Below are 144,179 nucleotides of genomic sequence, written 5' to 3' on the forward strand. Positions count from 1 at the left end.
TTTTGTCTGGAAAAAAAAAAATTACTCCGCAGAGAGGGTCAGGAATTGTTAACCTCAGTCATTAGCATTCCATAGGTATCAGCAGCAAGCACATTCCCCAGAAGTCAGAGCACATTTTGCTATGTACCAAGGTAGCACTGTAAATTTTATTTAAGTTCCAGCTAATAAAAGAAACAAGCACAGACTCCAGGAGGAAGGCGATGGAGCTCAACTTTCACATATGACACTACACTAAATTTTTAAAAACAAGACAATCTGCTCCCTCTCCCAAAATCTAACATGCAGCACAAAAGCATAAAACAGGGGCTAGTCTGAACTACTACTTGCATAACCTGATATTAATTAACAGATATCCACGTTTGAGGTGCATTATTCTCTCTTATAAATCCATTATTTTCACTACTGTTTTCATTTGGTGCCTCTAGGATTTAAAGAATCAGATAAATTCTTTTCTTATGTGCTTCACTACATTCTTTCCCTTCAGTGGCATTCTTTTAATTTCTTTATGGTTTCTTGATAAGAAAAAGAAACTTTAATCTTATTAAACCCTTAAAAGCTTTGCATTCTTACATTAATGCTTCCCTTCATTTATCTGAAATGCTATTCTGTCTACCTCTGTAGTCAAATGTCATTATTAGAAATGTAGTTATGATGCACATCCTTTTGAGCTGAACTAATGATGAGAAACGTCCTTCATATATACTTTTAACCTGCTGGTATTAAGATCAGCAGCCCAGCAATTTATCAGCCTCGGAAGTAAACAAAATGATGAAACTAGGCTTAGAAAATACATTAATTTTTATATTCCAGAAAGATCCTCCCAGCATTCTAGACTGCCTCTTTCACATTGCAATTACAATATCTGCCGTTTTAAAGGACCATCTTTCATATTTAGCCTTCTCCAGGGATACAGCAAGAGAGAGAAAAGGTATGTATTTACTGAGAGTGAATGAAGCACACATATGTTGCATGCACTCACCTGAAGACCTGAGTCAAGTCTTTCTGGGGCCAGAATGAGACTTTCAATTGACTTGATGGCAGCTGTACTGGTGGCAACCTAAACAAACAGCCTTCAATAATTACTGATGTCACTACCAGGGCTGAAGCTGGTAGTGCATTTTGTGACTATTTGAGACAATAAATGCTTCAATCAGTCTGTTTTTTCTATATCTATATCAAGCTATGACTAAATGACCTAGCATAAAAAGTTACCTTGAATCAGCTGAATGAGGGTAACTGTCTATGCTTACTTTTAACACATAGCAGTCATGACAGTAATTTGACTTAGCTAAAATTTCCTAAAGCCTGAATTACAAACAGAGCTTAGACAAGTTGTAAGATAAACTCACAATCGCATATTAGATTATGTAAAGAAAGAACATCAACTTCACACTGATTTTGCTCCGTCCTTTTCCAGGAATGTGGCCAAAGGGAGAACAAAAGGGTAGGGAAAGGACAGGAAACAAAAGGGTAGGGAAAGGACTGGTCACTGAAGATGAGCTTGGCACATGTTAAGGACAGGATACTTGAGAGCTTGCAGAGAATAAGTTAAATTCATGTAGGCTTTATGTAAAGTTCAAGAAGGAAGATACTATTATATTTAAAAATTTCAGAGTAATGTGTCTGGGGATTCAAATGGCATACTCTTTTTATAAAAGTCAATGATTAACAAAAAGATGGGGACAACTGACAACGCTGTAAAGAGGAACTTCTCTTTCCAAATGCTGTAGACAATACTTATAGTGCAAAATGGAGCTTGGATTGTAACACAGGGCAGCACCCACCACTTGAAATTTTGCAACAAAACCTTGAATTTCTCAGTCTCCAGCAAGAATGTTACCTGCATTATGCAAAGTAAAATAATTTTTCTGCAAAGGCACATCTTCAGAGCTGCAGCAAAATGAAAACTAAATAGCACTAGGCACGCACATTTTTTGGCAACGGCAGCAGACAGTGAAAGGTGCAAGATATTCAGAGTTAGTTCTTAGAAGATTTTCTGCATATGTTCACTCCATAAGGGCCAGCAACAGTGACATAAAAATATTACTGTTCAGCTAGTAGAGTTCTCATTGGTGATGTGCTCCTGGCTTGTTCTTAGGTCATGAACACACATATTGAAGGGTAAAGCTGCATTAAGAAGATTATCAGAAAAATATGGAAAGTCAGCACAAGCATACACATATATATTAGATTTCATTAAAAATGGGGAAAAATGTAGCAACAATAATAAAAAAAAAACAGGAAACAAAGGTATAATCAAAAGAGATTAACTATACAGCATACACAGAGAAGAAGACTGATGACACAAAGAGGTTAAAAAAAATCCACTGATGGAAACATAATTGGAGTGCTTAAGTGTCAATGAAATTCAGAAAATAAATGTTCTGCAGTCGAAATTCCTTACTGTCTTTCATGGTTAATGCTTTGGAGTTCATATGTTGGCTGATTCCAACATCCCAAACTATGTGATGAAGCAATTACAAACTGGAAGATCTTGCTGGGGATGTTAATTAAGAGGGTAGTCGCCTGCATGAATTTGAAATGAGAGAAACTCCAAAGGAAAGCAAAAGGAAAGCTCAGAGATCTAGAAATAAACTGCCATGGAATGATTGGAGAACTGCTACTATTTTGCAAGAAGGCTTGAAGGTAAAAAGGTTTGTAACCATGTACAAATAGGAAAGTGACAAAACAAAAGGCACAGAAGAAAGGAAATATACTATTTTCTATGCACATTGAGTTAGGATGAGCAATAACAGGCTTATATTTTTAGCAAGCAAGTTGTAGGTAAATGAAGATCGTGAGGATATGGAGGTTGTGGTATATCCCTCAGGGTAATTTCAGAGAATAGGTAAAACAACAAACTTCCAGAAACACTTCTTCCTGGGGCAAGGAGATGGACTAAATAACTTCCTGAGATACCTCAGCTCCATTTTTAGGACTTTATGTAGAGTCCAGAAGTACCTGGAAAAAGAGACCTCGGGAGCCTCAGGATTTGCAGTCTACGCAAGTCACATATGCAAACTGGATGCAGTCTGAAAAATCAGGGGACTCCTCTTAACATGTCCTAAAACAAATGTAAAACTTCCGTACAAGCTTTCCACAGAAGACATTATACCCAGCAAAATCCTCTGTCAGGTAACCAGTCTCATTTTTAAGGACTGGGTTAATAGAGGAAGCATTTTTGTCTCTGCAACAGAATTGCTGTATTTTCATGAACAAGTCTGTTCATCTGCCTTCATCCATGAAATGAGGAATGTGCTGTTTACCTCATTCATAGAATAGAGAGAAAGGGTTATGAAACTTGCTTACATTCCAGTGTAATCTGAGATCATTAGATAGAAGGCAAAATACACATACAAGTGTCTGTACAAAAAAAAAGTTCATTGGCATTGTTAGACTTGTCTTTAATATGAACATAGGTATGAGAATGGTTTACACACAAAAAATGAACTGTAGAACTTGTAATATTAATGCAACTCTGCATGTTGGTTTCCTGTGCTTAAGACTATATTTTCATGAATATGTAAATTTCATTAACAACTATTCAGACCATAGCACTTTGGGGGTGGGGAGGGGAGATATGGGAGGGAGAGATGAGCACCACATGTAAATCTTCCAGATGCCCCGCAGTGTGCAAAGAGAGGTGAGATGAGGTCAGTCATTATTTACACACGATTAAAAAATGGAGGAAATACTGGATCAGCAGGTGATTAAAAGACACAAAGAAAAACAGGATAACAGCACTGGGACCATTGTACTTGTGTCAATAGCAAATTATGCTTGCAGAGAAAAAGCCAAAACATTTATCCTGAATTAAACCCAACTGGAACATGGTTTACATTAAACAGTGAAATCTGTTCTTTTCAAAGGAGATTTTAAAACAATAACTTCACGTGCAGATCAAGAAAGGGTCTCCTCCCTTGTCTGGTCAAGCTATTACTGTAAAGCTGTTCTCCTGTATTCAAGATTAAAATTCCTTTTATCTTTGCCCAGATCTCATCTGCAGTACATTTAACAGAATCAGACATTAAAAGTGACTCACTAACAATTAGGCTTCTGCTTCTGAACAGAGAACTCTTTGAATGTGCATGCAGCAAGGAATGTTTTGGGGAGGCTCTTTCTTGTGAGATGAAATTTTTAAAGAGAAATGTTTCGCCAAAGAAAAACACAAGAAAATCATTCAGGTGGTAGAAAAAGATGTTTAAACTTCAACCGTACAGAGAGATGATGTTCTTTACAGAGTGTCAAAAGCAGCATCCTTGCGAAATTAGATTGGACCAGTGAATTGTATGCAACCTAATTATATTAACAATGTTACAAAAATCCAGAAGCATAACAGCTGTTTCATATCTAAGCTGTGGTAAACAGAGCCTCAGTAATCTCTGCCTGAACCATTCAAACACCAGACAAAATTCAAAGCTGCTTCAGACGTTTATATGGTAAATGTACCAAGAAAGTAAAAAATATGGATCCACTTGGCGGCTTTTCCGTATCTCATTAAATATACAGTAAAAGAGAAATGCTTATGTTCCTTCTCTGATGTTCTGCTTCTCTTGAACAAAAACATTTCCACTCGCACCCAGGGTGCTGTTCTGATTCCAGTCACATGCAGTTAAAATGAAGAGGGACTAACAACAGCCATACTGGGGCTTAAAGTAGCCCAAGCACAGAGCCAGCCTGCACCAGTCTGTATGGGTCAGCATTTCTCCCCCAGGTTAGCGCTGCTACCAGAATTACCTATATAGTGTTACCATCCTGCCAGCTATACTGGGATGAGCTGAGGCACAACAGTGACTCTTGCTCAGTGCTTCTGAATATTTAACAAAAGCACTCAAAAGTTTATCTTGCTGAGGGTAAAAATTTGTCCAAACAAAGTTTCCAAGTCTTCTATGAAAAAAAAAAACACATGACCCCCTGCCCCCAGCTCCAGCCCAAACCCTAGTGTTAAATTCAGTTCAGTAAAAAAACACAAGGGATTTGTGTGTGAGTGTATTTCAGCTCCCCAGATTCCCAAGGGAAACACTTCCTCAGGAGCTTCCAGGCTCTCTGCCATCTCAGGGTATGGGCAGACGAGAGCTCAGAACATGGGACCAAGCTCTCAAGCACCTCGATGCTGAGAGCTAGGGGCTCCCCAGCTCTCCCAAAGGAGCTCCCTTCTCTGACTCACTCTCTTCCACAAATTTAGATGATTACAAAAGTCAAGAAATGATTACCATGCTCCTGTTCTGAATTGCTACAACTCTTCAAAAAAGATTTTTTTTTTTTGCTACTGATTTGATCCTATGCATTTTTTAACCACAGGGAACAGTAGAAGGCCCATGATTAATAAAACAGGATTCAATATTATGATATTCACTTCCCTTTGTGTATTCTATATTCCCATAGTTTAACTGAAAATCTACTTACCTTTCCAATAGTCTTGAAAAAGTTTCTTTTTCTTCACTGATTAACATACATAAAAAGCCCCGGCCCTGTGTCTTTAGTCTTCCAGTTTCCCCACCTCCCATAAGTCTAATCTGTGTCTTTCCTTCAGCTGAAAGCTCTTTGGCAAGAAAAGAGCTTGTCTTCCACAAATATATTCTGATGCCTAATAAACACTTTTTTCTCCTTTACTATAGCTGTTGGTAAACACAGTGCACAACTAAAAAAATCACGTTGTTTGTAAGTTTTTCATTAACTAAATTTTAAGACTTGCAAAACCAGGTTTAATCTTGTTTAAATGTAGTGTGCTTAAGCATAGTTAAACTGCAATCACCCAAGACTAGGTGATTCATTAAGGTAAGAAAAAAAATATGGAGGGAAGGGGATGGCTCACTATGAATTCTCTTTTTCCTATTAAGAATACTTCCAATACCTTATAAACACCTACATTTTCACAGAAGTCAGGAAAATAGAAAGCAACCCCTATAGAACATAAAGCCCAGGTCAGATTTCTACTAAACAGGACAGTTAGTTTAAAAGAAAGCAAACTAACAACCTAAGTCTCAATTTTATGCACCGAACAAGTATTCTTGAATAAAACTTCCAACATCCTATCAACAAAAATTGGCAGTTCCACCATCCCTTTGCGGTGAGGGCCTTGAGCTAACCTATAATTAATACAAATCTGATACATTCCTAATGCTTTTTCCGCATGCATCATTCATTCCTTATCATTTATTACTTGCCCCCTTAGGATCATTGAGGTTCAGCCCCATGCCCTAGCCCTGCTGCACACCAGGAACCGACTCTGACTAGCAGTGATCACTGCAATGTGTTATATTCCTCAGCATAGTCCACTCTTAGCTGGCCCGGGCACTCTCCTAACCTTTGGAGGTCTCAGAGAGCAGCACCAGAGCCCTGGACACAAAAGACAGGGTGAAGTCCATGCTAAATTTTCCTCAAGTGCAAAGGAGTTGAACACCTTTGCATTTATCACTACCATAGGAGAAGAAAGACATAAATGCAAAAAAGTAAATGCTCTTGGCATGTTTGCAAAGACATAAAAGCTGGCATATATAAATGAAAAACAAATAAACAAACAAAAACCAACCAACACGTATATTAAAGCCACTTACCAATGAGAGTCACCTTTCCTCCGCTCCAGTATTTTACTGATAAGCTGATGCAGACAATTCAAAAACTAGGCTGGAGACCCAATGCTATAATGTCCAACACCTTTAGGATACATACACAGTTGTTAAGCTAGATATCAATCCTTCCCTTTACATTCCAAAACATTGGGGGAAGACTATTTCCTAGCAAGGCTCTCCTTTCCCATTCTTACAAATCTTCTATGCCAAAAACCACCAAGAAATAATTTTAACTACTCACAGATGTCTCTGTTTAATGTCTGGGCAGGTGATTCAAATTCCGGTCAGTTCCAGGTGATATGAGCATTTCCAAAACAGGATGACAAAGTCAATAGTTGAGAGATCTAATGAAAAATCTACGCCTGACCCTTCCATCTATTGACTTTATCCTACTGCTTTGGAAATGCTATTATTCCTTGAGTATGCCCTGTGACAGTCATCACCTTCTCAGGCAGTAATCAAAGGCTGCCAGTTTCTCCTACAGTACCTGGAGTAAGACCTAAGTAAATTGCTAAACCATGGCAAGACAGAATGCCCCTTACTGCCAGGCAGGACAGCATTGACTCAGTCTGAAGCTTCTTCATGCAGTGAGCCCTACATGATACAGAATGATGCAACGACTGAGACTGAAATATACAGTTCCCAACCGGCTCTTGTATATGAGAAGAAACAATCACCCTAGCATGAAGACTGCTGTTGGGGCAACCATCCCCACACCTTTCTTTGAAGGATGCTGGGGTATAATTGCTATACCACCGCCGTGACTTTTGCAACTCTACAAGCGAAATGATGTTTTGCTTTTGCAGGGCTAGAAGACACTCATCCTATGCAGAAAAGGCACAGAACTTAAAATAAACTTAAACAATAAGCACACATACTCAAGGAAGGAGAAAGAAATGCCTACCAGAAAGGTTTTCTATCAATAAGTAAATATTTATTAAAATATATAAATATCAAAAGTCTGGTCCAGATCAGGCAAATATTTGTTGTGAACCCAGACAGAACGGCTGGCTTACATATTCACATTGTTCCAGACACATTTTAGTACCATTATTTGTAAACATTTTTTAACAAATTTGCAAAGTGGCAAATGGAAATGAATAATTAGTATGTTACACAAAGCAACTCCACGGCAAAAAGAAAATGCATACAGTCTTTCCTCTACTCCTGTTTCAAGTGATCTTAGCGTCTGCCTACACACTGCAGGAAAGTAATGTCTTCTGACTTCTGCATGCCCCTCAGGACATCTATCGTGCTACAGACAGGAGGTGTTTTTTTCTGGTAAGCATTTTCAGTGTCAAATCACTGATTCAAGCAGACAGTTGATATTGCAGTACTTTAAAAACACACTCTTTTTCTATCACTATAAAAATGCATTTATTAGTGATTATTAATATTCATTACGGTACATTACAGACTATTAGCGTTTTAGACCATGGCTATTAGCAACAACACATTCTCTCTGTTTTGTTCATCTCTATTACTACTGTTGCAGTTTCAGAACTAGATGGGGCCTTTAAACATTCCGCTGAGGAAAAGGTGATGCATAAACTGTGCTGCTGCAGAAGCACCCCTCAGAGGACCTATCACTCAGGAAATGGTCACGTTCCCCCTTTAAAAACTGTTAGAAGCGGGAGAGCCGACCAAGGCAGCAGCAATGAAAGCAGATTCCTTGGCCCCAAACTTCTCTGTCCCCACAAGTTTGGAATTGGGGCTGACATGTAGAAGGGGAAAGGGTACTGCTTTCTTCTCCTTTAAGTCTCTCTCTGGATACTTGTTTGTAAGTATCCCACCCACAGAGCAAGATTTAATTACATTTTATGTGGCTGTTCAGATTCAAGGAAGAAAACTTGCTTCTCCATCTAACCTGCATGGCTGAGCTAGGCCCAAGACACTTCATCTCTAGGTTAACTAGTTATTATTATTATGAAGAACTTACAACATTCCCCTTTCCAGAGTGAATACTGGCAGCTTGAACTGTACCATGAGACTTATTTGTACAGAGCCTAGTATAACACTACAACAGTGACTCACATCTTCTGGGAGCTATCCTGGTAAATAACGGAGAGGTAGTATCAGACAAAGGAGTGCAGTTTATACATACAGACTATATTCTGCTCCAGTGCATGGCTACATTACTTTAAATATAAACCAGTTTTCTTCATGCAGTTTACAGATCACATCTAAAATAGAATCCCATGGCACCTTAAAAGAAATTCCTAGATGCTTTCCTGAATCTCTCAAAAACAAATACATATGTAATTTTGAAATAGCCACAATTCCAGAACAGAAAAGTGAACACATTCCAAAATCAAACTTGCTCTATCCCACAGCATCAATAAAAGTGAACAGCGCACAAGATACCTTGCAACTTTACCATTCCAGCTGCATGGTCCAAAACTTTTCACAAACACGACTTTTTCAAAAGTTCTTGGCAGTATGTGAGTTTAATAAGTAATGTAAATTGGGCAGGCAGGTGACCTTGAGCCTAATTCCTCTGAGAAAAGCTGTAGCAGTGGTATATAGGAAGAAAAGCTGTTCTCGGTCTATGCAAAGGAACAAATAATTTCCAAGAAAATGTGGTATTTGGAGCTGCTGTGAATGGGGCCAGCTGTGACTGATCCATTAGGATCTATCTAATCCAGTAGCTAATAAGTAATGACTAGAATTCACAGAAATAACAAAAAAACTTATCTTCATTAAAAGCAAATGATCTGTGGAAGCCAAGGGATTAATCAACAGGACTGATTCCCAAGTAACAGTCGCTAGCATTCAAATGTGCACTCTCCCTCAGATTTCTATCCATTTGAGTTCCTGATAAATAAATTTGTGACCCTAAATTATTAGTCTAACTCCTGCATTGGCCAGAGGTTTCACAACACTCTCCTGAATTTTCACAACGTTCTCCTTGAAAGATCGAGTTCCTTTAAAAAAAATAAAATCTAAAAATAAACTGGAGCATGGTTCTGAAAAAGGTTTAGCTGTTGGGTTCAGAGCACCCTACACATTTTCTGATGTTACAAGGAAAAGAAGTGACTTTTTACACGACCCTTTCAACAGTTCTTCCTTCAAGCAGCAAGAATCATCAGCAACATTATTAGGAAGTCATAAGACAGCAGAGCAACCTCACAAACCATATCAAGTACTTTTCATTCCAGCCCACAATTTCAGGACCAACTTCAATCCAAAATGCATTTTATTGTAGCTATGTCTCAGATCGTTTAGACAGCACTGTCTAAAGATATTTCTTGTTTGATCTTCTTGGTTAGTGATATGGGATCAGACCAATATATACCTTGGGGTAAGGTATATAACAACTGGGCTAACAGCAGCCAAGAACTATGTTTCAGGGCTTTCTGTGGTATTTCATGGGTTTTAACGGAATTATCTTAATCAATGGAGTTACAGAAAGTTGGTGTTTTCCATCTGACTATCAGTTCTCTTGGACAGATCCTACTTGTGGTTGCAGTATTGATGATACATCACACACATGTACCATGATATCCCAAAAATGGTCACTTAAATCATTATTAGGTCTCTCAGAAAATTATTTCTGAGTGAGGCATTGACATTTCCTTGTTAAAGCCTCTCACCCTTAGGGGAGCTTCTATCACCAAAGCTATTAACAGTGATCTGGATCTAAATACTGTACTGTATTATCCGCATCCAGATGGCATAAAAATGGAAATTTCTATAAGATTCAGTCCTGACCTTTGGCTGAAAACCGTTCTTTCCCTAGTTACTGCCTGAGGTAGTCTGAGGTGTTTCTTTTCAAGCATAAAAGCAAAATGATGATTTATGATTAGCATAAGAGAAAAACAGCTTGCCCAGAAGTTTATGACAGGATAAGTCTATTTCTATGCCATTATTCTAATAAATCACGATGTTGCTACCTACTCATCCTTTCATGGTTAACACATCTGGTTGTTATTCTTGCAGTGGTGTTTCATCCTCCTTCACTCCCTTTTTCCTTATACATATACATACATATACACAGTGTGTGTAATATATATTTTACATGAATCATTATACATATTCTACAATTCTAAAATACATGTGCAGTAGTAAAGGTAACCCCTTTTTGGTTAAAAATATTTCATCTTTGATTTAGAAATAAAGTTTCTGTTGCATACTTAGTACAGTTTACTAGAAAGATAAAACTCATCCTTCTTTAAAATGACAGCACAAAGTGTCACTTCATTAAGACTCCAGTATTCATTTCTGAGGGCTAACCAGTAGCACGGGTTTTACACCAGTTCTCTGCACAGGGTGAAAATGCACTCTTATGAGTGCAGGTATGCCTTTCCTGTAGCACCCCCCCCCCCCCCCATCTTGCTGTCTCAGGCTGTGCTTTAATTACCCTCATGGGCCAAGCTGCAAGTGAATTTGGCTTAAAGAAGTGACTAAGAGAATATAAATACAAATAAGGTTGCATTCTTTTGTTAAGTGGAGCCATCTGTTGCCACATCTAGAAAAATACGTGTTTGTATGACAGCCTGTTGATCGATGTTTCAAAATGTAGTCTCATCCACTTCTTTTGGTGACATATAATACTATACATAATTTAAATATTATAGATCATTTATAATATATAAATATTATAGATCATGTTAATACATCCATTTTGGGGGTCGGAGTCTGAGGGGGGACAGGATTTATTTGAGGCAGGGCGGGGGAGAGGAGTGCTCTTGCACATTGCTGTTCATCATGACCTTCTTCTGGCTCTGATTGGAAGTCCTAAAAGTCTTTTCAAGAGTTCCAAGAGCAGTAATCCAGTACAAATTAGGGTACAAAATTCCATTACATTATAAGGAAAACTCCTACTGAATATGCTCAATAGTTTTCCTTGCAGAAAGTTTACAGGGCCAGTGTTAGATGAAGTTGCCACTGTTGTGAGTATATTCAAATTATATGTAAGCCATTAACCATATCTGCAGACACCATCCAGGACTTAGTATGTGCCACTGGACACTGATCTTGATAAGTACAAAATTTCTAACAATTTCAATGCATTTCCTGGGTAAGCTAAGCAGCTGAATTCTGCAAATTAACTTTAGCAATTGAAATAATTAAGCATATGCAAAAATTACAGAGTTTTTTTTTTTTTTTAAATTAAATATTTAGTTTTGCCTTGTTTGGTGAAATATGTAAGCATTAATATTTTATTGAGTTCACTGACCTGAAGATAGAGATCATATAACTAAAGAAAAGTAACATGTTTTTGTTACCTCAAGTACCTTGCACAAGTAACAGTATATGAAGTCTTAATAACACCCACTGTATGATGAAATCACTTTTCTTTTGCAGCCATTACAAGCCTCCATTTACTAAAGGAAATTCAAATGTATAAATATATGGCCTGTTATATATAAACTACTTTCACTGTATGATAATTCATGGTTGTTATCTATTTTATTCATTTAGATCCTAGCCACTTATAACTCGGTTTTCTCACTAGTGGATTTTCCCAAACATCCTTTTCTATTTAGAATGTGATTATCTAGAAATAAAAACAAAGTTTTGATTAATCACTGTAGATAAAAGAAACAAATTCAAATGTAACTTGTTTTCTGACATCCCCTTACTTTATTGAAGAGATGCATGAAAATTCAATTAAATGTATTTAGGCCATTTATCTTGTTAATGCAATTCTCAGAGATCATCTGGTATATGTGATAATATATAATCAATACAGCCTGCAAGAGCCAGTTGAAGGTCTGTAAAACACAAACCAGGAGGTCACAGGGATACATAAGTGTTCATTTGATTTGGTTTAGCTTTTAATGATGTACATCAGGACATCAGCACAGAGCTATCTTGAAGTCAACTTCATCGGAAGATATTTTCAGAGCACAGAAAATAACACGTATGACTTACATTAGATGCAGGGGTTCACACGTTTAAATAAAATTTTGATTAATTAGAAAGTTGGATAAGAAATTGAGACAAGCCATATCCTTACTAGGAACAATGTATAACACTTAATACACATTTGTTCAAAAACCAAGATAGAATAGTTCGAAAGGACTGAAAGGAGTTCTTGTCTCCTTTTTTTTTTTTTTTTTTGAACCAGGGAAGACCAGCATTAAGAGAGCTTAAACCAACTCTTTTATAGGAAGAGTTAATAACAAATCTGGAGATTTACTGTCAAACTCAAGACTATAGTAACTGCTAAGTGGTTCTTGCAAGAGCTATGTGTAGACCTCCTCAGAAGGTCTACAGCTTTACAACAGATTATTTAGCTGGCCTTTTTAAACACATCAGCCTTGTTCCCTTCCTTTTCTTACATTTATTTTCATGGTACCATTTTAGCACTCTCACCCTACCCCACTGCTCAAAAAAAAAAAAGAAAGTGCCTATTGTGAACCCAAATTTTTGATCAAACAACTTTGTCAGAAAGGAAATACCTGCTAGATTTAAGTCTGAATGATGCCTTCTGCTGAACCATATTGAATGAAGACATTTGCCAAAAGGGTGGAGTAGACTTATGTAGTGTCAAGCTCATTAATGGTGGAGTAGCACTGACGATGGATATCATCATGTTCAACCTTGTATTAGCAGCATCCATTATTCAATAAATTATTAAATTGACAGACGGCAACAATGGGCATATGTCCTCATTTAATTAATTAATGAGAAGGAACTCAACTTATGGTCATCTTATGCCTATAGATTTAATAATTTATAGAATAATAATTTATTGATTCCCCACTATTTCTACAGGAGATAGAATTCTATTTCAATAATCATCCATTCTTGTCGGAAGCTGTTATTACCAGGCACTCTGGTGGCTATACACACACTAATTGCAAGATGGACTAATCCTTCTGGAACTTCATTCTAAATGCTGGGACTGGAGCACATTAAAAAAAGAAAAAAAAAAAAAGGAAAAAAAAAAGAAAAAAAAAAGACCAATACTGAAATAGCCCTAAAGCAGCACAGTCACAAAATTGACCTCTGACGAAATGAATGGATGAAGGGAGTAAACGATGTTATGTTTCATTAGTTTGAACAGAACTCATTTGGCTCTTGTTGATTAATTGAGCTTTTCTAATTGAAAAAAGTGCAGATTTTTAAAAAATATATTTTTGATAGGCATTATAGAAAGTGGAATAAAAGCTTTTTTCTAATTAAAAATATTCTTTTTATATTAAATCCTGTGGCTTACATTGCAATATATTTTGACATAGCATCAAATACGCAAATTGGGAAATATTCAGTGCAATTATTCATATATAATAGCCATTTTCCTTCTCCTGAATTTTATTATTCAAGTAATGATAAGTTCTCTGAAGACAAATGACATTTCTTCCATCTTTCACTTTACTGAGAAATCTGAAAAAGCTAGCTATAATTTATGATGTTTTTGATTTAATTATACACTTTGGCTGAACTAGTTTAGGGTGTATAAAATGATAAGATATAGCAGGTTGCCTGTTACAAGGTACTTGTATGAATCTGTAGATACAAGATGGGCTGCTGGAGAAGTGAATGCAAAAGTTGGTTTTCTGTCCAAAGCAACAGTACATCCAGAAATCACATTCACGCATGTCTCTGAAATGCAGTTTCCTCATTTAAATATATTCAAAAAAAATAGTTTCTCCAAAGAACAAAGGAAGTATGAATCAGTGACATGTGATATTTGAGGGACAGGTATAAGAATAAAAAAAGGAAGAGAAGCATAGTGTGGTTAAGAAGACTAAACAAGACATTTTAGTTTAGACTGACCCTCCCCTGTTATTACTTGTGAGGTGGTTTATGAAAACTTTGGTGGATTTTATAATGAACTTAGGTCTGGCCCAAATAATTACATGTGTAACAATTGCACATCAGTTAAAAAGCAAACAACAATAGAAAAAGGAGCCTTATTATGTTTTTCTTCACTCTAACTGATTTCTGCACAACAAATGTTGCTATAGCTGAAGTAAAAACTACAGAAAACCACAAATAGAGCAGCTAAAAGCTCCAGTAGAACCGAAACTCTGCAGAAGCATGGAAGGCAAGTGAAAAGGATTTAAACAGTGCTTCTCTCTTTGTCTGCAAACAGTGGGTGAAAATAGAAAAGAGTTGTTTTATTTCTGACAATAGTTGACTCTGAGGCACTTGATGATTTTAATAGTTTTCAGTTAACTCAGCAGAAGAAACTGCATCGAAACTGTAACACAGAAATTTGAAGAGAATTGCATTCCATATAAATGGAAAGGCGAGAGATGTTTTTAAATGGAAAACGCAAAAGGTACAGAAGCCTATTTTGTCATTTTGCAAGTGTTAACTAAGTTCTTTTTAAGAAACTTAGTTGCTGTTGGGATGGATGTAGGATAAAGCGCTCAAATATGTTGGAAGACCCGGAATTAGTTTTGGCGCAGCCAACTGAAATTAGCTTTGTAATAGCAGTCATTTAAAGCAAACTGAAATTTCTGTATTGGCTTAGTCACAATGCTCTGACACAATGTTTTGACACTGTCACAGTGATGGAGAACTCAAAATAGTACAGAAAAACATCCTAAAGAAGAAAGACATGGAGAGCACAAAGTTAGATTTGGACAAAAAAAAAAAAAAAAGAAAAAAAAAAAAAAAGCTTCCTTCCAGCAGCCTATGAATGGCAATCAGTGGCAAATAGCAGAAACCAAGACAACAGTACACATTTAGAAAAAAACACAGCAACCACAATAAATATGAAAACTTTTAAACTGTTTTGAAAATTATCAAGTATGCAAATACTGAACCAAGTGGACAAAATAACCAGAGATTTTCACAAGAGCTGTTCATGGAAGCAAAGACAGTGGCTCAGTGGAAAATGAATACTCAATACTGAATCTGTTAGTTGTAATTCAAGAAGGCTTTGCAATATAATTAATGTGGCAAAAGAAACAGTGTTTGGAAAAGCTACAGGTAGGAAGGAATAAGCATGTGAAAAACAGAGATGAGATGACCTTACCTCCACAAGTTAGTAGGAGGATGAAACAAAAGTGCATATAAGAAGCACTATCCCACCCCCCGAGGAAAAAACAAAACAAAACAAAACAAAAACAGAAGTGAACATATCCAACATTTGTTTAAACTGCAGTATGTCTTTCATCTCATGAGGAGGCTTAAGCATTGTAGGAGAGGTTAGCTAAAGCCCCTGAGAGTTTAAAGGTTTTATTCGCCATAACCGGGATGCCCTGTGCAGAACATAGGGCAGAGATGGAAATGCCTAGATTTCCACGTCTCCAGGAGAATTCATTTTTATCAAAAGCCCCAAATAAGGAGAAAAGTAATTGAAGATTTGACCAAACAAAACAAACAAACAAAAAAAGCAACAACAACAACAACAACAAAACAAGTACTGTTTCCTCTGGTGTTGCCTAAAAAGTTTAAAAGGATATGTCATGAAGCTGCAATAATTTTTGTTAAGTAAAAGACCACTAATGCTGGTAGCACAGAAATAAACAAACAAAAACTGAAGAAAAACTGAACAGAAGTAGGTGCAGATCTGTTACTGGTCTTGACTGAGAAAAAAAAAAAATCCCCGTGTTACTCCCAACTCCTCTGTCTCCACAGCAGAAACAAACAAACAAACCCAACAAAAACAAGCAAACAAACAAACAACACAGGATTTCCCTGGAGTAATATTATCCCTCTCTAGGGGAGAGGGATATCTGTATGTTACAGATAAAAAAAAAAAAAAAGTGCATCTCGGATCCACTTTCACTCTTAACATTATAACTATCTCCATAATACCTGCTATTTAATGGGCAGAAATTTAGGCAGAATGAAGCTTTAGACATGTCACCACAGCTATCCACTATTCACAATCTGAAGTACTGACAAAAAACAGTTTCAAAATGTATGACATTTTTGCAAAGGCTGCAGAGGCAAACTCTAACACATATTTAGGTCACACAATTACAGAACAATAATAAAGTGTGAGTTGGCCTCTGCTGACATTCTCTTACCCAAGACCACTTGTGTTGTTAGATGTTCACATCACGGTCCCTAAAGATAAGAAGCGGAATATACCTAGAAAAAATCCCAGTTGGATTTGGGGTCCCAGAAACGGCCAAAGCTTCTTCAGCAACATTGTACAGACTGAAGGACAGAAACACAAAAGAAGAAAGGTTCAGGATGCTGTGAGATTTTCATCCCAGTTCTATGATAGCAAAAAGACATTTTTCCAAATTCCAAAGAGACAGAAGAAAATAGGCACAGAACTGACTGTCCTTGGCAAACGGCAATCACAGGAAGTTGGATCAGCTAAACCCCAAGACACAGCACACCCAAAGAGAACAGTCTTCATGTTTCCTGACAATACCGTGGGTTGTACTCTAAGACAGACCCACAAGCCTGCAAAAGCACACAGAATCTCCGAAATTAATCAAAATTTCATCACAAATTTGATGAATACAGAGATTACAAGCATTAGAAATTCTGTATCGTGCTTGGCTGGGAAAAGAAAATTTATGTTTTCAGGAATATGGTAGTTAGACTAAGTGATTAGTCCTAATGACTTCAAATCAACTTAAAGTAAAACTGAAATAATTTCTGGCGCAAGAATAGAAAAAAAGCCTATCAAAAAACTTTATATGTGCACAGCATCATATATTCTCAAGTAGCAGAATAACAGCACCAAATTTTATTTTCTTTTAAGGTCTCACTCCTTTTAACAGCTGTAAATATACATACTAATTGCTAGAGGTTATTATTTTGTCTTATTATTCCTATTTCTGTTGTTTTTGCTCCGAGTGTCCATATCATTATTGGACACACAAACTAAGAGTTTTTTTAATGAAAGAGAAACATGTTCAGAACTGTTTAAAGGGCATTTAAATCAGGCTTAAGTGTATAATATTCTAATACTTAACAAATTAAAACCTTGTTACTTAAAGCTGTTAGCACTAACATGAAATAAACATACAGAAGTTATGAAGTATTCAGCCATTTTTTTTAATAATAATTTAAGAAGCAAATTAATTAACTTTCCTTGTAAGTAGTGGTGTACATCTTGTATTATTAAGTATGCAATTACTGTGTAATGCGGCACAGCTGTAAAATATTTAAACTGTTTTTCCACTAATTTTAGTTTGGCAAAACTTCAAGATTTCTAATTCTAGCATTGTTAACATGATGGTGTAATTCTCCAACAGACACTTGGAAAAGATCCTCATACAATTATCAGAAAGTTTTCTTCTCTTCATGAAAAGAAGGGCAAAATTTCCCAAAGTGCCTCTACTAGTCAGGAGTATGAATCTACTTTGAAAGACAGGTTAGCTGCCAGTAAACTTAAGGTTGCACAGATGACATGTCAGAAGCTTGTTTCATGCCCAACATTTGGTTAACATTTCCTCTCAAAGTCCTTGCCCATGCCCAGTTGTTTTAGCAGTCAGCCCCTTCTGCATGTCATAGGTAATTTTTTCTCTGGCAGATAAATCAGAAAAGAGCATGCACACAAACCTCAGCTACTCCTGTAGCCATCTGAGCACCAACCCTACTTTCAGTCTTGGTTTAAGCCAAGAAGCAATTGAACAAAGCAGCATACGCTCCTTGCAGTAACTACATGGGACACTGACCTTCAGCAGAGAAGTGTAACTAGCCATAAAAAGACATAGCCAGGTTTACCCTACATTTCTGCATTGCTTTCACCACACCTTGACCATTTTACTGGCAGAAGAGCACCAACAGATATTCTTAGTGTGGATTTCAGTTTAACGGCCAGCCCAAGTATCCAAGTATCATTTTCCCCAGTAAAACAAAATAAGTTTCCCAATTTTGCCAGTGTAAGGTTATCTATATAACATTATTTTATCTTGATAGTTAAAACTCTCCACTCACCCATGTATGGGTGGAGGAAGAGCAATTCTCCTCCTTCCTGCTAGCAACAGCTATTCTGTAAGAACATTGCAGTGCAAAAATTGCAAAACAGGGATGAAGGGATACAATCGCCATTCTGTGAATGTAAACAAGAAGTTATTGCTGAATGTCACACCTTCCTTGTATGCCCCAATATAAAGGCAAACACACAGGGTACCAGAATCAGGCGATTTTTAATACTTAGTGACTTTCAATACCTTAGTGACTATGTACAAAGTTGGAAGACAATCTCTCCACCAGCTCCACTGAATACAGTCCTAGAGCCACTTCTCTGACAAAATCTAGCAGAAGACATGGACTTCCCTTCGCTAAATGAGAAATGTTTTTAATGGACATTTTTCAGCCGAGGTAGCAAATAACTGAAGGTTCAGTAACAATTTATTTGGATATCAATTGTTATCTCAGCATTATAATCCAGCTTTTCTGTTCGAACAAACGTGAAACAAAGACTATGCACCACTGTTTTGTACTGACTGTACAAGCACACATAACACCATACATTTCAGCCAGTGCGGATCTTTTCCATGGTTAATGATTTCTTCTACTTTTCTTATTGTGACAATACTTAAATATAGGTCTAATTTTTGGCTGTGTTTCCTGAAATATGCCTTCCCCCCCCCCCCCCCAAAAAAAAAAAAAAAAAAAAAAAAGCAGGTTGGGTGAAAAGAAACAAACCTAATTATCTGAATTCTAGCTACATTCAGTTCCCAATCAGAGTCTAGCTCAAGAGTCTAGACGGGGAAGATTTTAAAGGAACAAACATGAGTATAAACCTCAGAAAGATGTATAGTGGGGCTCACTCAGAACAAGAAGCACAAAGCTCCACAGATAACCAAGTTATCTGTGTACTAAATAATATACTCCTGCACGAGGTGCATGGTGTGAACATGCTTCATACAGGATTACAAAAAGGAGGCAAGGGAAAAAAATACAGATTGCTCATTAGTGTCCCTTCCAGCAGCCTGAGGAACATTCATAATCTTTGAAGGGATCTGCATTTAGTCACACAACAAAATATGCAGTAGCAATCCTGCAATAACCTGAAGATGGAGGAAGACATTTGGAAGGGAGGAATTGAACAGTGTTTCAGGAGCATAACAAAGGTGATGAGAACTGTGAAAGGGATCTAATAGACTTCCTGTAAAATACAGAACAACTCTGAGATAAGTCTCTAAGGAGAATTTAAAGCTTTTTTTTTTAGTTTCTCTCTACCTATAACATACAAAACTTGAAGAAAGAAAACTCTTCCTCATCATATTCTGGACGTGTCATGTAATCCACAGCTGTCGGTGACATCTAGCCAGGACCAGTGAAGCACTGAATTAAGCACAGAGTCTCCCTATTCACACAGCAGGTCAGCAGCACTGTCAGGCCACTCCAGGCTGAAAAGAATAAACCCACTCCAGTCATTGTAAAGACTCCAATAATTTTTCTTCTTATTATTTATTTATTTATTCAGAAATGAAGGAGAGGGGAGGGTTGGTCAAATTCCTATTCTCCCTCCCCTACAAACTGAATGTATCCTTCATTTGCTACCTACAACACAAACCACCCATATGCAGTGTAGATCCGAGATGACAAAGATACACAAGTAGGCGCAGCATGCCCTGACATGCTATTGCAAAAATGTGGAAAAGTCCTTTGCATAGAAAATCATGATTAAGGAAAATGAGTTACCTGAGAGAAGCCACCCACAGAATGGTTTAAGATAGGCATTTGATGACTGCTTAAATCTCTCTACAGATAATTATGAAGGATTAGATACAGAATTGTCATTCTGTCTGCAGGTAAACATTTCAGGCTTTGGAGACACCAGGACTTGCACACTGTATTATTACCACAGCAATATAACCATTACATTCAGATGACATATTGCTGTTACTAGGAAAAAATGATTTAGATTCAATATTACTTACAGCTATATATTCAGTCTGGAAACTAGTAAGCAAGTGGGTCTTTGTTAGGGGGTTGGGGCACAAAGACTATGAATAAAGCTGAGATTTTGTTTGAATGTATATTTCTCAATATATGTACGTAGCCTTTGAACAAAATCTTATTTTATTTAAATGTACGTGTGTATATATACATCCATAGGCACAGACTAGCATCAAGAGCAAGTGTATGACTGAGATAAAACTAAGAAGAAATAGCTCTGAAACCTTGAAGACAGCCAGTCTTTACTCAGAGACCCTGTTCAGTTTCCACATCTATACCTTCCATTCTCCAGGCATCAGAACTCCAGTTACCTGCAGTCTCATACAAGAAAGTGAGCAGCAGCAGATGGCCACATTTCTAAATCATGATTTATCCATCAATTCCACCCCATTTCTTCCTCTACAATATCCATCTTGCCCATCCTCCAGGCTCTGTCACTTTCAAGAGATCTCAAAGTTACAAAGCAACCAAGCCAGCAAGGTTGATGAATTACCCCTTCACTATTCTACTTATGAAGATACGGTGTTTTAAGCTATCTAACACCAGCTAGAGCAAAACTTTCTTACTTTGCATGAAAAAGGAAGAACACCAGCATCACTAGTGACTGCTTCTTGGACAGTGTACACTACCTTCTCATAATGTCTTTACCTTCTTTTACCTTTTAATGATGGAGACGTTGCTCAGTCAGTTCACATAACATATGAAGATGCTGTGATTTGCTACAGAGAAGAAGAAAGACTGTAGGTTGGGTGTTTCTAGGTCTGAGATTCCCTTTGTCTACAACCCCTTGAAAACTGCTGCTGATAGTTTGCAGTAGTCAATGCAGTATGACACTACTTCTCTTTTTCATCAAAAATATTCTTGCTATAGAGAATGAAATCAACACACAGATGCTGTACAGAGAGTTTACCAGGAAAGTAATGTCCTACTCATCAATGGCTGGTGAGTGATAGAGACAGGATCCTGAGCAGGTCAGACTGTTGGCCTTATAAAATATGACTTTTGGCAGCATTACAAGAAAGTGACAGCTGAAGGAATTGATCTTTTTGGTTTTTTGTTGTTTCTACATCATACCAGCAAATACAGATAGCCAAACCCAAACAAATGACCTTTGAGAAGGTCAGGTAATGAGGTAATGTTGACTCTGAGCACGTGACAATAGTTTTTATGGCGTGGCAGAAATGCTTCCCTACTCTTAGACAAGCTCCTGGATGCTCAGAAAAACCAAGTCATATAGCGAGAACAAACATTATTCAGAATAAATGTTTACTAAGCATGTTTTATCATTTGTATTAAAAAAGAGAGTGGGAAAATCAACCCTAAGTGTTCCCAAATCAGTTCAGTAAAGTTCTGTTATTCATTCTAAGCAGTTCTTCCCAATACTTGCATATATTGCTTTCTAGCTTGGTCTTATTTAGCATACACAACTTGCTTCTTCATATATTCCTATACCTGTATTATATACCTGTAATTGGCATGCTCTCAGTTTTCTAGCCTTTTCTTGAAGCAGAGCTTAATCTTCCTTAGCGGCTTTCCTTTTATTCCTGTGTAATTTTGATTAAGAAAGTTTTTCTGTATTTCAAGAAAGTTATTGTGTGTTACATGAAACTGCTTTGGAAATCAAGTGGTGATACTCAGAAAACATTACACTTGACCTACAGAAAAATCCCTGAGAAGATTTTCAAAAACTAAAAATTAACCAAACAAACAGAAAACTCGTCTATGTTTTCAGTAGTTTTCAAAATGCCTAAATGTATTGCTGGTTGCTACAGAAGCATAAGAGAGATGGCACTTACGGTGTTTAGGTAAAGCCTTATTGATTTTTGCAAACTTAAATGCATGCAGAATTATAAGCAATTTCTTTTGTCACTCATTTCCATGCATGTATGTATAGTATAAAGACCCAGCTTATAAATGTAATGTTCGTAAACATCAGTGATTCATTTAATGAGCAGGTGGCAGTTGCTCAACTCTGGATCCTGGGGAAATACATGTTGACCTTTCTGAAATAGAATAATGCAGGACAAGATATTAGTTTAAATACAAACCAGGGCTAAATTCACATAGATTGTTCTGAAGGTAATGGGTTTTATCTGGATAAAACAAGTTCTCTTATTTTGTTTTACGCTGGAGATTATGGTTGTTGGATTTCGTTAAGTGATTGGCAGCACAGAGTATCTAAAGAGCACATGACTACAAAGCAAAGCAAAGGCAAGTTACCTAACTAAACCTCTGAGCAGTGCTTAGCAAGGAGGCCACTGAACAGTTAGACCAGACTGGCCAATAGGGAAATGCCATGGAAGGGCATAGACATAGACGTGAGCCACTTTATAAGAAAACAAAGTGGCTTTCTCATCTGCTGCAGACAGGACCTTCTTCTGCAGTGATATTAATGGAACAACAGAGGAGCTGACCAAAGAAATTTGAATACTATTTATGGATATGAATGAAATACACCAAGCCTCTATGAATCAATTTTCCCTGCTGTTTGCAGACTTTCATTGAATCATAGAACCATTTTGGTTGGAAAAGACCCATAAGATCACCAAGTCCAACCATCACCTAACACTACCAAGTCCACCACTAAAGCATGACCCTAAGCACCATGTCTCCTGGGATTGGGATTCCACCAACTCCCATTCCAATGCTTGACCACTCCATTACGAAATGTTTCCTACTGTCCAATCTAAATGTTCCCTGGCATTGTTGCCATTGTTATCACTTGTCACCTGAGAAAAGAGACAAAACCCTCCTTGCTACAACCTCCTTTCAGGTGGCTGTAGAGGGCAATAAGGTCTCCCCTGAGCCTCCTTTTCTCCAGACTAAACAGCCCCAGTTTCCTCAGCTGCTCCTCATATATCTTCTTTTCTGGTCCCTTCACCAGCCGCTTTGCTTTTCTCTCAATGCATTTCAGCACCTCAATGTCCTTCTTGTAGTGAGGGGCCCAAAACCGTACACAGTACTGAAGGTGCAGCCTCACCAGTGCTGAGTGCAGAGGGACAATTACTTCTGTAGTCCTGCTGGCTACACTATTTCTGATGTAAGCCAGGATGGCATTGGCCTTCTTGACCTCCTGAGCACACTGCCAGTTCATGTTCAGCCAACTGTCAACCAGTTCCCCTGGCTCCTTTTCTGCCACACAGCTTTCCAGACACTCTTCCCTGAGCCGATGTTGCTGCATTGGGTTGTTGCAAACCAAGTGAAGTACCCGACATTTAGCCTTGTTGAATGCCATACAGCTGCATGTGGCCATCAATCCAGCCTATCCAGATGCTTTCGCAGAGCCCTACTACCCTCAAGCAGATCAACACTCCTGCCCAACTTGGTGTCATCTGCAAACCTACTGAGAGTGCACTCGATCCCCTCATCAAGACCACTGATAAAAATGTTGAACAAAACAGTTCCCAATACTGAGCCCTGGGGAACACCACTTGTGACCAGACACCAACTGGACTTAACTCCATCCACAACAACCCTTTTGGCCTGGCCATCCAGCCAGTTTCTTACCCACTGAACAGTACATTTAAGCCATGAGCATTCTCCAGGAGAATGCTGTGGGAAATGGTATCAAATGCTTTGCTGAAGTTCAAGTAAACAACATCCACAGCCTTTCCCTCATCCACTAAGCAGATCAGATATCTTATCATAGAAGGAGACCAGGTTCATCAAGCAGGATCTGACCTTTGTAAACCGATGCCGATTAGATCTGATCAGCTGGTTGTCCTGTGCATGCCAGGTGATGGCAGTCAAGATGATCTGTTCCATGACCTTCCCTGGCACTGAAGTAAGACTGACAGGCCTGTAATTCCTTGGATCTTCCTTCCTGCCCTTCCTGTATATGGGCATCACATTCACTAACCTCCAGTTAACTGGGACCTCCTCAGTTAGCCAGGACTGCTGGTAAATTGTTGAACTTGGTTTGGTGAGCACTTCTGCCAGCTTCTTCAGTACCCTTGGGTGGATCCCATCCAACCCCCTAGATCTGTTTGTGTTCAAGTAGTGTAGCAGGTTGTTAACCATTTCCCCTTGGACTATAAGGGCTTCATTCTGCTCCCTGTTTGTGTCTTCCAGCTCAGTGGACTGGGTACCCCAAGAATAATTAGTCTTACTAATAAAGACTGAGGCAAAGATGACATTAAGTAACTCAGCCTTTTCTTCATTTCCCATCACTATGTTTCCTCCCACAACCAATAAAGGCTGGATATTCTCCTTAATGCTTCTTTTGTTGTTTACGTACATATAAAAAGATTTTTATTGTCTTTTACTGCAGTAGCCAAGTTAAGTTCTAGCTGGGCTTTGACCCTTCTGATTTTCTTCCTGCATAAACTTGCAAGATCTGTATAGCTTTCCTGAGTTGCCTGCCCCTTCTCCAAAGGTCATAAACTCATTTTCTCTCTGTCAACCAGGTCCCTAAGTAGGCCAACTTTTGCCCTCTGAAAAACCAAAGCAGTAGCTCTGTTGACCACCCTCCTTGCTTTCTCAAAGATGAACTCTAGCATCTTGTGATTGCTTTGCCCAAAACAGCCTCCAGCCATCGCATCACCCACACGACCTTCCTTGTTAACAAACAACGGGTCAAGTGGGGCACCTTCCATAGTCGGTTCCTTCCTTCCTCACCACCTGTGTCAGTAAATTATCCTCCACGCCTTCCAGGAATCTCCTAGTCTGTTTCTTCTCCACTGTTCTGTGACTTTGGAGAACTTCCTTTCACCTCACCATTCACCTCCACTATGGGGAAGGCTGCAGAACTCTTTTAGTAAAGAATAAAAGCCAAGATACTGACATCCCAACTCTGTGCAGAGCCCATAGTGAGGGCGATTACTATATCTAGCCCTTCCCTCAATTCTAGGCTTAATGAGGTCTCAATGTGTGTAATTTTAGCTATTAAACTGATAAGTTGTAAAATAATAGCTTGTAAAGGTTTGTAATGAAACATGACAGTTGCTTCCCTACACATTTGCATTCAACAGGATCTGCTATAAATACGGCTCTTAGAAATCTTTAAAATCTATACCAAATCCTATCAAAACTCTCACAAATATATCACCTTTACCTTTCAAATACAGAAGTGCAAGAGTGAAAGGAGCATAACATCCAGATAAACAGATGTAGAGACAGCTGACTGGTAAGTTCACACCTGATTTGTGGAATTGTTTGTTCTGGGGGGAAAAAAATAAAAATAAATTTTAAAAAATAATAACAATAAAAAAAAGACAATCCCCAACTACCTAATAGCAAGAGGAGGCTGGAGCTCACAAGACACAAGTTTGTAGTTTTTTATGCTCTTTAACTACAGGGAAAAAAAATTAAATCATATTGGGTGTCTGGAAGATTTTCTCTAATGGAGTGTGCAACCTGCAGATACAATCAGTATAAACCCAGACTCATTACATACCTGAACCTGAGATGTATTTTGGCACTGGAAGGTAGCCAGTGAGTTTGGGAGTGTGTGTTAAGGAAGTTGTGAAAAATAATTTCTCATGGGAAATAGTTCATCTGTGGAGCAAATGCAATGCAGACAAGCAAAATACAAGCATCTTATTTTCTTTTTTCTCTGTCTGTGGTGCTATATAGTACAGGGGGAACGTACGGAGACAGAATACTGAGGGGAGGTAAGAAATAAACACAATCAAAATTGCTGTTGCTTCTGATGAACAGCCCTCCTCCCACTCCTGGAAAACAGACATGGTCCCAAATGCCATTTGAACTAAATCACCCGAGATTCATTATTCCATCCGAAGCACAAAGCATGTGCTAGCACTAAATCATTTCTATGAAATCTGGAATATATAATTCATTCTATATGGCCTCCTCCCCTGGAGATTTTTATTTCATTAATGAAAAACAAAATTCTTGTTTAAAAGAATATCACACTGTTCAGCAGTTCCACTTAAAAATAATGCCTTGATCTTAAAGAAGGCAGCCTCATCAGTTAATGGCATTTGTTGATTGCTTTCCATTAAAATGGACAAAAAAATATGGCTCTGTAAGTGGCAATTTAACATTTGAATTAAAATACACCTTCCTTTTTTCCCTCTTTTGCTCTATTCCCTCCCCTTTTAGTTATTTATTATTCACCTCCTTTCTACTGTGAAAGCTTTTACCAAGGAGTAATCTGATGAAAAGCAAAGCCTGATTCTATCCCAAGAGGAAGTAGCTCGGGAGTGTGAGGAGACTGTTGACAAGCTGCAGCATTGCCTCAGCTCTCCTTTTCAGACATATGCCCAGTTATGCGAAGGCAAGACAATCAGAACAGTTTCTAAACCAGAGAGAAGGATTAGCATCTTGTTTGGGATTTCTGCTTCTTTAGACCAGTTGTCCTTATGGCAACCATTTCCATCAGAGACAAGCAGCTCAGTACTGCTCTCTGCTGCTTGTTTCAGCTTTTACAGCAGCAGCAGCAGCTTTAAAACTGTCACTGTGAAGAAAGAAATTCGTGAGGTGTGGGGAAAGAAAGAGAAGAGGATGATCTATTCAACTACTTCGCTCTATGGCTAAATTCAATTCCAGCCCACTTCCCATTCTTTCCTTCTCCCACACTTACATAAGACTTGCTTTCTGAACTGTCTCCCCTTTGAATTTTAGCGAGGAAAAAGCCCTCTGTTTTTCTGAGTTCGGTGCCTGATCTCATACAATATTCAAACTATCTCGTGTTCATCTTTTCAAAGAGGCATGTGCACAATAAAGAACACATTAGACATTATTTGTCACTTCCATACATTAGCACACTGCAGCTGAATGTGACTGAGTCAAGCTGTTGTTTTTAAAGCAAATTAAAATATACGGGGAATGGTTTTAGTTTCTGTTTTTGTTTTGGGGGGGGGGGGGGGGGGGGGGGGGGGGGGGGAAGGGAAGAGTTGGGGGGGTTGAAAGCTACCTAAAGAGCAGGAAACCTTTGTAACAGAGCTGGAAAACACAGCTGGCTCTTTTCTGCTTCTTAGCATGTTTTAGCTAAATGACCTGGGGCTCAGTCAGCCACTGTGGGCTAAGGAGGCATTAGAGAAGTTGCACTCAGTCTAGCAGGAGGTCTGCAAATGCAGCCGGACAACTGCCAGTACGCAGCACGAATACAAGAGGAGATAACGGGAATAGCACAGAGCTCTCAGTCTCGTCTTATCTACTACTCAGGAAACTACCACATCAGAGCTGGCAAAGTTGCTCAGCTCCACTTCAGAAGTCCCAAAACAACATATTTTGTCTGGAGCAGCAGTTAAGACAGCACATCATATACTGCTATGAAGAGCAAAAGAATGAGGTCTAGGCCCTTGCCTGGTAACTGAGGACTTTTTCTTTAGTAGGCACCAGCAGAAAACTTTGATCAAATGCCCTGGCTATCACTGAAGCAGTCAAAAGATTTACAGCTATTAACAGCACACAAGAGTACGATATGCTGGAAACTGTTACCAAGTGAATGTGTGAGAAGGGGTAAATGAGGCATACACATACTGAGCCTAATAAGTTTTAATAGCAAGTGTCAGAAAAATGTCAATAAGGTTACTGAATATTGCAGACCATCTTCTTCCTCTAGACGTGCCCAAGCTGAGACATTCATATCAAGGGCTTAACAATTCATTTGGGTAGAACAGGAATGAAGACCTAGGCATAAAACAGTTTGAACACCCCACACACTTACACCCCGGCGTGCTTCCGACGGAGCCTGACCTTGTTAAGCTGGGAGCTGCAGGCAGCTGAGACATCAGAGAAACTGCTGGCTAAAACAAGAGGCTAAAAACATAGGTAGGGAGGATCATCTTGAAGCCACCAGATTTAAGGGCTCTAGTTTCAGATTCAGCCCTTTGACCTCTGTGAAGTCCCTGCCTGTGAAACTGAGATAACATCCTTTTTTCTTTCTTCTACTCAGAACATACAACTTTGTTGAAGCAGGAATCACACAAGAACATACAAGTTCATTAAAACAGGAATCGCACAACTGTGCAACACTTGCCACAACGTATAGCTTGCTGGCTGCTCTCAGTCTTTGCTGGGACTTCTAGATCCCAGTAATATGCAAACAGCAAGCAGTAACAAACTGAGAAATGACCCTTTCCCAAATGACTACTTTAGGCTGAGAACCCGTGATGTCAAGGACTTAAGAAACACTTTCTGAGAAGTACTGGATTTGTATCTTTATCATGTGAGGATGGTGGAACAAGGATGTACTAGGACAGACAGGACTTTTCAGGTAGTTTTGTATTCTACTGCGATGCAGGCTTCAGCTCAAGTACCTGAGACACTTCCACTTTGTTCTTGGGGAGTGGGATTAGTCTCACATGCTGATTTTGAATTCTACTTCCAGCTTTCTGTTTGTTATTACAAGTGGCTATGAAATGTGCTTTCTGGAGGTTAATGGGTACAGCCTGGTTCATTCAGTTCCTCTTGACGTGCAACTTTATTGCTTAAGTGCTTAGGGAATTAAGAGGGTCTTGTTATTGTTTTAGTTTTGCCCCTTGTATCAACTTCAGTATTTCCACACTTAAAACAAGAACAAAATAACACCAAGAGAATTAAAAGATGCTGCAAAGGGATAGCTGCTTGGCTTTAATTTATACATGCAAGTTTTATCATCGCTCCAACTGTAAATATTAAGAATATAAGAAAGCTATCAAACATGGTTCCTGTTATGCAGCAATAGCTAGCCCTTCTAACAACGGAGACACTGTTCAGTATCTCTGTGATAGTGTGCAGATGTTGGTCTCCCTCCATCCATGGCTGAGTGAAAAATGACTCGTCCCCTTAAGAATTCACAGCATTTAAAAAGAGGAAATTTATCAAGCCTCGGTCAGGAGCAGGTGTTTAAGTCAGACATCTCATCAAGTCTTGCATGGGAGGAAAATGCAGGAGAAAATTTTCAGCCATTACTTTTATTTGCAACATAAGTGTGTGAACCTGCAGACAGAACAGTTTTGTGGAATCCAGGACCAGTAAATCATAGAACCATAGAATGGTTCGGGTTGGAAGGGGTCTTAAAGACATTAAAGACCATTTCCAGCCCCCCTGCCATGAGCAGGGATGCCACCCACTAGATCAGGTTGCCCAGGGCCTCATCTAACCCGGCCTTGAACACTTCTAGGGATGGGGCATCCACAACCTCTCTGGGCAGCCTGTGCCTCACCACTCTGAGTGAAGAATTTTCTCCTAATCTCAAATCTAAATCTCCCCTCTTTTAGTTTTAAACCATTCCCCCTTGTGCTGTCATTATCTGAATGAGCAAAAAGTTGCTTTCCATCTTTTTTATAAGCTCCTTTTATTTATTGAAAAGTTGCAATAAGTCAGGCTGAAGGGGAGAAGAGTTTGAAAAAGTTTGGTGATTGCCAGCGCCCACCTGGGAACATTCATCCAAATGAAGCAGGCATGCAGTGGCAGGGCCAACAATGAAAATTATTAGAGAGAGTGATTCATTTCCTCTTTTTCCTTTTTAGTACCATCTGGCAACGTGAATACAAGAAGGAAGCAAAAAAATGCAGTTGTGCTCAGTCTGACAAAAGCTGGCTAACAAGGAGTGTTTTCAGTGAGATGAGAACTGTAAGCATATATCTTACACTGACTTCCTAAGTGTTAGGAACTGCCAGATTTCTTCCTGTTAGGCAGCCCACATGCCACCCTGGTGAGCAACTTTAAGCCGCGACCCATTGAATAATCAAGGACTTGCAAACTGCAGCCATTCATTTCCAAAGGGTTACAAATAGCCCAGTTGTTCAGCATTCAAAACTCTGTTTATATGAGAAGCAAAACTCAAAAAGGAACCAAAGTGTCTCTCCGACAACTTTTAGAACCACATTCCAGTGTTCACAGCGACTGCAAGCTCTGTTGCATTCTGTTTCTCTACTCCTGTCTCTAAGGCTGGCCTTACACTCTCCCAAAGCCATCCTACTCCTAAAGCTGCATGTGCATCCAAAGGGGGATTGCGATGCCTCCTTTTTTTGTAAGGCCCTTCAGGATCTGAAGATGAAAGCTAGATGATACTGTCATCTTCAAGGCAACAAGCAAAAAGACCTCTTCTCATGGAAAAGTCCATTTTGGACTAAATTTGCCATGTGAGATGAACTAGACTCTGTGGATTCGCTTGTTAGTCTGACAGAAGTTAGACTTAAAGCACTCTGAAGGTGCTTCATTGCTTTGGTTCACAACTATTACTCACTTAGGCTGTTTCCCAAAGACATATGTGTAAAAAGGATATGTTAGCTTTCAAGGAAGTGATCTCTTTCTCCTGAAAAAAAGGAGGGGAAAAAGGATTGTTACAGGGGCTGAGCTGCTCCACACCCTGCTGTCAGGGCTTACAGTACTAGGTCTCGGGGAGCTTGCAGGGAGCCCAGCAACTTTCCCATTTGAGTAGCTACGAGGTTTCATTCATTCATTCATTCAGTCATGCCTGTTTGAAGTCTGTTACAAAGAAAGGACTAGTCCTAGAGCCCTTCCTTACTAGGAAGAAAGCACAGGCAGAGAATATGCTTTCCACTTCCTTATGTTTTCACTTGAGGCTCTGATTTGGACTAGATGCTTGCACTCCACCAGTAACCTGCTACATTATAAGCCAGCAAACCTTCAAACTGTTACCTTCTTGAGAAAGTCTCCACTTCCTTCAGTGCATGTCTTAAAACAAAACCCAGTAAGACACACTATACCAGCCCAAGGAGAAAGAATTTGCCTTGCCCTTGACTAGCTGCCAGAACAGACGAAGCTGCTTGCAGCAGCCCTGAAGCACTAAACCAGTGGGAGGAACCTCAGAAAACACACAAACAGATCTTTACAGCTTTGTGTAGGTGTCAGATATATAAAGGAATTCACTAATATTGGCAGAATACATGCTATCTTTCAATTATTTCAAGTGTGAGGCTCTTCAGGGAGTTTTTCATAAAAGTTCCAAACATCCCAAACGAATCATCAGATTTAAATTTTCCCCACACCAAATCTTTGCAGGTCTTTAAAACAGTTCTAAACTTTGCCAATGACTGAAGCCCTAACACAAATTACATAGGTTGTTAAACGACACAGACGTACTTACCTATTGCATCATTTACAGAGCAAAGTACTTAAAACCCAAGCAGTGAATATTAAAGGACATCATAAATTTTACATTGCCTACATAACAAACATATATTATTCATATATTACTCACATTTGCATAAAAGGAATGCATATTTCATCATTACAGAATAACCTTAACTCTGACCTGTGGATTTTCTCAATATATTTGTTGTACCAGTTTTAGTTTCTAAATATTTTATAGTAAGTGTTACATGGGAAATACTATCATTCATTAACTTTATCAACTGACAATTTTAATTAGTTTTTCCAGAGAATAGCATTGAACACAGAGTTTCATAAAATATATAACAGTGTTGATTTATGGAAAAATTATGCATCTTGATTTGCATGTGGGAATGATTAAAGTATTATTAATGTGTAGAAACATCTTTTAAGTTTGTGTCGGGATTATAGTTGAAGGTTAGTTATGAAAATAAGCTTTGCTTCCTTCAAAACCCCTGACTCTGCATTTGAGCTATCAGTTTCTGCTAGCTGTCAGATGTAAAGGGATGCTTCATATTCCTTCCAATCTGCAACCAGATCAGAGAACTGTATCGTCAAACACAAAGGCTACTTTCTTCCAGGCAGTTAAGCACGGTGCTTATAGTTGCTGCTTAAAGCAGACCCACTGGACTCAATGTGTGGATCAGGACTAAGACTGATGAAGGGAGATGAAATTTGTTTCTTAGTAAGCATGGGAAAGTTGGAGTGAAAGTCCTCTCCTTGGACACCTTTATTCTTACTTACAGAAGTATAAAAACTTTTAATATTGATTACATCAAGCAGACATAATACAGTTGATGATGATGTTAAGTATTCATCTGTTCAATTGCTTCCACTACTAAAGTATTTCAATACACTGATATCATTTAGCTATTTCACTACTAATATAGACAGGAGTACCTACCTGCAAAACTTGCACCCAAATAGATGGCTGTCTTTTAATTATTTGAAATGTTTTATTGTGCTAATGAGATAAATATAACTTAATAAGATAAATATGTATCAAAATGCTTACAGGATTATGGTCACAGTTCCCACCCCACGTCTCAGAAACAAACGGAGAACCTCGCAATCTGACAATCAATGCTTGAAACCAAAACCCAAGATTTAAATTCATCTGTACTTCTCATTAATCAAGGTCTAAATTCAGATTCTGTTAAGATAGAACATCACCCCTTAACACTTCCAGCCTTATTTCAACACAGCACCTACAGCAGTTGCTCCTCTTAGTACAATACTTGTAATCATGTATGGTTTCTGGCAGTAGATTTCTTGCTGGCATTGTGTCTTGATAAGTCCTTAAAAAAATACTGTCCATAATGAAGCCATAGCTCCTGTTTTGAATCTCATTTATCTTTCTTTTCTAGTGAGAAATATAAGTGAAAGATAGGAAGTTGAAGAGGAAATCAGAAAACAAATATACAAAGAAAAAAAAGACATCAAGAATGCATACATATGAATGAAGGGTATACAAAGGGTATACAAAGATACCATAAAAGAGAAGTATCTACAAAGAAGTCAATAGTCAAGAGAAACCTATCGATTTCCTTATTATGACTATATTAGAAAACTGTAGCTTCTGTTTGCCAAAAACATGAAATCAGACATTTTTTCCTTTATCATTATAGATTACGGTGACATGACTTAGGTACTGTATGATGGGAGAGATCTAATTATCAACTGATGAGTCATACTATACAATTTTAGTTGTAATCAGTCATGTTCTAAACAGAATCCAAGTTAGGTGCTGGTAATTATCGACTGTGGACAGAAAGATGTAATGATTTATTTTTCAAACTGGCATTGCCATCTGATATGTTCCTGAAAAGGCTACAAAAAGAATTATATACATAAAAAAATGTTTACACAGCATTAAAAATGCCTACTTTTTTTATAGGTACCACAACCCTAGATCTCACTCATAAATTGTAATGGTCAGCTCAGAGTCTACCATTTCATATGTGAATCTCAACTGGCTTTCCCTATTATATCCCTTTGCATTTACATTGAATTTAATCTATGATTTTATTGTCTAGTCTATCCATCTTGCAAAATCATTCTGCAATTCTTCAGTTTACTCTTGTGCTCACTAACATTTTTAACTTTGTAGCATCACTACTGATCATCCCTTTTTTTTTTCTTTTATTTCTTCTGTGAATATGCTGAGCGACACAGACAGCTTTCCTGAACTCCCCTGGACTCCATTCCAATATTTAACCAATTATTTATCCATGATAATATCTCTTATCTAATGACAGCTTAGGTTCTTTAAAAGCCCTTGTTAAAAGCCCTTTGAAAGTTAAAGTAGGCTATATTAATATGATCATCTTTATGTATGTTTGCTAGCCTCCTCAAAAGAGACTAAGGTTTTCAAAGAACTTCCTTTTAAAGAAGTCACAATGACTCATCCCAAGTAGGTCAGATGTTTTTGTATGTTTATATGCATCATTTATAGTTTCTACTAATTAGCCCATGAAAACGACAAAGTTTAAGGGCCCCTACGCTGCTGTAAAGCCCGGTATCATATTTGTTATTCTTTGGACCTTGGGTCCCAAAGAAATTTTAAGGCTTCCTAATACTAAAAGTAACTCAGCTAATTCATCTGGCAGTTGCATTGAACTGCTAATACCAACTGAATCTAGTAATCTGTTAGTGTTTGCTTTGCCTGATTTTCCTTAACTTTTTCTATGGTTGCTTCAAACTTTGCTGGATCCTCTGATGACCCTCCAAACCTCATCCCACCCAATACAGGTTTCTGATATCTGAGTCACGCTTGAACATATGTTTAGCCAAAAAAAGCAAAACAAACAAACAAAGTAACAAATAAAATAACCTTCTATTAAAAATATTAATTCTGAATGGCGTAGATAGATCATGCAACCTGGTATAGCCAGCTTATTTGTTTACTCTACTCAATATTAGTGTTATCTCAGATAAATATTGGGTGGCATTCATCACCCTGTCCTCTGCCTATCAGCAGACCGGTAAAACAAACATCCTGAGCCTTCTTGCACTGTAATGTTTGTCTAAAGACCTTGCCTGTGAGCTTAGAGACTCTGGATTTCAACCTGTTATGTGTTGGGTTGTACTGTGGAGCACTTCTGGATCAAAGCAATTGGCTTTGCAAAGGAAGCTGCCACTAGTAGAAACCAATTTATTGGCAAGGTAGCCTGGAGACAACAAGCTTTGTCAGATCCCCACAGTTCTCAACAGAAGCATAAATGTATGCTTCAGACACTGCTGTTAGGCTGAATCCTGCCAATGGGGATGCTTCTCTCTTTCTGAGACTATAAAGAGAGTCTATTTGGCTCAGTGCCTAACTTTTAGATCATTAATATTAGGAGAGATAAATCCTAACTTCTATGCTTCAGATTCTTCCTCTCTGAAATGGGGATCAGAGTCCTACCCTGCATCACCTGGGGAAAACCACATAAAATATTTTCAAACAGTGACATATAGCACTTGGAATGGAACTCTCAAAATTAATGCCTTCCAGGGAACTCAGAGAGAATTCAGCGCAATTACTTTTGTTAATTGCTGGATTTTGGAATTTTGTGCACACTGCAAGAAATTTCCCCTTCAGCCCAGTGGAAGAGACTCTTTTAACTTATCTAGGCTAGCTTAGGCAAAGACTTTGCTCTCATAACTAGACAGAAAATGTTATGGAAAAACGCTGTTTGGGTACTCTGGAATTTTACACCAATTGTACACCATTTTACACTACAGACTTACAAAAAGAATGTGTGTAACAATACTTAAGCTTTTTCAGTATCAGAGAGGTTTAAGTTTTAGTTGGTGGCTCAGGCTGGTTTTTATTTTATCATATCAATTTGATCTTCTGTAATAAATATAAAGTTAATATAGAGTTTATAAAATAGGTATTATTATTTACTTAATGGCCCATAACAACTTCCATAGAGAATTTATATTTCACAGATCATTGACTTGATAGAATGTGACAGCTCTTCTGAAGATGTTCTGGTCTACTGGGTCATTACAGACAGCACGCACAGACAGTAAATCCATGTCCTAAATATCCTAGTAACGTTTTGTTCAAAACAGTTAAGTGAATGAGATCAAAGTCAGTTCAAAATATTTATTTTATTTTTAAAAAGCAAACCAGCATGAGGCACATTACAGACCATTCGCTAGCAAAAGCCTGAAAAAATCATGTTGGGATTTATACAAATATCTTTATGTATGCACCACCAAAACAAGCAGACGTTATGGAAGATATAGGAAGAAATAGGCCCTGTCTCAAAGAACTTATACTTTAAACCCTTATCCCACAAAAATTTCCCCTAATGGTTTACTACTTATTAATAATCTATCCAGATTTCAATTACTATAATATACCTAGTCCAAGCCCTGAAGGACATGAATGGAATGGAATGGAATGGAATGGAACGGAACGGAACAGAACGGACTTTCAAAGATTATCTAGTCCAACTACCTCACCTTTTCAGGGCTAATCAAAAGTTAAAGCATATTATTGAGGACATTAGCCAAATATCTCTTGAACACTGACAGGCATGGGATATCAACCACCTCACTAGGAAGCCTATTCCAGTGTTTGACCACTCTCACACTAAAGAAATATTCCCTAGTGCTTCTTTGGCCCTCCCCTGGTGCAGTTTTGTGCTGTTCCTGCTCACCCTGTCATCGGTTACCGGGGAGAAGAGACCAGCACCTCCCTCTGTGCTTCCACTCCTCAGGAAGTTGCAGAGAGCAATGAGTTCACCTCTCAGCCTCCTTTTCTCCAGACTAGACAATCCAGGTGTCCTCACAGGACATGCTTTCCAGCCCTTTTACCAGTCTTGTTACCCTTCTCTGGATGCTTTCAAGGACATTAACATCCTTTTTATATGATGGAGATATCACATATCAGAACTGCACACAATATTCAAGGTGGATCTACACCAACACTAAATATAGTGAGAGAATCACCTCTTTTGACCATCTGGCTATGCTGTGTTTAATGCACACTAGAATACAGTTTACCCTCTTGGATGCCAGGACACACCGCAGGCTCATGTTGAACCTGCTGTCAATCAGCATCCCCAGGTGCCTCTCTGCACAGCTGCTCTCCAGCCACTTGTCTTCCACCCTATACCTGTGTCCGGCATTAAGCTGTCCCAGGTGCAGCACCTGGCATTTACCTTTCAAGAACTTCATGCCATTGATGATCATCCAGTGCCCCAGTCTACCTAGATTACTCTTGCAAGGCCTCTCCACCATCCAGGGAGTCAATGTCAACTCCCAGTTTAGTATCATTGGCAAACTTGCTGAGGATGCACTCCATTCCTGCATGCAGATCATTGATAAAAGTTTGAACAGAACCAGCCCTAGAATTGAGGCCTGGGGGACACCGCTGGTGACCTTTTACCAGTCAGAGGTAGGATCCATTCCCTTTGATCCTTTGAGCTCTGCCATTGAGCCAAATCAACACCCAGCTTAGTACAGAATCCTAGAATCATTAAGGATCGAAAAGACCTCTAAGATCATCTGGTCCGACCGTACCCCTACCACCACTATTACACACTAAACCATGTCCTGGAGACATGGTTTTGGTCCTGGAGAACAGGAGAGGTGCCTGAAGACTGGAGGATAGCCAATGTCACTCCGGTCTTCAAGAAGGGCAAGAAAGAGGATCCGGGAAACTACAAGCCAGTCAGTCTCACCCCTGTCCCTGGAAAGTTGTTGGAACAGCTTATTCTGGATGCCATCTCCAAGAAATTGGAAGAGAAGAAGGTTATGAGGAGTAGTCAGCATGGATTCACCAAGGGGAAGTTGTGCTCGACCAACCTCGTTGCTTTCTGTGATGGCATCACCAGCTGGATTGATGGGGGAAGAGCAGTGGATGTCATCTACCTTGACTTTAGCAAGGCTTTCGATACTGTCTCCCAAGACATCCTGCTAGCAAAGCTGAGAAAGTGTGGGATAGATGAGTGGACAGTAAGGTAGGTTGAGAACTGGCTGACTGGCTGAGCTCAGAGGGTGGTGATCGGCGGTGCAGAGTCTAGCTGGAGACCTGTGACTAGCGGCGTTCCCCAGGGGTCGGTGCTGGGTCCGGTCTTGTTCAACATCTTCATCGATGACCTTGATGAGGGAATAGTGTCTGCCCTCAGCAAGTACACCGATGACACAAAGCTGGGAGGAGTGGCTGACACGCCAGAAGGCTGTGCTGCCATTCAGCGAGACCTGGACCGGCTGGAGAGATGGGCAGGAAGAAACCAAATGAGGTTTAATAAGAGCAAGTGTAGAGTCCTGCACCTGGGAAGGAACAACCAGACATATCAGTACAGGCTGGGGGACGACCTGCTGGAGAGGAGCTCTAAGGAGAAGGACCTGGGGGTCCTGGTGGACAACAGGTTGACCATGAGCCAGCAGTATGCCCTGGTGGCCAAGAGGACCAATGGGATCCAGGCATGCATTAAAAGGAGTGTGGCCAGCAGGTCAAGGGAGGTGATCCTCCCCCTCTACTCTGCCCTGGTCAGGCCTCACCTGGAATAATGTGTCCAGTTCTCGGCTCCCCAGTACACAAAAGACAGGGATCTCCTGGAAAGAGCCCAGCAGATGGCCACAAAGATGGTACGGGGCCTGGAGCATCTTCCCTATGAAGAAAGGCTGAGAGACCTGGGTCTGTTCAGCCTGGAGAAAAGAAGACTGAGAGGGGATCTCATCAATGTGTATAAATACCTGAGGTGTGGGAGACAGAGGGATTTGGCCAACCTCTTTTCAGTGGTTTGTGGGGATAGGACAAGGGGCAATGGCCACAAAATGGAGCACAGGAAGTTCCACACCAACATGAGAAGGAACTTCTTCACGGTGAGGGTGACAGAGCACTGGAACAGGCTGCCCAGGGAGGTTGTGGAGTCTCCTTCTCTGGAGATATTCAAGGCCCATCTGGACGCCTACCTGGGCAGCCTGCTCTAAGGAACCTGCTTTGGCAGGGGAGTTGGACCCGATGATCTTTCAAGGTCCCTTCCAACCCCTTCAATTCTGTGATTCTGTGATGTACTTAAGTACCACATCCATCCTTTCCTTAAACACCCCCAGGGACCTGTTCATCTCACAGTTGGACAATTTGTCCAGAAGGTTTGTCTTCTCCTACAAATTATCCACTGTTTTTAAAGGAATTGTTTGCACAGGCACCTATTTCATTTTGCATGATTTCAAATTAGTTTTAGGGAGGAGAGGAATCCTTCAGCAAATGAGAAGGAAAGCAGTGAGAAGAAAGGTTGTAGTAATTTGTAATCATGAAACATCACTCTTGACAATCTGTACATTTTGATGATTTTGTTAGTCTCTTGTTAAAATGAAGATGAGCATGTTGTCTTAACATTCAAAAATTGGTTGAAACAAGGCTTTTTTTTTCTTTTATATCTGTATGTTAAAATAAATGAAATAATTACTCCACCTGCTATCCCATTTTTGTCAAAAGTGACTGACCTAAGCTAGAAGCCATTTACTAAAACAAGACATAATGAAAACACTGAAATCCTGGAGAACATTGCTGAGAATGGCATCACTCAGGCAGTGGCTTAAATACCATGAATTCTGTTGATATTTGCAGATCAGATATACAGCAGCAACACACTACAAATGCAAATGAAATACCAGGTAGGCATGGGAGGAAAGAACATACTAGTAAACCAGCCAAAAAGCATTAGTTTGTGAAAAAGAGGGTAACATTTTGACTCAAGTAAGCTTTGATTCAGAAGAGCTAAGATACCATGCTTGGCATAGGACTGCTACTGATTTCCTCAGAACAGCTCTCCAGAAACCACTCCTAAAGAGCAAATCACTCTAGAGGCAGCTTACCAACCTCTTCTCAAGAAAGTTTAAAAAGAGGGTGATTATGAACCAGCTGCTGCTGGGAAGGAGAGGAAGGCTAGAGGAACAGAATCCTTGGTCATAACAGAAATGGCAACAGAGAGGAGTGTAAATCATAGACTGAAATATAAGGAACAGCACGGAAATGTGAAGGTCAGTTCTTCAGCAGTAGAAGGGAGAGTGTCTGCTCTGTCTGAGGACAGCTGCTGCCTCTCCTGCTGAAGCACTACCATGGCACAAAAAAGAATACAATGTTTAGTATTTTTAAGTTTATTTTGGCAAGTTATCAGCTAAGTTAAACTTAGTTCATATTAAAATCAACAGCAAACCTCTGATGAAAAATGCTGACATACCCATCATTCACATTTGGACCTTTGGTAGCAATATCTCAGACAAACATCCTTACTTTTAAATAAAATTTGGTGCTGCTATCAGCACCCTTCTTGCCTGTCCACATTTTAAAAAGCAGAAGTGAACTTCAGCTATCTCCATGCAGGAAGGGATCTAGATGTTGGCAATTACAGCAGCTTGCAGGTAGACCTCAGCAGATAGAGGTGCTTCCTAGAGCCCTAGGTGAAGACTTCCTCCTTGCCTGTGATTTCTTGCTGCTTACCTCTCAGAGCGCTGCACACTGTGTGGGCTGACCTTAGCTACTTTCCCTCTTGGCCTTCAAGTTAGCACAGGGCCCATCTTCAATTGCTTGCTTTCAGCAGGGTTTTCACTGAGGTGCAAGACATTTCACACTGAGGCACTGCTATGCTCAGCTCTTTAGAAGGGGAAGCTGGTGTACAAATTTCAAACTGTCCACTTGAATTTACCACTATGAATTTCCCTAAGTTCCTGTTCTTGTGTAGGAATACTTTTATTTTGTACTTAATAGAGCCAACATCTATGCTTTTACTAATCACTAATATGTCTCACCAAGCTTTATCACATAGATGGAGAACAACAATATCAACCACTCCTTAATCTTACTTATTTTTGGCATTGTTAATCGTATGCATTGATACCGTGTCACTGACAACATATATAGAGACAGGAGCTAAGTAAGGATGTAGAAAGTCCAGATGAAACAAGTTATTGGAACTATTACTATCTTAAAAATCCCAGATTTCATCTCTCTCTTCCTTTGCTCTTCCATTTTTGAAAATAATGAAATAGGGATGCATCAAGCTTTCACATTAGCATACTAGGAGTGGAGAGAGACAGAGTAGAAAAGAATTCCTCATAATTCTTTCAGATAGGGTAATAGATAATAGCCTGAGGTGTCAAAAAGGCTGATTGGCATGCAGCTAGTTTTCTTCATGCTTCACCAAAATCCTACGTGCATTGTCTCTCCCAGGCCTGGCAGACAGCCAGGACTACTGCTTCTTTTCCTGGGCCACTGAGCTGAATCTCTCTGACGTTGCCTGGTAGAAAGGCAAGTCAGCGCTTGCGTTGGGATGCAGCTGAGCCCCGTTGTCAGAGTTCCCTGCAGTCATGCTGATGGACAGGGCTGGACCCAGTGACCTGCTTCCTGTTAAATGGAGCCTGCAGCATATGGGATTTGGCAAAAATAAATGGAGTAGTGCCATCAGGGTCCCCTGGGACACCATGCTGAGGGGGAGCTGATGCATTTACAGAAATAGATTTAGACGATGGGTTTCTACCTTGTTTCTGTCTGAAAGTGCTCCATGGATGGACTTCATGATTCTGAAACATGCTCAGAATTTATTGTATATAGAAGGGGCTGCATAATTTTTGGATTGGTAACTGAGTGTTCACCATCACAATTACATTGAAAAATTGGTCGTGTATGCTATGGGTTGGATGTTCAAAATCTAACAAATAGCGAAAGCTAAAAGGCTTCCAGTTGCTCCACAGGGGTGGGTAGGACACTGGTTGACAGGTCTACAAAAGCCTAGAAAAAGATCTCAGGAAGGGCAATGCTATCATTTACTGTATTCAGGGCTCCTTGCTGGCTTAAAGCAGAGATCAAACCATGGAAACAACAGCTCTTCTGTTTACAACTAGAATTTAAATAATGTTTTATGACCAAATCCACAAAGTAAATGTCTGGTTGTACATTGTTGCTGTGAAGGGTGAGCTAACCAGATCCCGACTGGTTTTGTTTTAGCGTCTCTGTATATAATCTACAACTGGGATTTTGCCACAACCTTAGCTGCAAGTAGTGCCTTTGTATGTTCTATCCTGATTAATTAGAGACAGGTTTCTAACCTGACATTTTTGTAGCAACAAAGTTCTGGACTTGCCATCAGTACATATCCCGTGTTTGTCCTTCCCTCCTCTGTCAGTGTATTTAGTGACTGCACTGCTTCTCCTCCCTGCTGCCATCTGCGTTTTCATGAAAGGCCTCATCCCTGATGTAACAGTGTCACTAGCAAGCTAGAGCTGAGGAAAACAGTGGGATGACCAACATTTCCTCTGACTTCTATAGCTCTTCCTGATAATACTAATGGATTAATACATTTTTCCCGGCACCACACATAGTTGCTGGATCAGTTATTTTTAATTACCTCTGAAAACCTCTCCCCTTTCTTCCTAAATCAATATAAGAATAGCAAATGAATTGCTTTGCCTGTAAATACAGATTTAACATAAAAAGATATAATCTCATTTTTCAAGACTGCTCCCACTCACAAAGTGTTCCTTTTAGACATGCCTCCTCATAACAAATAAGAAGTCTAGAAACAACTGAAGCGCATTCTCTTTTACTCTTTTTTATTAAAACTTTTCCCTGTCAAGATTCCCTATATTCACTTTTGAGGCTTTCCTTCATAGGCAGAAAGCCTGCTACAGCAATTATGAAAGAGGAAGATAAATATTTGTTAGGCATGCAGACAAGTCAAATTCATTACTTCAGCCTCCCCAAAAATTCTTTAAGCAACGCTCCTCTTATCTCTGCCAGTTGCAACTAGACTTGTTTTGAACAAACATCTGTCCCTTCCTTATGAGGAAAAATGGATGATTTAATATTTGATTAGCAAATACTATTTCACAGTTGCCCATGTTTTTAAATGGAAGTAACACTATGAATTTCAGTATTGATTTCAAGAAGCTATGTGCTGTGTTATTCTTGAATTCATACTGTATATCTTACACTTGCAAGAATTCATTAATATTTCTATGGAAAGGGCACATAAAGCACTGCCAAAGCGGGAAGGAATACAGAAGACAGACAGGATTAAATGGCCCTCATTTTTTTTTCTCTGATAACATCAGCTTTATTTTGGAAACCAATTCTGGCAGCCAATTTTGCTTTTTTAGCATATGGATAATAAAGGTAAACTCTATGCTCTCTATCTGGACATATGCACTACATAAAAGCTAATCAGAATGAGAAAGATATAAATATGACATTAAACAATACCATTGCTTTATCTTGATCTGGTTTTATGTTTTGGAGAGGAATGATTTCAGCAGAAGAGAATCACATAGTAAAATCTATTTACAACTACTTATCTACTTATCTCTGATTTTCTTTTTTTTTTTTTTTAATTTGCCCCAAATATTTCACCTTTGCACAGACTTTGACATTGAAAGATTGTAGAAAGCAAAGAAAAGGATGGAAGAGGGAAAGGATTCTCTGTGTTGTTTTCCTGCAGGACTGGTTGGTGCAGGTTTTTGTTATCAAAAGCTTTCTCTTTTGAAAACTGCTTACAGAGAGGGTAGATGCACTTGGCTTATTTTGATAGCTGCTACGTTGGCAGAAGAACACCTACAGGAGGAATGCTCTGTGGCAGAGATGGAATGGTGTGCGAAAAGGTGCTGGAGAACCACCGGCGTGAAAGAGAGCACTTCATATGAAAACAAATGGCAATGTTCTGCATGGTTTGAAGGATCGTCTTCTGGCTCAGGCACTAGCCTGGGACTCAGAAGATTTTGGTTCAGCTTCCAGTTTTGTCATAGTCCTTCCCTGACCTTGAGCTAGGGAGTGTGTCAGTTAAATTCAGTCTTTCTATCAGAGAGTAATAGTGCTGTGCTTGACGATATTTCATCCATTTCAACTGCAACCTTTCTGAGGTAGGAGCTGTCTCTTACTGTGTGGTTGTACAATGTCTTCAGTGCACTCAGGCTTCTTAGCTGGGGCCTTTAAGACCTAGTAACAAGAATAAAGCTGATTTAGGAGATGGGTTTTTACTGCAGTTGTCAGTTGTTCTTGATTAGTTCAGACTGTATTTGGGGCTTCTGCTAATCTGTTAATTTAATGCAAAATGTAGAATACTGAAGTACGTTCAGGAATTTGGGGAAATATTTACTTTTGTCTTGTTTGAGATTTGGTTTACTGTTGTGTCAATTCAGGGATCCTCCAGAATTATTTGAAGCCTCTCCTCTGATTGCAGCTCAGAGAACCAGCAAGTTTCCCACAACGTTGTACATGCTAAAAAGAGTGAAATGAGCAAACTTCAGCTTGTCAGACATAAAACACTGTGATGGATGGTATTCATTTCATCTGTTCTCAGCTCACCTTCCCTTGTCTGCTGGTGGACAAAAAGACTGTATTTCCTTGTGGGGTTGCTGCTGGAAGGAAGACTGTGGCTGGGAGGAGGGCTCCCTACCCATGCAGTTAACTGCAGCCTTCTGAAGCAGAGGGAGAAGGTTCCTGCTATAGAGCAGATGGAGCCTGCTTGTGTCAGGGGGAACCTTTTACAGTGAGGTAGGCAAGAGCAAGCCAAGAGTGAGAGAAGAAAGTCTGAAGGGAATCTGAGGCAAGATGTGGTGAATAGGAGACTACTGAAATAACCCGTGAGCATACAGCCAGGTTGCAGGGTGTCAGAAGAAAGAACTGCCTTGGGATGCAGACGATGTTGCGCAGAGTTTGTGCAACCTGAAAGCCTGAAAGCCACTGAACTTTGCTATGCTGAGAAAGACACACTCTGTCATGAAAAAAAAAAAAAAAGTAGGAGGAGTAGTAGGGGGCAGTTTTGTTAACAAATCTATTTTATACCAATTTGGTTTTATTTTGAGTTTTTCCTATGCTGAAAAGACTTCAGAGTTACAAAGTCAGAGGATTACAATGTACAATCCTGCTAAACCCTGGATTTTGATATTCAAAGCCATTTCCAATTTTCATAGGGTGCTCACTTAAAATAAATGACCCGAAGAAGCACACAGATCCACTATAAAGTCCCTCACAAACTCAGAGACCCATGAAAGGCCTACTCAAAACTGACCACGGCAAACAGTCTGGAAGAAGATAGGTTACTTGACATAGACCTGAACACCATTTGGAGACCAAGGAGCCCACAGTGCATGGAACCAAGTGATGGGCAATGTAGCTAAGTGATGGGCAATGTAGCTAAGCGGACATTCTGTGCAAGGCATTTTGATGTTTTCCAAAACTGTTTATAAAATTTGATCAGCATTTAAAAAACAAAAACAAACAAACAAAAAAGTAGCATCGCCACCTGTATCAGACACAGAGAACTAAACCATCTGTTTATAAATTCAGGTAAACTACCACTACCGAAATCACAAATGGCATTCAACTCCCTCTTTTATTGGGAAAAATGGAAGTTTTTGCAGTACTTAAACCCCTAAAATCTTGACTGAAAGGAGTATATCAACACTGCCTTTTTCAAAGATTTTGTATTTCTCACATTAAAAGGTTCTGTATTTTAGGAGGAAAAATAGATATTGCTCTTAGAAACAATTGCATCAGTAAAATCTTTAGTTTCTTTAAAATTTTATGTTCAATAATTCACTACTTTGTACTATACAATTACTTCTATCAATTACATTCAGCTTATTAATAAGAAGATTTAAATTATTGCCTAATCCATTAAATAGGTGGGTCATTTGTCTTGGCAGATGAACTACTGAGTAGAACAGAAGGATCAACATTTTGATTCTTCACAACATTGATACAAATACAAGTAAGATTAAGCCTTTTGGTCACAATTATTCTGGTTTTAGAAGTTTCTATAAAATGGAAAGATTCTGTAAAGGTGATAGGACAGAGCAATGACAGTGCGTGATTTGAAATAAAATAACCAGGATGTTACAATACACTCATTATTAGAAAAGCTTTTGGCATGAAGATTTCCATGGAACAGAATAACAAAACACATGAGTAATTCCCAATAATGCATGACAAATTATGATCTAATTCAGCTGTTTTTTTCCTTTTTTTTTCTTTAGAAATTATGTGAAGTTTTAGAAATTATTTAAAGCACTGCTTTATACAACATGTATTCAGAAGAAAATGGGACAGTGTTCTTCAGAGATACTACGGACATCTAATTGAGCTACTTTCAGTTTCTAAAGAAAAAAGTCTATTGGAATGTTAGAAATAAATTTTACAGAAACTCTAAATTAAAAGCATTATCATAAATTGCACTTTGTAGTTCAATTCTCAGGACATGATAATCCTTTTTCCCTAAGACACTAGGAAGAAATAATTACACAAAATATCTAGTTTTTAGTCAAAGTGCTCAAAGGACAAGAATAGCAGTTTGTGTTTCAAAATTACTGAGAAGAGATCTGGCTTGATGCTTGAAGGAAACAGAGTTTTCAAAACATAGGTAACAGTGTAAGTAAAGTGTAGGTAACAGTAAGCTTTCAGACAATGCAAACTCTGGAATTATTAACAAGCAGATAGGCTTAGACTGGTGATAGAGATATTTTTGAGAACCCTCCAATGATGTCTGAATATTCATTGAAAACATTTCCAGACACTGATAGCTTCAGGAATTTGTGTCAAAAATGCTTCCATGTCAAGAAATTTTTGGAGTTGTGGTGTTAATTTTGTTTTCTTTTTTAACATTACTTACATTTCTCCTACTCTGTAGAAATATATAGAAATATCTCATTATGAAACAGAAGTAGTGTTATGGGACATCAAAACCCTCAAAACCCATCATATCATGTAGAATTCCAGGAGGAACAGATGTTCCTTGTACTAGTCCACACAAGAAAATTAACCGACTCTATTTGATCTGTATGCTGTTTCTTTCTGTCTTAGAACAATATTCTTCAAGAATCAGGAAGAATAAAAGAACTTTCATTAGTATAAAACACAGCCAGCTCACTGTAACTTAGAAGAAACTGCCTTTTCAGAAATAGGTTTGGAAAAATAATTTCAACTATGGTTACCAATTTTAAGAGAATTTCAGAAAGGAACTTAAAGTACCGTGACTGGAACTGTCTGCTGTTCTGAAAGACAATCTAGAAGAATTTTACTCCCTTCAGTAAAAGTCATAAAAGCATAGCACTCCTCACACTTACTTCTTGGGATACTGCGTTAATTTTGCAATGATGTACTCTTCTGGATAAGAACTAGCGATATTCCAGCTGATCATAATGTTCATGCTTTTATTCCTACAGCAAGATGCAAGTAACATTAGTTCTCAGAAGAACTTCTGCATAGATCTGCAGAAAAGACACATGAAATTTTTATCTTGGCTTTTTTTCCTCCCTTTTCTTTTTAGATTAAAAAAAAAATCTATCGTAACGTGTAAAAATTCAATATTCACTTGATAACATTAACTTTAAAATATTTCTATTACCCTCAGGAAGACTGGAAACAATTTGTTTTTCCAGGATCAGATATTCAGCATGTTATTTTGTTTAGGTAGATACACATTTCAAAGAACTGTTTGATTAAAGAAATAAGCCATCTGTTAGTGGCTGGCAACACAAAGAAACTATAACTGCATAAATAATAAAAAGTTCTGCGAAAAATTACAGATCTGAATCAGTAACAGAAACACGAGATACACACAAACCTGCTGTAGAACAAAATAGAGTAAGAAGTTCACTAACTCACCCTTCTCATTTGAAAAGACTAACTTACTTTTAGCCCCTTAAAGCAGAGGTCCATCCCTAAAACAGCAGCTAGCAGAGGACTGGAGACGTCCATGCTGCCACTGGACAGGTAAGGGGGAAGAACTTCACATAAACTGGACTACTGATCTGCTCACTGAGAAAGCCACTTTCTTCCCAGGCTCCTGTACACATCAGACAACTTCTCATTTTTGAAGCATACGATTTTTTTAATCATTACAAATAGTCAGAAAAATATCTACAGCAGAATTTTATCAAATGTATGTGTTTTTGGCTATAATGCTCAAGAACTCTCAAAATTATAAGGTACTTCTCGCAGAAAGTGAACACAGAAATAACTGTCACTCTGCAAATGCAGTCTTATGAGTAACACTGATTCAAACAGAGACAAAGGAATATTTCTAAGTATGCAGGATAACTCCTTTCATTTCAGCAGTAATACCATGGTGGATAAGGCTTTCCAGGAAGACACTATAATGAACCAGTCCCATTCCTCACTAAGGCAATGAAAAATTGAGTTCACAGGGATATGCAAAGAAACCAAGGTGAATTCACTAAAAGGCACAGAATCCCTCACACATTAAAATGTGTGTTAACATTCCTGCAAGAGCTCCCATCTGAAGCTTTGAAGAAGGAGCTTTAGATGGTTCAGGACTTAAAGTGCAGGACGTATATTTTTGTTCCTAACTGAACTTATTGGAAATGAATCCTCAAGATGTCTTTACATATATATATATATATATATATATATATATATATATATATATATAAAATAAAACAAATAACCCCCTCTCCCCCCAAAGAAAAAAAAACAACAAACAAAACGTAAAACAACAACAACAAAAACACTTCAACTAACAAAGTAATTTCCACACGTTTTGCAGAAAATGTCACTGAGACACACTGCTCATTCCTGGATGTTCTTTCCCAACCATAACATGGAATATCACTTGCTAAGTATGCTAACAAACCCAATTGATTTAGCAGCAGGCTGTGGCTGCACAGATGGGTGCTTCTTACTCTCATCAGGCACAAAGCCGGTAGGCCTTTTGCTTGGCCTGGCCTACCACTTGTGCCAAGACGCATACCACAGTCGACAGAGTCAAATTCACAAATATGGTACGTGGAGCCATCAGAGCCCCTTTAAAACAAAAGAAGCACAGCTCCTCAAAACCTGGCATTAAAGATCATCAAAAATCCAGTGTTTATGCAGCCTGTCTGGCTTGTCCCTCCCCTGCACAAATGCAAAGTTATTGTACAAGAGGCACTGTGTAGTCCCAAAACATCAGGTTTCATGGAAAAATCCCTTTAATGTAAATACATATAATAAATACAAGGCAAGGTATTACAGATGGGCAAGAAATAATCTCTATAATGCTAATTGACACATGGACTCTATAGGACTGGTGGGTCTGGCTCCGTAACTGTGGAGCAGCCAAACTGGCTGGAACGTGAGATCCCAGCGTCGGGAACTGATGTGAAATTTTCCAAGAAATGCAAGCATCCTAGGGTACTGCCTGGGAGGTCAGTGCTGTTGAGAAACCAGAGATGTCCGAGAAGGGAAGCTACCACATGCTTAGATAAAACCATCTTCCTTCCTGAATTCGAACCAAGACTTTTATCAGGTTCCTGCTTCTCACATTGCTCTCTTACAAACCCAAACTCTGATGTTTAGGATTTCTACTCTCATGGTCCAAGAAAAATAGTAAGGAACATGAGACATTTTGAGTTAGTATTTGCAGAAAGCAAGAGAGAACTTTGTTCCACATTCAATAATAATCCATAGAAAAAAAAAATCAGAGAAACAAAGAAGCCAAGGTAGGCAATTTAAAGACTCAAAATGTTAAGACATCCATTGTAACATATCTCTCATATGAAGAAATGAAAATGTCAAACAACATACAGCTGCTCAGTGGTGACAGCTTTTGTTGTTTCTATTCACTATCTACAGATTTGAGGTTTTTAAAAGGGTGTTTAATTGCTGCTGATTTTTGCTAATTAAACACTGCTCTGAGAAAAATAGCAGCTCTTGGAAAAACACCTTTTTTTGGTGGAAACCTCTTTATTTGTTTCAGTGACACTTCTGTCAGGAAGGTTCTCTGCAGACCCAAAGCAAACTTTGTAGTGAAATTAAACAAACAAAGAAACAAACAAGCCACCCCAACCCCAAACAACAAGAGAGACACTTCAGAACAGTCACTGATTAGGTCATTCTCCTTAACTCAGACCATGGACTTGTCTCTTCTTCAGTATGGCACCCTGACCCACTGGGAACTCCCTTACACTTTGCTTTCTAACTTTAATCCCACTTTCCAGCTAATGTGGAAGCCTCCTTCTTATCCTTTGACAGAATCATATTATTCTCTAACCAACCTCCAGTCCATGGGTATTAAACTGTGCCAATACCCAAGTCCATTGAAATTGGAGATATATTCAAAAGAACAAAGCTGAAAAAATATATATTCAAAAGAACTAAGCTTACTAAAAAACGTAAGAAAAAGCAGCAAAGAAGCCATGAATTGTGCAGTTAATTCATGCTAAATAATCTATTCATATGTATATGCATTGACTTCAGTGTTGTCTAATGCACCTTTCCTTTTTTTGTGAACCCCTTACTTACATGAAATGGATAGTTAGTTTTGTAGGACCTGACTCAAAGCTCTGAGTTTCCTCTACAGCTTGGGAAGATCAACTGTTAGGATGCAGAAACATATTTACTTTCTTTTAAAAAGAAAGCACACATGACAAAAGATAATTAAAGTAACTTCCACAGTCAGAATACTAAGATGTTTGAATAGCATTTGTACTGAACTGCTAGGTTTCTAGCAGTGTAAATTCATACATAGCAAGCAGAGGAAAAAAAAAAAATAGCATTAGCAATGTCAGGAAAACCTTTTAAAAGCTGCCTTGCTCCTAAGATTGTAGAATTATCTTCTGTGGGAAAAGAGAGAGAAGAAATACCCAATGACTAGTTCTTGATGCCAAAAAAAGTGGTCCATAAACTCTTTGCAGAGAATGCCAGTGATGTTCAGTTTAGTGCCAATTAAGGTCCTTTTTGTATGCAGCATACTAGAGACTGAATGGAGAGCACATCTCTTTCACATAGGTTACAAACAACCATCACTAATGACATTTGGTTCCCTCCCACCTGTTCTAGTTTCTAAACGTGACCCTCTGATGAAAGACTGGCCTCCAGCAGCAATTCTCTGAACCATGTCAATCCTTCACAGCCTTTGATTTATATTCAGGTTGTGAACATGGCACTTTTTTTTTTTGTTAGCTTTTGATTTTCATCTTTTGTTTTGTGCATTAATCCCCATAACAAAACTGTCATTGCAATAGGTACCGTAGAAATCAGTAATACTAATAAATAGTAGGTATAATACCTAAATACTCTCACTCATCAGGATGAGTAGGTTCCTGAATTTGTGCTATGTGGAACAGCTGACAGTAGAAATAGTTATAATAGATCACTTTGACAACTTTAGATTTACATAATGGATTCATCCACTTTGTAGATTGGGTTTGTGTAAATTCTCTCTGCATGCAAAAATGCCTATTACTTTAATAATATTTGATTTGAATGGTAGATGCTGCTACATAAAGTATACACTTTCACAGGCTATAGCTTTAAGCATATATTTTTAAAAGACATATGTTTGTATGTTATGTGCACTCTAAGTATATATACATGCACCCACTGAATATGTGCACTGTTATAATCTTATAAAATATTTTCATTTAATTCATACAAACTCACCTTTTTTGGTTTTGTTTGTTTGTTTCTGGTTATTCTCAGTCCTTTTTCAGATTTAGAAAACATCTGTAGTAGCAAACAAACATGCTGCAGAACTATGGAACTGCACCTAGAAGGTTGATACCTTTTTTAGACTGCTCACAACAGGTCACAAAAGTATTTATTACAAAAAAATCTAGGATTAGCTCGTTCTAGTTCCAGTCCTATTCCATGGATATAAAGAGCAACAGCAGAAGAAAAGAAGAAAGTTCCATGTACCAAACACGAGATAATCCCCTCCACAACCACATACATTTGTGAAGATGGACATGCTGCTGCCTTTTGATGTTTTCACATTTGGGAGGATGTGCGGGGCAAGTCTGGAGAATCCAAGGCTGTATAGACTCGAAGTAGCGATAAGATTTACAAGAAAATTCAAAGCTACTAACAGTACAGATATGAATAGCGTGTAATTTTGGAAAGGGGCTCACACATCATCCTAGCAGGACAAACAACTCTGAAGAAGCCCAACAGAAAATTCCACTAGTATGAGATCTAAAGGAATATTTCTGCTTTGACTCCAGCCAAGTGAATCCCAGCCCAGGGACAGCCTTGCCAGGTGCTCCCTGTTAAGACGGGATACTTGCAGTCACCAGTCAGTGCTCTTTACCCTTACAGGATGGGCAGCTCTGGGACAAGCCCACCAAGCCAATTCTCCCTGGTCCAGGTCCAGGGGATTTCAGCGTACAGCTGCAGGACAGGACAGTGAGCCTTTTAGATCATCTCTAACATTTTCCTATAAATAGCTTAGTTTATTATTATTTTTTTTTTGGTCAGATTTGCTACAGTTACAGGACCTGGGGACCGTTATTGTATGCTCTGGAAAAACAAACGTCTGTGCCCCTCTGATTGGAGGAAAAAAACTAACACAAACAGCAACAACAGAACAAAACACAATTTTCAGTCCATGAGAAGTTCTAGAAAGTGAAATTTCCAACCAACTGGAAATTCTACTTTTTGGCCAAGTATAATATTACATTATTTATTACACGTGAAGATCTCTGAGGAATTCAAGTAATTTCGCTATGTCTAGTACTACCTTACACAGCTATTTTTGACAACATGAACGTATTTTTTCCTTGGAAAACTGAAGACTTTATAAGACTACAGGGCCATCTAAGCACCTGAATATCTTTCCTCTGTTTTTCCCATTGGTACTTCAAAAGGTGAAAAAAATGCTACTGTTCATATTTACCATGTTAAGAGCAACTTGCACAAAACAAAACAGGAAGGTTGTTGCAAAGCAAGCAACTGAGGATGAGCAGTTTTGAAGTCAAATTTTTCAGATGAAAACATTTAAACTGTCTACACTGCATCACCTTAAGCATTATACAGAATTACGAGTATGAAATCATGTATGGGCTGTTGTTGCTTTGTACGGTTTGAGGAGTGTGATTAATCTGCAAATTAACAGAGGTACTCTAAGATAATTAGAGCCTCAGATAACCCTTAGTTTGAATATATTAGCACCTTTTTTTTTTAACACAAAGCTGAATATATTGCCATCACAGAACTAAATCGTAAGCAATGTCTGCCAGCAATGAGTGTAGATAATAGCGCTAAACTGTTGCTGTAATTTATTTCATTTTATAAAGTTTGTAAATAAAATCAAGCCTGCAATTAGCCATTTAGTCAGTCACTAACATTAAAAAAAAAAACACACCACACTATAGAAGATGATAAAGGTTTATATATGTTCCCAACTGTCAATGTAAATGTTCCAGACCCATTAACACAAGTTGTTTCTCCTTATCACATGGCTAGTCAAACTTCAGTTGCACAAGTACTATATGTAAGTACACAAGTACTTACATATAGAAATACACGTACATAGTCAGGAATTACTTATAATTTCATATTTTTCTTAACTAGATATCGGTTGTAATTGTACTTAAATGTATGCAGGCAGCTTCCTATTCAAAGTGATCCCAATTCTACTTGATTCTGCTTTGGCGGTATTCATGACATAAATGCTCCTTAATTACCCTTTCAAGGTGATTTTATGGGGTTGCATTGCTGTAAATGAGAAATTAAGTATAGTTAAAAAAAAAATAAAATCCAAATGCACAACAAACTAGGCAACACATTTTCTGATCTCTCAAAAATCCTAGGAAATGGTTGCACTGCTAACTGACAAGCATTAGAGAGTGAATTTGATCAACCAGCACGCCCTTTCTTTGTACATTCTGCCATTTGTTCTAATTGAGATGTGCATTTTTCATGCCTTGTGCTACCAGGTAATTGTGCACCGTCAAAATACCTACCTGTTGGCATATTTCCCCAAAAGAGTGATAGTGTTTGGTCTTTTCCATTTCACCAACACCGATATTAGAGTAGTACAAACCTGTTGAAATCAGAAGACCATGCCACCTTTTAACTTCCATAAGCACATCCCATTTGCTTTATGATGAAGGTCTTTTGAGCATCGAGGAGACCCAACAAATGACTCATTGTTTCAAGTCCTTCGTAGAACTTAGAAATTCCTCTAAAGCTGATGATTTTTATCATCTTTGCTCTTTCACTTACAGTTAAAGACAAGCAGGATTGAAAAAGGGCTTATGCTTTCTTGAATTGACTTGTGTAGGAAACAATTGACTTGGTCACTTTTTTTTTCTTTTCACCCTACAAAGCACTACTCTTGGAAAAGGTGGGAAAAGTAGTTACAGCAACTAATAAGACTTGAGCTCTCAGAAGGTAAGAGAGGATGATCCTCCACTGTGCTAAAATTTCAAATTGCTTTAAAGAATAAGAACAAAACAGGAAAAGAAAAGGTGTTGGTGGGGTGGGGGAAATCAAGTCATGAGCTATAAAGTAATCAAACCATTTAAGTCAGAAGTAAACGATGAGGATGTTTTAGGGAACTGATATTGCTGAATCCCATCTTCTATTCTAGACCTTAAGCTTTTATATTCAGATTACGGCTCACAGCAAGCTGTCTTGGCTCCTGGGCTTTCCCTTTGTCTCTGCTATGATTATTACGACAGATATTCCTTCCAGCCATTCCTACTCTCTGCTGTGCTGTCTCACTCATGCACTTGCTGTTTCTCTTTCTGCCTCTCATTATTTGCTCAGGCTTTCAAACCCTCTGTGACAGCATTCATGGAACAAAAGGTTGGCATTACATTTATCCCTATTTATCCTCTTTTGATGTTGAATTGAATTTTGTTCTGCTAGCATGAAGAAAGCTAGATTTGTCATCATCATCATCATCTCTATTTTACTCATATCACCCTGAACACAACTCTTAATTTATTTCCTAAATTTATCAAAATCTTTTACAGACAAAAACTTTTCACCAAACCTTTCCTCTATTATTTTTTGGGGGGTGAAGGAGGCAAATGCAGATATGTTTGTATCCAAAATGCCTATAGGCATTTTTCTCTTGTATGTTGAGAGCGCCCTAGGAGGTACACAGTGCACAATTATCCAGCTGTGTATACAGGTAAGGAAGAAAAGTAGTTCACATAATAGAACTAAATTGTCATCATGCTTTGTTTCTTTTCTTACTTTTCATAGACATTCTAAAAAATCTATAGGTAGGAATTATTCTCACTTAAAATCAAATTGCTCAGAAAAAAAAAAAAAAACATCAAAAGACTTGAAGAGGGATCAGGTTATACAATACTTCTGCCAGTCCATCTCTACATTAACTCTTATTCCCAACAACATTAACCACTACTATATTTTAGATGGTTGAGCTGCACGATCTCCACAGATTGGCACTAGATGAGAATTATGTATTGCAAAGATATTGTGAATGCAACAGAACTAGATTGTTCTTGACTTACTATGAATTTGATTCGGTAACATGAAACTCTGAAATCTTCCAGAGAGCTTCTCTGGCAGGATACATTTATCCTTACTTGTTGTTTCCCATGAAAAAAAAGCCACTATCTCTCAAAATAGTCCAGTTCCATCACTGACGTCCATATTATACCATCTTAAAAGTATGCATTTGCAAACCTTTTACAAAATGATAGTTAATTATGACTCACCACAACTCTGAAGCAATAAAACAATGCTTACCCCTTTTTGTAGAGAAATATAGAGAGACTACACTAAATTAGTTGCCCAAAATCATCACTGGTAAGAATCGAATATGAGATTTATGACACTGACTATCACACATAGTCACAGAAGTTGAGAATTTACCAGGCTCACAGAAAAATTATGCAATGGCATCATTAAAACTTCTGTTACTAAAGTGACAAGCAGAAGGACTATTTCCTTTCAGTGGCAACTCTTACAGTGGATTTGGAGTAACTACAATTTTTCTAATTCAACTAGCAAATCCTGCTGGACCATAAAGTAGCTCATAGTGAGCCATGAAAACTGTCCCAAGGAGTTCATGGAGAAGAGAAGCTACACTAAACTCTACACTAAATTACATGTCACTAAAACGCCACAAATGGTCTTCATCATTTGGCCTTCCCATCAACACAGCAATGGCAGAAGGTCCAGAATATGAAATGTTAAGGTGGCAACTGTTAATTCCATTCTCATAAAGTTATATATTTACTGTAGAAAAATAGCTTCTCTCTACTAGGAGGGACTACCTACCAGGTACTCAAAGTTTACATTCAGAGACGTCCTCACCAATACATTCCGTATGCTCTATTTCCCTTTTTCTTGCTAGTGAAAAATGAGAGCCCAGCACATGCTGTTTGCCAGCATTCAGCAGCTTTTCAAAAACAAGCTTCAGCCTTGGATATGTCAAAAAGACAATGCTAATAGCACAGGATCAATGACTTCCTTGTGACTCAGGACAGAGGTCAAATCTATACACTCTTTGACCTTTCTGCAAATTTTGACACAGCCACTGATTGCTGATGATCCACTAACAGACTTCTCTAGTACAGGCAATGCTCCCATCATTTCAATTATGTATCCCAAATAGGATCTTGGATGTAGAGAGCAGATATCCAAAGATCAATGCAGTAACCCTCCCATGATTTCACTTGTTAAAAGTGATCTCCTGAGGAAATAATAAAAGAATCCTTACATTTCATGCTGCACCCCTTTTTTGCTAAAGGGAAAGGTATTTGAATAACAAAGTTCTGAGGAAAGTTTGGGTTAAGCCCTATATTTTGCTCTTGTTAAGAATAAAGGAAAGGATTTCTCTATCATTGCAGAAGTGAGTGTGTTTTCAAATTAGAGCAGTTACAGGGTTGCTGTGTACAGATCAGAGCAGGGATTCAACATGCTCACGGTACATTATGAGACATCATTAGCAACAGACTAGGTCTCTCTAATATCTTAGAAATTAGGGAGCTGCAGTAAACAAACTGCCTCTGAAAAAGAGCTGAAAGTTTCAGGATCTTACTCAGTTTTAAGTACCACTAGACATGTGGCAGTGAGGCTCTCTCTCATTCTTTGATCAAAGGAGAAAAAAACGTAGCGCGGTTAACTGGGTTGGTTTGTACTTTATCCAATTTCCTACTTCAACTTTATACAATGTGCTTTTATGAATCCTTGGCAAATTGAAAATCCAGTCTTGGAGCAAAGCAACAAGCTTATTCAACACACAAAGAAACAGTTTACAAAACGGAACACCTTCTTCTCAGCTTCTACTAAATGGTATCCCCACCACATATCCTACCAAAAATCCTCAGATTCTGCCCAAATCTCATCCTTCTCTAAATCTGTAAGCCAGCCTCATTTCATGCCCTAAAGATCTACACATTCAGACGAACATAATAAATCAGCAGAATTTGAATTGCCTGTGCTTGTTTCACAAATGTACCGAAGGCAATTTATTGTCTCATACCAGCAAAGAAATGCAATGACAAGAATCTGCTCCTTATATTCAATTGCCTACTTTGGCTCCAATCTGGCAGCATCCATGTGTTTTATTCTATAGAATTGCTCACTTCCGTGGACATAGAAATGTTTTTGTTGGATTGCAACTTCAAAATATTAGGAAACAGCTACAATTATTCATAGATTCAGAAGATATGGCTGAACATGAGTTTCATGTTTTATGCAAGCCTGAATTATATACAGCCAAAGTGAGCTGTTCACTTTAGAGACTCACAAAGTCCAATTTCAAAAATTATACCATAATTTTTGAATTAACAAAAAAAAGTGAAACCATAACACCTGTAATTTATTGCATAGCTAGATCTATTAAATGTGCAGTACAGTTAAATTGGGAAAGAATAAAAGAGCCTTTGAACTAGAAAGCTTGTTATAAAAAACAGGTCTCAGTTCAGAGCAGACTTCTACACTCTAGCTATAAAGCTTTAAAAATGGCACTCATAAAGAGAAATAACATCACACCAGTATCTCTTTCATGCATCCTCACAGCTGCTGTCACTATATCTAACCTCTTAAGATATAGCAGGGTCAGTAGCATCTAACCTCTTGTGCAACAGTCATCAGCATATAAGAACCTAACAAAGGTAAAAGGCATTGAAACAATTTCCATTAAATTGCAAAGATTATGTACTAAGTTGATTTTTTTCTTTCTTTCTAGTAGTATGTATGTTTCATGACAGTGCTCTGAAGCCTCAGATTTGGAGCGCAACCTTATTGTTATAAAGGAACAAGCTTATTATTGTTATAAAGGAACAAGCTTGTCTCCTTATCTGGAGACAATCCTAAGAAAACAGCCCATCAGGCAGGTACTAATCCAATCAAAGCTTTTAGAAGTATACTAAACTTTATCCAAGTGAATTAGGAAAGTGTATGGCTAAAATGGTGAAAGTTCTTAAATATTTGACAGGTAGGCATTGTATGAGATAAGAAACTACATTTCTTTTTTTTTTTAATCATAATCAAGAGACCTTGAAAAAGAAAAAAATATATGAAAAGACAGACAAGCAGAGGCAACAGCTGTGACTAGTTAGACTACCAAGCACTATCTACAACACTTCATGTTATATAAATACCTTATTACAGCAGCTTAAACAACACAAAATTTAGAGCTGTTAACATGTTAAACCTATCCTTTGCAAAATAAGATATGTAAATACAAGGAGAAAACAATTTAGTAAAGCCTTACAAAATGCTCAGTTCAAAATGGTATGAAGAACAGAAAGAGATCTTTGTTCTTGGGATTGGAGTTTACATTTTGCTTCTTCAAACTACACATAATATTATTTTTAAGTTAAGATAAAGAAAACAGTATTTTCTTTTCCTGTAAGAACATGTATAGCCCAGGCTCAGAGAGTTCCACAATTCCAGTCTGTCGGCAGATAATTCAAAACATGTACCTCAGCAGACAGTGGTTTCTGGCCACCTGCCTTGTATCAGAGATGTTTGTGGTAGTTCTGGTGCACTGTGTAATTTTATAAGTCAATGAAACATAACATGAATTAAAGTGAGGTTGGGAAATAAAATATTGCTAAAAGAGACACAGACATTCCTGGGGACAGGACAGATGCTATGCGTTTCGTTAAGGGACACCTGATGTGAAACTGAGGCAAATGCAACCAGGCAATTTCAGTAAGGGGAAGACAAAGGAACTTGAGATATTATTGCTGACTGTTCAACTGTTGCAACTCTGTCTCGACTGTTTTTCTGACCTCATTCTGGAAAATAAATAAATAAATAAATAAATAAATCCTGCTCCATCCTGATAGAGTAAATGCCAAAACCAACAAGTCTGAAATTATATCCTTCACAGTCCCCTAGATCATTCTAAAGCTAATTAAAAATAATCTACACTCTCTTTACAGTACGACACTTAAAACATGTTCCCAAAAGCCAGTCAAGGTCTTTGGTGCTGAAAGAACAGCAGTCAAAGAGCCACAGGATGGACTACTTGTAACTTAGATGCTCCGTTACTCACCTGCTAGAAAAGGAAAAACAGAGGATAGCTGCCCTTGCAGATTAGACAGCTGGCAGAAGCACCATGCCTGGGATAAACAGGTGCCAAGCAGCTGTGAGAGGTATTATCTTCTCACAAGCTCTGAGGACATTTGTGTGCTCTTGGCCGATCACTATATGAGTCACAATTTGCCTCTGGGCCTATAAATGCCCAAAATGTTCTTCATGAATATTTACTGACACACAGAGAAGTATTTATGTCCCAGTGTGTTCTTGTACAGCAGTCTTTCCACGCTTACTCCTCTCTCCTTCGTTATCAGTGCTCTAATCAAGGTGAGGTGGAGATTAGCCACAGTGATAGGCAGTCTACACATCTCTGCATGCCATGGACACTCACTGAAACCATATTCAAGGACTGAGTGCTAAAGAATTTGCCATCTCTTCACTTATTTCAGAAGCTTTTATGGCTGGAGTTTACATTTTCCATTCACAAAACTCAGATGGCTCTGATGAAAATGTTAGCAGAGGTACATGTTCCAAACAGGAAGTTTCAGCATTTTCTATGTAGCCACTTTCACAACAACCAAGAAATATAAGTGAACCAGGAACATTTATAGCCTGTGACTCAGTAGGCAATTGTTGAGTTTTCAGGAACACCATAAAGCAAAAAAAAGGCATGACAAAATTAAAGAAATACTTGTGTTATGATATATTATTTTCATATTTATAGGATATGTTACTGTTTGTATGACACACTATCATAATATTAAGGTATATTTCACAGAACATACCACGTTATCATACCATACCATAAGCACAAGGATATATTTCACAGAACATATATATAAGCACAGTGATGTATTATTGTTCCAACACCATGGACCTACACAGGTTGACACAACAGGCTAGATCAGGAAGGGGTTTCACAGTCATTTGAAATGAGAAGAGGCTGCTTTGGGGTTTCATTTAAAAGATAATTAATAAAAAAGTTAGTTGATATATCCTTTATAATGTAAAATTTTAGAATCGTTCCTCACCTCTGTGGAAAATTTCTGAGACTCCACAGATCCTGCATGGCTAAAAAGCTTGTGCTCTTGCATGTGCTAAATCCAGAGTTTTTTCCCAAGCAGTGCACGTTACTATACCGGCATGAAGCACAACGTCACATTTAAATTGACAAATGTACATTAACTTGGGTATGATGTCCAACATAGCTAACAGAGCAACCACAACCGTTGCCCTCTATTTTCTTTATGGAAAAGCTTGATAAGTTTATGATTTCCAGTATTCTATACACCATTTTCCAGGTTTGCCAAAAGGTGAGATTTCTCCTTCCAATTGTGAACTTCCATCTACATGCAAGCACCCAACAAAACCCAGAAACAAAGGAAAAGAGTCCTCCCTCACCTCAGTTACCTGAGGATACTATTAATGTGCATGTAAGAATGAAACATGCAACTTTACAGCACCTTAGAAGCACCTTTACAGCACCTTAGTAATAGACACAACCACCACCTTTTCTTAGACTGTGAAACGCCTTTTAAAGAAGTCTCTGAACACAGACATCTTTGCAGTACTGAATAACCGGAACTTTCTGCATGTTTGCTATTCAAGTAGTATATATTTCAGTGATTTGATCCAAATTCTAGAAGACAGAAGGAACATTTTTGATCAGAATTTTACAAAAGAATGTGCATGATGTCTTCTAGCTCAGACAAAAGATCCGTATGTGATATTGGTGATTTCCATTATACATTTTATTACAGAATAAGAGTTCACTAGGAAACAGATATTGGAGAATATGAAAAGAATAAACAGAACAAACAAACAGAAAAACAATGAAGAACAGTTACCTAACTGGACCGAGTTGAGAACTTTAAGAAATTTAATGTGCTATACAGGATAAAACACAGCAAAGCTGGCATCAAAAATCTGGTGAAGTTCTTCACTGTCCAATTGAGACTGATGTATGACAGAAATACAGAAACAGTTCTGGATGCCAGATTTGGGAATATAAGCACGATTCTGTTCTCTTAGTTCTACAGCTGGATGGAGAAAAAAAAAAAAAAGACTTTTCCTTCATCCCTAAAATAGTCTTTATCTAAATATGTCTTAAAATGAATGTAGAGGTATTAACACTGACATTTAATGTCTGCAAACACACAAGGAGCTATTTTCTAGCTATTGAGGCCTGCTCAAGTTCTGGATCAGAAACATCTTCATTTCAGAAGCACTCCCACTTACACATTTTCTTTCTTCATATTTGTATTTCTCAAAAAAAAAAAAAAGGGGAAAAAAACAACAACAAACAACCACAAATGCCCAACATCAGTCACTCTTTTAAAAACACATATGAAGCCTGCAAAAGGCATAAAATTATTCAGCTTTAGTCAAGTAAGTGAAGCAACTTTTTATGTTACTGTAGATCTGGATCATGCTCTTGAAAAACACACACACACACACACACACACACAAAACAAACAAACAAACAAAAAACACCGCAAACACACACAACCAAAAAACAAACCAACAAAAAATAACACAAACCGTTTATGAAATACAAGTATTAAATCCTATCCTGATGTCTTCCACCAAGGGATTAATTATCATAATCTGTGTGCTAAGTGATGTGCAAAATATGAGGATAGACATGCTCCCTGCTCTAGACATTGTTCCTTAAAATCTTATCAGACTGCTTTAGTACTCGAAGAAGCGTCATCAGTAATTTGCTTCTCTTCGTCTGTTTTCAGGTTGAAAAATGTCTCCTTTGCAAATACAATAATTTAGGTGCATTTCCTTTCTAAGTAATGCTAATCACCTACACCAGCTCTACCTGCAGTTATTAATCTTCGATATACCAGAGTTTTCTGGAGCTAAAAGGCTAGGAACGGAAAAGCGTGTTTTGCTTGTTCAACATTTATTCCCATCATACAGCTTCTACCAATGCCCTATCAAAAGACAAAAGTCTTTTATTATTATTATTATTACAGTCTAAATCCAGTTCATTTCATTTTTTGTAGACTTTCATGCAGAATACCCTCAACTCTCATGAAATCAGCTGACATTGTTGGTTTAGCAAAACTTAGATCTTCATACTAAAAAGCCCATATTTTTCTCTTCTCTACATTACCTGCTTTTGTTTTTCCTAACCTTTCCACAGAGCCTTACACACTGATCAAAGCATATAAAGAGTGCCCGCAATAAGATTTTACCTTAGGAAAGGCAAACTTTAGATAGAAATTTGAGACTTGTTCTTGCACACATGTCCAAAGGAGACCTCCAGTAATCATGACAGCAATTTAATTCTGCTGAGGTTGCAAGGCTGCTTTAACAGAGTTTGTCACTCAAATTAACCAAAAGAGCAAACATGAGTGGAAATCAGCAGCTTACTTTCCTTACCTTCTCTGCCAATCTACTGCTACAATATCTGCACCCAGTCCTTTGTATTTCTGCATATAATGGACCAACAGGACAAGCAACAGTTTGTAAAATACCAGGAACTATAATGACTCTTGTGTCAAACTGGGAAAATATTCCAAATCCCTCCATTTACACCAGTTTCTACCTAGACAAATCCTCTCTTTATCCTGGATTTTGGGACAAGAACAGCAGTTACAGTTGCAACAGTGTTTGCTAGTTTCATCTCTTATTGTCATTAAAATTTTAATCATTTCAAAGGCTCTAGCAATCTGTGATTGATGCCTTTGCCTTTAGATTACATATGCACATAAATAAATTAATTAAACAGAGAGAATATAGAAATTGGAGTAGAAGCCAAATCTTGCTTGCTACCACATGAGCATTAAAAATCTTTTTTATTTTTCAATTGATAAAAATCTGAAGTGAGAAAACACTACTGAAAAAATAAAAGCTAATAGTTCTTAAAATGAACATGTTTATCACTCAGCTGGAATACTTCAGGTTGTGATTTAGGAAGGATTTTAGTTTTGTTCTAAATATACTTGGAAGCAATTATGATAGCTCTGTAGATTGAAGGTTACCAGTAAATTGTTAAGATTAGTCCACTTTTAAAATAAGGAGGTTTGTGGCCATGAGAAATTGAAAGCCCTGTGAAGTCCACTTTGTATCTTTAAGCCAGAAGCTGGGAGGAAGAGAAAAAACTGCAGTTAGTGTGGCAGGGAACTCGGTGGTGTACAGCAGGAAAGAAACGCACAAAACAGTGGGTGATTACGTGGAAACAGAAAGGAGCATAGGAATCTGAAAAGTTGAAAAAGCACCTGAGACCTGCACATTACCAAGGGTCAATTTTGCTGTTTTATGGCTCTCTACCAAATTACCAACTCAGCAGCAAATTTGACCCCTACAATATGCAACTTGGCACAGCTATAATGTATCAAGCATAAAAACATCAGCAGGAGTACTGAAAGGGCACAGGAAGTGTAGAAAGCAAGAAGATAGTGCACTAGAGTTTGAATGGTCTAAGAAGATATAACTATGAGTAATGGGAAGACATTTAAAAAAATGGATCATTGAGACTGAACAGCAGGGAAGAAAAACAAGATGAATTAGACCACAAGAACTGCATCCAGAAGGAATCCCATCTCATGAGATGTTTAGAACAAGACTCAATGAAGTAGTAAAAAATATACTGTAGGAAACAATTTTGCAGGTCAGAGAAGGTCTTTTGTGTCTCTAATGCTGATCATTACATAGCACTTCAGAGAACCAGGTAGGGAAAAACAAAGAAAAAAAGAGGGGGGAAAAACAAAGACTGGCTAGAAGCAAGATCCTATTCATACAGGTGAGAAAGGGTAGGAGCTTTCCAGCAAATGTAAGAGTTGAGAAAATGTTCTCAAGACAAACATTTTATGCAGGCGAAAACCGGTGGGTTGGGAAAGACAAAAAAAAAATGTTGTCAAGATGGAAAAAATGTGTATAATTGGGGCACAGGTCATGCTGATACAAGAGGAAGTAGAAGTGGACCTATGCTCACATAAGTACTGTTGAATTTACTGGTTAGTAAAGGACAAAAAGATTTTTTTTTTTATTATTTTAATGGTTGGAGGATGAGAAACCATAGTCTTATGGCAATGGACAGACTTTCAGATTAGACGAGAAGTGCAGATGCCAGAATAGATGAACACAAACGAATAGCTCAGCTGCCTATACCAGGAACTGTGCAAGGGCAGTTCAGCTATGGAGGATGTGCTGTAGGCACCCAAACAAGAAAACCAAAAAGTCACTTGAGGAAAAGCAGAAAGAGAGGGCTGTGTACTACTTACTGCCAACACTAGGGAGAACCATCCAAACACAGCTGGATGCCAAAGTAGACATCCTGAAAACATCCAACACAATGGAGTCACTGGAAAACACAGATAAGCTCAAATTTGTTCTGCCAGGTTGCAAACTGATAAGGCCTCAAGAACCCATGCTCTTTCAATAGGGCTGTGTGAGTCCAAAGAAACTGTTGACTGGACTCACCAGGGACAGAGACAAGAAAAACAGGACTACAATTATTGACCTAGGATTAATAGTTAGTTCACAGCTACATTAGAGGCATTGTTTGACAGAGATGGAAAATAGTATTTGCTGGCATCGTCACAGAGCATTACTTTGTTTGATATGAAAATGTCAGTGAACATCTCTTTCAATTATTCTTCCTTTCCTATTCTAAAGCTATGTTTATTCCACATAAACCTAGCGTCTCAGTTTAATTCAGAGAATTACTCATATCAGTGAAGCTGAATAAAAAATAAGGTAGTGCAAAATGTTACAAAACACAAAACCCGTGTAGGACATTTAGGATTGATTTTCACAAAAGAAAAGAAAACAGATATCCAAGTTAAAAGGCCTTGTTATAGGTTCATTGGTTTTAACCATGCATAATAAACAGGATGAGAAATCTTTAAATGCTTCAGTAAAAGTTACCATGAACTACTTCACAGGCTTCTTTCAGCGGAAGGAACGAAATAATTACAAGTCATCTGACAGTAACCTGAGACCTTAAATTCCAAATTTCTACAAAGTGCATTGCCTGCTATGTCTGTGTACAGCGGAAGTGGTAAATTCTAAATGGAAATGTTGGAGTTATCAGATGCCCAGATGTATGGGTACTATATATATAAAATAAGCACACAATACCATCAGTTATACAATCAGAATTACCTCCCTCTTCTCAACAAGGCCACTGGGTATCTGAATTTCCAACACCATAGACTAGCCACTGAATCTGAAAAATCTGAAAGAAGGACAAGAGTCGAGTCTTTTCTTCTTGCATCTTTTATAAAACAACCCATTAATAGCATGATGAGGCTTACCACCGTCCAAAATTTTCACAATAATATCAATATCCCCAAAATCAAGATTCCCAATTTCTCCACTGTGCCTTGTGAGAAAACAGGACCAATTGTGATGATGAAAGGGATGGCAGTTCCTCCCCTTTTCCAGGCTGACAGGGCAAGGTTTGGCTGACTTGGACAAGGTTTCAATATTAACAGCAAGGTTAAAGTGTGCTAAAGCATACTGGTGGAAATGTAGTAAGAGTATGTGTAGGAATACCGTCATGGTAGAAATCATACATGGGAGGAAAAAAAAAAAAAAGAGGAAAAAAATAAAAGAATACAAACAAGCTGTCTTGGAAATCAGAAATACATTTAAGAACAACCAACCAAAACCAATCAAACAAACAAACAACATTGCATTTGGGATTAAATCTGCATGATGCAGTTTTATTTGTCATCATGTGGGTCTGGCTGGCTGCAGCTCTCTTGCAGGGCTCCCTGTGCTGTAAAGTCATGCACAACTGTCAGTCAAAGGTATCCAGAGGAAGCATATGACTTCGAAGATACAGAGACAATAGATGGAAACTGAGTAGTAGGTAAGATAGAGATCTTCAAAATGGGCAGCAGCAGAGCTATGAGACTGATATATCAGACAATTAACTTGGTGTTTCGAAGACAGATGGTAAGCAAGAGTGTGATCACTAAATGACAGCAGTTATGCAGAATGAGTTTTCCCAGTAGAAACACTGGTTACAGGAAAGACTTTGTGGCAAGATAGCACATTTTTCAAATCTTTTATTTGGTATCCACTAGTTAACAAAAGTATCTTAGAAAGGAAATGAAATACCAGGTGGTTAGCAGAAAACTTTTCAACAATTTCACTCCTTTTATCTACTCTTTTTTTTCCTCTTTTTTTTTTTTTTTCTCCCCAGTTTACCAGAAAAATGAGTAAAAAGAAGCTATAAGAATAGAAAGAGATGGCTGTTTCACCAGGTAAGCTTATGCAAGCTTGTTTAAGAGACAAGCATTGCTAGTCTCTGCTAGTGGGTATGTCTGTGCAATTCCAGAGGAGATGCTCTAGAGGCACACGCACTGCAGTGAAAGGAAAGCTGCATGTGGCATTTTGGCTGGGTATCTGTGGAGAGTGCTGGCAGGGAGGCAACCCTGTGGGATCGCCTTATTGAAATTCCACAACCAAATGAAAGGGATCATTGGGATACTGATTACAGTGCATCACTTGGAATCACTTCCCCTCTGGATGCTGCTAAATCATCTCTGGCAGAAACTGTTTATTCCCAAGGCTCCCAGAAACATTTCTGAGCAACAAATCCTTTGTCTTTGCATAGGACTTGATTTGACTGAAGGCATTACCATGTGAGATAACACTCTCTGAAACCTTTTATCCCTTTTTCTAGTCTTCCACCAATCACACCAGCAGAGTACTATACAATATTAAACAATAAACAGACTTTGTTTATTTTCCAGACTTTGTCAGCAGCATTCGCTTAATACTATTTTGTTTACACAAAAATCTGAAGGTTTGCCCATTCCCATACAAGGGAAAGCATTTTAAAATTTCTCAAGCTTCTTTTCTGCTCAAAACAGGCATGCCCATGCCCATGGAACACAATTGTAGCAAAAAAAAAAAGAAAAAAAAAGGGGGGTGGGGAGGGAAATCATTTGGCAACCCAGTAACAAACACAAGCATCCTATCACCAACATGAGCCAAGTTCTATGTTGATTTTTATCCTTTGCAACTACACTGTCTCCAGCAGTGCTATGAGACCTTTATTCTAAATGTTTTCATAACTAATAAGAAGCTTAGGTTATCTGAAAATGCTGTATAGTTGTATAGAAAATTCTTGCAGAACTAAAAGAGGTGTTCTTTCTGTAAATGTGGATTTGTTAGACCAAGTAGCCAGAGCAGAGAGACTCTGAAAAAGGGAAAAAAGTAACTGGGTAAGAAGATTAAAGAGGAAAAGTTGAACTAATCAATCAGAAAATCAACAAACAAGCAAGCAAACGAACAACAAAAAAAACAAACACAAAAACAAACAAACAAAAAAACACAAACTCATAAGTAGGGTGGAAGCAAGGATCAATGGGTAAAGAAGATTCATGGATATGGCAGGAGAAAGAGGCCAAATCTGGGCTCACTGAGCTCTCAACCCTCCAGATTTAGGAGGGAAGTTTCCTGGAGTCTCCCCAATCTTCTGTGGCCAGGATGGGTGGAGGGAGAGGAAAGAAAGGAAAAAATTTATAGGGGGGAAAAAAAACACAAACCAACAAAATAACCCCACCAACAATGTGAGTTCTTACTCTATTAGAAATAATCTAATGTTCTTATGTTGAGCTAGACAGCACACTTAAATTGCATGGTTTACTGCTGGTTGCTCATCATATGTTCTTCGTTTTCACATTCAGCTTGAAACAGTTTGCAGAAGTGCTGAGCCCTCACAGCTGCAGCTGGGAATTGTGCTTATGCTCAGGGAACTGCTCAATGAGAATCGTGCTTCTATATATAAAGTGTTATAAACATGTTGCCTATGTATAGTGCTAACTAATGCTAAGCATGATAAAAAAAATAAAAATAATTCCTTAGGTGTTCTAAAACATACACTCAGACACTCAACGTAGATAATTTCATACCTTACTTCCAATACTATCAACTCAGCTCACAGAATTTTTCTGATAATAAGCATTTTGTTGTAGTGTGAGGATACTTGAATAAGTACTAAAAACAATAGCTCTGAGCTGCTCATCCTCTGTCTCCCAGGAGGATTTTAAATATCATGTAACAGGTGAAGCTTAGAAACCTTTAATGAACGATGGGGAGAAAACAAAGTAGCTAGTCATTAGCCAAGCACTGCCCATCTGGCAAATGAGGTGGAGCTTCACAGACAAAAAGAAATGAATCACATTACACAATCCCATCTATCTTGTAACATATTATACAAATAGACCTAATTAATTTTTAAATTAAACTCTAGCATTTCCTAGTAACAGAGGCTTTGATTCTGCAATTTCAGTTGTGGCCTCCTGCATATTATGGAAAAAGTAGCATCTCACCGCTATAAATTACTGAATCCCATAAAAAGGTTTCAACATTATATACACCTTTTGGGGGAATTTCCAGCTGGAGAGAAAATAAGGAAAAGCAGAATTTGCACGTCAGTGGTCACATAATCCACACTCAGCCTCCATGCAAAATGTCACAACTACATTTGCTCATCCACAAATAAAGTTTAGGTTTTAAAAGCATGGGGGGAATTACATTGTTTCATTCTTGTGAGTAGCTATAGGTTGAAGAATTTATGCTGAAAATGGTATGGTTGATTTAGCTTCATTAAGCCAGCTACTACCAAAGTCAAAACATACAGTGGCACACAATTTAAGTGTTAGTTAATAATGTCTTGGGGAAGAGGCGAGAGAAACAGGGAGAAAAAAAGAAGTGCTGATGAGAGAAACATGATGGGATATTTAACATTTAATAAATATTAACAAACACGCACAAAAACAAGTTATACAGTGAGTCCTTTGCTTGCTCAACATATTGCAGAGATTTAAAAAACAGAATGCCTAGACACAGATGAAGCATTTGGAGACTACATATGCTATCTCATAGGGTATGTGGCATTATAAATCACTTGTATACAGAATTAAAAGCTTGCAACTTTAAATGTTGCTGTTGAAACAGAGTTAATGGTAAACTATGCAGCTTGACTGCCTCCACAGAACTATCCAAACCTGCCTCCTTCTTCCCCCTTCGCTATCCTTAACCCTCCCTCCTTCAAATTAAAAATAAATAAATAAATAAAAATCCAGCTTGCCTTCTGTTCCCAGAGAAGCATCACAGATGAATAAATACAATAATTTGCTACTCCTAAAACAGCAGTAATCACCTGGTAAATATATTAAGACATATTTGTCTTGTTAATATCACTTGTATCCGCCAACAGCAGTTTTGAAGATTCCCCAGGGCATAACAATTAAGACTGCTACTGTTTCAAACGTGTACAAGGCGAAGCATGGCATATGGATTTGGGTGTCTGGGCCTTTCTACAGAACTTGATAGGAATCATGGATTTCCCATTTATTCTGTCAAAAAAGAATTATGAGCTGCTCATCCTCTAGCTGGAAGGTATCCACAAGAGTACTATAAACTCTCCATTTAGAAGGATGCATTTCTGTTCTTTGAGTATTTATAGGTGCTATGACATCATAATGCTGGGAATCATAGTATTTATATGTTTTCTGTAAAAGAATCATTTACAGTAAAGCTATTAGAGAAAGTGAAGAACACTAGCTAGCCCATCAACAAGTGCTACATAAACACAAACAAGATACATAAAATCAGAAGCAGGCCATGAATGCAATATTAATCACATAGCTGGAAATTAATCTTACTTTTGTCATGATATACACATCTGAGGAAAAGAAACCCAAAGCAATTAAGGACTTAAAAAGAAAAAAAAAGAAAAGAAAAGAAACAAAGGGAAAAACATTTTACTAAGAATACACTAGCCTTCTGTTCACCTGCTATACTAGTTGTCCTTTAGTTTCATCCTCCAGTCTCTCCTGTGCACCCTTACCCTGTTCTGCAGGATAATTGAAATTGACAGTCATTACATAAGATGTGGGTTCACCCTCTTCTTGTTCGGTGCAAATGCCTGTAATCTGAAAAATGTTTTGTTTTTCTATGCATGTAATAAAGTAGTTGTCATGTGTGGCAATTTTACATGATGTTGCATCTATTTAACACAGAACATAGCTCAAGTGAACAAATAAAAAGAATAATCCACTTTTTTATGAAATCAAGTTTTAATGAAATTCTCATTAATATTTATGTTAACTATTAAAACCTAAAGAGACACGTCAACATTAGTATCTGAGCAACCTAGAAACACATTAGCCTCTGGTTTCAGAGAAAAGCTGTTTTAAATGCAGAAGCTCTGATTTCTCTTCTAGTGATGATTGTTTCTTTTGAAAGCTTTCCTCCCTACATCCACCCTCATCTTCCTTCCAGATGTTCGTGGAGCAAACAGCAAGTGGTATGGATAAATGAATATATGCAGTTGTAAGGGTAAATTGACTTTTATTTGCTAAAAATTTCTCTAGTAAGATTTGCTGATGACAGAAGAGCAATATCTTGCCACTCCACACTCCCCCGTTCCCTAACTACTATTCTAAGTCAGCAGCTACCGATTTCCCAATATCTTATATTTCTAGTTACCAGTGTGCAGAACAGGTTCCTAGTGATCATCAAGAATAGATGATGATAAGAAACTTACGGATAGTATATTATTGAAGCTTGCTTTCCTCAAAATCTGAGCAAGTCCATCTGTGTTAAACATGATCCCTTTTAACAATTATGCAAGATCTATTTGTACAACAGCAAGATATAGCAGGAAGGAATCTCTAGCATATATCTACAGACGTTCCTTACAAAATACTCTCCAGGAAAGCAGTGCAGCTTGAGTTCCAGTGCAGATCTCTCTCTCTCTCTTTCTTTTTTTCCTCCTCCTGATTTAGAAATCAGCCAAGCATTATAATAGGCATGGATTTCTGTTTTGCAACCAGACACACGTTGCACTAAAGACCATGTTAGACTGTAAAAGCATAGGTTTATCTGATCATCCCTACCTTATCCTCCTTAAAAACAAACAAACATACCACACCTAAAAACAAACACACGCACGGCCAAAATCTCAGAACAAAACTCATTATCATACACATGCACATAGTCAAACATATAAAGTATTCCTCTCAAGACCTGTACCTCATAGCTCTTATTAATCCCTCATGGCTGCAAAGTGCAGTGAATTTACAGAAACTCCCCAAACGCATTATGCTTTTGAAACAAACCAAGCCTAAACAACAACAAAAACACAGGTGAAATTATTCATTTGAGAACTTTCGCTAAATCCTCCTTTCTATTTCAGAGGATAAAAGTGAGTGGGATCTGTCCTAATTAGCTCAGGGTCAAGACAAGAAATGGAGCCACCGCTGTTCATCTGTGCCCCAGATGGAGCACATTGAGAGAGGCAGCATCAGAGAAATTGTTGCAATTCATTTATAACTGCCTGGTGTGCTCTGTCCATACTCAGCTGGATTAATCAATCATTAGCAACCTTAACTGTGAGCCTAAAAATCCACTGGCAGATTAAACGCTAAAAATGGATGGCAAGTCAGGTACAGACACTGCAAGGACAATTCAAACTGGTCTCCAACAGCTCCTTTCTTCCCAACAAGCAAGCTCCAGGCTCTTTTTGGCCACGTGAGTGCATGCTGTGCGATGTACCAGCCGTGCTTGTGGTGAGTGGACACCTCCAGTTCTGTGTGCAACTGAGCTTTCCCTGTCGTGCGGCTGAGTGTTTTTCCTCCTCCTGAGGGAAGCTAGTGGGATGGCTGCAGCCTTGGCAGCCAAGATGTGGTGAGAGGCAGCCCCCAGTGCTTAAATCTCATTACTGCCTTGCCATCAACTGGAGCTGCCTTGAGGGGCGGTGGGGGGCTGCTGGGCTCTGCTAGATGTTATTAAGGTAGAAATAAATGCCTTTTCCAGTGGGGGAGGTGGGGAAGACTGTCTGGAAGGACACAAACAAACACACACGCACAGCTTTGGTGATTTTCCCCATATTCAAGGAACTACCAATTATTTTACAGTCAGTAGAATCACTGTTCAATCTCCCTTGGCCAGAGGAAACACTGCAGTGGACATAGTTTTGTCAAAAACTGATTCCTTCCCTCAGGTACCATTTAAAAAGAAATAAACAACACACCCACAAATACTTTTGTAATTCATCACTGTATCATCATTTCCCAAGCATCAGAAAACCACTTTCTTATGGTCTTTTAGCATCACATTCATATTCGGTTCTGAATTCCTTGGGGTTTTTGACAAACCAGTGGATGAAACAAAGAAGTGGGCGAGGACTTTTTCTTCCCCCACCCCAAGTTTATTTTGGTTTCTTTGTTAACGTATGCAGAAGAATGTTTCATTTAAAGAATTCATCTGATAGAGCCAAATAAAAGACACGTGTGCCACCCCTGTGCCTGAATGTTTACATTTCTATTACTATGCTAGTTTTAGTGAGAGATGGTAACAGAGCAATTGGAACAGGATAGACCTTGCTACAGTGGACAGAAATTAAACAACATGTAGTTTTCTCTCTGATGAGCCAAGGGCAGATGAAAGCACAATTACCTGCTTTAGAAAGGGAAATGTGCACAAAGAATGTGCCAATTTTTTGTAGCAGACAGTATGACATTCATGTTACAAGAATACATAAAATGATCCATTTTTCTTCTTGAAACAGCAAATCCTTTTCCTGGTTCTGTATCTGCTCTTTAACTCTTTTATTTAGTAGTTAGGGAGTATATAACAAAAGCCTACATACTTCCAAGCATTTACAAACCAAGTATTAGAAACTAAGCTACTGCAGTAGAAAATTCTGTTGATTATTTAATTTCAGTTTATAGGAGCCAGAGGGTCTTGTGTTAATGGCATCGCTCTAAAGCAGGTTCTACAAGAGATTATACATTTTTGTAGTAAATCCTGGAAATCTCTGAACAACTTAAGTGTATGTTGATTTCACTTCCCTATTCTCACAGGCCACACCTACTCGCAAGTGTATGTTTGTGGAGACTTCACACAAACAAGTGCTAAATATGCCTCATTTATTTTTGCCCTTTTTTCTTGCCAGTTGGAATCTAGACACATCTGACTTCTGCTTTGGGTTTGTTTGTTTGTTTGTTTGTTAATTATTAACATACTCTCTTCTCTCTTCCACTATGTCATTGCTAAGATGAGGAGGCTGAATTATGATCTTACATAGATCAAAAGGAAAAACACTGCAGTTAAGGCAGCAATGAAGCAAGCTCCGCTCCTGCTCTCCTCAGCATGTTTCAGCCACCCGTCAGAGTTAGCTGGATGTGGAAGGCCAATTCCAAGCCCCTGCCCTCGCTACTGACCTGGATCAGAGTGGCAGAAGCTTTTTCCAGCACTGGCCACCAGTTTACTAGAAAGCAGAAATAGATCCTTCGGTTTATCTCCCTTAGAGCTACAGAGTAATAGAGGGGTAGAAACGCTTTGAAGTAACACTCATCCCAGCTGGACTTGATCCAATGACCTATAGGTGAAAGGCTCTGTGTATCCCATTACCATTTCTTTGAGTCATCCCGACCCTTTGTTCCCCACCTTTATTAAAAGACCTGAAGATTAATGCAGTGAACAAAAGGCAGAGAGATAAATCTCAGTCTGTGATACATTTCAGAAGTGATGTTTCACAAGTGTAATTCAGAGGGAAAATTATTTTTTTTCTTTTTTTTTTTTAATGTGCAACAAAAATCACCATAAAATCTGATAATGCTGATAGGCATCTAGCTTGAGGCTTCTATAACTTTGAAGTGATTGTAGGTAAAGATATTGTTCAGAGTTTAAATTTTACAACATTAAATGGTTTTGTTATCTTTCCAGTTCCAAAGCAGAAGAGTAACTCAGTTCCTCCAGGAATCAACACAATTAGTCATCTGCAGATATCATAAAATGATTTTTTTTTCCTAAAAAAAAATGTAAATCCTCTCATTATCTTTTAAATACTTGTAGCTTATCTTGCTTTTAAATTTAATGAGAGGAAATGTGTGCCAAATGAGAATTAAATGTGTCTTACTTACCTGGCTTTTTATCTTGGTCAATTTTGGACAATTGTTTCTAATGAGCAACCATTCTTTACTTTCTACCATCACCTATGAAGACTGTCATTTAGTCCAGATCCTCCTTCTTTCCCTTTACTTTAAGGTGTTTGTGTGATCTCACTGAATTGAAAAGCAGGGCTGACTTATGTAACTGTTCTGGACAAGTCTATGCTGACTCAAATAATTTCTAATCTAAAAATGAATCTTTCATTTGGAATCTGATGTTGCTTCTTATACAAGTATTCAGGATATTCAAAATAGTAAGCAATGAAAAATATCCTGAAATTTATGCTGGCCCAGCTTTTGCCCCACTGGTTAATTTTCTGCAGTCTTAGATGTTGACACCTTCAGTAATACATCCTTAAGTGACTACTCATTTTGTAGCTAGCTCTGCCACTACTTCTGGCCAGAATTTATGCTTAGATAAGCATACATGCATCCTCAAAGTATTTATGTAAGTTGTCACAGTTTTCTATTAATAAACTCCATGTAAAGATTTGCAAGTGATGAGATGAAAAAAAAACAAACGAACAAAAACCACAAAAAGCATCATCATTTGTAAATACTTAATCGTGAAATAAATACTTTTAAGAGCATGATCCACAGATGTATACATTGGAAAAAAAAATCCCTGATTAATATCTTTTTATACAGCTAGCACATGCTCATTTACTGCTTTCTGTTTTCATCTGGGAGCTCTCTCATTGCACATCCCCTAAATGGTTTCAAGCAGCCAGGAGTTGGCCTACAGGGAGTAGGAGAAAGGCTCCAAAAATTCTTAAATATAAATAACCAGTTCAGGCTAGATGTTGGTTCTTTTTAGATTTAGCAGGAAGGAAAAGTATTTCACACTTTATGTGCCAACTTGGAGGTCCTTGCACTTTTTTGCCCCACAATGAGCCACTAATTCCCATAGCATATCAATAGCTCCTAACCTTTAGCGCAAAATGACGCTCCTTGCTTCTAAGTACAGATGAAATTAAACTGTCCTGGATTTGTCTTTGCCAAGATTACAATGGAACTATCACATGATAAGTGTCAGGTTCTTGTTGTAGTTTTTAGAATATTTAGATACTCAAAGTTTTATTTTGTCCTTTTATTTCCCATCATAAGTAATTTACTCCCCTGCTTCCAACTTCTCAGTCCTAAGTAGAGCTGAACAACAGTGAACTCTACTTAAATAATCCCACCAATTGCCACAATTTCTTCGGTGAAGGGTCTTTGAGGTGTTTTCACAAACATCTTAAGAAGAAGAGTATGTGATCCATGGCTCTGATATTGTGATATGACCAGTGATAACATCAGTCTTGCCTCCTGTTTTTCCCCTTTCACTTGTTAACCTTAATATCATACATAAGTAGACTGCTGTAATGGAAATGATGCTTTCCTTGTCCTAATTTCCTGTGCAATTCCTCATCAAAGTGATAAAGGAGTGTCCTTGAATATGCATTTGTTATCACTGGACTACAACAAAGAAAAGATGGCTTCAGCACCTGGAAAACTCTAGTTATTTATACTGTTTCTTTGGTACATATTCTCAGAAATACATCAAAACTCTCCTCTACAGGTTACTTTCTACAAAACTATAAAACTAAACGCCTTACTCTTTGACTCAATGCACCCCTTCTAAGAGATCACTTAAAAGGTCAGACGAAGATCACAGCTGAGATCGGTTCTTCTCTGGCACAGGGAGACACCTGACAAACCAGAATAGAAGGATTTATGCTTGGCCATAGCTTTCTTGAGATGCTGGACCAAGACTGCACAATAAATTGTTCTCACCTCAACAAGTTCAAGATGTTGCTGTATACACAGAAACAGGTGTATTTCAAAAAGCAAACCAAACCTCTAAATGCAAGATGACAGGCCAAACATCAGGACAAAAGGAACCTCAAAATACCCACAAAATAAATGCAGTCACATTTCACAGTGATCTGAAAGAACAAGAGCTTCCTCTAGAAGAAAACCTAAGCTGAAACCAGCGATAGCTATTCTGATACAAAGATGACAACAACAATATGATCTGCCCAGTGAAATTGCTAAGAATGCTGAAGGGTCGATTTGTCAAGAAAGCTATTTGTTTTGAATTATTCACTTAGTTTCTCAGTTAACTAATTTCAAGAATCTGGCTATTACATCCAGGCTATGATTCTTCAAACCGTGTTTAATTGTTGTTAGAAAGATGAAATTCTCTCTCTCCTTTTGAAGCTGAAACAGAAATCATTACAAGAAATATAATAATAAAAAACACAACACCAAAAAAAACCTATAGCTCCCAGAATTGACAGAAAATTAACATGGCTTAATAAAATTCATGGTGGGCTTTTTATTGCTGCTGTTACTTAGAAGAGCTTAAACACATTGACGAGTGCTCCTTCACACAGAATCCCTCAATTGTCAGCATTTGGATAAGCCTGTGGCTACAAATAAAAATAAATAAATAAATAAATGTTGATTTCTCTCTGTTATAAATGTCTTATCCCTCTCATATGAGCAATTTACAGAGACAAGCAAAGCATGGCTGAGACTATGCACAGAGCAGAGGGCAGGGCATGAACCTGGACTTGTTCCAGTTGTTTGAAACTTGGGAGAAGTCACCAGCATTTCAGTTCCTTTCATTTACCACCACGGCAAACTCCTTGTTCAGCACCATAACCTTTCTCTGCCTGTTTTCACCACATACAAAATGGTGCTTTACTCATTCTTTAGAGCACATACTGGTTTTCACCTGTGATTTTCAAAGCAGTGCTCCAGATACAGTCTTTCTGTTGTACACTCCACTTTTCAGAAACCTAAAATAGTTTGTCAGATCTGTATGTAAACCTTGCTTCTCTGTAAGGCCTCAAAGAGAATTTATATTCATACTATATGCATGCATCTACCCTCTGTGGGATATTGCCAGCTGAGCTACGGTTTCTTCACCATCTAATCCAAGCACATCAAAGCATCTTAGCAGCTCTGGAATGAATAACTACAGGCTTTCATGGCATAATTTATACACATATATAAAGTGTTGAGCCAAAGGCATGTGCAGTCCCATGAAGCAAGTCAAGTTTCAGAACCTGGGTCCTGCAAGTTCAGCCCAGCTTGTGAGCTTCACAGAGACTAACCCCACTCACCACGTTCTCTGGCAGGACATGAGGTATTAGTGAGTCTGTCACAAAACAGTGCCTCTACCTGTGCTGCTTCCAGGCATCTGGCAAAGCCATCCAGCCAACTCAGTGCAAGGCAGCATTTGGGATATATTTTACCACTATGGCATGTTTTCATTAGATCTGCACCTGTCAGCATTCAGGAAATGCTGGCAATGTCAAATGCCCCAATAAATTCACATCTACAAAAGGAGTTACAGCATTACTTTGGAGGGTTTTTGTTTGTTTGTTTGTTTTTAACATTTCGATATATGATCAAAGCATTCAAAGTTGGGCTTCAGAAAGCAACTGAATATTAGCTGCTCTTTTAGCTCAAACACTCCATGTTGCTCTTTATATAGGGAATATCTTCCAATCCAGATGACCATCACCTTTTTTTAATTTAAATTCTGCCATAAACCATACCTTGCATATGACCTGGCAGTGAGCTTTACATAAAAAAACCAAAAAAACAAACAAAAAAAAAACATAAAAATTGATGCAAGAAAATCTAGAAATTCAGAGACGTCAAACTTGTCATATTACTATGTTACAGTAAATATAGCCTGTTCACTTCTTATCCCTCAGACCATGTTTTGGGTTCACATGAACCGAGATGTTCAACTAGTTACCAAACTCTTGGAGACAGATATATTTTCTGTCTGTAGCTATGTTTAGATGTGTGCTTTAGATGTGTTTAGCTATGCATTTTTGGGCATGGTGAAGATAGATTCCAGAAGAGCTCTACATAAATAATTTGAATCCTTTCTGTTTAAGCACCAGAGTAATTCACCAGAGATCCTTAAACAGTTTCAGCAGGATGGGCATATAGACTGTGTAATTTTTGTACCTGCATACACAAAGGCAACACCTGACTGCGGAGGTTTTTGGACAATACTTCAATACCTTTACTCTGTAATTTATTCTGATGCTGTAGTGGAAACAGTCTTCCCCTGGACATCTGGATTCAAAGGAAACTGAAAACCCAGCCCTTGGCACATGAACAATGACATTAAATATTTTGTTGTACTATCCAGGGGATCTTCAAAATATCTGTGAGAACAGGACACTAGGTGGTAACATCATATAAATAATTGTACTTCTCAGGTGGAACCATTGCATGTCTGTAAGCGAAGCCATTATCTTCAAAATAATAATTTGAAGAAAGCAATTTTATTCAAAGTTTTATTTCCTCTACAGGAAAAAAAGAATAAAAAAGGGAAAAAAAAAAAAGTATGATTATACCTTCAAACAGAATACTCATCTTGTTAAGCCAAACTGAACTGCAAGTCATTGCATCACTCATGCACCTCATGCAAACTGCTGTTCAAGTTCCTCCCATTCTCCTTCCAGCCTCTGGCCTGACTACATTTTTACAACAACCAGACCTCCCTTCAACCTTTAGTCTGCTCACAAGTCGTACATGCTCCAGCTATAACCTGCTTCAAGGAAACATGAGTAGGAGTCTCCTGAGCTAAAATTCCCGTAATGCATTTATACCTGGGACAAAGTTGTATCTAATGCTGCTTCTACCTCCAAAGAAGCAAACCCTAAAAGCAAATAGTAACACTCCATCTTTATGGAGGCTTAAAAAGCGCTATTCACTAGCTCTTTCTTCCACCTTCCAAGATGTAAATGATTGCTAATAAGCCCACATAACACAAAAACGGACCTTGCTGTTTTCTGCAATTCACAGCTAATGATTACAAGGGTTGGTTTTAAAGAAAACATCAGAGAAAGCTGCCCCAGATGAGGACTTCATTCTTGAAAACGTTGGAGTTCTGAAGAAGTCTCCTTTTAACTTAGTGAAACTCTATCAAAGGACTTCCTAAACTGCTGGGGTGGGAAATGGTATGATGAAACATTCAGTTTGAGTCATGGCTGTATCTGGAAGAGTAAAGGTGGCCAAATGCATTTTTATTTACTTACATCAGCCATGAGAGAGAAGAATGACAAGCCAAAGAACTAGCTAGCTGGTTTTGTCTCCAAAGTTCATCTTCAATCATTCAAATATTTACCAACACTTTATTTAAAAATCTACCATCCAACTAGTTCTGTGCTCCATACAGTGAAAATCAGATTTGTAGAACACTGCAGAGAAGCAATACACCATCTTTATACCTGGTGACATGCTAAGCTTTGATCTTTCAGTCTGCCTTAGGCTAGGATCAGATAGAAGGGACCAAAGCCAGAGACTTTAGTTTCACGGACTGTTTTGATTCAAGTTATGGGGATACACTGATCCACTCAGTTAGTCACATCTTTTCATCTGTCTGCAGTGTCAGTTAGACAGAAATGAGAAAAAATGTCTTCTAATTTTTTTGTCGAAATATCATTAAAACGCATCACTTGAAAAGTATCCTTAGAATAAAAATCAAATGTAAGACAAAAACCAAGAACAACTTAAGCTGGATCACCACAGAAGAGGAAAAATAAGAAATTGCTCTTAAGTAAAGTGCTGTCCATCCATGCAAAATTTTAACTGCCCATTCTGCGTATTTAAAACACACATTAAGAACTCGAGATTTCTTCACCAACAGAAGTCCCCATTGCCATTTGCCTATGGTCACTTTCCTTTATAAAATGTACATGCATAGATTGCCTTGCAGGCTTCCTGTGAACAACCTATGCCAAGCATCAGAGACTCAAGCCTAACATCTAGTTAAAATGATGTCTACAGTCATAGACCTGATTCTTTTCACAGTGAGTTCCAAAGCCCTTTTTTTTTCCTGATATTATTTACTATAACCTTGCTGTAAACTAGTTCAGACTGTCAGATACAATTCTCCCATTCAATCAATGGTCCTACACCAGCATCTTTAGAGTTTTCGCAGCAAATGGGTGGAAAACAGAAGATGAATTTAGACAATGAAAATTAACTGAAACCCACCCAGCACAGAAACAACTGCATTTCTTGTAAGCCATGCTTTTCAGTTGCAAAACTTCTCCCAAAGCCTATGTGGACAGGTTTACTGGGAAAAACAAACCAAAACCAAAACAAAACAAAACAAACTCAACACTTCTGAGTAAATTTTCATGGACTTTAGTTGATACATGAATACTCTTCTCATTATAATTTTTCACTGCAGTTTCTGCTCCCAAATCTCTTAGGCCCATTTTCAAACTCTGCTGATTTATTATGATTGTGTATTCCATTACCAAAGAACATATATAAAAAGGCAGCAATACCAACAACTGAAGAAGTGTTTGCAAACTTAATCTCCATTTTCTTAAAATCAGGCATTGCTATGACAACATACTACTACCACACTACAGTTCCAGAAATGCAGGAAACACTATTAATCTCTACAGTACTTTCCTATATTCTGCCATCATATTTCCAATTTCCTGTCTTTCGTACTTTGAATCCTTGTGAATGTAATTCAGCTGGTGTTTTAATTTGCCCAGGTCTAATGTATTGTAACTCTTATTTTATGTCTTCACAGACAAAACACCAATCATAGTCTCCAATGTATGATCCTGAGGTCCTGTTTCGTACTACCATTGTAAACAACACATTTCAGCCCTTAGCAACACTAACCTCATTCAATAACCTCCCCACTCCCTGTCAGGTTTTCCAGTAGTCCCAATGACCCTTCGTTTGACTGCAGATTTCTTGTATATATATATTTTTAACATTCTGCAAACTTAACTTGGTTTCTCATGTTTCATTTACTACTTTTCCTTCTTGGAGTTTTTACACTTCACTAACATTTTCCTTATATTTTTTTATCTTTTTATTAACTTTCTCCTTCAATATCTTATACTTCAAATAAGCCAAGTTTTATTTATACTTCAAATACACTTTTTTTTTTTTTTTATCAGTTAATTAAAAGACAAAAAAACCCTTCTTCATCTCAGTATGCTTTTCCCACTTCTTTCACTAGATTCTCATACTGTGGATCAGAGTACAGAAAGAACGTGTTTAGTTTAAAAACTGTTCCTTTGAAAACAGGGGTTTAAGAAAGGGTTTTGGAGAACAAAACTCATTTGAAGGTCCACCAAAAGCAACAGGTTAACAAATAGCAAACAAACATACAAACAAAACAAACATACTCTCAAAAAACTCAAGAAACAATGGTTGAGACTAAAACGAAAATGAAGGCTGTCCATAAAAAGTCTCAGAGGTGGGGAAAATAATGCCCTGAAAACAAGGAATCCAGGTTGCCACCTTTATGGAACTCATTTCAAGTAGCTGAAGAGCTGACACCAAGTTAAAGGCAATTATAGAAATAAAGATAAAACATAGAAACACAACCACACCTTAGCAAAACAAAAGACAAAACAAAAATGTGCATTTTGAACTATTTAAAATATGTTTGATGAGTAACACAAACTATCTGCTGAGGTTCAGTCTCTAGCCCCCAGCTTCAATGCTCAGCCCCCATTCCCTTGTTGGTTTCTGTAGAGAACACAACAGTGAATTAACACACTGTTTTACTGCATGATGTGGACGTCTGCCTATTAAGTATTAGAATGAAAACCAGCCCACACAGATTTCATGTAGAACATCAAACAGTCATTAAGGAAAAAGAGAATGCTCACTTCGTATTAAAATTTCCTGAACTACAGTGAAAGAAATGTAATGGTTCTACACCATATTAGCAATCTCTCACATCATCTAGTCCCCCTTAGTGACAGTTTTGGAAATATATCCTGTTCATACTACTTTATTAGTCTATATAAAACATGGGATTCATCTGTTCCAGATAACTACTTACTGTTATTCTTAAACCCACTGTTTAATTAGTCTTTCAAGCTAAGATTCTTAATATTTTGCAAAGAAATCCTATGTTTAGATTATTTTATGCCCTGAGCAATACCAGGACATAACTTTTATGAGCAACATACATTCCTAATTACACTTTTTCCATCCTTGATTCTCATTACGTTATTATCTGTATTCTGATACTGTTCAACTAGTCAATGTACCCCAGGTATCCCAGGCTACAGAGGAAAAGCCTATTATAGATAAGCTGTAGGATCTTTTGCATTTTTTTTTCCTTGAAGGTTCCATAAGACAGTTAAAAAAAAAAAAAAAAGAGCAGGGAAGCAACCCCACCTACAATAATACAGCTTTGATTTCTTCTGCTGAAGCACACCCAGTGACTCCAGAAGAACTGCCTACCTGAGGCCTCACATTCAGTTCAGACCAATTGCATTTTGAATTATTTGATATCTAACATGCCACATTCATAAGTGTAACCAGTTCAGGTACAACAGAATCTTATGCCAGTCCACCATCTGTCTTTTATAGGCTGAACTGCTTTTCATTTCACCAACAGCATGTCCTAAAATGTATGTTAGAGAGCTTGCGCTGCTGATGGTTTTTAGGATATCCCCAAAATCTCTGCTTTCATCTTCTGACTTTACAAAAACAGGCACTTTCTTATTACACATGGCTTAAGCAAATCCTCCAAAAGTTTTCTCAGAAGCTATCGTGTCTTTGCCAAATATGGTTTATACCTGGTCTGAGCTGTCTTTTCCCTCCAGTACTACCTAACCTCCTCTTTCAGACTTTGCCACATTATATGCCTATGTTTCTAAGGAAGAGAAAAGAAAGGCCAGCATAGAAACATCTGAGAATATTTTTTTTTTTTGCCCAGGAAGTCCAACCTATCTGCACAGACATGTCTGTCTCCATTAGAATTGTTTGCTATCCATGTCATATGGCAACAGAGCAGGAGAAGAAAATACCACACTGTACTAAAATTCTAACCTGCCTCTGCCAGGCTGGAAGTCCCAATGATACAATGCAGGTTTGACAACACTGTCTGAACACACACTGCTTCTTGGATATCATCATAAGCTCTTATCCCAGCGCGCAAAATCATTACCAGCCTATTGTAATACCAGCTTTATTTAAGCAGACTTTTAGAGAGGTGGTAAAGTAATGTGTTACATGAGCCTCCAGTCAATAGTGACAGGACAGAGTTGGGACCCTCAGACCAGCAAGATGAATATACCATGGTAATAATTATCAAGATGATAAACAGAAATTATCCAGGATTGTTCTATATGCGTTTAATTAATTTCTGACATGAGTAGGCTGGGAAAACAAATATACCATTTACTTACCTATACAAAGGTGCTTACTAAAAATTTGATAAATATAGCTATCTTAGCAGAAACATTTATGACCCTTATTTCATTGATACGCCTGGAAACTCATTTACTAAATGAAATTGGTATAGAATACATTACATTTTCCTTTCCTTTCCCATAACATTTTCTTTTCTTTATTTAACCCCCCCCAAAAAGGGGGGGGGGGGGGGGGGGGTTAGGGAGAAGGGATGATTATAGAGCAAGAGAAAAGGAAATATGCTCTATATGGTTTTCAATCTACAGAGGAAGGGAAGACAAATTCATGTTTTCCTTCTGGCAAAATGTATTAATATAGGATGAAAATTCAATATAAATATCAAGTCTCTCTAAGACAGAAAGAAGAGATGTTAGTGCAAAAGGGAATTAAAGTACAGGTCCAATTAGAATCAAACAATAATTTTCTTACCTGGACAGGATCAGAAGGATGATCTCACTGTATGACGGCATCTCATTGCACCAGATGATAAAATGGTACAGTGCATTTCTCAGAGGGAAGACATTCATGTGTTGCTACACCTATTTCAGTTATGGTAACCTAGAATACAGAAACCAGCATCTCAGAAACTACCACTGGATTTCAAAGAAGAATATACCTTAAGAATAACCAGCAAATAATTCCAGGCCTCCTCCTAAATTTCTATGTTTCCAACCAGCTGTTAATTCATTTGGTTCAGAGAAGCAAGTAGAACTGATATGCTTTTACAAACGTGCATTAATCTAAAATTTTAACTGAAATAAAACCACTCATGATATTTCTGGCAAATCTGTGCTCTGACACAAAACTAGTGTATCAATACTAGTCACTCTTATCTTATTATCCAGACTTCAGCACAAACCATGAAATTCAGAGTGACTTTTTAATACATAAATAGTAAAATGCAAAGCATGTTTGTTTGGCTTTGGCTGTAGCATTGTGTGGACTTCACACATCCAGAGCAAATTGCTCAACTAGTAACAGCCTTTCTTGGAAGATAGTATGAAATCTCAGAAAAGGACTATGCTAGAGTCAGAAGCATTGAAGAAGACATTAGTAGCAGTGGCATCAGATGTCACTGCTCATATCCTAAAATTTTACACATTAATTACTTTATGCACTAGAGGCTATACGCAGTGTTCTCCAACATGGTGTTTTACAAATCATCCTTTCAAAATACTAAGCCTTTCCAATATATCTAGATTTTGTCCTGGGATTTCCATCAGTGTGTTACTCTGCTATTAAAAAAAAAAAAAAAAAAAAAAAAAAAAAAAAAAAAAGCTAACTCCCTCAGTCAAAATTTTCAGCCTGTATCTACTCCTTGATCAAACTGCACTCTCACCAAAGTCAACAGTTGACTCTATGGGACAAAGGCTTCATAACATACAAGCACAGTATATGCTATAAACTATATCAGCTTTGTTTTCATAGAATCACAGAATCAGAATATCCTGAGCTGGAAGGGACCCACAAGGATCATTGAGTCCAATTCCTCCACACAGGACCACCCAAAAATCAGCCCATGTGTCTGAGAGCATTGTCCAAACGCTTCTTGAACTCTGGCAGTCTTGCTGCCGTTACCATTGCCCTGGGGAGCCTGTCCCAGTGCCCGACCACCATCTCGGTGCAGAACCTTTCCCTAACACCCAGCCTGACCCTCCCCTGTCCCAGCTCCATGCTGTTCCCTCGGATCCTGTCGCTGTCCCCAGGGAGTAGAGCTCAGCGCCTGCCCCTTCGCTCCCCTCGTGAGGGAGCTGCAGGCCGCCATGAGGCCTCCCTTCAGCCTCCTCTGCTCTGGGCTGAACAAACCAAGGGGCCTCGCCTGCTCCTCATGACTTGCCCTCCTGACCCCTCACAATCTTTGTAGCCCTCCTTTGGACACTAATAGTTTAATGTCTTTCTTACATGATGGCACCCAAAACTGCACACAGTGCTTGAGGTGAGGCCACACCAGTGCAGAGCAGAGCGGGACAGTCCCTTCCCTTGACTGGCAGTGCTGTGCCTGAGGCACCCCAGGCTAGGGCTGGCCCTCATGGCTGCCAGGGCATGCTGCTGGCTCATGTTCAATCAACTTGCTGTCAGGCAGAACCCCCAGATCCCTTTCTGTGGGGCTGCTCTCCAGCCTCTTATCCACCAGTTTGTACATATAGCCAGGACTGCCCTGTCCCAGGTGCAGAATCTGGCACTTACTCTTGTTGAACTTCACGCAGTTGGTGATTGCACAGCCCTCTAATTAGTGGAGATCTCTCTTCAGAGATCTTTCTCTGTTCTACCGTGTATACCTTTTCTTGCTTTCATCTGTTATTATCACATCCCTGATGCTCAGCTGAATGGACAGCATGTATTCAAGCAGGGTTTCCTGTGGATGAATATGCTCCTGAATATGCAATGTGTGCTCTTTTACTGCTGGATCCTTTATTAAACTACCTGAATATTAGTGGCCCGAAATTGATATGATTAAGGTTTAATGAACTACTGATTAGCACTAATGAACACAACTGAACACACATTTTATTAAATGATTTGTCTCTTTTGAAATGAAAGTAATGTTGGGCCCATTAATAAAAATTATTTGGGTCATTTATGAGCAACTGTTGCACTCCTTGGAGAAAAAGGGTAGAAATCAGTCAGTCTGCAATCTTATTAGTGTTTCAGCAGGTCTAATGCATCAGTAGTCAGGGTTCACAAGCTCTATTTTCTAGGCTTTGTAAGGCCACAGAAAAACTTGGATAAGTTTATATGAGTGTCTTTGACAGGACTGATACATCTTTATGACCTGGCAGGATCGGAAGTTATACAGCATACAGGAGACTTTGTTCCCTAGTTCTAAGTAATAAAACAGATGTGACTGGGAGAAATAAAAAATAAAATAAAATAAAATAAAATAAAATAAAATAATGGGAAAGATAATTGCTTATTCATATGTTTGCATATTTGCTATATCTTCTTCTAGCCCAAAGCATTTTGGAACCCAATTGTACTAACGACTACTGATCTACCACAACACAGCACTAGTTTACAAATAGTTCAAAGGTTTAAAGATGGAAATGGTATCCAACACACTTTACGGAAAGATGGAGGAAGCATAAATGAACAAATGTTCTCATTACGTGAGGGTAAGATGAGATATTTGTCTTACAGAACAAAGACAAGTCATAAAATATCCATAAGTACAAGTGATGAAAACATCACTTTTGGCTTAGTGTTTAGAACCCTATGTCCCATAGTATCCAAAATTATATGTTGAGTTATTAAGATATCATTCCAATCAACAAACAAGATTGTTCCCAAATAGTTGTCCACTTCCTACATTAATTCAGTTTCCCCTAGAAGGATTTCTTTCCAATTATCCAATCAGATATCAAGGAGGAAGGAGTGACAAGAACACAGCCCAAGGCAGTCATCTTCAGACACTGCATTATCTGCTAACAGGTAACATAAATAGACACTGAAAGTCCAAGGACTGAAAAATTTGCTCTTTTTCTTTCTACTGCCATAAACACTAATGTTTGCAATTCCAACAGCACAACGACCCTGAAGAAAAATCAGTACGCTTCTAGGTGAGTCCCCTGCCATCAATATGTGTAATATTTAAGGCCCTGGTGAGAAGGAGGAACCTTAAGAAAACCAGACACACATGTTGCAGAGTTCATAGCATAGAAAAAAATCAACTGGCACCTGTTGACTTAAAGGAGTCTTCTCTAGTGCAGAGTCATTATAGTTTTGAGATCAGTTATCCCTTTGTTAAACCAAGTCCTATCACTATCAAAAAGAACCCCATGAACACAGTCAGGGATTCAAAGAGTATTGTAATATAAACCCTCTGTATGTAAACAGCCAGATCCAATATCACTCACATATATTAGGTAGAACGATTAATGTAGAAAAATTGCAGCACAAATGGAAAGACTAATGAGACCTTTACAAGATGATTTTCATGTAATTAAGTATAGTGGGCTAAATTCTGCTTCAAATTGTTCAAAAGTGGAACGAGAAGAATCCGCATGTACTTTAATAGAACTGCTCTGCACCAAGAAGAGAGAAACTGCTGGCAGAATTTGACCTATTGCCAGTAATGCCAGCTTAGCAAAGCAGCTATTTTTCTTTACCATATAACAAATTAAATGAATCTACAAAATCTCAAAATAGATTTCTTACAAACTTGAAAAGGTTGAATGCATAAAGTAGGAAGAAAAGACAGAGCACACAGATGTGGACACAGCCTGACCCAAAGCCTAGGGAAATCACAAAGAACCTACCTAAGTATTTCAGTCTTTAAATTGTTATTATTGTTGAAGGGAGGATGTTGATGGGCACCTTTCCAATTGTATGAATAAACACCAAGGGAAGAGATTCTCCCTTTTGCTGTTAATTATGGTGTTGAAGAAGCACTGGGAGACTCTGCAAAGAGCTTCCCTTTGGACATAACTGAGGAAAACTGCCTAAGACCTCTATACGAGGGCTTCAAGCAATGAGACAGCTACGCTAGGAGTTGGAAAGGCCTTAAAATTGCTGACAATAGGCACTGCTGCCACTTTTAAAAAGCTTTGTGCAGGGTTCAGTATGCACCAGTGATGAAGGTGGGACTTCAGACTCAGTCTAGCAGCAAGACCAGTTGTTCTCTGGATACCCAGTACCCTGAGCTGGTGGAAGGGGATAGGGAACAGGATGTGGCCCTCACTATCCACGAGGAAATGGTTGGCAACCTGCTACAGCACTTAGATGTACGCAAGCCGACAGGACAGGATGGGATCCACCTGAGGGTGCTGAGAGAACTGGCGGAGGAGCTGGCCAAGCCGCTTTCCATCATTTATCGGCAGTCCTGGCTATCAGGGGAGGTCCCAGTCGACTGGCGGCTAGCAAATGTGACGCCCATCTACAAGAAGGGCGGAAGGTAGACCCAGGAAACTATAGGCCTGTTAGTTTGACCTCGGTGCCAGGGAAGCTCATGGAGCAGATTATCTTGAATGTCATCACGTGGCACTTGCAGGGCAACCAGGCGATCAGGCCCAGTCAGCATGGGTTTATGAAAGGCAGGTCCTGCTTGACGAACCTGATCTCCTTCTATGACAAAATGACGTGCTTGGTGGATGAGGGAAAGGCTGTGGATGTGGTCTACCTTGACTTCAGTAAGGCTTTTGACACCGTTTCCCACAACATTCTCCTTGAGAAACTGGCTGCTCTTGGCTTGGACTGGCATATGGTTCATCGGGTTAGAAGTTTCTAACCAGTTGGCTGGGTAGCTGGGCCCAAAGAGTTGTGGTGAATGGAGTCAAATCCAGTTGGAGGCCGGTCACTAGTGGAGTCCCCCAGGGCTCACTACTGGGGCCAGTTCTCTTCAATATCTTTATCGATGATCTGGATGAGGGGATCGAGTGCACCCTCAGTAAGTTTGCAGATGACACCAAGTTAGGTGCGTGTGTTGATCTGCTCAAGGGAAGGAAGGCTCTGCAGGAGGATCTGGATAGGCTGGACCAATGGGCTGAGGCAAACTGTATGAAGTTCAACAAGGCCAAGTGCTGGGTCCTGCACCTGGGGCGCAACAACCCCAAGCAGAGCTACAGGCTGGGAGATGAGTGGCTGGAAAGCTGCCTGGCCGAGAAGGACCTGGGAGTACTGGTTGATAGGCAGCTGAATATGAGCCAGCAGTGTGCTCAGGTGGCCAAGAAGGCCAACAGCATCCTGGCTTGTATAAGAAACAGTGTGGCCAGCAGGGCTAGGGAAGTGATTGTCCCCCTGTACTCGGCTCTTGTGAGGCTGCACCTCGAGTGCTGTGTTCAGTTTTGGGCCCCTCACTACAAGAAGGACATGGAGGTGCTCGAGAGACTCCAGGGAAGGGCAACGAAGCTGCTGAGGGGTCTGGAGAACAAGTCTTACGAGGAGCGGCTGAGGGAGCTGGGATTGTTTAGCCTGGAGAAGAGGAGGCTCAGGGGCGACCTTATTGCTCTCTACAGGTACCTTAAAGGAGGCTGTAGCGAGGTGGGGGTTGGTCTATTCTCCCACGTGCCTGATGACAGGACGAGGGGGAATGGGCTAAAGTTGCGCCAGGGGAGGTTTAGGTTGGATATTAGGAAGAACTTCTTTACAGAAATGGTTGTTAGGCATTGGAATAGGCTGCCCAGGGAAGTGGTTGAGTCACCATCCCTGGAGGTCTTTAAAAGGTGTTTAGATTTAGAGCTTAGTGATATGGTTTAGTGGAGGACTTGTTAGTGTTAGGTCAGAGATTGGACTAGGTGATCTTGGAGGTCTCTTCCAACCTAGATAATTCTGTGATTCTGTGAAAATCTCCCTACAGAACTGTGATCTCCTGAATGTCTTCTGTTCATTCAAGGCTACTTTGTTTCCAGAATGACAGACTTAATAAGCAGAGAGTTTCTTCAATACCACCATGCACAATTTATGTTTATCTTCTCATCTGTTCAAGCAGACAATCTTCCTAATTGTTTACAGAGAAAACATTCATTTTCACTTGTGGATCAAGACATCACTACTTTAAAGAGTACTAACCAAATTCAAACCCTGTTACAGAAGCCAGCTTTAATTAAAAAGAAGAAAATTAATACATGCTTTCAATTTGCACAAGTATAACCCAGAGTAGATTACAGGGGAAGAGTGAATTGTTGTTTTTATTATTTAGGGTCTTCAACAAAACTACCATTACTAAATATCACCTGAAATAACTAACTTAATAAGTGGTTTGTTGTGAAATTTAACTTAATTAACCAAGATATCACACGAACATATGTGGTTCAAGCATTATTAATGAAAATAATGTCCACAGTATGTATACACTGGCCAAAAAGCACCGGTGGTTTTAAGAAACAGACATTATACAACATTAGCATGAGGGCAGGCATTTAGTATGTGATAAATTAGACACCCTAGGGTATTAAAAAACATTTGCTGTTTTGGAGCGACTATGAGAAACTTTTCTGATAATATACAACTTTTGAACAGCCTATTACTATATACTACCAGTGCTTCTGAAGGGCTTCTGCTTTGTTCCAAAACTAAAATTGTTTCTAAGACCACAGTCATGCTTAAATTATGAAGAATATAACCCCAAACTAAGAAAGATTTTTAATAACACATCAAGACTTTTTACTCAGCCTTGTCCCTCAGAAAATTGTGTTGAAAGATGAAACAGTCACTTTTAAGGCTTATAACACCAAAGGGAGTGGCAGGATTTATGCGTGTGAAACCACTGCTTAACAGGCTTGCTATCAACTTGGTATCAACAACATGGAGATGCCCATTATTTGGCAGAAAAAGGAAGTACATATTTCTCTGCAAAGAAAATTTTTGAATGATTATGTTTAGAAAATATTCCCTTGGACATGTAATAAGTATTAACCATCAGCAAGTCTATTTTTATTTAACTATGAATAAGTGAGTTTTTTTTTTTTTTTTTTTTTTTTTAAGAAAAAATTAAGAATCTGCTTCATTTTTAGAAAAGGTTTCTCAGGGGCTGAAAAACTGCGAAGACAAAACCAAAGGCTTAGGAATAAGGAATTAAAAAAATAATAATAATTATGTCTTCATTTCTGAGGGCAATATATAAATTGTGGATTATCTCAGCATCTTATAAAAGATAAAACATTAAAGTTATGTACGTAAAACCATACATTATTCATGAACTGTAAAATGTGCATTCTTAACTAGTTATTCCCCCAGAACGTAATTAAACCCGATGGCTCTTCTTTCAGGGCATGTAAGAATAATAAACAGGACTGTTAAATAAAGAATTGAATTAAAGCTCCTGGTAAATTTATTTGACAATAATTTACATTAACAAGAAAAGAAAAAAAAAAGTTTCAGTTACTCATACAACTACATCTTAAAGAGTAACAGGTCCTGGAAAAGACATGGCTAAATTTAACAGAAGTATGTCCTTTCCATTTAGTTAAGACATCTCCCTTATTTAAATTTCCTTACATATGTTGGATGGTTGATGGCTGCGTACTATCCAAGACACCTCTATATCATCTGAGTGGCAGCCTGAAAGTCTCACGGGACTTTTCTGAGCTTGTACCACAGGCAATGGGTCAAAATATTTACTTCAGACAACAAGCATGAAACTTCATTTGCTGCTGCTATTTTCTTTCTAATTAAAGACTCATTTCAAAGCAGAGTGGAAATAATGTGTCTGCTGTGGTTAATATTTAATCAGTAGTCTAGCCTGCCAACCATGTATCCCTTGTAATAGCCCAGGGTCAGTGCCCTGGATCCCACTGGGATGCCATATGGCTGTGTCCAGAAGACTGGAAGCCACAAATGACCCATCATGGGCTGAGTGATAGTAGGAATCAATGAGGATAATAATTATTAGGTTTGAAGAGCTGACTCATCTGCTGTGGGAGTGAACATTATTTTAACAACCTTGAGTGTTTCACATCATAATATGTGTTGTTATCAAAAACATAAAGCAAACCAGATTCAAATTAGCCAAGTTTTTCTAGCCACTTACACTTAATTCAAATGTGATTTATCTGTATATAATGCAACCATGTTTCTTGTATTTTTTCTCCATTCTACTTGTTTATCATCAATAAATTTCAGTTTGGATCTATTTTGAATCTAAGCCCCTAAATGTACACATGCAAACCCCATCCTTTCTTACGCAGTTATAGGGGCATTATTTCAAATCCATTTCTGCAAATGGAAAGTTTCTTTCAGATTTCACAAGCACCAGGACTAGGTTTTGAAATACAGAAAATAGGTAAGCACTTTGTCATATATTCTTCTTTGAGTGAGAACACACATCTATAATAAGGCATCTCCTGAACTACTATCAAGACCAGATTTCCTGCTCACATATTCAGCAAACCTAGAAGCCTATCCATAAGCTGCCCTCTAGAGAGCACAGCATCCCCTTTACTGGGCACCTCCAGCAGCTCAGTACATTCTCCTGGTATCTTCAAACTCCTGATAAAAGAAAACCTCGTTACTGTGTGTATACTGATCTCTGAAAGTAATTTTCTCTGAAAAAGAGACTGCACTCTAGAGGGTGCAGGATCCCACCTTTTATAGCAGGATGTTAGGCAGATAGGATATCATAAAACATGTCAAGGATCTTTGCTGGAAGAAGAGGAAGGTATAAAGAAAAACGATTTAAGAAAGTCACTGATAGTTGCTAACAACTGCCCATCTTCCATTCTTGCTATCAAGCCAATGCATAATAGTTTGGCCAAAGTGAAACCGGAAATAATTGCTGCTGCTAAAATCAATTGTAAGACACATGTAAAGACCACACAAAATTCAGACTCAAAGAGCATCTCACAGGCAGTCCATTCCTTCTTTCTGGACAGAGACTGAATTTTCTTTCTTTTTTTTTTTTTTTTTTTTTTTTTTTCTTCTTCTCATTAGTAGTAAGGCAGTTTGTCTACTGCACAAAAAAAGGCTCAACTCAGCATGCGACCCTCTGCAGAAAAGAGCTCCTATTGCTTTAAATGTTATCCCCCTGCATTGGAGAATAGGCAACTGGTAAGAAGCCTGTGTGGTATGTACTTCCCAAAATACAGACTGGGGCTTCAAGCTTCAATCAGCAAATGTGGGGCAAAATGAATATTAATGTAATAATCCGTTATTGACAGCATCTCCATCAGCATATTCTGGTGACTCCCAGAGGTACCTGGGGAGACCTCCACAGGCTTGATCTTGCTCTTACTCCTGACTTTGTTCTGTGCAACTCCATGCACTCTGCCGGTGTTAACTTCACAGTAGTGTGGGACAGAGTGAAGAAGCCATCCCTGTACTGGCTTGCAGGGTACAGCCAGCAGTTCATCTCCAGAGTGGATCCACCAGCTCTGATCTGCTCCTCTGTCTTTGCCTGGCTTCTGAGAAAACCGGATAAACGACCCAGGACAACCCAGTGCGGGTCTTTAGTCCCCTCTAGTGGCTAAACTGCTTCCACTGATCTGAGCTGCTGGCTGCCACCAAGTTAACTCCTATCTGGCCTTTTAGCTCAAGGCACACAGCTTTCACTCCAACACAGTTTATTCCTATGGAGGAACTATCCGAGAAATAAAATCCTATTATTTTATTATTAACTGGCTCATACTGTGTTGACAAAGGCTCTTAACAGACACCATCTCCAGAGCACAGCTGAAAAAAGATGCAGCATCACAGGCTTGGGTTGACACTTAAATCTAAGCAAGCCGCTTTCTGAAAAGCAATTTGCTACCCATGAATGAACTATATTACAAAATTAGAAAACAATCAGTATAATTATCAAGAAGTGTGGAAGTGTTCCAAGACCTAGACATTTCCATGAATATTCCAGTCATCCAGCAACGCTAGGCTGAATTCCTTTAGGTGACTTTTTGAGTTGGGAAGGATTCTGCATAGGACAGGCTATTTTTCTCTTTAAATAAAGATACCTCCTTCCCTCACTTTTCTTTCAGCCACTAGAGACTTCAATTCTTCAGCTGGATCCAGGCCAAACTATGAGTCTCTTTGAAAAGCAGCACTGATTTCATTGAGACTCCAAATTGAAGTAAGTAGCATGGACTAATCTTGGGATTTTTATCATTGCAAGTCAAGCGGTAAATGGGCTTTCTACACAGCTCAACTCTAGGAGCTGGGAAATTATATGAGAAACTCCGATTTCTCCTACTCCTGGTCCTGCAAACTAGAGAGAAAACATTGAAAGCAAAACTCCTAAAGAAGTGGAAACAAATAAAAATGAAGTCTTGCTCCTTGAAAAAGAAGCAAACATTGTCATTAAGCTTTGGTTTGTGTCATTTTTATTGTTTGTATTTCAGAGAAATGTGGTTGACGAATGATCAGAATTATCAATACTTGATAGAGGGCCAGTTTTATGGTCAGCATCAACACTGCTGTAACTTGAACCAGAGAAATCACTGGCAGAAACAAGGTATCAGAAATTACTTTTGAGTTAGATGCACAGGCATTCTCAAACACCTTAAAAAAAAAAAAAAAGAGTAAATTTTAGAATACATTGTGGACATATTCTGTTCCTGTATAACACATCTTTGCCACCGGTGCTCTTTCTAGCAAAAGAAATGAAAATACTGGGGTGGAGGGGGTAGGGAAATCAGCTTCCAGGTGCATGCATAGTTCTCATTTAGCCCTCAGTAAACAAACTGAGTTTGTTATGGAGGAAGGCAGGCAATCTACAGCATCCCAGGCACTCTTCTCTCCAACCAGGCTGAAGATTGTGTGTTTACATGGAGTATTACAGCACAGCAGTTTCCAAATGGCCTTGTAGTTCTTCACTGCTCTCAGCCTTTGGTGAGCATTTTTTCATTTTACACATTGTTCAGAACTTGCTACAGTGATTTCTAGTTATGTAATTGTGTCAGATGCTCATGTGAATGACCATTTCTTTGGCCTTATTCTTCCAGAAATTCTTCTAGCGTTGGTTTTCGTGGCAACACTAGCACAGAAATAGCTGCATGGAAGTGGTAGAACTCTGCCCTTTTAGGTTCAGTGAAGATAGCCTTTTAACAAGCAGACTGTTATTAGTTTATTCTGACATTGCTACACGATACGTTGCTCTGCTGATTCTATTAGAACATGTTAGGTACTAATTTTACCTATCTACAATTTCAAAAAAATGAAAGACAACTTATTTGTCTTTTATGTTTTAATGACACCTCATTTCGCTAGCACCCTGTTCAGCGTTAATAGTCCATATAAAAGCTCATTCTCATTATTAAAGCATAAAAGTAGAGGGAAAAAGACACAGAAGGGAAAGATTGCAAAATGGTCATTGCTCTGAGTCCCATATTGTAGATTTACCAGGTGTTTGACCAATCTGAATTTGATCAGCATGTTGCATTACTGAACGTCTATAGTGAGAAATGATTATCTCAACGCACTTTGCAAACATTGAGAGAATTCTACATAAAGACACCCTTGTGAAGAAAGACTGATGATTCCTTATTTGATCAATGAGGGGAAAAATGAAGCACAGAAAGGTTAAATGACTCATCAAGGTCACACAGAAGAGGCTCATTCTGCTCACAATTAAACTTGCTTTAATGTTAGCAGGAGTGAGTTTACACCAAATTCAAAGACAGAGTTGGCATCAAACCCATGTCTTGGATTAGCAGTACTGACTATTCCACCATTAAGGCATGCTTCTTTCCAAAACATGAATTACTTTTGAAAGGAAAATGATTTGTCTGCTTCCTAATCCAGATATGAATACCTTTCTGTGAGATATCCAAGTGATCTCATCCTGCATCCTCCACACACATACATACACTGTATTAGGCAATGAAACATTTATGCCAGAACAACACAAGCTTGTATAAAACTACATAATTTATTACTGTTATTATTATTTTCCTAAACAGTAAAGTAATGCTTCAGATACAGAAAAACTATTTCTTCAGCTCTGGTGAATAATGTTCTGTAAGGTAGCGAGAAGGCCTACAGTATAAAATGGAAAAGCACAGAACTGTTTGGCAATGGCAGTGTTTCATTCAGATCTTGTCACAGAAACTAAATTTGCATTTCAATGCAATATTTTTTTGTCAAAGAAAAGTTTGCCTTTTTTTTTTTTAATATAGATATAAGTGAATCACAACAGTTCATTTTAGGCTGAATGAAAATACTCCAAATTGACTCAGAGTGGCCTTTATGTTTGTTCAGTCTGATTTGCTGAAATGTTTCTGTTCTGAACCAAATTCTCACCTCTCCCTTTGATTTTACAGTTTGGCCATTGAACTGAAAAAATCCATTCATCACCTAATTTTACCATGATTTTACAGATGAGGAGCTAAAGCTCAGAGAAATCATGTGAATTTTTCAAGCCAGCACAGAAAGTCTGTGACAGAGCGAGTAATTGGATCAACCCTGCCAGACCTGTGCTAACACCATCATGCTTAGATCATCCTTTTTGTCTGTGCCAGTGTATCTGCAGCATTTTGTTTAGCTATGGAAGATGAATCAAACACATGAACTAAAATGAAATAGGCAGAAAAATGTGATCAAAACCACTTGCAGTTCCTCTGAAGGCATCAGTTAGGTTTAGGAAGAGAGGACGGAAAAAGAAAAGTATGTCTCTTTGCTCTATCCAAGAAGTTTGCCTTCTTCTGCCAGACACCCAAGATAGCCATGATAAGAAACATCCAATTGCTCTTGCAGCTTGCACCTGCCAAAGTAGAGCCGGTTCTTGCCCAGCTGGCATGAGGGAGTGCACGTCCAACCATATGAAACCATGCATCCACTCAAAGGACGTTAGAATCATAGAATCATTAAGGTTGGAAAAGACCTCTAAGACCATCTGGTCCAACCATTACCCTACCACCAATGTTGCCCACTAAACCACATCCCTAAGTGCCAGGTCCAACCTCTCCTTAAACACTCCCAGGGATGGTGACACCACCACTTCCCTGGGCAACCTGTCCCAGTGCCTGACTGCTCTTTTTGAGAAGAAATGTCTCCTCATTTCCAACCTGAACAAGAACTCCTCTCAAAGGTGCTCAGCTATCCAGGTAACACAGTCAAACTGGAACAGGGACTTCTCTTTCTCTTACTGCTCTTGCTGTTATTTCTGCATCACTTTCTACTACAGACAAGATGTTTCAACTTCTCTCACTGCTGCAGAAAAAAGCCTTTAGGGACTTCTTTGCACTGGGACATGTCAGAGTTAATGTTCCACTGCTGCTCCTTGCCCCATTTCAAGCTGAGTAAGTTATTTGAGATTTCCCTGCGTGCCACACTTGTCTCAATGAAGTCAGTTATGAAACATAAAAGGAGAAACATCAGAGTCTCCTGAAACAACCTGGCAGCCTGCTGTAAGTCTAGTGACACTGCTCAAAAAGATGTCAATTGAAAGCAAATATACCTCAAACTCCCCAGCTGTACAGATTCCACTTACGCACATTACAAAGCATTAGGTGAACTACTGCTCCCCTTCCAGTCCTGTTTTCAGCAAACATTTAATTTGCAGAGCTATAGCTCTGGATAATGTGTTATTTTGTTGGTTGTTCTTATTTAGAATTCGATCCAAATCACAACATTTGGAGCTCACATCAGCATACCCTGAAAAACTGGGTGTGCTTGTATGAGGAATGTTTTAGATCAACATTTTTTCAAGTTCCCTTATCTGCTCCTACATTTTAACCTGAGGTGAATTTTTGATCAGCTTCAGCTTTCACAAGTGCTTGGACGTAAGAACGTGGATTCAAGACTCAGCAAGGGACCTTGGGCAGTGCCAAAAAAGCCACACACAAAAATCGGTGACCTCCTGTATTGTGATTGCTTGCAGTGTTGTCTTAGGTGGCTGGGCAACTAAAAAAGAATTGTAAGCTCACATTTGGGCACACGAACAAAGCAGCAACCATTTAATCCTTCTCACCACATGCACAGCAACAGAAAGCACTCAGTCACATGCAGGTCACCTCCCTTGCTCTCAGAGGAGGAGTTTATAAAGCAGTGTATCTGTTTTGGTAACTTTGATATCTTCCCTCTGGAAACACTAGAAGCTGTATTTTGGGTTTCTCCTCTTCTCTAATGGCATGACAGAGAAAGTAGGATGCAACAGATGAATCAAACACATGAACCAAGATTTATGGGCTGTCCTTTATGCATGTTTTTTGGGTACCTAACAATGACATCAAAAATTCTAGGTGGAAAACCACTTTAGTTATCTCCTAGAATTAACTAAATCAATAAATGTTTGTCTTTTAAGAAAAATACCATTTTGGTCCAAGATTCAATTATCACCTTTCTATCTGAAATACTACTAGCTTTAATTTATAAGGCAACAATCTTAACGAAAGACAAGAGAGAGAGCATTACACTTACTATACTTCTTAAGCAGAATCTGAAGTATCGTACTCTGGTTTTAAGATGAAGTGAGGTTGCCCACTATCTCTTCTATTTCCCTAGCTCCAAAGATAGTATTTCTCCTTTTGTAGCTCAGTTGGTTTTCCTGACCATGCAGTAGTACCAGCTTGTTGAAGGTACTCTTAATGGTTTCATGATTGAGTCTCCCAATATTTGCCTAGCAGACTATGAACAAGACCCAACCCTGCAAATCCACCTGCAGATTATTAGGGTTCTGCATGAGTAAATTCACTGAAATAAGTCCACAAGTAGCTCCATTATAATGTTTGCAGAACTGAAACTTAAGCTAGTAAACAGTAAGTGTGCTGTTGGATTAGTTGTCTGTAGAGGAAAGCAACAAATACCTGGTTTACTAACATCTGGTTACATACTAACCATCTGCAGCTTCCAGATACAGATACCTTAGTAGGGAAAGAGAAGAGGGTGTGACCACAACAGCACCAAGCTGATCAGTAAGAAATAAAGAGGTTGTTACAAACACAGCCTTAGAAGTTGCTAGAAGTTACAAATGATTACTCCTCATTGGATCTGCTCACGCCTCTCAGTGTGAAAGGGCAACAGAGGCAGCATATTGAGAAGCACAGAAAACATAAATGAACATAGCATGATGGAGATGAGGGGAACCGAAGTGGGAACAGGGTGATCCAGTTCCAGAATCTGACCATCAATCCGTATTATTTGAAAGTCCTGCATGTATATTCTGTATGTAACATGCTATATACGGACAGAGGGTAGATTTAATTTAAATTGAGCCTGCTGAGACCTCCTGAAAATTCAGGAAAATTCAGTTTTTCAGGTTCCAAAAATATTATTTATGTCCCCATAAGAATCATGAAAACTTAATTGCAGGAACAAACAATATTTCCTATAGAAACCAGCTTGCACACAGAATAGATCCTCATAAAGACCAGGGCTAAAGCTGAATGGGTAACTTCTAGGTCAAACATTTCTAGTGCTTGATTGTGCAGCCTAAATAACATTCTTCTGATGTAAGAGATTTTATAACGATAATTAATGATGTAAGAATTACTATCATTACTGCTCTCAGTAGGTTGCTTCAGGAGAGTTTTTCAGAACTCAGGCTCTGAAGCTGAAGTGTAGGGTTTTTTTTCTTAGTTTCTTTCATGCAAACTGTGTCCCCAAAATGTCAGAGTTAACTGAACTGTCACAGAGTCAACTGAACTGTAGAGATCATAACAAAGGAAAAGAGAAATAAGGAGGCATAGGCAATGGAGAAGAAAAATTCACCTGGGTTAGAAAGGAGATAAAAAGCCTGTGAGGTGACAGAGGTGAATATTTTATCTGCCTCTTTAAATAATCATGTTTTACTAGGTATGGAGTCCTAATATGATAAGATAATGACATGTAAGTGAGACCGTAATAGCCAGGGTAGAGACAAGAGGGTAAGAGATGGGAAAACAGAAATCCTGGCAGTGCAGCACTGAGCCACTCCTATTGGTGTCTGCTGGGCTCCAGACAAATTCTGGGCAATATAATCATATCAGTACCTGATGTTTTCAGCACCGCTTTGTTATTTCACACACACAGAGCTGTGTTACTATCATAGTGTTGCTATATTGCTCTTTACTACCTTGTGTTCATGGCTATGGAACAGCATCAAAAAAACATGAAAACATCAGACAGCTCAATTTACAAAGTCAAATAATGCCCCCATCCCCAATACTTCTTAAAATTAAAAGAAAAGAAAGAAAAAAAAAATCAACAAAAGCCACTACCAGTATTTCAGAGAATTACAGTATGGTTGAGATCGGAAGGGACTTCTGAAGACCATCTAGTCCAACCCCCATGCCGAGAAGGACCACCTAGAGCACATTGCACAGGATGACATCCAGGCAGGTTTTGAATATCTCCAGAGAAAGAGACTCCACAACCTCTCAAATGGGAATGACCTAGCACATACTGTTTTAGAATTGCAAGTGCTAGGATAAAAAAAGTGATTATATGAAATGCATGCACTTCAGTTTGGGTACAAAGGACAACAGTCCGAAACATAATAGAAACCACTGTTTAAGGGATATGAGACCATTACTCTTCAATTGTACAGAAACTTAAGAGAAAGGTGCAAGGGGAAACACAGACAATATGAAGTATGCTCACTAGCTCCAGCAGAGAGGAGTTGCAAACACATTTGCAAAATGGCCACTTGGAAATAACCATTGCTTGAACCTGCCAGCTTTAAAGGGTCTATTCCAAATACACATCCCAGGACAAGGTCTTCCTTCTTGATCACAATAATCACTGGGGTAAATGCAGGTTGCATTCATTCAAATTCATTTCCCAAGGGAAAATTACTTTGTTGTTCTAGACAGAGTATTTCATGGAAAAAAAAAAAATGGGAAGGGAAGGGAAGGGAAGGGAAGGGAAGGGAGGGGAGGGGAGGGGAGGGGAGGGGAGGGGAGGGGAGGGGAGGGGAGGGGAGGGGAGGGGAGGGGAGGGAAGGGAAGGGAAGGGAAGGGAAGGGAAGGGAAGGGAAGGGAAGGGAAGGAAGGGAAGGGAAGGGAAGGGAAGGGAAGGGAAGGGAAGGGAAGGGAAGGGAAGGGAAGGGGAGGGGAGGGGAGGGGAGGGGAGGGGAGGGGAGGGGAGGGGATGGGAGGGGAGGGGAGGGGAGGGGAGGGGAGGGGAGGGGAGGGGAGGGGAGGGGAGGGGAGGGGAGGGGAGGGGAGGGGAGGGGAGGGAAGGGAAGGGAAGGGAAGGGAAGGGAAGGGAAGGGAAGGGAAGGGAAGGGAAGGGAAGGGAAGGGAAGGGAAGGGAAGGGAAGGGAAGGGAAGGGAAGGGAAGGGAAGGGAAGGGAAGGGAAGGGAAGGGAAGGGAAGGGAAGGGAAGGGAAGGGAAGGGAAGGGAAGGGAAGGGAAGGGAAGGGAAGGGAAGGGAAGGGAAGGGAAGGGAAGGGAAGGGAAGGGAAGGGAAGGGAAGGGAAGGGAAGGGAAGGGAAGGGAAGGGAAGGGAAGGGAAGGGAAGGGAAGGGAAGGGAAGGGAAGGGAAGGGAAGGGAAGGGAAGGGAAGGGAAAAGATTGTGACTATCAGCAATAGTCTTTACAGGTTTGTTTATGCATGGTCTTAGCTGTACAAACACCATCGATCCCATTAAAATTATTTTGCACAACCTTGTGCAAGGATGTGGAAAATTTAAGTTGCAGACTAGATGCAATGGTTATTAGAGGAGCAAAAAATCTGTATATAGTTAAAACTGAGTCTGTTTCTGTGCTTTCTTTATCAACAATCTAGAATGGTTCTTCCATAACTTGTGATATGATAGGAACAGTTTAGGGTGCGGAATGTGTATTTCTTAAGATATAGTTTGATAGGATGTAGAATCATAGAATATCCTAAATTGGAAGGGAACCACAGGGACTGAGTCTAGCTCCTGACTCTGCACAGGACAACCTAAGTGTTAAACCAGATATCTAAGAGTGCTATCCAAATGCTTCTTGAATACCGATGGGTTTGGGACCATGACCACTTCCCTGGGGAGCCTGTTCCAGTGCTCGACTACTTTCTCTGTGAATAACTTTCTCCTAACATACAGTTTGACCTTCCCCTGATGCAGCTTTAAGTAATTTCATCACATCCTATCACTGGTCACCAGAGAGAAGAGGTCAGCGACTCCCTCTCCGCTCCCCCCTTCACAAGAAAGTTGTAGACAGCAATGAGGTCACCCCTCAGACTCCACATCTCTAAACCGAACAAACCAAGTATCCTAAGATGCTCTTCAAAAGTCATGCCCTCTAGCCCTTTCACCATCTTTGTAGCCCTCCTCTGGACCCATTCAAATATTTTTATGTCCTCCTTATATTGTGGAGCCTGCACACAGTACTTGAGGTGAGGTCACACCAATGCTGAATATAGCAGAACAATCACTTCTTTCTACTAGTTAGCTATATCGTGCTTAACGCACCTCAGGCTGGCCCTTTTGGCTGCCAGGGCACACTGTTGACTCATATTGAGTTTAGAATCAACCAAAAGCCCCAAATCCATTTCTTCAGGGCTGCACTCCAGCCACCAGTCCCCCAGTCTATACGTACACCCTGGATTACTCTGTTCCAGGTGCAGAATCCATAGATTCTGTACACTGTTATGTAGATTAATTGCAAGAAGAAAGTGAGGGCTAGGATTTTACAATTTTTTTTTCCAAATTCCTCATAATCCCCAGGTAGAGATAAGAAGAGGATTGGGTTCTGAGGAATCAAAACCAATTCATGTTAAAAAAGAAAACAAGACAGGCATACACATTTAAAAAAATTCCTTATCAGCTTCCTGACTAAATATCGGTATTTAGCATACACTTCTAAAGGGAAAGAAGCACAGTCCCCTTCAAACATTCCCAGGCTTGCTTTGCTTATCTGACTCCACTCCAGTGAGAGATTTGTGACATGGCAGAAGGAAGCGCAGCTATTCCTCCTTCTACACTTTTCTACTTATACACAGAGGAAAAGAGATGCTTTCAACTTATTTTGCCTCTGCCCATTTTGAAAGTCATCAAACACCTGGCTCTAACAGAGGCCCACAGAGTAAAGTATATGCCTAGTCAATATGATGGTCTGCTGATTTGGCAGCAAGACAGAAATTTCTATTCTGATCCTTATAATCACCTTCAAGTATTCAACCTTTTAGTCATGTTTTGAGGAAAACTCAGCAAAGTGTTGAAAGTGCCAGCAACACCCAAGGTATTAAAGATGGATTGTGTGGTGGTTCAGTGGGAACTACCACAGGAATCGTGTTACAGATATCTACTTGCCACAAATGAAAATTTGTGTAGTAAACACCCAAGATAGGAAACACAGATAATTTGGGTGCAGCCAGTCTTCTTCCAAGCAGACAAAAGTGACAGTGGTGTCACCAGTTCTACATTGCAGCCCACACTGGTATAGCACTGGGCCCAAAGCAACCTGATCATGGCCTTGGAGCTCTAACAGAATTGCAGTGAAGACTTTCACAAAATTTATAATACTGTCACTCAAACTGTTTCAAATAATCATTTCCAAACTTCAACCTACAGGAAATTATTTTCTGTAGTGAGACATCCCCTGATCAGTTTCCACCCAACCAGTATCATTATGGGAGTTTCCATTATTAAAGACTTTCTAGGCCTCTGTTGGCAGCTACAAAGTTGTCCTGTCACTTTACTGATGGTCTTTTCTTCCTCATCTTTATATTCCCCCATTCTTAAAACAAGCAAAGAAAACAAAACAAAAACCAAACTAATACCCAAAACACTAGTACAATAGTTCATTTACTTTCTAGGCATTGGTGTGTTTGTTTGTTTGTGACTGTTCTGTGCTGTATACAGATCAGTAGGTTCACTGTGGGGATTGCCATCAATCAGTATGCATGAATCTTCCTTGGGGATTTCTGGCTGCAGTGGACCCTCCCTGATAAACAAGTAGCAGAACTGAGTTATACTTTGATTTGAGCACAAATAAAATAATTTTACTTTTGTCTTTCACAAGATGCAAGCCTGTTCTAACAGATAAGCCACTGAACTCCGGAGATCTAGGTAAATTCCCACTTCATTAGCAGACTCTGTATGTGACCTCCTTAATCTATTCCTGGCTGCTATTTCCCAGCTGCAAAATGGAAAAATTCCCTGCTTTGAAATTATGAGAAGAGAGAATCCATCAAGGACAGTGAAATACTCATATATCATGGTGAGGAGCAATTCATAAGCACATAGACATTGGTACTTCATTTTTAAGGATGACCTCTGTTTCTATAGCATTCATAGTCCTTGCTCTTTAGACTCATCCCATTTATACCTTATGATTAGTATCAGTAATTTAGCATTTATATTACTCCCTATGTTATTATAGGGAATACCAAAAAACAATTAAATAGCTCAAAGAGATGTTTATTGGCTAGGATTCTACACTGAGATTACAGAATTTGGGCCATAGGTCTCTCATGCATTTAGAAGCATTTTTCCCCTGGGTGGCCCCTTCATTGCTTTACTATATCATAATTAAAACTAAATTGCATTTGGAGAAACAAAATGCTGGACGTTTAGTGATGCATTATTCTTGGCGTGGATTTGTTTTGCTTATTCACTCAGTAATTTGTGAAACTCTGTAATTTGCAATGGGTATCCCAGTCATTAGTGCAAATTATTCTCCTTCTACTGTATTTGCATGTAATTGCCTTTTGAAATTAATTCATTTAAATTTCTTAAAAATAATTTGTTACAGGATGTTATTTTCCTTAAGAGGTTTAATTTCTTAAGAGTCCTAGGTTTAGTGTTTAAGATGTATAATTAGAGGAGACATTCTTATACATTCACCTCAGAAATCATGTATTCAGAACCAGTATGTGCCCCATGCTGGGCCAAATTTAAATTGCTTGTTTGGGGCAAAACAGGCTCATATTTGACTTCCCTGTGTACTAGAAGATTATCCAGCATCCTGATGACAGAACATACAACATACCAGTGAATAAGCTTTCAGGGATGGCCAGTTTTCACCCTGAGTATCACACTAAAGTCTTGGACATTTGTATGTATTTTTTTTTTTCACCACTGTTTCTGATATATTAATGTATTTATTGCGTGAGGTAGGGGCAGTTCTTCTTTCCCCTTCCGGAAAATAAGAACATTTTCACAATGACACACTGGAATGTGTTGTCTAGAGAAGTTGTGAATGCCCTATCACTGGAAGTGTTCAAAGTCAACTGGATGGGGCTTTGAGCAACCTGATTTAGTGAAAGACATCCTTGCTCACAGCAGAGGGGACTAGACTAGATAATCTTTAAGGGCCTCTTCTAACCCAAACTGTTCCATGATTCTATGATTCTGTAAGATAAAGCCGTATGATGATGAGACAATTTTTGTTATAAAGATGAACAATGAACCTGTATCCTCAGTGTTTATCACCCAAGCAGAGTCCTCTTTTCATGCAGGTCCTACACCAGTGAACTTTAGAGCATCCTTGAAGACCTTCACATGCATAGTAAAGAACAAGCAACTCAACGGTTTAACTGAGCAGTCTCAGAATCTGAGGGAATAGAAAAACAGCTCCATATCACTTAAAATATTATCTGAGCTTTGGTAAGGTTCTAGCTAAACCTTGGATTGTGGGTCCTTTCTCCTGGTGACTTATACCAGAATAAGAAAAGACATTATTGTGATGAAACTTGATGCTCTGTATACAGAAGTTCAAGACTTGTTGTTTGTGTTTTGTTTGTTTGATTTTTTCCCCTCTCAGGGCATTGCTACCTATTAATTATGTGCCTAGTAGAGACCTGAGCACAACCTTTTACTTTGTTAACTAGAGTCGCATTAAAATTTCCATCATTGAAGGAAACAAACCACATTTTTGGAAGATAAAACTGACTGAAAGGTAAGAATAACAATGGAAATTTGCTTTGTAAAATAATTCCTTTGAAAGTCATGTGCCTTGGGCTGTTTAAACCACTGAATGTCAGTACTCATCTTCCTTTCAAATCTAACTTTATCAAGACACAGTAGATCACCCAGCAGGCAATCTCTATTCATGTTCTTTGGTTGCACAAAAGTCTCAATGAGACTTTGAGTACCATAAGGCCTTTTTATATCACTTATTTAAATTAGCACAATGTGTTTGCACACACAAAATGTAATATTGTACATACAGTGTATTAGTATAATATCAAGGCTTTTACACATGAGCAGAAGCCCTTGCATTTAGAAAAAATGTCCCCATGATGTGTGCAATTCTGCACAACTAAAAAACAAGGCAAAAAGAAGCCAGATATCACATCCAATGATGTACCCCATTCTCACGTGTCTGCTGATCACAACAAGGAGTCATTTACCAAGCCTTGGGAATGGACTCTGCAGTGAATATAACACAGGGAAGAAAGGGAAACTGTGCTTGCAGGAATTTTAGCTCTGGGAGACAGACAAGCAAGAGCTGGGATGTAAAGCAGCAAATCAAATGGAATAAGTACACTGCAATGTGCATTGTTTGTGGCTAGAAAGACTGCAGGAAATACAAAAGCCAGTGGGAATGAAAACCTGGAGAGGAAGGGTGAAAAAAGGAGTTCTTATATCCAAAGTGGTCGCTGCCTCCTTTTCTTCCTTCTCCCCTCCAACGTGCAGGAAAAGTAGGAGTTTGCTTTTGCCAGCATTTAGCAGAAAAGTGCACTGGGAGAAGGGCAAACAAATGGAAAGTTTTCAGGACAGTTCTGAATGTTTTTTTCTTTTTTTTTTTTTTCCTAAATAAAATTAAAAGCCTTGTGAGGGTACATTTATTACAATTTTTGTTTCACAGAGATCCTATTTCTAGTCCAAAGTTTCTTCTGATTAGGTTTTCTCAGGGATAACAAAAAAAAAGGGGGGGGGAATATGTGTGGATGTGGAGTTATAAAGCAATTTGAGTACTGAGATGAAAAGTTTAACACTTAAAATGTGATGAAGACAGTGCAAAAAGCTCCCTTGTACTGGGCTTTGAAGACAGTTTTAATGCCATTAGGTAAAAATGGACTGACTGGAATGTTACATGACAAACTGGAACTTCAGAAAGCACAACATGCTCAGGAAACGTAGCAAAGCCAACTAGAAGCTGATGAGAGTCAAGAGCCATGGTTTCAGATGAGGTAATTGATAAAAGTATCTTTACATAACTCATGGATAGGAACACTGGCCAGATTACTTCCAAGTGACAACATCTGATTTACAGAGAAGGAAAGCCCTCTAGAAATTCACTAAAATTATTCAATTGATTATACTGAAAAACAGCTCTGGTTTGTTTTCTGATTTGTTTCTACTTTCCACATCAGTAGTTTATTTTGGGCTATTAGAAGAAAAGATATTTCACTCTCTCCTCACGAACAAAACCTAAGAAGCACAGCAATTGTTTAGATGGTAAGAGCTCAAAGCAGGATTCAACTGGATGCTTGATATCTGAGAACTACCTGATGAAACCAGTTTGTGTAGAAGGAAAACTGTATTACTCTGTTATATTTCCATAATGTATTTCTTTCCAACAATCCAGCTCTCCCATTCTTTCTGAAATCTGGATAATAATTATATCACCTACAACTCTATCAGTAAATTAAACAGTTCTGGGAATGTTGATAGAAATATTTGATTTTATAGTGTAGATGCTACCATGGTATCCAGGGAAAACAAACAAACAAAGAAACAAAAAAAAAAACAGCTGTTTCCCTTCCCTTTATGAAGCTTATAACTCCTGAAGACTGGATGAGCTGATGTAGGTATAAAGCTTACTAAAGTCCATGCAAGTTTTTAATTCAGTTAATAGTATCAGTTTGCACTAGCTGCTCTGCGAAATGTTTCCTATGCCCTTTGTATTTTTGACATTGAATGACGGCACCAATATAGATAGGGTGTAGTACATTTGAAGGATGAATATCCAAATATTGCTTGTGATTTTCAGACAGAAAAGAAGCTAAATAAGAAGTCACAGATTCTAGATGATGTACCTCTTTCTTGCTACAGGTGTATGTCCTGGTTCTCAAGTGTCACCACATAGAGCTGGATAAAAAAAGCTAGGAGGAAATGTAATAGAACTACTTTCACTTCCTTCCCTGATTTTTTTTTTAGTTTTTATATCTAGTATATCACTCAGCTGGCACCAGTTTCTTTTTTCTTTTTTTTTTTTTTTTTGTCTTTATTGTTTAAAGCAAGCAAAGGTCTTTCAAGAAGAGGATGCCCAATCATACTTTTCTCCCTTGGTCACAATTGTCAGGGCTGGAGAAGCCCAGGCAGAGTTGAAACAACCCTTGTAGAGTTGTTATAGAAATACAGAAACAACTGCAACATTTCCCTTCCATTAGAAGACCTCTCGCAACAGGGGCATGCTACAGAAGATAAACTTTCAGGAGTTCCACCTTTATAGGCAGGAAAAAAATCTCCCCTAAAAAAACTGTTGATCAGAGACAAAAACTATTTTAGGAAATTTCAGAAGACTGTCTGCAACCTTTAATTTAAAATCTGTTGCTATTGCAGGTACAACTTTCTTACAGTCGTGCTACCACTGCTATGGAGAGCCATTAAGAAAGAGCTTGGGAAATGCTTCTGAGTAGTGGCTCCTGCTCCTAAGCAGATCTAACATCCAGGGATTTGGACTCTGCACTTCTGCCAGGTATATCTGAAAAGACCATCCTTCTAACATGCACACATAAATACTCCCAGAGAGGGAGAAATTGGTGCAGCTCTGTTTACTGTCACAACGGCTGTGTCTTCACTAGTAAATTAAATCTGCTCATTCACATGCTCGGGCCCCATGGCCACTTGGCATAGCAGAGACATTACCTATGTTAGTAAATGCCTTGGCTACCATAAAACTGCAAGGAATTCATGTACTGGAAATGGTCCCTGGACCATCCTAACAACAAAGCAATGACCAGAATTTGTTTGGAGACGGTGTTAAATGCAGCAGCTACATTAGGACTGGTAATGTTCTGACTGTTATTAGAATGGACGATCATATCCCAGGAGCCAAGAATTTGCTCAAATACAGAGGCCATGAGCCAGTCTCAGAGTGTCTCCGCTGACTTTTGTGGAGCTCCTCCATTAAACCTGCGTAAATGTGTAATGAACTCATGACTTGATAAAACTTGAGGATACGCTGAAGTTGTAGTAATGAGGAAGACAGATGAGTCAGGCAAACTGAGTTACTTGGTGTCCTGGGTCCATTCAAACAAAATCTACATACTGCAGTGAAATCAACAAAAAAAGAAAAAAAAAAAAGAAGAGATAGAGACCACATCAGCACTGTGTCATGGGAGCTGCATCCTAGAACACAGTGACTCTAAGAAAACTTTGTGAGTTATATTGGATAAGCCACAGTGAATGCCACTGGGGTAAGAAGTATTAGTGCACTCTTTAACACCTTTGCCCAAGGAATAAATGAGAGCATAGAGACTGGATATAGGGAAACAATTTACCTCTGCAATATTTGTAATGCTGATAAAAGAAAACTGCATACATTTTTAATGGACACATTTAAATATATTATAAACATTGGAGAGGGAATAGGGAAATGCCAGACAAATGACTTTAAGACTGGATAAAACATTTTACAGTAGCAGACTTAAGAAGTTCAATCTGTTTACTTTATCAGAACACAAGAATGATAGTTGACTTGATGCCGGTGTATAAATACACTATATTTTCTTCCCATTAAGGTATTAAAATAGCGTCTTTATTATTAAAGCAAGGAAAGACATAGATACAATGTTCAGAAAAAAACAGAAATTGAAAGAAAAATTACACACATTTAAATTAATAAAAAAAGAAAAAAGAAAAAAGTCAACCCACTAAAGCAAATTAAAAAGGAAAACAGGGGATTCACCATGCTTAAAGTTTTCAGATCATTACTAGTTATGTTCCTTGCATTCTTGTCAAATATGAGTAATAATTCAGTTAGCCCTAACCCTGGGCTCAGTACAAGGGTAATTGGCTGAAGCGTAATAACAGTTAGGAGATAGTATAACAGCACAGATGATAAAATGGTTCCTTCCAACCTGAAACACTAAATCCAAAGCCTGTCCTCTTCTCCATGGCTGGCACCCCTAACTGCCTTTGCATTCATACAACTCTGTATGCAGATTTCACATATCCACAATGGGTGACTAACTCAAGAGCGGAAATTTACTATCAATTCTGCACTCTTAAGATGTTTGGAAAGAGGGAAGGATGAATCAGAACCCTCTCCTTACTATTTTGAAAATAATACTCTTGTTCAATGTCTTCATGATGAATAATAGTGCTATAACACTGGAGAGGGGAAAAAATGAGCAGAGGAAATACTAAGACAACTTTAGCAATAGTTACCAGAAAAATGCTCTTTCAGTGGCTTTTACATACTTTGTAAACATACTGTTTCCAAGCCCTCTGTTGACCAGAACAACACAACCTGTAGCTAGTCCTATTTTAGTGGGCTGAGCAACAGCAATAACAACAGCAACAGCTTTTCTTTTCCCTTCCAGAAAGCAGCAATGTCAGCTAGAATTGACAGCATGCTGAAGACAAAGTGAAACCCCAAACAGCTGAGAGACATCTGTTGATATTCTTCATGCTGTTATACCTAGGGGTTTCTTTCCCTGGAATTGTGTGCAAACCTTGCCAGCTTCATGCTGCTATGTGAAACCAGGAATGAGGCAGGTTACAGTGACCTAATAGTTCAATAACTTTTTACTCTGCCTTCTTTCTTGAGATTACCTTTCCAGAACAACAGTATGCATTTCAATAGAAATGATGACTTTTTTTTTTTTTTTTAAATGTCCTCATTGTAACCTTTTTATGGATTTTTTTTTCTCCCTGATCTCTTTGCTATCAATGCTACTCTCCACTGGCACTAGAGAACATTTGATGGGGGTGAGCAATGGGCTTTGGGACATTTGAGATGCAAGGAAAAAATGTCTCAGTTCTAGGCAATTTTTACTGAAAATAAAGAATATAATTCAGAAACAAAACCTTGACTGATCCAGAGAACAATCTTCTAGCAGACTGACTTTGTTTCTAGCATGACCATATAATGTATAGAATATTACAGAAGGGTCAGATCCATCCACTTCACTGGAGAGAAATTCTACGGATTTCAGTGGGAACTTGGTACTTAATGCATTATTTAATATTAATGAAGGAGGTAAAATCAGTTCTATAACAAGTAGATATATTTTAAAAGAAATGGATTAGCATTAATAAGCATTACAAACAAGAAATTAGGGTTTGAATGCGGGGAGTTGGGTATTACTACATATGAAAGGAATTCAGAAGATAGAGAAGTTTAAAACAGACCATGATAGATAGGGAGTATACAAGTTAGTAGAGAAAGATAAGAAGCATATATAGACAAGAGAAACTGTACTGGGCAATGAAGAGATTATCTTAAATTTCTTGAAGAAAGAAGGCCTGAATGAGGGCAGAGTGACATGTTCAGAACAGAAGTTCTGAATTGAGCTCTTGCACTTCTGATAGACAAGGATAAGGTAAAATTTCAACTGGAAAGAATTCGAGTAACAAAATAGAAACCTGTGCTGAAGACTAAAGGAGGAGTGGATTCTGGAGAAAGAAAATCAGAATCAAAATTTTAGCATTAGTTTGTGTTAGGAGACAAGAGAGTAACACTCAAAATGCCTTTGAGAGAGTTTGAAAGACTGAGATGGAAAGGAAAGATCGCAGAAGCTAAGGAAATTAGCATAGAGAAGTGAGGAAAAAGTCAATGGGAAGAATGACCTAGAATGAAGATATGCTAGTGGATGATTTGCATCAGGACTACACAAAAGTCTATCTGCTTCCAACACAGGGGTAGTACACTCACAATTTCAACAAAAATACAAGCTGGCAGACAGAGTTTTTAAAATAAAGGTGACTGTAATATGCACCTAGACTGTGACTTTTTAAAATGGCAAGCTTGTCATCTTTCATTAAACATCTTTTGAAATGAAGTACCTCGAGGCAATATATTCATGAGTGACCAGGTATCCTTTAAAGTATATTGCAATAATAAGGTATTCAAACTGAAAGATAGACTGGAAGAGGATTGAACAGCAATGAAATAATAAAAAAGTATAAAAGAACTATAGGAGAAAGGTACCATTGGCCAAAAGGAAGTCAAAAGCACAACAACAGAAAGAAACAATGAAAATGAAGCCTTAATCAGGGAGAACAACTGGGGTTTTGACTGAAATCCATAGAAAGAGAGACTGTAGCAAAGACTATATTAAAGAGGAGCCCAGAGAAATAATAAAAAAAACAATGAAGATATTAAACGCTTCAGATCAGATTTTTGAATTACTGTTCTTAAAGGAGAATCAAAGCTTGCTTTAATTAATTTTGTTTTCTGTTGTGGTGGTGGTGTTTTTATTTTTTATTTTTCTTTTTATGGTAAAACTGAATAACAAAATAGCCAACCTTTTTGATGTTCATATACCATTTTTCTTCAATTTATTTTCAAGGACAAAGTGGAAATGCAAAAAGGAGGGATACTGCATTTTCAAACAAAATAAAATGCTATTTTAATTCTTAAAACTAGAGTACCTGGTTACTTCCTGAGCTTTTCAAACCAAAAATTTTGTAAAATGTTTAAAATCTTTCTAACAGAGATACAAAGATGAATATATAAGAGATTAAAGACAAACTACATGTTTGAAAATTACCAGACTTGGAAAGTAAAAGAAGCAAAGGCTTCACTCCTTGGAGGTTAGAATATAGAATGGACAACCATGGCATTCAATGAGCAGCAAATTGGTAGAATCTAGTTTTCCAGCCTTAACACTCTGGTAGATCTCTCAAATAGGGAAGGAAAAAAAAAAAAAAAAAAGCAATGAAATCAACTCTTATGCTAGTAGGCCATGACATACTGTCATTTTTACGAAGGTAAGGCAGGGAAGATTGTGCTCCTATCAGAATGTTGTGAGTTTTTTGTTTTGTTTTGATTTTTGACAGTCAATAACAGCTACTATAAGGTACAAAAAGTCTGTTTTGCATACACCAAGGTTGGAACCAGGATGTGTCCCGATTACCTCTGTTCTGCAAATAGATTTTGTTTTTGAAAGGGTCTGGGCTGTAACACACAAGTGTGAAAAACACGAGAAGAGCTCACAAGGTTTAGAGACAGGAAACTGCCTACACTTCCATGGAGACAAATGGAAAGGTAATTACGCAGAAGAACAAAGGGATTTATGTAAATGTATCTGGGTATGTTAGGTGAACTTTTCAGTGACTGCAACTCCCATGCAGGGGAATTCAACATTTAAAGACTCCTTCCCAACACTCCCTTTTTAATCTTGTCTTTTTCACAGATTTCTGGCTTTAATTGCGCAGATCTTAGACCTTAAGGATGTTGTTTTCTGTTAATTATGGTATACAATGCTGACATGAGGTCAGAACTTAATTAATTTCAGTTCTTTGACTACTTAAAAGGCAACAGGAGAGGGGAGAAAATGAATACTTTATGTCTTCTGAAAAACCAACAACAATCACTTTAAATAAAAAGACCTTCTGTCTCCAGGAGTAACAAAAATATAGTGTACAGAAATAGATGGCACACTTTGTGACTGTGTGAATTTTTTATGAAGATATATTTCCACATTTGCTTCTCCCAGATCATGTGAGTTACAAGCATGGTTTCTGATTAGTAGCCTATTTTTGTGGCACTGACTGCATATTGCTAATTCCAGTTTTAAATAATGTATCCTTAAGTGGCGTGTGTGTGTTTACATCACACAAACCCATCAGTAGAAAAGAATTTGAGTCTAATTGATCCAGTTTGACAGCCACAAAATACAATATTACCTTGGAATACACAATTGGTGCATTTGTCTACATTTCCCTAGCCTAAGAAAATAATGTTCTGGGCTTCCAGTCTAAATCTGTAGTAAGCATTATCAATAAAAGAGAGTTACGCCACTCAGTTGGTAAAAATTTTCCTCTGAAAGTAGCTTTTTCAAAAAAATATTTCTGTATGTGAAAATATTTGCTTTCTTTATAAAGAATTTGGAACTGTTATACTAGAAAACTGTTGGTAAAATACAAGCTTTCCAAATAGTTACATTCTGGATTATTGTCCTATCTTAGATCTTTGATCTCTGCATCAAACTGTCATGGTACCATGAAGACAGTTTGTTTTATGATTCTATTCATTCCTATGAATCCAATCCTGTGCTAAAGCTGTGTGACTACCATGAAGAGTGTCTAAAACGAACACTATAATGCAACTTGGGTACTGCAGTTCCAGCTGGGAGACTGGCTTGTTAAAAACAGAAGGCAAATGAGCTATTGAGGGAGCAGATGTTATTTTTCCTGAAAAGCTAAAAATCGAAGGAAAAAAAAAAAAAGCACAGAAGAGTGAGGGATGGAAAAAACAAACAAACAAACAAAAAAACAGACCAATACTTTAAAAACTATCTCTAGCGTTTGGTACCAATAGATGGATAGATTGTCTTTTCCTGTCAGCTGGAAAGACATTTTAAAAGTATTATTGCTCACAAATACATTCTCCGCCAGACTAATATTCCACCAGCCTTTTGGGTCTGCCAAGAAAACCCCAGACACGTCATGGCATTTCTCTCTCATATTTCCTCCCTTTCTCTCTTCCTCTCTCTGCCTTCCTTTTCCTCTTTCTCCCACTCTCTTCCTGTTTTCCCCCCTCACTCCTCCTTCCCTCTTATATTTTCCTAAATAAAATATCATCTTTATTGAATTGTTTTCTGCCTGTGTACTTGTGCATACAGGATGTGAGCAGTACCATTATCTGTTCAAAATAGCATAGTATTGCTTCCAGCAAAAACTGGAAGCAGCAGCGGGATGGAGGATGAAGAGTCAGAGAAGAAAGTGCACCCAAGCAGGTTTTAGCCAAGGCTAATGAATAAAAAACTTGTCTGGTAAATGCATATACATGACATTAGATGGCAAGAGGTGCTGTCCTTGAATGTTGCCATTGTACCTGTTTGTAGGCCATAGAAGTGTCTTTTGACAGTCCTAGACTTAGCAACTGGCCAGAAAAGTTGCACATATTGTCCTTGGCTGAGATGGATGGTGCCTAAGGTTGGGCACAGGCAGGCTACTGATTCAGCATGCGTAGTGGAGATGAGCTGACAAAGGCTCATACCTTAGGATCTGTTTGCCATAAATGTAGCTCTTCCAGTGTGAGAGCAAACCCAGTACACCACGTCCTGATGTTATCATGTGAGCAATCTGAGCACCAACACAGTATAACAGGGAAAAGCTGCAGCCTCCAGGTCATGTGCTGACAGACGGTGGCAGCTTCTCTCAGGCAGTCACCATGAGAGCTGGGGGTACCCTGAGTGGTGTCTGGAAGGGCCACATCTTACTCTGTGCGTATGGTGCCCTCCTGATCAGCTTCAGAGGAAGGGCTGGTCTGGGCTTGATGGACAGGCAGTTTGGTTTTGAAGATGATGTTGGAACACTATGACAGGACCAAGGAGAGACAAGGCACAGAAGCAGCAGATTCAGCATTCACAAGCAAAACCACGCACCACGTAAATAGGCATGAGGCATACAGCAAGCTCCAGTTGAAAGCATTTCATGGTAATTTCAGCACAGAGACAAGGCACGCACCTGAATTGTTCTCTCCCCCATATCAGCACAATTGGAGCCTGCTTCTATGCCTCTCTGATTCATAAACAAAACCTAGCACAAAGCGCAGATACAGACATTTTTACCAGACTGGGGCCTGTATTGACTCCTTGCCATCGAAATCATTATTTCACCCTTTTCATACACTTACTCATTTCACAATCTTGGCTATCTTAGTGACCATCCCTGAAAATAACAAAGCAAGGTACAACTTTTCTGTCCCAATCCAATACACACCACAAATCCCTTTCTCTTTCATTTCCAGTCCCTCCATACCTCAAGCAAACACTAATTATTGACCACAGACAAATTTCCAGCCCTTAATGCAATAAGATAAAGGAAAGGGAATTAATATTTTACAAATTCCAGTTGACAGCCCTGGCCATTTTTTACTGGATTTGTCTTCCACTGGAAATAACCTTTTAAAATCTATAATGGTGTTTGAAATCTTTCCATACTTCTGATAAAAATAGCCTTATGCGAATAAATGGGATTCATCATAACCAGGCATGTGATCATTTTTTATAATTTCTTGCAGAAACACCCCACTGGCTTATTGGTGCTACCACTGTCTGATTCTGAATTCCTGATTCTGAAGACCGATATGTGCAGTTCCTTTCCTTTCCCTTCCCTCTAGTATTTTATATGGTCTAATTACCAGTAAGACCATACTCAAGAAATGAAAGCCTATATTCAAGCTGAGGCAACAGATAACCTTGAAGACCGCTACAGATTTTGAAAGGATTAGGGGAGAAAAAACTGCAAAGTGAACTTTTGAATCAAATATTTTGAGCTAGAGCTATGAAAAAAGGAATCCAGCTCATTCTAAACACCATCTGTTTGCTGAGTGTACTTGCATATTTTCAATTGCTTTATTCCACAAACTGCTATTTACTTCCCTGAAATGTCCCTCGGTCTGAAGATAACATCTCATAATAAGATGCTTCCATTTTGGGGCTACTGTTTGTGGGCTGTGCAGTGATATTAGGATTACCAAACTTCTCCAGAATCTGAAGAGAGCAAACAAAACAATAGTGAAACTTTAAAAACTAGTGAAAAATATGCTCTCCTCTGTGAGAGGAACAGTAAAGGGGAAATTACAAAAATAATGATAATTTAGGCATTATATCTGTCATCACGTGTACTTCCAACTTCGTATTTTTCCCCCATGCCTACAGTTTCTATTTTTTTAATAATTACAACGAGCTGGCACTGCATGTGTTCTGATATGAATGCTAAAATTAAAAGTTTCCTTTGCAAAACATTACTTTCTGTTTATTTACTAACTTTCTAAAGACTCTTCCTTTTTCTCTCCCCTTTTAAGATTTCATTATTGAAGCAAACTGAGAAGTTATCAAAAATGATATACGGAGGCACCACTTACAGCTCCAAAGAGTAATCTGAGTTGGATTGTGCTTTAGAAAGCAGGGATTCATCTGCTTTCTATAAAACATAGCATGCACAGTATGCCCCCCAAAATTACAGTGCTTAAGTATGACCTCTTGAATGTCTGCCTGTGCCAGCATGATTGTCCGTGTTGGGGAGAACCCCATAGAGACAGGGATCTGCTTTCACAGTATGAGCTACAAATGATGTCCTACATTAGCCCACTTTCACTTAGATACTGTTCCCTTTTCTGGCCCATCAACAATAACACAGAAACATTTTGCAGACAGTATTTTTCTCTGCCTGTCAGCTTCCATTTTGACATTTTTATTCCCTAGGGTAGTGGGTAATGGAGAGGGTCCTACAGACTGCATGATACTTGTGAACCATAGATCAGGAATATCTAAGACATACATTTTGAGACACTTATGCAGAAAAATGAGCCCTTAGTCTTTCAGAAAGTCCTATCTGAGCCCAGTAAGTAGCTGTTACTGAGGGGTGTATTAGCGGTATTGTCAAGAATCTACTTATTGATGAGCTAACCATACCTGCTTGAGTCAAAACTACAGTAGTCTAAGAGCACAGTCATGACACCTGAAACAATTGCTATAAGAATTTTCACAATGAAAGCACTTGCAAAGCTAGAAAATGATGGAAAGTTTCCTGTTCTCATGAAGTGAATATATATACATATATCAATGCAAACATGTAATGTGGTAATTTTATTGTGTATAGAACATAACTACTGATGTATAGTGTAGTCAGTTGGAACATACTGCAAATGAATGATGATGATGCTAGCAGATAAGGAAAATGTCTTTATGCTGTTATATAATCAGCTTGATCAAGTTACATTAACACATTGGTGCTGTTTTGGGCTCAGTGCTATTAGCAGAGAAAGCACTTAAAAATATTCTGACACTTATCTTCTCCAGTTACATTAACCCATTCACTGTTCCATTAGACGTTAATGTATGAACTTTATTTTTGTATCATTACACAAACGGTCTTCAGAGAGGGAAGGGTTGATTAGATTTTTTTTGCTTTGGCTGTTTTTTCTTGTCCCCTCATGCCCCCTTGCTTGACATGTTTTCTTTAATTATTTGGCTTATTTATATCATACTGGCACCTGCTGGAACTGAGGCCTGATAGAGCAAAGGCAGTGAAGGTCAATAAAACAATGCTAGGAAGCTTTCAGATTCCACTCATTTATCAGCAAATACACTGAGCATTTCAGTCTGTATTGACACCTTCCCTCCCATCCCTCAAAAAAACCCAAGCCCCTCACTCACCCTGCTCACATAAAATGTGCTTCTAGGCATATAGCAACATCAGCTTCAACACAGAGCAGATTGGCGCTAGACACGATTTGAAATCCTCATGGAAGGAGATATCCAAAAAGCTCTTTTGAGATCCATTAGCCACTGACATGTTAGATTCCTGGAAGAGTGAGGTTTCATAGCTAGTCTCTTTCACTGCTTGGGGATGCAGTGGAAATATGTTGCTTTTTGGTCATCCAGTGTGATTTGGTTTTCCTCTTCTGATTTTGGAGCGGTACAAGTTTTTTCAGCTTTGCCACTGCTGGCCAAGAAGGACCCTACCAAATTGTTGAACCTTCACAGTCAATCAGCTCCCTCCAGTGAGCAATCTGAGACACTCATGGCCTGAGGGATGGGATTTCTCAAAAAGCCTCTTTCAGCCTTGGCATCACTCTATTCCCTCCAAATTCAATAAGACTTTTGATTACAAAATAAATGGGCAGAAAGTCAGACTAAGGTTGAAAGCTTTTGAAAAATGTCATTCATCATGTCACCTCTCTTCCATTAGGCTTTGAGTCAGATCCTCACCTTGTGTAAACTAGAATAGCATCATTGTTTTGAAGGGAGCTGCACCGATTTACACAGCAGAGGTCCTGTCTTCGTCTAATTAAAAAGCAGTTTCTTGACCTCTTTAGAGGATATAGGACCTTCATAATGAAGGCTTAGGGACCAAGCATCCTAGTAAAATGTAATTGTTTCAAAGCAATGAAACATTGCCTTTGGACATCAGGAACCTGCTGAGAACAAGTCTGACACTGACCTGCACATCAGGCACGTATGTGGGAAGCTGCATATATGCAGCACCTGACAAAGATCCCAGACTGGCTTTGAGTGAGTGGAGCCAGCTCTAAAAAAAACAGTAGCCACATTAGTGTAGGACTCAGCAGGGTTTGTTAGTATGCTGAAACAGCTGCCTGCACTCTGAATGAGATAGCCCAAGTTTGCAGGCTATATGGCACTGTGCTGTGCAATGCACACGTTCTCACTGGCAACAGTGAGAAATTCCATTACACAGATCGGGCCCTCTACAATTTCTATGCCTTTGCTACTCTTAGGTGGATAAGACTAAGCAGCTGCTTACCTGTGTGATCTCACATTCTTAAGAGACACTAATCATCACTGCATCCCAACAGCGTTGCTTTCGCGACACTGGACCCAAAGCCTTGCCATTGCTCTGAATGGACCCACAGCAACTGAAAAATAAAATCTTGTTCTAACCTCTTCTTCTGGAAGAGAAAAAAAAAAAAAAAAGTCTTAGAAAACCGAGGACCGAGGGACTGATTCATCAGGGTGTTTAGCTACTGCATTCCTCAAAGTGCCCAGCACCCATTGATACCAAAGCGTTCTGACTTGGAAATCAATGGGAGCGAGGAACTGAAACTGGCCCTACGAAACCTAGGGGCTGGAGACTAGGCAATTTACTCAAGTTTTCACAGAAAGTTTGTGGCAGAACAAGAAATTCGAGTGAGATCTCTTGAGAACTAAACCTAACACTCTTTTCCCCAGGACCGTCCTTGCCATCTCTGTATACCTCAAGGGAAATGTCTGAAAAAAAGCAGCACATTACTCACTGCTCTCTAAAACGATTCCATGTTCTTGTCAGTTGCTATATCTTTCTTTATGAAAATCAGTCTCTCATCATCTAACCAGCCCTGGAGCTCTCTCTGCATAGATTGTCAAAACTAAGCCTTGACTCTCTCTTTTGCCTTTGAAGATAAGGCAGCATGGTCTTATTGCAATATCTAACTGCCTAAATTTCCTAATGTGCTGAGCCAGGGGCTGGTCTACATTTCCTTCTCCTCCCTCCCCCTCTTTCTGTTGTTATTGCTGTTATATGAAAATGTTTGAAGACTGACCTAATACCCAGTGAAGTCCATGGGACGACCCATTGACTTGATGAGAAAATGGATCCAATATACAACAGACAATTTCAGAAGCAATCTAACTTAATTCAACTTGGGATAAATTTAATTTAAGCTAATTTGGATTACCTATGTATCAGAACTAGAGGTACTACAAACCAGTCCACATCATGTAATAACACAGGATGGCTCAGAGACTTTGCCCCCTCCCACCAGGCTAGCATCATTGAGTTAACTATGACACTGGGAGCAAAGTACTTATGTCAAAGTAGCACGGCCCTCGGCCTAATGATTCCCCCAAGAGGCAAGGCTCATTAGCCTGTGCACTGTGCCATAGTAATGTGCCATTATCTGGGGTACTTCCATGCTGTCAAACCTGTCTATAAAACCAGAAATGCCCTATGGAGCTAATAGACATGAGCCATTTCCCTCATCCCCATTAGAATTCAGGGTCTCAGTCAATCCCTTTTGTTAATCTCTGATAAAAAGGTGGGAATCGGTGCATAGTTGGTCAGCTCTCTCTGGTCCTTATGGCAGCAAAGCAGTCAAAGAGCCTCATACCAAAACTACTTCTCTGAAGGCCAATATATCTTCCTATACCTGTACAGCAAGTTCTGCCGTGCATGAATTATCTCACTCTGTACCTGAGAAGTTCATACTTTAGGATATGAACTATTTATCAGGTATCATTTATATGTATGTGTGTGTACATGTATGGTGACAAAGGTTTTCATGAAATAAATAGAGATGATTACAAAATACTCCTGCTTTAAAAAACTTGGAGAAAAAACAGACTTTAAAGCTGTTGTTTGTTTGCTTCCTCTCATATTTCCAATGAAACTGCTTTTATATTGAAATACTGAAATTTCTTAATTTCTTTTAATTTTTAAAGTTAACCAGTGTTAGTTAATTTCACTGATGTTACATACCTCAAATAAACATATGACTTGATGCTGTGTACATAAACAGTCCACATTGTGGATCTGTGAATTCTATCCAAATTAGGGATCCTCATTTCCCTACCACATAGCCAGCCATTAATCTGCTGCTAGGATGCTTACTTATTTAATTTCCAGAAAGTTTGCTTTTAATGCACAATTTTGCTCAGACAGTTAAGAGTGATGTGGAAAAGAGCGAGGAAGAAGGCCAATAGCCTCTTAAATATCAGCCTAATTCACTACTCTCAAAAGCATTTAGAAATTTCATCAGTTGTCAGTCCTGTCCAGACACTAGGATGATCATTTGTAATCTACATCACCTGAGAAGCTGAACATATGGAATTTGTCAACATTTACTGACTGACTGTGTTGCACAGTTGATCCAATTCAAACGTGTCTTCATTCCTTTGGTTGGCTAACCCTGTTCCTTTCAAGGATGACTAGATATTATCTCTGCAGCTCCAGCTTTCCCTTTTGAGTGGCAACTTCTAACGTTTCAGTGAACTGGAGAATTCAGTTTAGAAAGCATCTAATTTCCCTTCCAGTCACTGAGTACCCTCAATGTCTTTATCCATGCCTCTCCTGGGGATCTATTCAGCCTCCACAAGACCTCCTACTGTATCTTGTTTTGCAGGTTTCAGTATGTAACTCTACTCTGCCAAGTCACTTATTTTGTCATTGAGTTCCAGTATACAAGATACCATTTCTGTCATCTGTGAAAAGAAAGCTGTGTCTTTTAAAATCTCTTTCAAGTTTAACTTCATTCATTGGACAAATCTACAAACTCAGCTTTGCTCTGCCAAAACATTTTCCATGTTTCCCTCTTCTGTTCCTCTAAGAGAACAAAGAGAACTACAAAGAATGGCTGCATTGCTTACTTTCTGCAACATTTTCACCCTACCCTGAAGTTTTACTTTTTCCAAATTCTCCATTTTTGCCTGCTATTCGTATTGACACCAATATGTGGAGGATATTGGACTACTAACAGTTCTGTGCCTCCTTTCTGGTCTCCCTGATCATATATACTTCTCACTTAAACACTCATACACACTTTGTCTGGCATCATTTAGAATTCAATATAGCTGTCTAGCTTTTAGAAGTATTTAAAGTTCATATAAATACTTAATCTTATCTAATGCTACTCACTTCGCTGAAGCCAAGTCAAAGCTCTGGCACAATAGATCTACTGTGTCTTTGTCCTCTAAGGTGCTGCTGCTGACTACCTTTTCATCAAATTTCTTCCAGCAAATATTTTCATCTTCCTCCTGCAACTGGTGGTAATTAACATTACCATGTTCCTCAGTTGCCTTCAAAATAGCCTCTCTTCTGGACAGAAGGAAAGTCTGAATTACGATGGCAGACTATGAACTACGATGGCAGACTATGAACTGGAGGGACTGACGTATCCTTTTCTACCAAGTCTTTCCAAGACAGAAACTTAGGGCAGGGGAATGAATGGGCTATACATTTTGAAAAACTGTGAGAACAAAGTGAGATTCAATTCAGAGTTCATCTGCAAAAGCTCAGACAGGCTTTCCTTACAAGCTAGAGACAAATACTAGAGACAAATTCTAGGGTTACTTCAGAAGTATGTTTAGAAATTCAGAGGTGTACATTAATATTTTGTGTCTGTTGTTGAGGTTTATTTGTTGTATGGATGATGCTGATCCTGAGTGTATAGTAGAGTGCTTTTCAGTTAATTACATGTTATTAATAAATCATTTCAAATGTGATTTGATTTAAACTACGTGAGCCAAGTAGGGCTTTTCTTTTTTTTTTTTCTAAGACAAGTCTGATCTTTAAAATGAACAGTACTGCTATTATTTTAGGGGTACAGTCAAGATATTTTTGTATTATTTAGAGCAAAGGCTCTAAGATCCCAGAAGAGCTTCCCCACTTTTGTTAAACACCTTTTCTCCATCCTTGATGTCAGACAGGTCTCTGAGCAACAGTCTCCTGCAGAGCCCTTTCCTCTCATGGGTTTGGTCATGTCATTCTTTACAATACCCCATAACCATCACATATATGCCAGCTCTGACTTGCAACTGTTTCACAGCTTTTTGCTGGAATCCCATACCTTTCAATACAAATAAAACCCAGTCAGATTCAAAAATAAACAAACTGCTGAACATACAGTTAGCTGAGAGATAAACAAGTATTCCCTGTATTTATCATATCTCATTTTCCCAAGATGGCATTTGTTTCACATAATCATAGTCAACCTGTGTTTACATGATTTCTTTATCTAGGATACTAGAAGAAAAAAAAAGTGGCTTTATTAATTGGAAAGTGATTTCATATCAGCTAATAAGATTTCTCTGTTACCACATCTAACTAGATGATGCCTATTCAGGATCCCGCTACAGCGGCAGCTATACGCTTTATCCATAGTCTGGAAGAAAATCTTATCCTTGCCCTTAAGGGTGCCTTTAGGAGCTAGAGGAAGATTTTACTGACAAGAAACTGAAGTAAAGAGAACTTAAGTGGCTACAATTAGACAAAACACCTGTAGCACAGAGGGGACTGGAAAGCAGTTCTTCTAAATTCCAGACCAGCATCCTAAGCATTGAACGGCTCTTCCCCTGGGAGAGGAGAGCTTTGAACAAGAAAGCAAAAAGGCTTCGGGATTTAGCAGGGCATTCAGTTGCTGGAAGTTGTGCCTTTCAGGGCCCACTGTAGCTCCAGGCACAGCTCAGTGTCGAAGGCTGGCTGCTGCTTGTGGTTTAACCATCCCCCACCAAACAAGACCTGAAGCAAGAGATCAGCCAGGGGAAGGAATCAAACAGTCTCGCTCGCTGATGTTTTACCTCTTGATAATGGGAGAAAAGTAAACAAAGATTTACCAGAGAGGGACAGAGGATTCTGCTGTTGCACTGTGTAACACAGGGTGTGGGGCACATGCCTCAGCAGCACCCCTGTGCTCGTGCAGTCCCCCTGGGTCACGCTGCACCTCCCAGGGCCAGAGGAGGACTCTGACACAGAGAGAGGGAGGAGGCCATCGCCTCTGCTGGCACAGGTTCACGTAGCTGAAGCAGAGCCACCCTGACAGAGCAGGCCAGAGGTTTTCCCCCTGAGGTCCATTACTGAGCCTGAGAGCACAAGCAAGGGGCAGCTGGACAAGAGATTGGCTTTTTGCCACAGTAAGAAATTATTCATGTGTATTTTAAGCCTTAAGCAAAAAGGTGGAAAGAGAAAATAATAGGAAGATTACAGGGTAAGACGGAAAGAAAATGTAGAAGTGAGAGTATAAAACAGCATGGGGGATAGCATGAGTTAAGGGAAGGAAGAGACAGCACACCAGAACCTGAGAGCATTTAGCAGAGCTGGAGAAAAAAGGAGGGATGGAAAGAGAAAAACAAAGCCCTGCTACAGAAGAAAGAGGAAGGGAGCAAATCAGAAGAAGAAATGGCATACCACACAAGAGGAAAAAGGGAGGAAAATTAATAAACAAAAAGGAAATAAATCAGAGATTAAAGAGAGAGAAGATGAATGCGACACACATTCTACAAAATAGCCTTTAAGGTAAGGGGCAGTGGTTTTAGTCGTATTTTCTTTCTTGTGTGGCACACCGCTTTAAATAACAACCTGTATTACTATAGAGTACATACACATTTTTTAGGTATCTCTATTCAGTCTTTTATTTATCCTATTTCAGCATCTTCATAAAGTAATGAAATGGTAGAGGAAAATGAGAGGCACTATATATGAAGGAAAAAAAAAAGGGGGGGGGTGTGACAAACAGAAAAACACCTCCAAAAATGTAGTTCAGATTTTCTGTATCACACCCAGTAATTCTGTTTCAGAGTATGTGTTCTGAAGGACATTAAAGGAGCTTGATTTTCAATGAACACCTCCTACACATCCTCTAAAAGTCAGACCTTCCCAAAGTGCCAAGCTGGCACCCAAAATCTGAGAAATGCAAAGTTCGTAACCATGTCTGGAAACTCCCATATCACCAAAGATCATTTTTGTCTCCTCGTGCCCCCCTTCTATCCTCCTCCCACCCTGCATACACTCCCTGCTGAGTCACTGGACTTGAACATCAGCAGCTCTCAGCGCCCAGAACAAAGCCCATCTCAAGAGCGGTGCCAGCTTCCTTTGCCGATACGCTTGTTGGAAATTATTAATCTCATGATCGTCTTCTGGCAGCATCAAATGTGGACAGACAGCTATGAATGTTTGAAGTTTAATTATATTTCCAAAGATGTAAACACACCCAGAGGCTTAGGGAATGGTGATATGTTTTAATAAGTACTAACATAGGTAAAATAAACAAACATATTACTTGGTTGGATGGAATAGGGAGCAATCTCCAGAATTTATGTTAATTACTTCTTTCTTTTTGTTACAACCAAAAGCAGCTCAATTGAAAACACCACTCAAGCAGGACTATAAAAGAGGGGTCAGCTGCTTCCATAAAGTCACTAGCTACATCTTTTTGATCTCTCTTATTGGAGAAGTAAAATTAAAGTTGAATTAAGAAGGAAAATAATCATAACAACAACAACGAAACACTCACAACCATCAATTCCTGCTACAGACATGCACAGTGTTAACTTGCTGTCAAATTTGATACTGATTTTGGGAAACCATTTGCACTCTGTCTTTCCACTGGTAAAATCCCAGTGTACATTCATGACTTTACTATTTACAGTTTCAAAAATATAAGAAGAAAGAATAGCATGGTCTCAAAATATAACTGTTTGTGTATGTGCATATATATCCAAGCTCCAGATTTGCTAGCCCCTAAAGCAACTCTCAGCTGTGAAGTACTTCAGCTGTGCTTCCTCTCCATTTGCAGGTTTAACTGCTTCCTCCCCCCCACCCCCATTTTAAAATTTATATGTAAAATATTAGAATTGAGTCTGCTGCTTGTGATGACCTGCTGGTAGCACTATTGCTAATAAAATTTTGCATAACTATAACTAGTCAACATTATTTTCTTCTTCTCTGACATGATTCTGTACAAAGGCACAAAAACACTATTCTTGAAGCTACAATGTCAAGGAAGCAAAATTTTCTTAGCGTAATGGTGGCTGAGAACCTTCTCAGTTTCTTGAACTCCAGAAAACTCTATAATCCAGCTGATCTGGCTTCACCCTTAATTCATTACATATATATTTTCCCACCTGGAATAAGTTTACATTAGTGGCAATAACTCAATTCTGTCTTGCTGATGGCATTTGTTATGGTTCCATCAAATGAGTATTTATTATTACTACTAATTGACTTAATACCCCATCAAATGGGCAGTTTTGTTCACACAGTTCTCTCCTGTGGAAGAATTTTCATATGATAATAATAATTGCTGGGATTTCTCTTCCAATGATATGGACTTGTGATACCACAAATTACTGCCATTTTGTCTCCTTTCTTGTTCAGCTATTAAAAAGGCAGTGCTTCATTTTGCTCTAGAGTTTCCCCAGTATTCTGAAAACTCTTACCTTTGTAATTACTCTTCCTGTCACTTACTTCCCTGACAGACCCTTAAAGTTGTCATTTTTTTTTCCCAAAAAAAGTCAGCCAGTTGCTAGAAAGAAATGTCATTGTATTGTTACAATAGGGAAATATGACTAAATAGATGTATGCTGTCACATTCCTTAGGCTAGTCTGGTCTTTTGTAACCCCGTTTGCAAAAGATCCCCAAGACTCCAGTCTTTCCCACTGCTGAGCTCCTGAGCATATAGCATCTCTGGCATGCAGTCCTAGAGAGTAATTCCTCTGCAGTTCTTGCCTCTTTGATCTATGTCTTTCTGTCCTTCAGAATGAATTATTACAATACACTGTATTTGGGAATACAAGCTCTGAGCAGGATAAAAGACATTCAGTTGTCTTTAACTGATTGGAGGTGGCTTTGGCTGTTGTAACCTTGACCAGTGGGTTAAAGTACTAAAACTGTTAATAAGTGAGAGCTTTGCTAACTCTCAGATTCACCCATACTTCTGATGAAGATTCAGGCTGAGTCATATTTTGGGCTCCCCCATTCACTTGTCTCATAATGCAGATTGTAGCTAATTATCCTGAAATTACAGGCATCTCAGAAGTTGCTACCATCCTGCTAAAGACACTGTAGCATTGAAATCAGAGTCTGTGGTGACAGCGATGTTTTCTTCCACTATTTTTCACACTACAGACAGAGCAGCTGCCTTTGACAATGGAAGCTGTTACAATAATTTTAGTCTAATTTAAGAAACATTTAATCTCTTTCCAACAGCTATATCAGATGTGCCTCTGTCTGTGCAGACGTCTCTGTCTGCAGTGAATTCCACAGTACTGGGTTCCAATCTAAATAATGCATTCCCAAATGCACTCCTCTCCCAAAATAATGTGTGGGATCAACTGTACTCTTCTGCAGTTGCTGCAGCTGAAGATACATAATGAAATGAAAAAAGTATACGTAAGACAAAGAATCCTGCTAACCTTAGTATGATTCAGTAACTCTCGAATATTTTTACTTTTAACACAGAGGAATTCATCAAAGCGGATGGAAAAGCTCTTTTTATTTCAAACATACTAAGTCTGAGCTGATGCTTTTTCTAAATCTTCCAGTATAAGCAAGCCATATGGTTTGTATTGTGGGAATCCCACTCTTGGCATAACTATCCACTATTTTAAAATGCTATCTAATAGACAGTAGGCACAGTACTTTGTTTATTAAGTGCAACCTTCAGAAGCATGTCAGCAACATTAATACGTAATATTCTAATAAATACCTTTTGTAGGATAATATTCACAAGGGAATTTTAGGTCAAGTTCTTAGTAAAAACAAAGAGAGAAAATAACCTAATTTTGATGGATAATAATAATAATAATAAAAATAATAAAACTGAATTCCCAAAGTGAAATAAGATGTTGTACAGCACTGTAGCACTACAGGATATATATATTTTTTCTTCCTATGAAAAAGTAGCTATTCTTTTAGTGTTAAACTACAAGAAAACAGAATTCCTATAAGCTGCTCTCAGATAATACCTTCTTGCAAAACACTGAATTAGGGGGCTTTTACCATTTTTTTTTTTAACCACTTTTTCTCCACAGAAGTAGTCTTGGAACTAGATTTAGTCCTTCAAGTACACTACAAGAGCCACCCTGCAACATATAGTGTGCAGGCAAATTATGTTCACAAGGAATATTATTCACTTTCCAGGCACAAACATCTCTAACGGTTGCTACTAAATATAGTTTACTTTACTGATACTAGGAAGTCACTTTCAGACCTCAGTAACAGCATAGTGAATCTACATTACAAACCTCACTGATGTCCGGAAAATATACCTATTAGTGGATTTCCTTCCTACCTCTTCTTTCTCCTCTCTCTCACACATTTATCTTGTTTGTGCATCTGAAGAGAAACTCATTCTGACCTTGCTTACATCTATGAAACTTGATCAGCAGCTGACAGAAAAATATGATTCAAAAGATCTAACTCAGACTTACAATTATATAATTAGCTTCATTAATGGCTTACTTAGATGTGTTAGCAACTTTGAGTTTATTCTTATACTCTTAGCAGGAAAGAAGTACCAAAAAAAACCACCATGGCAGAACATTTGAATCAAGACCTACACTGCAAATAAATGCACTGATGCAAACAGTAATCACACTTGACCTCTGTAACAAAGCGATAAGTCACCAGATTCTTAAGAACTCCTTTCAGAGGGGCCAACCTCTTTAAGAATAAAAGGCATTTATTTCTATGCTAGCTCAATCCTCTTGAACAAATATGATCACATTGCTAAGCCTTTAAAATGACTTATCTATATGCAATTCTGACCACAAGCCATAAACCCACAACTCGTTTCTACAGATCTCGCAAATTGGACTTGAAGTTTCACAAAGGTTAAAGAGTTCAGTATTATTACGACACCATAGTGCTAAGGTCAGATCTTTGGTTGCACTGAAAAAGTGTAAAGGTGCAAGGGAAGCAGCTCAGCCAATGTATAAATTTGACAGGTGTTGGTGTGGCTCATGGTACAGTCCTCAGCAGCCACATGGCTGACCTGAGCTGGGACTATCTACATTGGTCACTGCATGGTAGGTTCCTAGCTGGAAATAGACAGTACATCTATACTACCATGTAAATTAAATGATCCTTGGACTTCTCCATGGCACTAAGGACAAATGTCAAAGAAGGTCCTACATCCATAATATTAAACGATACTATGCAAATAGGGTGGCCACATTAAAAAAAAAAAAAAAGAAGCTATGGGGAATTGACTTAGTCCATACTAATTCCCAAAAACAGGTCGGGAAACTGTTTGTTGTTATACTAGTTGGCATGGTCCAGAACAGTGCCAGAAAACATGCTAGTGACTTAGAAGTGTGAGTAACTGAATTCCAGTGCCTAAGATTTTTTTTTTTTTTTTGCATGGTTGTGCATACTAGTATAACCAACCATGAGGCCTTCTAATGCACCTCCATCCCTCATTTGTTGTGCGAAGGGACCTTCTCTCCCTTCTACGTCTTCTCCAGAGATCTGAACTGAATTCATTAATTCTCATGTGAAAGACAGTTTGCATTACTCGTGTGATGTACATGACCAATTCCCACTTCCAACACATGCACATTTTTATTGAGGCAAAGGAGACCACAGCAGTAGGCACAAAGACAGATGCTTGTCTCTAACCCTTGTGCTGACAATTCCACCTTCTGTTACCAGACAGGATTTCTCTACACCATGCTGCCAACACTGGCATCAGATGCCAGGGTATGAAAACAAGTAGCGAAATAGAGGACTTTATAATCTAGAGAGGTTCACATGATCTGTCTGTATCCACTAGTTGCAATTTAAGAAAAAATTGCCTTTGAAGAGAGTTACAGGATTGAATATATAAAGCCAGTTTTCTTTCTCCAGTATGCTGTTTCTATCAAAATCTTCATGCAGCTTTGGGCTAAGTAGGTCAAGACATTCCAGAAAAAAAAAAAAAAAAAAAAAAAACAGAAGAGCTACTTTTTGATTGCTTTATTTTCAGCATATGACATTTTTCATCAGTAAAAGACAGGGGAAAGTATCTGGGATGTTTATAAGGAAACTCTTTTTTCTGTATTTTCCTCTTTCCTAAGCATTAGGTGTACTCAAGAAGCATCTCTCCCTGTTACAGGTGAAACCTATCTCACCTCAACATAAACACAAGCAGACTATTGCAGAGTAGACCTAAAAGCCATGAATGAAGGCTTACCTTTCCTATAGGAAAGGTAAATTGAAAATCATTACTAACACCAACAGAGGCTGATTTAGACAAGCACCAAACTTGGAGAGCATGTGAGTCCACAGGATTAAGTACAGGAGAAACTTTAAAACTTACACCATCATCCCATCTCTAACAGGCCTGCTGTTTAACAACTTGGTAGATAAATGGAAATCCAATGCAATATCCACTAACCACTTCCAGAGAAAGGCTGATAGGTTAACAACTTGGTAAATAAATGGAAACCCAATGTAATATCCATTAGCCACTTCCAGAAAGTGGTTGATAGGCTACAGCAGAAATAATATTTTCCTTTTGTATAGTTTCAAAATAAAGCAGCTTTATTCCCCAAAGCTTGTTTTGTTCTTCAGAAATGCCCAAACAATCTGCTGTAAGAAGATGGCAGCTCTTTGGTGGCAAAATAGGCTGATCAAGATTTAGAAACTGGTCCTTCCTTGCTGAAAAGGGTGGAGGGAGGGGGAGAGTGATCTTCACCTGCAGGATTTTATCTTGGAAGTAATGGCAAATCCTTGGTTGACACCAACACTAAAAACGTTGGAAATTCTCCAGGAGGAAAACAAATTTCCCCATTCAACTGATATGATCTGCTTACAACATTTTACCTGCTGCTCCAGATAATTTTTGTTTATACATGCTCCGGAGGGATGCATTGCTCTAACCAACAGCTGTCTCTACCAGCCTTGCAAAACTGTCTTTTCCACAGTTGCTCATCTGCCTTTACCATGATTTCATTTGTCCATTCATTTTTTGCTTTTAGTGCTGATATTTACATTCACTGAAACTCTACAACTTGAGTGTTTCAAGATAAAAAGTTTCCTATGCTCTTTGCTTCAGTCACTTTCACTTTGTATTAATCTCTAAGCAGAATCCATCATTTTATGTAGGAGTGACTGAAACTATAGAGAGTTTGTTAGTTGATTTAGCCATGGAGATTTACTTTGTATTTGTCAATGTAAACTGTATCTTCTGAATGTGATAATTATCAAACATAGCATGTTTTTAAAAGTCACTATAATGTCAATTGTTCCTGCAGATGATACTTGAAAAAACAATAGGTGATAAAAATCACAAAGTTGAGGAAAGTGGGAAGCATTAATCTTGTCAAACTCTTTATGCCATCAAAGAACACACACATGAAAACAAGTAGACAACATGTTGAAAAGAAGATAAATTTCTTTTTTTCCACTTTTGCTTTAAGAAGCTTGGTGTATTTGTTAATACCTGGTCAAATCCTTTTTCAAAATGTGAACAGGTGGCTTACTACAGAACTGATGGCAAATGCTCTTAAATGGAAATGTCACATTACTGTGAACTGCACAGGAATCAACCAACAGTAGAGAACATTTCTCAGTGCACTGTGCAGTTCACAGCCTTTTATTTTCTGCAAGTTTTCTATGTACAGGATTATGCAGTTTCTTAACTTTTCCCCCTTTACAGAGACATTTTTGATCTGTAGTGAAACTAACAGAGATCAGTTAAATTCTAATTGTGGAAACAGCTCTAGAGTTAAACAATTATGTGTTGGAAAGACGCTGGCTCCACCATAAGATGACCATATCTGTGAAATTCTCCAGATTTAGTTGTCTGAATTGCTTCAGAACAGAGCAGGGGGCAGCTAGGGTTCTAGCTCTTCCTACACTGATGCAACACACGCTTGCTTCTATTAATACACTGAGCCAGAACAGCAGGTAATACTATGCCATAAATCTATTGACTAGGTTGTTTAGATGGGCAATGTTGTTTACTGAGAATTATTTAAAATTATAAGATGTAAGTTAGTAGGTAGGGGAGGAGGAGAAAGCCTTAACACCCCAGACATTTGTTCTGAAAGCATTGGAAGAGAAGACTGCAGAATTACATCAGTGTGACATGCTCCTTCATGTCTGCTTATTTGCTGGGTTTTTAAAAGTCACTGTTGATGCACCCAAATCAGGTGGGAAAAAACAAAAAACAGCAACAACAAACAGAAGCAGTTTACTAGTTCAATCCTGAGCTGGAAGTTGTTAAAATTGCTGTAAATTTCACTCCCTAACCTAAATACCACAGTCTATTCTTTTCCATATACAACAGATGTGCAGAGTTCAGTCCCATGAATTTGTCAGACATGAGTCTGCTGGAGTTTCAGGGGACATACAAAGAAAGAATCAGTTTGGGGAGTTTGTATGGATCTCCAAATACGGTGAGAAATACTGAGAACTGTCCTGTTAAAGACAGTTTCAAGTAGTACAAAGGTAACATGGAGGAAGATGGCCTTTTTCCTCCTTCTCCATTATATATTCACTTCAGCAGTGTGGGTAACAAGCTAAATTGTGCTGACCTTTATCAGAGACAGGGTATAACCGCTGAAGGAGAAGTAACATTGCCACATGCCATGTTGTCCATTTGCCACTGCACTTTCCAGGCTTCCTGATACCGCATAACCACACTAATGAGCACATCAGCTCAACACACTTACTCACAAATCCCTTCTGAATCATTCTATCAGCTCCAATTGCAGGGGTGAATGTAAATGCCGATCGCAGATCTGCAGCTAGTTTAACATGCAGGAAATGGTGCACATTTTAATTTACAACAGACTCAACCACGGCTCATCAAAATAAGAAAGTCTTTTCCTAATGATATTCCATGCCATCATGGCATTTTAACCCTCTAAGACTGCACTGTCATGTCATGACAAAATGGTCAGCAGACTTCACAAATGTCACATATGATGAGTGGTACATGAATACAGAAAAGCTGAAAGATGCCCAGTTCATTTAAGAGTCTTTCACAATTTGCTCACAAAGAGAAGGACAAAATTGAAACCATGCATCATTTGATCACTTCTTTGGAACAGCTCTCCTACTTTTAAAACTCATGCCAGAGATTGCTGGAAGGAGTTATAGAAGGGAACAGATAAAGGTGAGCTCAAGATCCACTCACAACAGCTAAGAAATATCCACCAACTTCCAGGTATGAACTGTTTGTGATGGCAGCACTAGGTAGGACTGTTTCACACATTCATTTACCTTCATAGGGCAAAAGAGATCTCAATGTCCCTGCAATTTCTGCTTCGTTTTCTCACTGACAGTCTGTGTCTCCAAGTCAATACCACCTCCTTCTCTTTCATTCACAAATTGCTGAGGCCATTTTAAACACCTCCAAGGAGGTTGTCTTTTTCCACCAGATTCTGCTAATCTAATTTATAAATAAAGGACAAAACTTAACAAGAAGTATGCCTCTATCCTCTTTTGTACTGACTTTGATCATCTTCAGGATACCCCACTGCTGTTTCCTCACAGTTGCCACTTGTTCTTGTCTTTCCCCCAGTACTTTGACTTCAGTTGTGACCAATCAAACAGTTGCAGGACTGTGCTCTGAGGAAAGACAGCGATCAGCACTAAAAACCAGAAGCCTCTTAAAACCAGTCGATAAAAATTTATGTCAGCCACCACTTTACAGCCCAAATCTGAGCTACAAAACAAAACCAACAGGAGCTGTATATCCTGGTAAAGGCGTAAAACATGTCTTCTCTTTCCAGCTGAACTTATATGGAGTTATTCAAAGGCAGAGAGCAAATAGAGAACACACAGCTTGCCACTGGCAACTAAACTTCCATTCAAGTTCACAGCAAGTCACGCACACAACTGCTGTTGCTGTTAAGAGGTGTTATGGATGTCACTTTCCAGCAGGTCTAACACATAGAGGCTCTTCAATACATGCAGAGTAAAATAAAGTATTTACCTCCTTGACAATTCTCTTTTAAATACAAAGTATGAGAAAGTGAGTTAAAGAATAAATGAGGAAGCTACCTCTCTTAAAAGCTGCATTTTTAAGCATGGAATACCCCTACATGTGATAGACCTTCTCCTGAACTTGTAACAAGTTGTCTTGATATTTCACTGACACCTAGATAACAATAGGTCAAGCACTATTATTATACGCAATATAAACATATACTACTGAAATTCCATTTTATCAGTTCCTGAGGTTTTCTTCTCACTTGTCATTTCTCAATGCATACAGAAATCATTTTACTTAATGAAACTTAAAAGACTGAAAAAGCTGGTAGAGTTTAAGGAACACGCAAGTTACACTGCTGTTCACAAGTGCTGTTCACCTACTGCATCATTTTGTTTCAGAAAACAACTGGAATTCTGAGTCATAGTTGGTTTTAAACTTGCACAACACACAGACTGATTTTTGGTGTGATTTTTCATAGTGATCACAGGTAGTATGATGCTCTTTTATTTGTGAAGGAAGATTAGTAAGAATATGATAATAGGATTAGGGCCTGAGTGAAGTGAAACAGCTGCAGTATGTGGGCAAATAAAAATTCCCCTGCTTAAACTAGAGGTTGCAACACACATTCATCCTTCAGAAAGGTGAAAGGTAATGAGAAAATACCAGTGCTCCTTGTTCAGTGTTAATCAAACGATACCCAAGGAGATACATCTATTCTACCTGGGTAATAGTGGTTCTACTGTGCCAGCCATGACTTAAAATAATAACAACAACAACACAATATTTAAAACTCTCTCAGTCATCAACCTACTTGTACATCTACATATGAACACCTTGCCTGCACTGCTCTTTGAGTTTGTCAGGCCCTTTGATTTTTTTATTTATTTATTTTTTATTCTGGGCTTGTACAGAGACCAGCACAGTTGGGCACTGATTCTGTTTAGTATCTTAAAGCATTGATGTAATAGAAAGGAACAAAAACTGTTGGTGCCACCAAAGAAGTTGTTTGTGATTGTCATCAACACAGACCTGCTTAAGTGTGATGTATATACTGAGCCCTTTTCATTTAGGCTGAATGAAGAAGAAGGAAAAATGCATTTCATGTGGGAAGAGCTGAAAGAACTGTAACCACTGCCAGAAGACCAGGTCAACAAGTAAGGCCCCAAGAGAATTTATGTCAAGCTGGCCAAGAACTAATGGAAATGCAGAGGTCAGAGCACTGGCTGGGTCCAACAGGGCCATGCAGCTCAGTGGAGAAAGCCACTAGGAAATTACTAGCAAGTGTGAGGGAGCGAAAAGGTAGCTTCTTTTAGGCACAGCATTCCTTTTGCAGCAGAACTGAAAGGAAACTTTCCCATTTCCTTCATTTCTACTGCATAAAAGAAAGCAAGAGCATGAGTACTTTCTTTACAAAGGAACACCTGACTCATCACAACAGCTTTACCACCTAATGGGAACAGTCTTGCTAACTGCTCAAGCAACAGATATGATATATAGTGAAGTAATTTGTCAAGATGCCATTCTTGCATGAAAAGAGGAAAGAAATAGTGTGCAAATCTGAGAGAAAAAAAAAAAGCAGAACAAATTTATTTCCTTAAAGAGTACAGAGTTCCCAGTGATGATGGTGTGAAGGAGAGTGGTCTATACACCAAAGTACATTTGCCCCGTATCTGTACCTGTAAAGGAAGAAGTGCCTTAACATTGGTCATCTTTGTGTTGGTGTAAGAAATAGAATATTGGCTTTGGTGGAGGTTGGTTATACTTGATCTCTTTAGCAATAGAAAATGGTGTAAACTCTACATCCAAGTAGTAGGGATAACCCAGGATTTTCTTAAAATCCTTAGTGCAACACCCACATGTAGTGGCATTTTGTGAAGCAGACATGGAGGGACCTAGGACTGACCATTCCAAATATTGGGCCAAACACACTTAATGGCCTTCAACTGTCCTGATATTGCTGTGCAGACCTGTGCAGCTGAGCTCTCCATCCATAGACTCTTCCTGCCCCACCACAGACTGCCCACACCTGTAAGTATGGGGAACTATTTTCAGAAACGTCTAGATAAGTGAAGTATACTCTAAAGCAAGTAAGTGAAATGACAGGATTGCATAAACCTGAATTTGCTAACTACTGCAGGAAGAGATGTAAGGCCAACATACTTATGCAACCCAATCCTGGTGAGATTGCTGAGTCTTCACTGGCATTAGTGGGCTATTCATATAAAGCTGTAATTCAACCACACAATTTAGCACACCCCTAAACTTTGAGCCAACAAACAGCATTGTTGTCTTTCCTGGAACAGTTGCTCATACACTGTAAAGTAAGGTGCCTATTTGAAAGCCTTGCCAAGTACCAAACACAAAGCTCTGCCCTAGAGTAACTAAATGGTGTAGTCCCATTGACATCTAATTAATCATTACGCTGTGTTTGCACCTGAACCAAATGGGAAAAAAAGTCACATTAATCTCCAGCAAAAATACATCAGAACAATACTAAAGACATGCTGAGTTCATTTATTGTTTTGCTGATCATTTACTTATGGGGAGTTCAGTTTGCCAGTAGGATGTTATTAGAAAATGTTTTTCATTATTTGTTCACAATGCCTGTTTTGAAAGGGTTGAGTTTATTTATCTCCCTCTTGTCAGCTCAAAGAAGTTTAATTTTAGATATAAAAAATATGCTGTCATTAGTCTATCTGTGAGTTATTTAGTCATACAGATAGCAATGTAGGAAATACAGATGGTGATGGAATCTCTCCTGCATTTACCTTCCAGAGATTCAGATTTATCTATAGATCACAACAGATAAGAGGTTTAGTCACTAAGAAGCTAAAGAAATTCCAAATACTCTCTCTCCTGAGCTATTTGGATGAAGTATTGAAATGGAGGTTAGCACAGCAACCCAACTCAACAACATTTCAGAAGAAAAAAAAATGTAGCCATTTCCTCTTGCTTAAAGTTGATTTGATTTAATGTTGAGAACTTGAACATTTTCTGAGCACACAGGCCATGGACAAAAGAGGCAAGTAAAATCTTAGCACACTACTAGGGTGAATTAAGTTTAGGCTGGAAATCCTACATCAGTGGACAAAAATAGATTAGACTATAAACACATTTTTCTAAGAGGTCAAAAGGTCAGATGTCAGGAAATTGGACAAATAAATAGAGGCGAATCTAAGAAAAGAGATAGGCAAAAACTAAGGCATTTTTCAATAAAAATGATAATGAGCAGCGGCTTATATAAGACTAAGAATAATAAATAAAAAGGTAATCTGAAAATACATTCCTATAGTTACTGAATAAAAGACTTAGACAAAACTTTCCAAAAAGACTTTAGGAAGTATCAGCTCTGGCTGGGGATAGTTGAAACAAAAGGGAAAAGATGTTCTGAAACTCAGCAAGTCTGGAAATCAAATGTACATGTTCAAAGGACAAAATGTGGAGCAAATTCACTTGAGACACTGAAGTTACTTAAAGGTATCACTCAGGATGATGTAGTGATTTGTGTTAGAAAAACCATGACTGATTGTTTTGTCTGCTGATATGAGAAGACAGTACAGTTCATTAAGGGCTAATCCAAGTAAATATATACTTATATATATATGTGTGTGTGTGTGTGTGTGTGTGTGTTAGCAGAGATGATTCATAAAACCATAGAATAACTGATGTTGGAAGGAACCTCTGAAAGTCATCTAGTGCACAAGCATCACTGCACAAGTAGGGCCACCTAAAGCAGGTTACCCACAACTGTGTCCTGTTGGATTTGGAGTATCTCCAATAATGGAGCCTCCACAACCTCTCTGGACAGCCTGTTCCAGTAGTTAACCATCCTGGCAGGAAAAAAAGTTTTTCCCTATGTTTAAATGGGATATCTTATTTTATTTATTATTTGTGCCCATTGTTTTATGTTCTTTCACTGGGCACCACTAAGAATCTGTCTGTCTTCTTACCCAGTTCCCTCATGTAGTTATACACATCAAGTGTTCTCTTGTCAAATCTAAGCAGTCCCAGCTCTGTCAGCCTGTCCTCACATAAAAGACATTCCAGTGTCTTAAAAATCTCCTTGTCCCTCTGCTGGACTCACTCCAATATGTCAATGCCTCTTTTTGTACTGGGGAACCCCAAACCGGACATACTATTCCAGATACACAAGCGCTGAGGAGAGGGGATGACCACCCTAGATTTGTTGATGATTCTCTTCCTAAGTGCAGCCCAAGATGCTGTTATCCTGCTTTGTCACACAGGCACAATGCTGGTTCACACCCAGTTTGTTGTCCACCAGGACCCAAAGGCCTTTTCTGCAAAGCTGCTTTCCAGCTGGTCATTCCCCAGCCTGTACTGGTACATCAAGCTATTTCTCCCTAGGTGCAAGACTTTGCAATTCCCAGAGTCCCAGGAACGGCTTTTGAAGGTTTTATCCATTAGAGAATAACAGAAGCAATGATAGCACACAGCAATTTAGTCCATTTTAATTGCTGTTCTCTTTCTTTAACTAGTACGGATCAACTAAAGTATTGAAACATTTAACTTGGAGTTAGGTTACTGATTTTCTTTGTGGATCCTGTTCTAAAACATCTGTGAAAGAACCTGTGAAATGCTGCTAGCGTGATCCATATAATGAAATTAAATCATAAATCACACACCCATATTTTTTTTCTCTAAAACTATCATGATATTTTAAAATTTCTAGTTTTTCAAGAATCAATAGTGCGATTTACTTAGAAGATACAAAACTTGCACTAGAGACCGTAAAATGAATACCATTTGAACTATGACAGAGACCTTGAAGCTGTAAAATGTACACTTGTCAGTCCCCAGAATACTAGAACAAAATAATTCCAGTTGTAAGAGACCTACAAAGATCATTGAGTCCAACTGCCTGACTACTTTGGTGCTATCCCAAAGTTAAAACATATCATTAAGTGCATTGTCCAAATGCCTCTTAAACACAGACAGGCACAGGACACCAACCACCTCTCTAAGAAGCCTGTTCCGATGTCTGACTACCCTCTTGGTAAAGAAACTTTTCCCAGTGTCTAGGCTGAACCTCCTCATCTTTGAGCCATTCCCACACATCCTGTCATACGTAGCAGGGAAAACAGATGAACACCTCCCTCTCCAAATAAACAGACACTTCTCAGTGATTTTATAATCTGACCCTACCAAGATTTATATTTATATGGTCTATACACAATAAGACTTCAAGAAAATCAGGGAAACATTTAAACTTATTCTGAGATTAACTTTATTCATGCTGTTCACTACACCTGGGCTAATAAATTAGTGGTGGAAGACATGGGATAAAGATCTGTGATTCTTCTTTATTTAACCAAGATGTTCAAATTCGCATCACAAAAGTTGAAGAGAATTTTAAAATCTATTGCTGGTTCATAAATATCTTTTCCAATAGCTGAGCTTCTAGATGTTTAAGAAACATTTATCCTTCAATTCACCAAAATAATTCTTTATTCATCCTTAGTGCAGCTACATTTTACACTTATAATGGTGTATTCATTAATATTTCCATAAGCTATTATCCATAGTAATTTTACATGTCTATCCCTAAACTTTTCATTTCTACTGTCATTGAAAAATATATCATTATAACTCAGCTAGGCATAAGTCTTGGACATAAAAGGTTCTGTTTGTTTTTGTAATTGAATGTTGCTATGACATCAGAACAATTTATGACCCGGGTAGAAGTGGAAATATCTTTGTATTATGCACATGAATCTCTACATATGGGGATGCAAAGCAGGTCTTTTCATGTTTTACAGAACATCATAAAAATAGTCTTAACAGTTGATTTTTTAAGATTGTAGCATAACTTTTCCTTGTTGCTGTAGAGATTGAAATGGGCATAGATACCAAAGCTAAACCATTTCCATAAATATTTCAAATAACAGATAAGGTAAGGACCTGTCATCATTTCTTTAACAAGTCATCGTTTTCAGAGGGATGGTAACTCAAGTGTGAAAAAAACTCCTCTTTAGACTCCAACTTGTCTTAAAATTAAGGGGGTTATTTCAGACTCCCAGAAAATTACTTCTAGCAAATATGAAAAAATACAAAGGTAAGACTTCTGTCTTACTCCAGCCCTCCTTGCAGAAACTGTGGATCTCAAATGCTTCTACTGTTTCTGTAAACTATATTCCTATGCCTTAAATAGAGCTTTTTCATTTGAAGTTGAACTTTCTTTTCTTTTTTTTCTTTTTTTTTTTTTTTCCCATTAAAGTGTCCAGAACACAGATTAGTGGCTTGGGACATCAGCAGGTATAGATTAGAGGAGGATAAATAAATAGAAATGACTGCAATACTGGTGTGCTGTGTGTTTGTTCATTCTCCTTCTTAACAACAACAAAAAAAATCATAAGCATTTGAGAAGGCGGAGGTAGTTTTCATCTCTGCCAACCAAATAATCCAGGGGTTTAGGAATCTGTGTGTTTCTCTAAATCTTCTTTCAAAGTGATTTTGTTATACTGCAGTGCTTATGCTATTATATATCTATGGAGCCTACAAATAATATTAGCTGGCTGACAGAATAAGGCATCCAGACCCAAGCAATCCTTTTTCACAGCATAAGATCAGAAACCAGTATTTCTGGAAGAAGCTATTTGTAAAGTATGAGTTTGTGTGAATTAACAGGCAAAAAATAATGGCAATGGTAAGCATTTGTAGGAATTAAAGAGTTTGTATGAAGTAGTGTGATTGCCATCTCATTTCTCCCATTTGCCCATGTCCTTAAAGACAAAATTACACCGCTTTAAAGCTGGAAATATTTATGCAAAGTTATGAAAGAAATTTCTAACTTTCAAGAACTGATATTCAAAAGTTTTCTGAACTCCACTTAGCAGGGCATAGCATCAAGACCAAGCAATCACCTCAACTATTTGCAAAACAGGAATAATCATCCATCTCCAGCTACCTTTTCCAAAAGACTGGAACAACATCTGAGGAAGGCTCCAACCTGCTTCTGTGTTGTGATATTGTTTGCAATGGAGTAAAATATAAGTAACATTTTCACTGAATTTGAACATCTTCATACCCCATTTTTGTTTGTATTTTTTCATTATAGCTTCCAAATAGCAATAATGCTATGAAAGTGAGATTGTTTCAAGATTTATAAAAAAAACTCCACATCCCAAATGTTCAAGGACCCTAGGTTTTGGGGATTATGAATAAACCACTTAGAGTGGTGAGAAAATAATTACTTTGTAATAAACACACTTAACGCCTCCCTGTCCCCACACCCCAGATTTCTCAGCAAACACCAATCTCATGCAGTATCTATTTAAAACAACTTTCTGCTCTGGCTAAAACATGCTTTCTGTACTATATTGTCAAATAGTCTCTGACAGCAACTGCAACATAGTTTTGTTTGATAATGAAGGAAATACTTGTATTAGAGATTCAAGATTTCCACGTGACATGGTGACTTTTACCTCAATGACTTCCAACCCAGAAGGCATATACCTGGGATCTCATTACTGTTTGTCAATCTGCATAGCAAAAAAGTTGTGAAAAACATCACCACTTTGAGCTATCCTAATTACACACATAAAACTCAGTCATCTCCTGAATTTTTCCCACGTGAGAGCTCCATTTTGCTGGGCATATGATTCCAAATATAAACTGATATAGCTGAACTGTAAGTGAACCCATCTGAAACAGACTCAAACCCAACTGGGATCAGAACCTCTTCCTTGGAAGCCACTGCAATCTCCTCTTCTCTGCAAACACCAGCACCAAGAGAATTAGCAAATGGTAATGCACTTAAAATGCTCTCCTAAATAAAACAAGCATATTTCTCTTAGCATGTGGAAAAATAATTTGCTACTTCAACATTTTATGTTAAAACAGCAATATTCATGTTCAAAAACTAAAACATCTGCATGCAGGAAGAAAAAAAAAAAAAAAAAGAAATGTTGAGATCTACTTGAAAGATTCTACCAAGTTGCACATTGCTTTGCAGAAACAAGTATCATTAGTCTACACATTGTGCCCAGATACATACCATACAAAAGCACTGCTGAATGACATTTCAGCCTTTTGCTAATTTAAGTTTAAAAAGAACAGCATAATGCCCTATATGGAGCTAGTAGCCCTATTAATGATATTTGACACTTCCCTAGCATATGTCCTTGTTCCAGGTGGTTACAACTTTGCATGTTTTAAATATCAAGGTTGAACTTTACATTTACACTTAAAATCAGAGATAAAAATAGTGTGTCATTTTTCACAATCAGCAGAGAAGACTCATTAATTTAATTTTACCCATTTTTTTTTTAAAGGCACATTAGCATCTCCAGAGTTTAGGGCAATGGCTTAAGACCTGTGGATTTTATGTATTCCTGTGGTAGCTGTCTCCCTTGCCATCTCCACATCAAGACATGAAAAAGCCAAGCCTCTTAAAATTTCTGTTTTCAAATCTGCAAAAGATCGTCATTACAGGGTAGCTCTCTTTTCAGGTGGTTTTGGATATGTTTGACTATAACTCTCTTCCATTTCCCCTGAATAGTTTTGGGATACCAGAATCTTAATTACAACTAACTTTTGCCAAATTGGGTCCTGCTTCATTCATTCATGAAATGGACCACTTAAGAATGAATCAGGATTATGTGTCAGGAGTCTCTTGTTTGCAAAAGTCCTGCAATATTTGTCAACCACTTCAGAAAGTCTGAGGTCAGGGTTGCAGAAAGATGATCAAAAAAGAGGCATTATATGATGGCTAGGGCTGTTAAAGTCTACTCTAGTAAACCATTAGTGCTGCCCCCTAACACTTCTGCTTAATAGAAGCAAATTACTGAAAACAAACTTGTCACAGGTCACCCACTAGTAAGTATTCATGTTTTTCTGTTAAGATACCTGGGAATGCTTTTGGATAAATTCTGTAACTAATATATTGGAAGTAAGGTTTGAATATAAGAAACATCTTGTATGCTAAATAGTCTGAAGGTTCGTGTCTTAAGTTAGCCAACCAAATGTGGCTTCAGCCTCTTGGACCCATAAAAAGGTGTATTAATAATAACAAGTCTCCATCTTGGAGTTAAATCCCTGAATGTTTGCAGAACATGCAGATTCTGTGGTGAGCTATTCCTAGTAAAGTTCCTCAATAAATTAATAACTTATTAATAAGGGGGCTTGAGGATTCATTTGTTTGCAGTAATTTGAGTATCAGTATCAGAGGGTGTCAAATCACTGTTCTATAATTTGCACTAAAAAGTCTTCTCTCAAAGAAAACACTTTGCAGACAGTGTGAAAGGGTTGCATGAACACAAGAAGTGACTGGACTGACTGAAGTTACACTTGCAAGCTTTTAAGGGAGATATAGTTCCACAGTAAGTCATAAGGTAAGGAGGAGGAAGACTAGAGTAGAAAAAGAAGAATGAAAAGACTGCTTTCAAGTGGTTAGAGGAAAAGATAAGGAACTGGGACTGAAGTGGCAACCCATTAATGGTGGAAGCACAACCAAAATTTATCCACATGATTTTATTCTGGCTACTTCTTGAGAGATTCCAGCTGTTAGAGTGCACAACACACTTCATACTTTCAGAATTCTGAAGAAGCTGGGAATACAGAGCATCTTACAAGACCTAGACTTAGGATCTATCCAATTTCCAGTCTAAATCACAATGCCTTCATTTCCTACCCTCATCAGATTACACATATATGTTTAACTATTTGCAGCTGAACTTTATAAATAAAATAAAGTATTTAAGATAATCCTAAAACTTACACAATTTTAGTGATTTTGGGAGACATAACCACTTCTTTAATGCAGTTGTAAAGCGATACATTCTCCTTTACATTTCATTTTCCTTCAGTTTATGAGACAGTTTACACTGTTCCATCCAGCGTAGGATACTTAGGTTAATGCTGGGTCAACAGAGACATGCCCAGCGCCCTTCCAGCCTGGGGAAGCTGGATTCCAGGCTATCTTGTGAGGTATGTAGGAAGAAGTCAGGAGAAGGAGGCCTCCTAAAATGTTGCTTTGTAATGGGATACAAAGGCTTGTGGGAAAGTCGGCTTGTCCTTACTAGACACAGCGGGGGTTTGGACTTACCTACCTAAGTGATGTGGCTCTGTGAAGTCAAATAAAAACTTGGCCATGGCTACCATACAAATTACTGAGATAACGTATGTTCTAGTCTCCCATATAAATAGCCCTTACATCACCTTTGCAGTTATTATTTTTTAAAGCCTGTGAAATGAAATGCAAAAGCCACTCGGTGCAACTCTTAAGCATGAACAACTGAATTCTAATTTAGTTAAATATTTAGACACATACAGTAGCATTTACATTAAAGTTCTTTTTCAATTCATGTGCTTCTTGCTGGACTAGTACCATAAACCAACAGAATAAGCAAAAGTCTCTGTTTAACTGGACAGTGAATGAGCACCACACAGAGCACATTTTTATCATGAATGATCCCAAGATGGACTGTAAAGTAACTGATCTACGAATCAGTAGAATAATTTTGATAAACTCTGAAATGCAGTCACAGGGGACTTGAAGTGCAACCATTGTTTAACATTACACAAATACTACTTCACAGCTTGTAGAAAGTTGTGAAAATATTTGTACCTCTTCTAATAAAAAAAAAAGATGCAGTAGTAAATGAAGTAGTTAATACATCATTAACAGAACTGTAGTTCAACCAAGACAGAGAAGTTACTCTTGCTACATTTCCGATGGGCCCCGAAGTATACAAAGTGACCTGAGGAGATCCTCACTTTTATGTTTTACCAAATGACAGCAACTCTAAACATCACAGTTCCCCAGAGAGACCTATTAAATCTGTGGCTTGTGTATTTTTACAAACCCAAATACAAAATTAAATTCTCCAGTCTTTGTTTGGCAACCCCTCCCCAAAAAGCTGGGAAGATACTGTTAACGGTCCCAAGTAGAAGATGACCATCTCCTGTTAAGAATATCAAAGACAAGTATTAAAATGCCCCGTGAAGTTATAGATTATCCCCCATGCCCAAATTGTACCCTCTTTGTGTTGCACAGTGTCTGAGCTGTGTTCTTTCAAAACTGAAATAAACATTAATAATAAGTGTTTCTGTTACATCTCCTGACTAGAGTAATACATCTTCTGAATAATAAGGCACTGAAGGCTTTTTTTTTTTTTTTTTTTTTTT

General features: G+C 38.5%; 1 long non-coding RNA gene across 2 annotated transcripts; it reads right to left on the bottom strand.

Moving 5' to 3' along the window:
* Nucleotides 1–17,555: 17,555 nt before the first annotated feature.
* LOC121075810 lies at nt 17,556–97,647 on the bottom strand. 2 transcript variants are annotated; one of them, XR_005823169.1, is made up of 3 exons: nt 97,500–97,647; nt 83,151–83,279; nt 17,556–19,804 (listed from the first exon to the last, which is right to left on the bottom strand). It is a non-coding gene; the product is annotated as an uncharacterized LOC121075810 (long non-coding RNA). The 2 variants fall into 2 exon arrangements; XR_005823170.1 differs by lacking the exon at nt 97,500–97,647 and adding an exon at nt 84,624–84,657.
* Nucleotides 97,648–144,179: the final 46,532 nt, after the last annotated feature.

This window comes from Cygnus olor, chromosome 1, assembly GCF_009769625.2.
Source record: "Cygnus olor isolate bCygOlo1 chromosome 1, bCygOlo1.pri.v2, whole genome shotgun sequence".
NCBI classification, from domain to species: domain Eukaryota; kingdom Metazoa; phylum Chordata; class Aves; order Anseriformes; family Anatidae; genus Cygnus; species Cygnus olor.